Raw genomic sequence first — 144,179 nt, 5'->3', positions numbered from 1 at the left:
TACCTGGTGAGAGCATTTCATTTTGAACTCTAATATTCTCCAGCATTACCCTAAGTTCCTGCATATGTTTTGCTCTAGGTAAATCAATAAATTACCAAAGCATCACCATTGTATTCTCCTCACTCGATTATCACATACAACTGGCACCCTATCTGGAAATATTAGTGAGTTCAGCTATCTACCATTGCTTGTACAGGGATTATCACTCACAACCAATCAGAGGATTTCTCTAACGTACATCTGTGGCAGAATAGTCAAAATGAAGCTTAAATCTACAGTCTTTGCATGTCTATACGCAGTCTGCAAGCAAGCTTAGAGCTGTCTGCCATCTTATATGCATGTGGCTTCATAAGCACAGTGAGCAAGCTGAAATCCCTTCTTAAAGAGACAGTACAACTTAAAACAGGAACAACATGTCCACAAGAGGCTTAGTGGATTCCTCAATCACTGAACATACAGAAACTCACCCTGCTCCCAAAAACCCAGATATGCAGGAAGCAGAGTCCATGTTAACTGAAGAACAAGCAGTACAATCTAAACGTGTTATCAAGCCAACACAAAAGATTAGAGAGAACTTTGAGGCAACCAAAGAAGAGTTCAGTGACAATTTAAACGATTTATGGCAGAGAACTGAACACTATATAGCAGCTCTTTTACGATATAACAACGACGCAACAAAGTTAACCACACTATTGAATCGCTTAACTAATGCCTATGTCCACTATCAGCGACTGTCTGTAAAGTACATCACTTTCCTGAGCGACTCCGATTTTCATGATGCCTCAGAAGAGCTGAGTGAGAGAGAGAATCTCCTAGAAGAGAAGGATGCCATAGTACAAGATGCTAAAAGCAAGGCAGAACTCCGCATCGCACACTTACAAGAGGTGAGATCCCATCGATCAACTTCAAGTAAACATACCAAATATACCCTTTCATCCTCCAAAACCTCTCGTTCCGGAAGGTCGGCGTTGCATGACAAGCTTATAGAGATCCGGGCAGAAGCAGAGGAAGCTAGTGTAAGAAGTTGCTTTGCTAAGAAGGAGGCTGAGATTGCGAAGAAGAGAGCAGAAATAGACGCAGAGGCAGAAGCCCAACTAAAAATCCTCCAGACAGAAAGGGAAGAAGCAGCTACCTTAGCTAAACTGAAGGTCCTGGAGCAAGCGTTAGGCCAAGGTACCGACCTAGACTGTTTCATCCCAGGAGAAGTGGAAGACCCAGCCGACCGCACTGCCAAATACGTGCTAAGGCAACCATCGCCTGCTCCTCCTGCTAAATCGCATGTACCAACTCCACTTCTAAATCGCCAGCTGGGTGAACCCACAGAGTACCAGAAATCATCAAACCCCAGTAATAAGGTAATTTCTAGCATCAAGCAGGCTAACACTCCAGAGACTAAACCACAGCTTAATCCTTATGCCACATCATTTCGTCCTGATCAATCTCAACCCCATGTGCCAGAGCCCCTACATGCTCCAGAGAGACCACAATGCAATCCAGCAATAGGAAATGGGAGATCAGACATGTCAGACTTTGCCAGATACATCATGCGCAGGGAGCTGATTAACATTAGCCTCTCAAAGTATGATGACCGTGCCGAAAACTACAGGGCCTGGAAATCGACCTTTGAAGCTGTAATCAGTGATCTTAACCTCACTGCCAAGGAAGAACTTGACTTGCTTATCAAATGGTTAGGCCCAGAATCTGCAGAACGTGTAAAGACATTAAGAGCAGTCCATGCAGGCCACTCAGAGGAAGGCCTCGCTGCAGCATGGGAGAGACTTGAACAGACCTATGGCAGTTCCGAAGCTATAGAAAATGCCTTATTCAGGAGACTTCAAGCCTTCCCAAAGATAACTGTCAAGGACAATCGCAAGCTCCAGGATCTGAGCGACCTGCTAAGAGAACTAGAATTGGCGAAAATGGACCCGCGTCTGCCAGGACTGAGTTACCTTGATACTGCCCATGGCGTCAATCCAATTGTGTTGAAACTACCACACGGCATGCAAGAGAGATGGGCAGACCAGGGCTCCAGATACAAGAGAGAACACAATGTGTCTTTTCCCTCTTTCTCTTATTTTACCAGATTCATCAGTGACCAGGCTCGGAAGAAGAATGACCCCAGCTTTGACTTCACTGAATCCAACCTACCTGCTTCATCCTCATGTTCAAGGTATGACAACACCACAAGTAAACATAGAGACTTAAGGGGAACAGTATCCGTTAGGAAAACAAATGTCCCACTTGTTGCGGCCTGCACTACTAGGAGGGACAACCCCTTCCTTAAAGAAAAGGACCCTAACAACATGTGCCCTATCCATAAAAGACCTCATCCTTTAAAGGAATGTCGTGGGCTCAGGGCAAAGTCTTTGCAAGAACGCAGAGAGACACTCAAAGAGCTTGGAATGTGTTACAAGTGTTGTGCCTCATCAAATCATATGGCAAAAGACTGTAAAGTTATTATCAGGTGTGCAGTATGCAGCAGTGACAAGCACGTTACAGCAATGCATCCTACCCTGCCTTCAGACAACGCACCATCTCAAGCTGCTACCAGTGCCGTCGCACTTCATGGCGGGGAGCCACCGGCTCGAGAGCTAGCTACAACGACTGTCTCCTCTTCCTGTATGGAGATATGTGGCAAAGAGGCTGGTTCCAAGTGCTGTGCAAAGGTGTGCTTGGTCAATGTCTACCCAGAAGGGAAATCTGAAAAGGCTACCAGAATGTACGCCATTATAGACGAACAAAGCAATAGGTCTCTGGCAAAACCTAAATTCTTTGAGATCTTCGGCATAACGGGAGAAGCAACACCATACACCCTCAACACTTGTTCTGGTCGTATAGAGACTTATGGCAGAAGAGCCACTGGATACCTTATCTCCTCCATTATAGGGAACGTTCATATACCCTTGCCAACGTTAATTGAATGCGACCAGATACCCGATGAAAGAGATGAAATTCCTACTCCAGAAGCTGCATACCATCATTCCCACTTGAAACATCTAGCTAGTGAGATTCCTCCTATGGACATGAATGCTGACATCCTACTTTTGCTTGGGAGAGACATTCTGAGGGTCCACAAGGTGCGGCAACAATGCAATGGTCCTGACAATGCCCCATATGCACAGAGACTTGATCTAGGCTGGGTAATCGTGGGCGATGTATGTATAGATAAGAGCCACAAACCATCTCAAGTGAGCTCCTTTAAAACCTTTGTGCTCAAAAATGGTCGCACATCTCACTTTAAGCCATGTGTTCATCATTATGAGGTAAAGGAAAAGCTTTCTAACCTTCTAAAGGCACCAGACATCGTTCCTACCCTCTATGACAACTTAGGAAAAACAGTGTTTTGTACAACACCAGAGGACAACACATTGGCCATGTCCATGGATGACAAAGAGTTTATTAAAATAATGGACAATGGATTCTTCAAAGATGCATCTAACCACTGGGTTGCACCTTTACCTTTCCGTGCTGTAAGAGCCAGACTCCCTGACAACCGGGAACAGGCACTATCCAGATTCATGTCCTTGCAGCGTACATTAAAGAACAAACCAGAAATGAAAAATCATTTTGTGGCCTTCATGGAAAAGATATTTCGCAATGATCATGCAGAGCCGGCTCCACCTTTACAAGAGCATGAAGAATGCTGGTACCTTCCCTCCTTTGGAGTGTATCACCCACGGAAACCAAACCAGATAAGAGTGGTATTTGACTCAAGTGCCAAACATAATGGCGTATCTCTGAATGACGTCCTTCTCACCGGTCCAAACCTGACCAATAATCTGGTAGGAGTACTCATGAGATTCAGAAAGGAGACAATTGCCATTACCGCTGACATTGAACAAATGTTCCATTGCTTTATCGTACGACAAGATCACAGAAATTACCTCAGGTTTCTTTGGCACAGAGACAACGACACCAGCAAAGAAATGGTTGAATACTGCATGAAGGTGCACGTGTTTGGTAACAGTCCTTCACCTGCTGTTGCTACTTACGGCCTACGTAGGGCTGCCTCCGATGGTGAGTCAGAGTTTGGGGAAGATGCCAGAAACTTCGTTGAGCGAGACTTCTATGTGGACGACGCGCTCAAATCCTTGCCCACAGCAGAGGAAGCCATAGATCTGCTAAAAAGGACACAAGGTATGCTTTCAAAGTCTTGTCTAAGGTTACATAAAATAGCCTCTAACTGTGCTGCAGTAATGAAAGCCTTTCAGCCCAGTGATCATGCCGCAGAATTCAGAGACTTGAATCTAGGGATAGACAACCCACCCGTACAGAGAAGTCTGGGCCTGAGGTGGGATTTATCAAATGACTCCCTTGGATTTCAAGTTAACTGTGCAGATAAACCATTTACTAAACGGGGAGTTCTCTCAGTGGTGAACAGCCTATACGATCCCCTGGGATTTCTAGCACCTTTGACTGTACAAGGCAAATTCCTCTTAAGACAGTTCTCAGAGTCCATTTCAGACTGGGATGCTCCACTGCCCTCTGACAAACAACAAAAATGGGAGTTGTGGAAAGAATGCTTGCATGCACTAGACAGGATTCACATACCACGATGCTACACTCCAAAATCCCTTTCTACAACTCAGAGGAAAGAAATCCACATCTTTTCAGATGCGTCAACTGAAGCCATTGCAGCCGTTGCTTATTTAAAGGTAATAGACTATTGCAATCAAGCACATGTTGGATTTCTGTTTGGAAAGGCAAAATTAGCTCCAAAACCCGAGCACACCATTCCTAGACTCGAACTTTGTGGGACTGTGCTAGCCGTAGAGATTGCTGACTTTATACAGCGTGAGCTGGATATTCATGTGGATGACATTCAATTTTACACAGACAGTAAGGTTGTCCTGGGTTACATATACAACCAGTCAAAACGCTTCTATGTCTATGTCAGTAACCGCATTGAAAGGATTAGAAGGTCCTCTAAACCTGAACAGTGGCACTATGTTCCATCTCATCTCAATCCCGCAGATTGCGCCACCAGACCGGCATCTGGTAGAGTCTCTGCAAATTCTTCTTGGTTAACAGGTCCAGATTTTCTGCTGAACCAGAATGAAGAAACTCCTACTCAAGACGTCTTCAGTCTCCAAGACCCTCATGAAGATCCAGAGATTCGGCCTGAAGTTAGTACCCTTGTCACCAAGTCTGAAAAGAGGACTGGCTTGGGCTGTCATCGCTTTGAACGCTTCTCCAGATGGTCAAGACTCGTTCACACCATTGCAAGGTTAGTCCATATTGTTCATTGTTTTCTTTCTGAGAAGCATAACACTGGATGTCGCAGCTGGCACATGTGCCATAAACCTCTCACAGCAGAAGATATTGTTCTATGTGAATTGCTTGTGATACGTAACGTACAGCAGAGTGCCTTTAGAATGGAACTGAAATGTATACATGACAAGCAAGATGTACCAAAAAGCAGTCCCATTGTCAACTTGAAACCAGTAATTGATGATCATGGCATGCTGAGAGTTGGTGGTCGCCTAAACAAGGCTAAGTTAGAGATTTCAGAAATGAATCCCCTCATTATTCCTGCCAATCACCATGTTACTACACTGCTGATACGACATTATCATGAAAGAATCCAACATCAAGGCCGACATTTCACTGAGGGCGCTTTAAGAGCCGCAGGTCTTTGGATAGTGGGAGCAAAAGACAGATCGCTCATATAATTCACCATTGCATTAAATGTCGTAAAGCAAGAGGGAAACTGCAACATCAACAAATGTCTGATTTGCCGGTTGATAGGACAAGCACCGAACCACCGTTTACTTATGTTGGTCTGGATGTCTTCGGGCCATGGACAGTCACTGCACGTAGGACCAGAGGTGGTCATGCAGAAAGCAAGCGATGGGCAGTGTTGTTTACGTGCTTAAGTGTACGCGCTATACATATTGAAGTAATTGTATCCATGGATGCTTCAAGCTTCATCAATGCTTTAAGATGATTCCTCGCCATCAGAGGGACCAGTAAAGCAAATAAGATCTGACTGCGGTACCAACTTCATAGGTGCCTGCAGAGAGTTGCAAATTGACTCTAATCCAGTTCAAGGACTACTTAGCCAATAATGGTTGTACATGGATCTTTAACCCCCCTCATGCCTCTCATATGGGCGGTTCATGGGAAAGAATGATAGGCATCACCCGCAGAATATTGGACTGTATGCTTATGAACTCAAACTTCTCAAGGCTCACCCATGAGACTTTGACTACCTTCCTAGCTGAGGTATCTGCTATTGTCAACTCAAGACCTCTTGTACCTGTATCTATGGATCCAGAATCCCCTGCCATTCTCACTCCAGCAACTCTTCTCACTCAGAAGTTTGGATCTGTTCCTAATCCACCTGAAGAGTCTTCTACTGGTAACCTATATCTGAAACAGTGGAAACACGTTCAACATCTGGCCAACTGTTTCTGGAGCAGGTGGAAAAAGGAGTACTTAACTCTTCTTCAAGCACGTAGGAAGTGGCAACAGGTCAAGCCAAACTTACAAATAGGAGATCTTGTTCTCATGAAAGACCAGAAGGTGGAAAGAAATTCCTGGCCCATGGGTCTCATCTCAAAAATCTTCGCCAGTGAAGACGGCAAGGTTCGCAAGGTGGGAGTGACCATCACAAAACAAGGCGATCCCAAGTCCTTCATCAGGCCTGCATCCGAGATTGTTCTTCTCTTACCCGTTGAGGAATGACATTTACTTGAGGAACTTTTCTTCCATTCAGTCGTCCATCTCCGGACTATTCCTAGGAACCAGAAAACTCCAGACATTTGGACTGTTCCTGTCCATCATTTTCAGTTTAAGTGCTTTCTTTGTTTTGCCTTTGTCTTTCAGGTTCCAGTATTTGATTGAACATTCATGGACATTCATGTTTCCATATATATTGAAATCCTAGGATTTCAGACGGGGAGTGTGCTGTTCCAGCCTTTATTTCTTTCATTTAATTATAATTGGCTGTAACTGCATTATCTTATTATTACTGTTATGTAGTGCTGCCACCCTGTGGTCATTCTTATTATGTGCCTCTGAATGTATTATGTTAATTTCCATTGCTTTGCTCTCCTCCCTTTGTGACATCACATCCTGTCCCAGGGTCCTGTGTACTTCCTTTCTGTTACAGACATCATACCTGGTGAGAGCATTTCATTTTGAACTCTAATATTCTCCAGCATTACCCTAAGTTCCTGCATATGTTTTGCTCTAGGTAAATCAATAAATTACCAAAGCATCACCATTGTATTCTCCTCACTCGATTATCACATACAACTGGCACCCTATCTGGAAATATTAGTGAGTTCAGCTATCTACCATTGCTTGTACAGGGATTATCACTCACAACCAATCAGAGGATTTCTCTAACGTACATCTGTGGCAGAATAAGTTGTATGGAGCAGGAGTAGAGAAAGGACAAGGCAGAAGTTGTATGGAGCAGGAGTAGAGAAAGGACAAGGCAGGAGTTGTATGGAGCAGGAGTAGAGAAAGGCAAGGCATGAGTTGTATGGAGCAGGAGTAGAGAGAGGACAAGACAGGAGTTGGATGGAGCAGAAGGAGAAAGAGGACTAGGCAGGAGTTGTATGGAGCAGGAGTAGAGAAAGGACAAGGCAGAAGTTGTATGGAGCAGGAGTAGAGAGAGGACAAGACAGGAGTTGGATGGAGCAGAAGGAGAAAGAGGACTAGGCAGGAGTTGTATGGAGCAGGAGTAGAGAAAGGACAAGACAGAAGTTGTATGGAGCAGGAGTAGAGAAAGGACAAGGCAGGAAGGAGCTGAAAGGAGTGAGAGTAGAGAGAGAACTAGGCAGAACTCAGGCAAGGCAGGACTTTGAAAAGGATTGTGAAAGGAAAGCAAGGCAAGGTAAGAATCAAAAAAGAGAATTTGCTGGCTGCTCTCCTGTTCCAGTTATTAAAGGAGAATTCAACCCCTAAATAAAAAAACCCTGCCCCCCTACCGTACAAAGACCCCCCTCCCTCCTCCCCCCCAGCCTAGCTGCCCCCCCGGGGGAAATGCCCCTAACTTTTACATACCCTCGGTGCAGATTCAGGGATCGCAGTTCACGGCAGCCATCTTCCAGGTCTTCGGTAATCTGAGACCGAGACCGGCGAATCGGCGCAATTGGAGCAATTTCCAGCTTTGTAACAACTGGGCATGTGCCAAAATGGACCGTAATTGCCGAAGCGCCAAAAAAAGTCACGAAGACCCAGAAGATGGCTGCCCTGAACTGCAATCCCTGAATCTGCAACGAGGGTATGTAAAAAGCACAATATAAAGCACTATTTAATGGGCCACATATGTGAAATCAAACATCTGATTGGTTGCTATTTGGTTACTAGACCTTGTGCAAACCTAGTGCCTTTTTTTATGTTACCCAACAAGATGCCTACTGATGACACAGTGGGATCAACCAATGCAGTGTATGACTGTGGCGTTACTTTCTGTCAGTGATTAACCTGCTATTCTGAATAGGCTGAAGGTTTATTTCACTCAGAGCGAGCAATTTATCAAAGGTTATATTGTTATAAAGTGAACAAAGAAGAAGTGGAAATGACACAATTTTAATCAGTTAATTCCTTTTCTTCCTTGTCATATTACATTGTCCCTTCTCCCATTTTGCTCTAGGTAAAAATATATGGATTTTCCAGTTTTGCTGCAGGAAATATGGGGGTGTAAGTTTTCCACTTTGTGCATCTATATTGATTTAGAATCTGATATATGGATGTCGACATCACTCAAAACCCCAGTCTTTTCAAAATACCCAATTTGTATTAGAATTAAATGATTTATGGAGACTTACAGTTTTACAAACAAAATGGCGACTTGACACAACAGGAGCCACCAAAAGAATGGCTCTTTTTATTTGCTCTCTAGTAACTTGAGGATAAATAGAAGACTCTACTACTACAATGGAATTTCTTTTCCTTTAGGGTAAGTCATGAAATTGAAGTCTTGAAGCGGAAAAAAGACCAAAAGTCACTAAAACAGCCGAAATTGAAGTCCTGAAGCGGCGAAAAGACCCAAAGTCACGAAAGCATCTGAAATTGAAGTCCTGAAGTGTCGAAATGTCAAAGTCACGAAAGGAGGCGAAGTTGAAGTCCTGAAGCCGTGAGTTCAATTCTACTGAACACCAATGTGTGTGTTTTTTATTTTTTTTAATCCCCTGGCCACCAATGTATTATTTTAATATTCTATTGGCCCCTGCCACCAATGTTTTTTTTAAAAAATATTCTCTGGGGGGGGTCCCAATTTCTTTTTTAACTTGTAATGGGGGCCCTGGCGCCAATATTTTTTTAAAAAATATTCTCTGGGGCCCCAATGTTTTTTTTAACTTGGAAGGGGGTGATGGTGCCAATGTTTTTTTTAAAAAATATTCTCTGGGGCTCCAATTTTTTTTAACTTGTAAGGGGGGCCCTGGCGTCCGTTAGCATTGGAAACTCTAACTGACAGGCTGAGATGGGACAGTCAGGTTGGCAAAACAGTCAGGTTTAGGAACTTCAACCAGCAATTACTTACAAAAACAAACCTCTCAGCAAAAATCACATGTTCTTTAGTATTAATTGCGGTTTTTAAAATTAATTAACTACCCAATTTTATTTTTTGCACTACAATGAATTAAATTAAATCATTCATTAATGGAATGATTGTACATGCAGTAGCACTTTAATTGATTAAAATGGTTAAGTGATGCGTTTTAAATGGATTTATAATACATAGCAATTGTTATTTATTAATTTTATAAGTACTGGCCCTTTATATTGGAATTAATTTATTAGTTGAATCAATTGATTACATACGATTAATGGATTAGATTAATGGATTAGTATGAGATACTAATCAGCACATAGCACTTTTCACAGTCTGCACAGGACTATAGTGGTAGTGGTAGAATTTAGATCGAAACCGATTATTCAGATAGTTTGGGGTTATCTTTCTCTTTGTGTAATGTATAATTAGACTGATCATGTGACTGATTTACATAACAGCAAGCTTTTTTACCATTGATCCACACTTTCGTAATTTTTAGGGAGCTACAAAATTCTTGAGGCTGCTAAACAATGGCTGCGATTGGCTGTTTCTTATCCCCAAATGGATTGCCAGTCTACAGCTGCCTCTGTTTGGAAGAAGTGTAGTAAGGGTGAAGCCATTCTGCAGTCAGGGTCAGACTAGCAATTCCGGGCCCGTGAGGGCTGATTTCAGGGTCCGGTCTCAGTGCCTGAGTTTCAGCCTTGAAGGTAATACATGAAAATAGAAATCTTAAAGGGATACAGTCATGGGAAAAATTTTTTATCTCAAAATGAATCAGTTAATAGTGCTACTCCAGCAGAATTCTGCACTGAAATCCATTTCTCAAAAGAGCAAACATATTTTTTTATATTTAATTTTGAAATCTGACATGGGGCTAGACATTTTGTCAATTTCCCAGCTGCCCCAAGTCATGTGACTTGTGCTCTGATAAACTTCAATCACTCTTTACTGCTGTACTGCAAGTTGGAGTGATATCACCCCCTCCCTTCCCCCCCCCCCCAGCAGCCAAACAAAAGAACAATGGGAAGGTAACCAGATAGCAGCTCCCTAACACAAGATAACAGCTGCCTGGTAGATCTAAGAACAACACTCAATAGTAAAAACCCATGTCCCACTGAGACACATTCAGTTACATTGAGAAGGAAAAACAGCAGCCTGCCAGAAAGCATTTCTCTCCTAAAGTGCAGGCACAAGTCACATGACTGGGGCAGCTGGGAAATTGACAAAATGTCTAGCCCCATGTCAGATTTCAAAATTGAATATAAAAAAATCTGTTTGCTCTTTTGAGAAATGGATTTCAGTGCAGAATTCTGCTGGAGCAGCACTATTAACTGATGTGTTTTGAAAAAAACATGTTTTCCAGAATTCCTTCTGCATGGAAAAATGGCCAACTGCTACATCTACTGATCTGAGCCTCTTAGTATTCCTGGTGAACGGTGGCTACAGAGCAAACTGGGGGCTCTTTCCTTTTCTAGCTATACAAGGAGTATACCATAACCACTTTTTACTGGCCCATACCAAATCTTTCCCAGCAGACCAATGCTCCTGTTGGCTTCTTGTAAGTGGATAATAACATTACAAGAAGGCTGTTGGTCAATGACATGAAAGATTGGGGAAAGTCTGCCATATACAAGGTGCATATCAGTCAGTAACACTGTAGTATGTATCATACATTCATATCCTCTTATAATATGTTCATTAGACAAATTCAGAATGAAAAAAAATTAAAGTATAGTGATATTTTTGTTAAAAGGATGTTGAATCTGAGAATGTTCCAGGGAACTTTCCTGAAGCATTTGTTATCAAAAGAAATTGGCACTCTAAATTGAGAACGTGACTCAGCTGATGGGGATGTAGAAACCTTTGCCCAGCTCGGCTGAGATATTTAGGGGCTGCTGAATATGATACTTTTGGTGGAAAGCACTATATGCTGACTAGTTTTAAATGATTGTTATAGTTGGTGCAGTGGTTAAATGGGATGTTTACCTTTGGGAAAACCTCAACATTCAAACAGACAATGCTGTTATAAAAATGTTTCTAATTTATCTTCATTTTACAAAAGTTAAAGGGATATTGTCATGGGAAAATTTTTTTTCCCAAAATGAATAAGTTAATAGTGCTGCTCCAGCAAAATGCTGCACTGGAATCCATTTCTCAAAAGAGCAAACAGATTTTTTTATATTCAATTTTGAAATCTGACATGGGGCTAGACATTTTGTCAATTTCCCAGCTGCCCCAGTCATGTGACTTGTGCCTGCACTTTAGGAGAGAAATGCTTTCTGGCAGGCTGCTGTTTTCCTTCTCAATGTAACTGAATGTGTCTCAGTGAGACATGGGTTTTTACTATTGAGTGTTGTTCTTAGATCTACCAGGCAGCTGTTATCTTGTGTTAGGGAGCTGTTATCTGGTTACCTTCCCATTGTTCTTTTGTTTGGCTGCTGGGGGGAAAAGGGAGGGGGTGATATCACTCTAACTTGCAGTACAGCAGTAAAGAGTGATTGAAGTTTATCAGAGCACAAGTCACATGACTTGGGGCAGCTGGGAAATTGACAATATGTCTAGCCCCATGTCAGATTTCAAAATTGAATATAAAAAAATCTGTTTGCTCTTTTGAGAAATGGATTTCAGTGCAGAATTCTGCTGGAGCAGCACTATTAACTGATGCATTTTGAAAAAAAATTTTTTCCCCTGAGAGTATCCCTTTAAGTATTTTCAAGATATCTGCCTCTTGTATTCAGCCCTGCACTTTCTCTGATTGAATCGATAAATACAGCGATGCAGCTCTCCCGCACATGCTACTTTAATGTGCATGTCATTAATCCAATTGAACTATTTTATTAAAATGGAGTCTATGGAAGATGGCCTTCCCGTAATTCAAAGCTTTCTGGATAACACATCCAATACCTGTATTTGCCTGTCCTTGCCCAAACAACAGGTTTGCATTTGAAAAGGAGGGAACTGATTAAACATGATAAAATGAGTGCACAAAGGATTTGCAAATCTAATGGCCTCCAGAATTCCTTCCGCTCCAACTACAGGCAGCAAATATTACATGACTGCTAGTGATGTGCGGGCCGGCCCGATATCCGCGGGACACGCAGGTCGGGCGGGTTCAGGCGGATCTCACACCTCCGGTTGCACTGCCGGTCGGTCGGTTTACGATTTTCGGCTTCCTTTTTTTATAGACGCCTTATCGCCCCACCCATTTTTGTGATGTCATCGGCAGGACGGGTCGGTGCAGGTCTATAAAAGAAACCTGGAAGTTGCGGGTGGGCACAGGCTCATGGAGGGTGGTTTAGGGTTTGACCCGACTCGTACATCACTAATAACTGCCTCAAAGTGTCAGTATAACCCACTTGTTCCACATGAGTGCAATGAAAGGGACTTCTGCTAAAAATACTTTTTGTCTATTGTTTTATAGTACGAAAATGCCATGCTATTTCTTTAGTTAAACAGGGAAAACAGGAGACTAAAGCTACTCCATGTGTGGTCCTTGCTAGGTGCACGATTACATTACCCCTTCCATCACCTTTTCCTTCACCCAAGAGTCCAATATGCATGGAGTAGCTTTGATATCCCTGTTTGCCCTGTTTAGCTTAAAGGGCACCTGTTACACTGAAAAATTTTCCCCCACCTCTCCTGCACTTCATTGGGAGAAACGGTAGCTGTTTTTTTAATTTCCAACCGGCACTTGGACACCTGCACCAGCAGGGAGCTACCATTGCAAGCGGCCATGTTGGGGCACAAGTGCGCTTAATGAGCGTAATGCGTTACATTTTGCCTAGCTCTATGGGGCAAATTCACTAGGCGCCGAAGCGCCTAACGCTAGCGTCAATTCGCTAGCGTTGGGCATTTTTGTTACTTCGCAAATTCACTAACGAACGCTGGCGTACATTCGCTAGTGTTACTTCGCACCCTTACGCCTGGCGAATTTGCGGACGTAACTACGCAAATTGTACTGAACGCTACCTTTTACGCTAGACTTCCTTCGCCACCTCAGACCAGGCGAAGTGCAATAGAGTAGATCGGGATTGCTTCAAAAAAAGTTCAAAATTTTTCTAAGTCCCAAAAAACGCTGGCGTTTTTTCTATATTATGGGTGATAGGCTGAAAAAGATCGAAATTTTTTTTGGGGCTCCCCTCCTTCCCCCCTACATTTCCTGACTCATGGCAACTTAACTATACAGTGGGCACATGTGTAGGGCAAAATAAAAATTTTATTTGATGTTTTGAAGGTTTCCCAGGCATTTGTAGTGCTGCTACATATTCCTCCATTGAAATTTGAATTTGGCACCGTATGAAAATTAACCATCGCTAGCGTAACTTCGCTTCACTTAGCGAATCAACGCTGGCGCAACTTCGCAACTTTACACTACCCCTGAGCGCAACTTCGGATTTTAGTGAATTTGTGGAGCGCTGGCGAAACTACGCCTGGCGAAGTGCGGCGAAGTTACGCCTGGCGCAACTACGAATCTTAGTGAATTTGCCCATATGTGTTACTCCAATCGGAGTGCAGGCTCTATTAGCTCTATTAGCAGATCTCTCATTTATTTGTAACCTGACCCGAGGACGTGATGCAACAGAAGAAAACACAAATGTTTACCAATTGTTTACCAAATTTCCACATACACTGATGCACCAGAGAGATGTACTGTACAGCAAGTTTGTGATTGTGCAAGTGCCCTCTAGTATGAATATGTAAATGAAATGAATTTGTGTGTCTCAACAAGCTGACTTTATAATTGACTCACACATTTACTGGATATAAGAGGGCCTAAAGGCTGCAGTACCAAGAAACATTTTCCTCTCCAGGGGTTTTTCCTAGGATTGAGTGCTGCTCATTTTGCAAAACAAACCAAAAAAAAACATTTGATTCATTCCTAAGATATGGGAGGCAAATACATTCAAAAACCAATAAGGAGATGTTATTTTGAAGTGGAAAATCCCTGTTTTGGACTCCCAGAGAGATACAAGTGAATCATTCTGCATGAAACCAGTATAGTTGATATATGAGACAAGACTGTAAATATTCCTGTTTTGTAAAGGTCTTTAAGTTTTCGCAAACACCAAATGCTTTTGTACCTGATATGGTCAAGGTCTTTTTTTTAACTTTTACTCAGCCAGGTCAAAAACACCTAAAATTGCCCTTTCTAATACATCTCCTATTGTCTTGAATGGGAAGCACCTTGCCTTGATAGTAGTGGCCCTAATCAACTCAAAAACATTCACTAGAGGGCACCACCAAAAAATGTCTACTATGCTTCTAAGAATGCACCTGCTGGGTTGGCACTTAACAAAGTCACGCTCTGCTGTTGCCCAGCTCTGGACATGCCAGGTTACTAGCGATGGGTGAATTTATTCGCCAGGAATGGATTTGCCGCGAATTTCCACAGCTTGGCGACTGCAAACGTTTTCTCGAAACTGCTGCGGAAATTCATTGCGCTTCAAAATTATTGCTCATCAATATTATTGTGCCACCCCTTGACTTTAATGCATTTGGACAGAGTTGTGCGTATAAAAATGGTTGCGCTTATAAAAATTGTCGCGCGTCAAAATAATTTGGACGCCCATTGACTTTATAGGGGTTGTTCAACTTTTAGTTTGATGTTGAGAGTGATATTCTGAGACAATTTGCTATTGGTTTTCCTTTTTTATAATTGAAGGTTTTTGAGTTATTTAGATTTTTATTATGCAGCTCTTCAATTTGCATCTTAAGCAGTCTGGTAACTAGGGTCCAAATTCCCCTAGCAACCATGTATTGATTTGAATAAGAGACAGATATATGAATAGGAGAGGCCTAAATAGAAGGACCAGTAATAAAAATAAACAATAACAATATATTTGTAGCCTAAGAGAGCAAAGCGTCAGAAGAAAAAGGCAAATAACTATAAAACTATAAGAGTTAAATAATGAAAACCAATTGAAAAGCTGCTTAGAATTTGCTGTTCAATAACATAATAAAAGTTACCTTAAAGGTGAACCACCCCTTTAAGGCATTTGGACAAAAGAGTTGTCCGTGAAAAAATTGTTGAGCTTATAAAAATGGAATGAATTTTGACAAAAGGCTTGCGCGTGTAACATTCGCACTTATAAAAATTTGTTTGTACCGAAATTGTCGCTCGTATCAAAATTGTCGCTCGCCGAAACTATACGGACGCCCATTGACGTCAATGCATTTGGACAAAAGAGTCACACGTTTAAAAATTGTTGCGCTTATAAAAATTGTTGCGCGGCAAAATAATTCAGACGCCCATTAACTTTAATGCATTTGGACAAAAGAGTCGATTGTATAAAAATTGACGCTCGCGTCAAAATTGTCGATCGCCGAAATTATTCGGACACCCATTGACTTTAATGCATTTGGACAAAAGAGTTGATTGTATAAAAATTGACGCTCGCGTCAAAATTGACGATCGCCAAAATTATTCAGACGCCGATTAACTTTAATGCATTTGGACAAAAGAGTCGTTTGTATAAAAATTGACACTCGCGTCAAAATTGTAGATCAACGAAATTATTCGGACACCCATTAACTTTAATGCATTTGGACAAAAGAGTCGTGCGTATAAAAATTGTCGATTTCGTCAAAATTGACACATCATAAATGTCACGCGTCACAATTATTTTGACGCCCTAGGGATGGGCGAATTTGACCTGTTTCTTTCGCCAAAAATTCGCCGCTGACGCCCATTAAAGTCTATGCGTCCAATTTTTTTTGACGCGCGTCTTTTTATTTTGACGCACAACATCATAGAAGTCTATGGGTGTCATTTTTCTGGCGAAACAAGGCGAAAAAATTCACCCATCCCAACCATTGACTTCAATGCGTTTTGCAAATTTTTTGCTGTTTTGTAAATTTTTCGGGAGTTTCGCAAATTTTTCAAAGAAGCGAAACAGGACAGATTAGCTCAAAAGCTTTAATCTGCAATTTATTTCCCATTTAACTGTAAGCTTTTATGTTCTGCTTCTCACTATACATCTGTCTGTGCCACATGGAATATACACAGTAATATAAAACAGGCTCATATCTGTAAGTAAATAAGCAGACAGGTCCTTGATCTTGTTGCCCAGTGAGTGTCTGCTGCCGTATTTGGGTCTCGTATGATGTATATTCTATAAGGAGTTATCCTCAGCCCTGGTTTTATTACTGCAGATGAAATGTATTGCAGCCTGGGATGTGAGGATAAAGGTATTTTAATATTTTTTCACTGGCTTCAGATATGTCTTATAAAAAATGATGGTGTCAGCTGACTCTACCCATTACCATGGGAACCAGCGGCCTGAAATCCTACTCTCCTATCGTTCACGTCAGCATCAAATGGGGCTTGTGAAGAACCTTCGGCTCAGAGGGCAACAGGCAGCAATTTGCACAAATACTTATATACAGAAGGAATTTAACAAAGAGTAATATTTATTTATTTGTGTGATGTCCTGATTGTGACAAATGTGAAGGTTTAATAATAATGAGATTTCTCATTTCCGTCTGCTTTAACCTTCCTGAAATATAGAATAGAACTCTCGATCAAGGATTCGATATAAAGCAACCAGACTCATGTTATAAACTTATATTGCTTGTTATGGCTCCTTCTGGTGAGACACTATTTTGTGTAGGAATCTGCTGGCCTAGACACACTCCGATGGAGACTCCCTCAAGCAGATAGTCATCAATATAAGGGCAGAGACACACGTGGAGATTCTGGGAGATTTAGTTGCCGGGCGACAAATCGGCATTTTCTTCTGGCGACAAATCACCCAGAACTGCCTTCCCGCTGTCTAGAATGTAAATCGCTGGCGGTATGGCACTTGGAGCGCTTTGTTTTCCTAAGTCGCCCAAAGTTGTGTCACGTGGAAACTTCAGGCTTCTTCAGAAAACAAAGTGCTCTGAGTGCCATCCCACCGGCGATTTAGATTCTAGCCAGCGGGAAGGCAGTTTGAGGAGATAAGTCGCCTGAAGAAGACACGATTTGTCACAGGCGACTAAATCTCCCAGAATCTCCACTTGTGTCTCTGCCCTAAAGCCTTTGTAGACCAAAGAAAACTGAAATGGGTTCATCTAGAGCATCTAGGAAGTTGGGAGAAGCACATCCTTATCGACTTGCAAGGCATAACAATCAAGGTAGCAGAATCTGTGACTGTCTGATGTCCAGGAGTGAGTCCAGTCCTGACTATTCTCAATTCATCTTATCCACACCTGTCAAATTCAGCTAAAAGTAAGGCTAGGAATTGAGTAGCAGTATTTGGCTATGAAAGTCATCCTCAAAATGCTAAAAAGAACTTTTGCTCTGGACTTGCCCTGGGATCAATCATTTGGGCTTACGAAAAAAAGCACATAAACACTATCTGAAATTCCAGATATAAATATTTATTTTTTTCTCGGAGACATAACTTATTTCACATACTGATAGGAGTCAATGATAGTCTTTCCATTTGCTCAATGGGACCATTTCTTCACCTCCCGTAGACTCCCTGTATAATGCAACCCCTCCCTCACCTTCTTCCAATGTGCAGTGCTGGATTCTGGGAATTAAAGTCCTTCTGCTTTCAGAGAATCTCTACACCAACATCCACAGAAAGCAGAGGCACAGAACCCATCACTTTCGGCGCATGCGAAGTTTATGACGAAGCCGATACAGCGTTTTCTTACTAAAGATTACCGATAGATGATATCGTCAAGAAAGGATAACATGAAACTGAGCACTTAAACATAGCTTGCGTAATATCATGCCCATAATATCTTAGTAACAGAAGTTGCGTGACTCATAATGAGGGAACCAGCCCTCAAAAAATGTTCTAGGAACTCAGTTATTATATTCCCTTCACTATCAAGACTCTGGTAATTGTTTGTATTCGTCTGTATCTCTAAACAGGTGTCTCTATACTTATAGTATTGCTTACTTGAAAAGGTGGATAACTCCTCAAATTTAGCTATCTCATTCACTTTACCTGCCTATTCCTTAGTGGACGGTGGACTGGAAGATTTCCAGAGCCATGGAATGAGTATCTTAGCAGCATTCAGTAGGTGCCTCTCCAGGGTGGTGTCTGGGATTCCCTCTTCGATCCCAACCTCCCAAAATAATAAGACATGAGCGGGTGAGTCAGATAGTTTCCTCCCTAGAACTTTAGAGCAGAGTTGTAGAATTGTTGCCCAATATTCCGCCAGAATAGGACATTCCCAAAAAAATGTGCAGAAGGGAACCTGTGTTAGCCTTACATCTCCAACATAGATTACTTACAGCAGGGTAGATACGGTGTAGTTTAAGGGGTGTGTAATACCATCTACTCAGGATTTTATAGTTGAGCTCTTGAATTTTACAGCATCTAGAGCTAAACATTAGATTCACTATTCCATTGCTGCATTCATCTTCTGAGATTTCTAGGCCTAAGTCCCTTATCCATGCTTTGACAAATGGCAGGTGCTTTAGTTCAACTTTGAAACCTAACAAATCGTACACAAGTGATATCGTATGATTCGGTGGGACATATTTACTGCATAAATTTTCGAATGGGGTGAGTTGTCTACCCAAGGTTTTTGTACCGCCTAAATAGGTGTAAAAATGTTTAAGTTGAAAATATTTATACTCCTGCAGGACCTCGTTTGGCCTGACTTGCCTAAGCAAATCTAAGCTAGCCAGTTGGCCTTTTTCCAACACATGTAAAAATTGTAAGTGTCCATCTACTAACCATTCCTTAAAGGTAATAGGCCTTAGTGCAGCCGGAAATGCTGGGTTATTTGTAATTGGTATGAGTGGAGAGGGGAAAGATGTAAATTTAGGGTTCCCTTTCACCAGGTCCCAGGCCTTCATTGTACTTTTAAGTAGCGGGTGCAAGTTATGCAAAATCCACGCAGCCCTTATTTGACATCCCCATGGACTTTTTCATGCTTGTGTTGCTCTCCAACTCTTTTAATATTTAAATGTGACTCACGATTAAAAAAGGTTGGGGACCCCTGATTTAACGGTATTGTAGGCTTTGGGTAAATCTGCTGAATTGTTGCATTTTGATTGGGCGGTGATGAGTACACCCTATTTCTCAGGTCATACAAAAACACTTTGACCGCTAACATTTAGCATCTAGTAACATTCTCGTTTAAGCAAAATTTGAATGATTAGCCCATACTTGATTTAAAATGTAATCAGAAGCAATAGTGAAAAAATCACCCAGATGACTTCTTTAAACGTGTTAAGGGGCCACCGGAGGCCTCATTTGGTGACCAGTCCAGCAATTACTTTTGAAACTCCTGGGTAGTTTCCATGGTGTCATTTAAGGTTAAAAAAGCAAACTTCATTCTTCTGAATGTGTTTTCTTGACGGACATCGCCACCTACAGGTACAAAATGTAATTTACGCAATCCGTATGCAATATTTCATCTTCTCTTTGTGGCATTACAGTTTCCTTGTCTGTAAGTGAAATACTTGGTGAATCTGTGGAACTAGGGAATAAAACTCTTATAACTGGTGCTTTATAAAAGCTTCCAAGATCCACTAAGCGGTTGGTTATTATTATTATATGATGGAGGATTTCCTAATTACTTTTGCCAGTGTAACAAAGAATTCAATGGATCTTTGCCAAAATAAACAAATAAAAAAAGAAGGAAACATGCAGGGCTCTCGTATACAAAGCTTTTGTACAGAAAATGTATGTTTTAACCTTCACAGTGAAAATGGATGAAAGAATCTGCATTTATGCAAATACAAGTTTGGCTTATGCACAGGTGATTAAATAGTGAACAAAGAACCCCCTACTGTAAAATATAAGGATATTATACTGAGGAGCTCCATGGAACTCTGAGGTGACTTCTAATATACTCATATTTTTTAACAAGGGGTTCTTTATTTATTACAATACAGGTATGGGATCCATTATCCAGAAACCTGTTATCCAGAAAGCTCTGAATTACAGAAAGGCCATCTCCCATAGACTCCATTTTATCTAAATAATCCAAATTTTTGCAAATGATTTCCCTTTTTCTCTGTAATAATAAAACAGTCCCTTGTACTTGATCCCAACTAAGATATAATTAATCCTTATTGGAAGCAAAACCAGCCTATTGGGTTTATTTAATGTTTACATGATATTCTAGTTGATTTAAGGTATGAAGATCCAAATTAGGGAAAGATCTGTTATCCAGAAAACCACAGGTCCTAAGCGTTCTGGATAACAGGTCCCATACCTGTATTACAATAGATGAGTCAGGTGACAGAGATGACATCACTAAGCTCTGATGACATCACTAAGCACAGTTTATAAGGATATAATTTACAGGATATTGATGGCTCTTGTGTATTATATAGTGAATAAAGTGCCCCCTCTTATTATAAGGATATTATAAGTTACCGAGGAGTTTCATGACCATATAAAAACACGAGGCCGAAGGTCGAGTGTTTTAATACAAGTCATGCAACTCCGAGGTGACTTCTAATATCCTCATATTTTGCAACTGGGGGTACTTTATTTATTATAATACACAAGTTTCAGCAAGTCATGTGACAGAAATGACATCAGAACTCACCGTTTATAACTGATGACATCAGAACTCACCGTTTATAAGGATATAATTTACAAGATATTCATTTGTGTATTATATACATATGTTTTTTTACATTACTTTCCATTGTTTATTTTTTAAAGTTAAATGTTCCTGTCTTTGGTGTTTGAGTCTGACAGCTCAGTAATTCAGGTTCAGACTCTAAACTGTTTTCTAAACAATTTTGCAATATTTAGTTGATCCATTTCTCAGCAGCATCTCTGGAGTATCAGCAACTATTGTATCAAGTCTAACAACTGCCTGTAATGAAACCCAGAGATTCTGCTCAGCAGGGACAAAGATAAGAAATGCATCAAATAAATGTATCAATTTAGAACAGTTTACAGGGTCGGCGACCCCCCTCCCAGAGCTGCTTTAGAAGGTGAAAAATTACACTTTACACTTCAATATTAGAAAAACAGTGACACATAGTAAATAGTAAGTGATTGGAAAAAGTCGTTATTTCATGTGATCTATCTGAAAACAATAGGGATGGGCGAATTTTTTCGCGGAAATGATGCCCATAGACTTGTATGGCATTGTGCGGGGAAAAAAAAAAACGTGAGTCAAAAAATTTCACCGTGCGCTCATAGACTTTAATGGGCGTCAGCGACATTTCTCCGGCGACAAATTTTTGGCGAAACGAAACGGGTCAAATTCGCCCATCCCTAGTGAACAACCCCTTTAATTCACAAAAGGTATTTTTAGCTTTATGTGTTTTTTTAAGTGTTAAATGCACGGTAAAAGCTCAAGTACTCATTTACTCAATGAAGTTGTACATGTGACAGAATCAAGTGAGCCAGGGTGTTTTCAAAGAAGTGGATGGAATATATTCAGTGTATGTTAAGGAATTAGAGGGTATTGCATTCAGTTATAATGCAGTGATGCCTCAGGTCTGGGGAATCTGTGATAGAGCTTCTTTAAAATGTATTATGTTATTGGCTGGATTCAGCTTGTAATGGGGTGGACGAGTTATGTATGCAATGTTAATTATAGAGTGGGTTTAGTTGTATACAAATAATGAATGTTATTGTGAGCGAACATAAATGAGTGATCAGGCCCGGACTGACAATGTGCCCGTACGGGCAATTGCCCGAGGGGCCGCTCTGTTTCTCACTAAGTGGGCCGCTCTACTGTCCGGGAGTCAACTGCCCGTGCAAATCCACTTCCCTGCCCTTTTCCCTGACTGTGTGGAGCAGTGAAACAGACCTCTCTGCAGCCGTGCTGTCTCCTGTTATACGTCTCCTAATAATCCGCTCTCTGCTGGCAGGTCTGGCAGGCTGCAGTCGATTGCAGAGTGAGCATCAATTAGAAACGGTCTGCTGTTTGCAGCCTGCCAGCAGAGAGCTGATTATTAGGAGAAGTACAACAAGAGACAGCACGGCAGAAAGGTCTGTTTCACTGCATCACACAGTCACTGAAAAGGCAGAGGGAAGGGGACTTTCTTGGGCATTTCTCAGAGTACTGAAAATTACAAGTTGGCAATACAACAAAAATGGTGTGGAGCTTGGGTGGGCTGAATGTCAATGTCAATCAGAACATTACTGTGTCTATTAAAAATCACATTTGAACATTTTGCCACCCACTCAGCTGGGAATCGTGTTAAAATGATGGAACTGGCACTGTGTCCTTTAGGTGATTACTTATTTACTGTTCTGGATTCTCATGGAACTACACTACAGCACTTTGGGGCAAATTCACTAAGCGCCGACGCCCCTAACGCTAGCGTTAATTCGCTAGCGTTTGGCATTTTCGTTACTTCGCAAATTCACTAACGAACGCTGGCGTAGTTTCGCTAGTGTTACTTCGCACCCTTACGCCTGGCGAATTTTCGCTACGGACGTAACTACGCAAATTCACTAACTTGCGCAGTGTACTGAACGCTACCTTTTACGCTAGACTTCCTTCGCCACCTCAGACCAGGCGAAGCGCGAATAGAGTAGATAGGGATTGTTTAAAAAAAGTCAAAATTTTTTCTAAGTCCCAAAAAACGCTGGCGTGTTTTCTATATTATGGGTGATAGGCTGAAAAAGATCGAAATTTTTTTTGGGGCTCCCCTCCTTCCGCCCTACATTTCCTGACTCATGGCAACTTACCTATACAGTGGGCACATGTGTAGGGCAAAATAACATTTTTATTTGATGTTTTGAAGGTTTTCTAGCCATTTGTAGTGCTGATACGTATTCCTCCATTGAAATTTGAATTTGGTGCCGTATGCAAATTAGCCTTCGCTAGCGTAACTTCGCTTCACTTAGTGAATCAACACTAGCGCAACTTCGCAATCTTACGCTACCCCTGTGCGCAACTTCGGATTTTAGTGAATTTGCGGAGCGCTGGCGAAACTACGCCTGACGAAGTTGCGCCTGGCGCAACTACGAATGTTAGTGAATTTGCCCCTTAGTCTTCAGGAGTAGTTCAAACTTATAAAGATATAGCCAATGCAGCACTGCATAAAAGTAGACATTTGCCCACAATGATGTGGTGCCTAGGCGTTCATGCCCCAACAAGACCTTCAGCACATGTAGTAGTTCTACAGAATCTGGATAGGGTTGCCACCTTTCAATAAGTACAGTTAAGTGAGAAAGGCAGCTCTTTATGCACATAATTTTTGCAGTTTTACCCCAAAATATGTGTGAATGAGTACAAAACCATTGTGTGTTTACATGTGGGCTGCTTTGATTTTTTTTGCCCGGGCTGCTTTTTACTCCCAGTCCGGCCCTGTGAGTGATATGTAAAAGGCGATTAATTCATGTGTTACTGTGTTTTTTAAAAAAAATCTTAAATTGTAATGCGATAAAACGGCCACTAGATGGTGCACAAGGATATTAGAAGTAGGGATGTAATACAACCCACCACTAGAGGGAGCTGGTGAGTTTTAGAGGTATAAAAAGGGGCCAAACCCTGGATTTTATGTCTTTGATGGGAGGGATGTTTTAGAGCAGAAGTTTGGAAGGAAAAAAACATGAAAAGCAAGAAAATAGAAGCAGGCTGAGAGTAGGTAAGGGATGTACAGCAGCCATTAGGTGTGTGAGTTATGACAGCTAGCATGGGCCACCTAATGGCCCAACGAGGAGGGTAGTGGGGGGTAGTACCCCAGTGGATATTCCACAACATGGGGACCCCAGAGTAAGGGTTTAGTTCAGAATACGGTATAATGGGTTTCGGCCAGTGGTCTGCTCGTAGTAAAAAGCCTGGTTGGAATAGTAAAGGGGCGCCACTGGAGTAACGGATTACTGAGACAGGTGGGGAACAGGGATTCCCAGGAACTGGAGACGAGTGAGTACCGTCCGTTTGAGACCTTTTGGGATAAAGAAGGAAACCTGACAAGCCTGTGTGGATATACAGAACGTTGAATGTAAGCTCTTGTGAAAAGCGGACGTATGTGGCGTAATTGAAGAGACTGATGTAAATAAAACTGCTGATTTTTCCCTGTTCCCTTGGACTCTGTGTTTGTGTGGAAGAAAAAGTGCACAACAACTGGTTGTCCTCCTTAAAAGCTGTTCAGATAATTAATTCTAGAGTTGTATGTTTTCACACATAAATATGGCTCACAAATTACAGAGGGATAGACTGTAGTACAGTACATTGCATTGTAAAGATCATGTCTGTGAAAAAAATCTTTAATCAAAATTAATCAAAATTTATATCAAGATGTTCTTGCTCCGGGATGGTGTAGCTGTACAGTTTTCTTTTATATATTATACATTTATGTAGATTTACTATTTTGAGTTGATTTCTAAAACACGACTGGTTAGGCTTGAAGCAAATCATTATTGCTTTCGAAAATTGTACAGTCATTTCTCTCCAGACAGGGGGAGGCCACAGCATGATTTATCTAAAGCTACAGAATTTTTCCTAAATGAGCCAGGGGAATTTTTCGGAGAACATTCCATGTTCCCGTGTAAAGTAACAGGGGGTCAGAGTTGCTATGAGATGAGCTCACCAATGTAAATAACTCATGTCCTGTAACGGTATTCATAGCATTGAAGGCAGAACATGACATAGGCATTTTTATTATTATTTACATTAATTCAAGATTCTATCATTTCTGCTCAGAGTAGCATCTCAGCTTATTAGAAAAGATAGCATCAAATGTATTTAATTTGTTTAAGTGTACTTGTATAAGTGCATGAAGTTTAGTCTCTAAAGGCCACCGTACATACATATTGGCCCGTGTGTGGGTCCCTCCGACGGGCTTCCCGATTGATATTCAGCCGATAGTGGGCCAGATGTCAATCGGGCAGGGTTCGCGATCGCATCTGTTCGTTGATGCGGTCCTGTGATCCGACCGCGCGATTGGGCTCCATTCTGATCTGATCGTTGGCACTAGGTCCACGATTGGATCAGCCCGATATCGCCCACCTCAATGTGGGCATATCAGGGAGAGATCTGCTCTTTTGGTGACATCGTCAAATGAGCGGATCTTCCTGTATGTGGCCACTTGTGGTTTTTATAGCTCATGTTTTCAAAGCAGGGGATGGTGCCTGCAGGGCAACTATGAGTATATGACACAGGCAGGGGTGTTTCTGCCAAGAGGCAAGGTAAGTATCTTGCCACAGGTGGCAGCTGCCCAGAAGTTACCAGGGGCGGCAAAAAGCCGCTCCTGTAACTTGCATAGCCGAATTTCCGGTTTTTAAACCAGAAATTTGCCTTTTCTAGCGGAGACCCATGCGCCCCCCTCCGACCCCTGTCGGCAATATTAAGTTAAGCACACCGGGCGGGGGGGGGGGCAGCATTTAGAACACTGCCTCAGGTGACATTAAGGTCTGAAACACGCCTGTACACAGGTGACTACACGGCTGGAAATAGGGGTAGGCAGAAGAGGCACATGCCTAGTGCCCAATGTTGGGTACCTCTTCTGTAGGCTACTCCTCGCCCTGGACCTTGCTCCCACTTATTTTAAGCAATGCCCTACTCCCCTAAGTAGCACTGGCAATAGAATTCATGTTTCATGTGTGCGCGCCACCAGGAATGATTTTGTTTGCATGTGCACGTCACTGGGAACTTGCTTGTTTGCTCTTGCATGCAGCGGAGGGGGGAAAGACAAAGCCGCTTCGGTTGCCTACGCAGTGTTGGACTGGGATGCCAGGGGCCCACCAGAATGCATTAGACCTTGGACCCACCAGAAAACCTGAAACCGTGAGCCCACCAGAAAACCTTAGACAGTGGACCTTTCCAAACTACTGTGCCTCCTCTACTCACTCAACCACTTTCTTCTCCTAGCCTTTTATATTTACTTACAATAGTCTCCCATTATTAAGCATTTTCCCCATAAAGAAATCTGGAGTTTTCCTGGTATCCCGGTGGGCCAGTCCGACACTGTGCTTACGGCACTGGCTGGTTTGGCAGAGCACTGGGTGGCTGGGGGAGTTACCCCAAGCATCAATGTTTAAAAGCAACAGATTGCTGAAAACCAAGCCTGCACCAAACAACAACATATATGAATAAGGAGGAAAGAGCAGGAAGAAGGCAACAATAAGATGAATGTTGACTCAAATGTATAATTTGGTTTCACTCCATGTTGTCACATAACAGACAGTTTGACAAAGGCTCCGGTATAAGCACAAAATGTTGCCACTTCTTCATGAGCAAATAAACATCTTTCGCTTGTTCAACTGCATCAGTCGTGCCATTGCTGTTTTTGTCAAGTTATTGTATTTGACCCTTGGGGCCAGTTTTGGGCCCTACACCTGGCGGCACCTGACACAACACTGGTAGAAGCGCTTCACTCTGGGACTTGTACTGACAGTTTGTGACCCATGGGTGCATGTTCGTGGTGATGCCATGCAGATATACTGTAAATAGCAATGCAGGTACCATGAATATTGGTCCAGGAATGATAATATTAATTTCATTCTAAAAACCGTTTTTTTTAAATTTCAATTTAAGGGATATAGGACTGGGGGGCCCACCGGGGCTGCTATCCAGGGCCCCCCTCATGAACCCTGACCCCCCCTGTACGCCTGACTATTTTATCCAAATGTATTAAGGTCTGAATAATTTTGACGCTCAACAATTTTATGCAATTGACTATTCTGATGCGCAACAATGTTTTTTGTCGTGGTGGATTTTTCATCGCAAAGTTTTAACCCGGAAATTCAGCTCCGCTAGTGCAGAGAGCACTATTGCACTCAATGCACTAGCGATGCTGCGCCCCTTTGACCCCGCTGCAACACTGATTTTTAAGAGCGGAGCAGCATCAGCCGCTGCCTCCCCTCAAGTCACTGATTGGTTACTGCCTGGTAACCAATCAGTGGAAACCAAGAGAGCTGAAAAGCAGGAAGTAGTGTTCTGGCTATTATGTTACACATCCAGTCACTCAGGGGCATATTTATCAAGGGTTGAATTTTGAACTGAAAAAACTTCAAAATTCGAATTCAAAAAGACCAACCAAAATTAAGTCGAAGTTGTTTTTTGGTCGAATAGGTACATTTTCGATCAATAGGTGCGTATTCAGCCGAATTCGAATCAAAGTAACAGCACATTCGATCTAATTTGATTCAAAGTTTTTCACCAAAAAAAACATTAATTTTTCAAAGTCCACCAATTGACTCCAAGTAGGTTCTAGGAGGTTCCCCATAAGCTAAAACAGCAATTCGGCAGGTTTTAGATGGTGAATGGTCGAAGTAAAATTTTTAAAGAGACAGTACATGATAAATTTTGATATTCTAATTTTTTTTCAAATTCGAATCGTATTTGGAATATTCCCTAGTCGAAGTACACAAAAGCCAGCTCGAAATGCGAACTTTTTTCATTCGAAAATTCACCTCCACCTTTGATAAATCTGCCCTGTCAGTGTGGACTGGCCCGACGGATGTGGGACATCTGAAAAATCCCAGTGGGCCCTCGCAGGGCCAGATCCGCTCTCTGGACATTCAGTTTTTCCCATAAAAAAAATGTTTTTGGCGCTGCGCAGTGCCGTGTTTGCGCAATCGATGTTGTTTGCGCATGCATGTGGCGCCGTCCAGGCATGTGCGCCTTCACGTCACAGTAGAGGGGGTGAGGAGGGCCCTGGACAGAAGTCCCGGTGGGCCCCGGGCCCCCCAGTTCAACCCTGCAGTCACTGCAGCCTTTATACATTACATTTTTGGCTAACTTTATTGATTTTTTTTTTTGGTGTTCAGTGAACCTCAGAATTGCTATGAAATATTTTACTTGTTTTAATAATGAAGTATCAAATTACTATCTAAATGTCAAAAAACAAAAGCAAAATCTGTGTAATGAAAAAATGTGAAAAGATGATCTTGGAAGAATAATTTGTTCTGTTTGTTTAATGGGCAGAGCCTCCTCAGGACACGTACAGCACATTTAGTAACTTAACATTCATTATGATTATGTCCTCAGTTACACACTGCAGAGGGAGCAATTCTTTAAAGGGATTCTGTCATGGGAAAAACATTTTTTTCAAAATGCATCAGTTAATAGTGCTGCTCCAGCAGAATTCTGCACTGAAATCCATTTCTCAAAAGAGCAAACTGATTTTTTTATATTCAATTTTGAAATCTGACATGGGGCTAGACATATTGTCAATTTCCCAGCTGCCCCCAGTCATGTGACTTGTGCTCTGATAAACTTCAATCACTCTTTACTGCTGTACTGCAAGTTGGAGTGATATCACCCCCTCCCTTTCCCCCCAGCAGCCAAACAAAAGAACAATGGGAAGGTAACCAGATAGCAGCTCCCTAACACAAGATAACAGCTGCCTGGTAGATCTAAGAACAGCACTCAATAGTGTAGGGCAATATGTGTAGGGCAATATAACAACTCTATTGTCTTTATTAAGGTTCCCTGGACTTGTGTAATGTAATGTATTTGCTGCAACATATACGTCCATTCAACTTTATAATTTCCCACTGTATGCAAATTGACCGGAGCGCAAGACATTTAGCAAATTTGTGCTAGTCAGAAATGAACGCTAGCGCATCTTTGCTTTCAGTTGCTTGCATTGTTGAAGTAACGCTAGCTCTATAGCATAAACATGCGGCAGGGGATGGGGGCGTGATCAGTAGAGCGGGAGAGGTAATGCCGTTTGGGCCCCTCCAATTTTTTATTTGCGAGGGGCCGGGTGCGGTCTTGTTTTACCACTGGGGTCCCATAACCTAGTTACGCTGGCATGAACTTAAATACATATTTCTGTTTAAAGAAATAGGAAAGATTAAAATTCAGTAAGCTTTATCAGAAAGGTCTATATAAATACACCAGTAAACCCTCAAAGTAATGTTGCTCTGAGTCCTCTGTCAAAAGAAACACTGCATTTCTTTCCTTCTATTGTGTACACATGGGCTTCTGTATCAGACTTCCTGTTTTCAGCTTAAACCTCTTTCCCCCGGGCGTGAGCATGCTCAGTTTGCTCCTCTTCCCTCCCCCCTCCCTTTTCTGCTGTAATCTGAGCCCAGAGCTATGAGTGAGCAGGGAGAGACTCAGGCATGAAGTGATGTTACACTAAGCTAATACTGCAGCTGCTATCCTAAACAAACAGTTTCTAGAGCTTTTTACTCAGGTATGGTAAAACATTATACAGAATAAATATAACATTCTAGTTTGCACTATTGCAGCTAATCTATTGGCAATAAAATGCCTCTGTAGCTTTCCTTCTCCGTTACCTATGTGTCTTAGGAGCATTTCCATCTAATTGTCTCCCTCGTCCATATTTAACATGACATTCCTTTCTGCAGTAACTTATCTCATAACCGTTTCATAGGTGAGTCATATAAACAGAGCTCACAAACACTGATCGGGTTTCAGGGAGTAACTTCTAGAAAGAGAAAGATTAACGAGGGAAGTTCTCAGTTTAACACAATAGATAAATTCCCGTTTCTCTGTGTTTCCTCTGCCGCCTGTCACACCAGAAGCAGAATATGAATGTGCAGCAGGTTGTAGGTCTCTGGGTACAGATCTAAAATACACGGCTATTGTGCGATTGTTGATTGAGTGGCCACAATTGTACAACACGGGTCCTTTAGAATGTGTATAGCATTTATATAATTTGATTTGTTTTCAATTCTTTAATGACAGAAGCAGAGATGGTAAGAACTGACAACTCCAATACTAATATACTTAGAATCCGAGCCAGTGTCTGACAAGACAAAGCAGGAAAGCGCAATTAGCTATCATTAAAAGAACAGCAACATCAAAAAATGGAAATGTCCTAAAGTAATGAATATATAATGTAGTGTTGCCCTGCACTGGTAAACTGATGTGCTTGCTTCAAAAACTCTACTTTAGTTTATATAAACAAGCTGCTGAGTAGCCATGGGGGCAGCCATTCAAGCACAGGATACACAGTAGATAATAGATAAGTACTACTATAGTTTATATAAACAAGCTGCTGTGTAGCCATGGGGGCAGCCATTCAAGCACAGGATACACAGTAGATAATAGATAAGTACTACTATAGTTTATATAAACAAGCTGCTGTGTAGCCATGGGGGCAGCCATTCAAGCACAGGATACACAGTAGATAAGATATGTTTTGAAGAATCCCATTGTATACTACGGATCTTATCTGTTATCAGCTGTGTATCCTGTGCCTTTTCTCCTTTTTCAGCTTTGAATGGATGCCCCATGTACTTGATGAATTTAAAAGGATTCTGTCATGAGAAATCATTTTTTTAATGTACATCCATTAAGAGTACTACTCCGGCAGAAACCTGCATTGCTATCCATTTTTTTTAAATATGAAGTGGGGCTAGATATATTTTTAGTTTCCCAGGTGCCCTCAGTCATGTGAATTGTGCTCAGATAAACTTTTTACTACTGCACTGCAAGTTGGAGGGATATCACCCCCTCCCACAGCGGACTATCAACAGAACAATGTGGAAATAACAGCTCACTGACACCTGCATTGCTAAAATTGCCCCACACAGTGGTAGATATGAGAACAGTGCTCAATAGTAGAAACCCAAGTTGCAGCTACTTCAGTTACATTAGTTCAGCTTAACAGAAAGCTGGCTTTTTCTGAAAGCACATGACCAGGCAAAATAACCCAAGATGGCTGCCTACACATCAATACTACAACTACAAAAAAATTGATTTATTGGTTCAAGAATATTATTTTAAATTGTAAAATGAATTACTTGCAATGTACACAGTGTAATTTAGTAATAAAAACGATATCATTAAAATCATATCAGAATCCCATAAAAAAAACATCATGAATTCATGGCAAGGCAAGTCCAAAGTTTTTGAAATAAGGTACAGACTATTAAAATAGTTCATTAGTCTCTCATGTTGGGAGTCACAACCCTCCAACCCTCCAACAGTTTAAGCAGTGATACTGTATATACTTACGGCCGAAGACCGAGTCACAGAAAATACAAAAAGTCAGCTTTAAATCTGTCACTGACAATGATTGGATAAATGGGGCTTGTTTTGATTGAACAACTTACCTAACCGGGTACACCATTGTGAGCCCTAGGCTGAATGAGACCTAGGCTTGTTTGTTTGTTTCCATTCTCAATTCATTGGTAGGCTGGCACAAAAACTGGACTTCACTCCAAAGCATGATAAAAAAAAATAATAAAAAAAACATTTTATAACACAAATAGGAAAATCTCAGAGGGTGGGCTTACACGTTTCGTGCCTCGTGGGCACTTAGTCATAGACTGGGGATATTCTGTACAACCAGTGATATATAAATGGGAACACACCAATCAGGAAAGAGTTTTCTTTTACTTTCCTGGTTGGTGTGTTTCCATTTAAATATCACTGGTTGTACAGAATATCCCCAGCCTATGACTAAGTGCTCACAAGGCACGAAACGCGTAAGTCCACCCTCTGAGATGTTCCTTTTTGTGTAATAAAATTTTTTTTTTTTAATTTTTGCATCATACTTTGGAATGAAGTCCAGTTTTTGTGCCAGCCAACCATTGAATTGAGAATGTATAACATGACCTCCCCAAGCTGAAGGTCTGGGGCTTGAGCACCTGCACCCCCTGTTACCACTGGTAAGTGTACCTTATTGCCTACAAGCTTTCGATACTGGACATTTTTCTTTCCTTTCCCCCTTTTTTGCCCTTTCATCATCCTAAAAAAAAATAGGGATGCACTATTTTGGATTCGGCTGAATCCTTCAAAGAAGATTCGGTCGATTACCGAACCGAATCCTAATTTGCATATTCAAATTATGGACGGGAAAGGAAAAAGTGGAAAACAATTGGTTTACTTGTTTTGTGACAAAAAGTCACGTGAAATACCGCCCTGCCCACAATTTGCATATGCAAATTCGGTTCGGCACAAGGATTCGACCAAAACCGAATCCTGCTGAAAAAGGTCCTGTCCTGGCCGAATCCCAAACCGAATCCTAGATTCGTGCATCCATATTAAAAAAAAAAAAAAAAAAAAAAAAGTTACCCAGTACTAGATAAATGTTTGCTACAAAATGAATACAGTCCATGGCTTTGTCCCATTATTTATGCTACAGCTTTCAACCATTCATTACTTCCAAGCAAAACCCCAATCTCCCTCATTCTGAGCCCCACAAGGGAATAAAGATACAAACAAAAGTCTAATTGTGCATCACTGTAAAATGTTTTAATATGTCAAGACAGACCAGTATGAACTTCCAAACTGCCCTCTGCGGATTTTATTAACAGGTCAATTGTTTAAAAAAAATAACGTTCTTCCAATTTATAATTACAAAGACAACTTACATTAAAAAAAAAAGTAAAAATCAGAAAACCCCATAAGCAGTAGTGGGTGGCTCCAACAAAAGCCTCTTCATTTTTAAACAAAGAAGGAACAAATAGACGCAACGGAAAAAAAAAAAAAAGAATATATATATATATATATATATATATATATATATATATATATATATATATATATATATATATATACTGGAGACTAGATCACTTGGTTTAAAACTAAAAATAAGTGCAAGTACTATACAGTGTTTCAGAGAGGAACCATTTAACGGTTGGTTTATTTCATTATTAGCCCAATAAAACCAGATTTAAATGAATGACAATCTGACTGTCATATGGCACAGAAGGCACGCTAGTGTGACGGCGACAAAATCGATATGCCGGCCACAAAATGACTTACAAGCTTTTAATGGAACAAGGTTGCGGACTGTGGATAATAAAATATATAATACACGGAAGAATGAGGTTAAATAGACCCACGGATGCGTGATACTGAAGTCGAGTTTTTAGTGATCAGTGGCCTATGATGATCATGTGTTCCTCGTAGAAGCTTGAATACAAATAGTCCAGCTGTGTCAGGGTGATTGCAGGGAATGCGCAGAAAAGAAAGCAGAGAGTATGATTATTTGCAAGATGAGGCAAGAACGCATTCTCCTGCAATACGCCGCAGACCTTACTCCATTCCAAGGTGCTTGTGAAAAAAAACCTACAACTGTCGGTTAGCGTGACGCAAATCCCTTCTTGTGCCCTGGAACATAAATCTAAACAAAGTAGGAAGCCTTACACTTTCACAAGGGTCCCTTCCCTAAAGGAGTAGTGTATTCACAAGCTGTATATTAACAAGCGATATTGTTTCACAGACACATCGAAGTCGGTTCTCTAGACACACGCCGATTAAAATGTGCTGAAATGTGTGAAACGGAAACGACTGGAATGATGGACAATTACGTGTGATAAAGCAACTGAAAGCAATCGGGAGGTTTCCAAAAGGACCTAACCTCATAACTGCCAGGCCATTTCTTAAAGGGATACTGTCATGGTAAAACATGTTTTTTTCAAAATAAATCCGTTAATAGTGCTACCCCAGCAGAATTCTGCACTGAAATCCATTTCTCAAAAGAGCAAACAGATTTTTTTATATTCAATTTTGAAATCCGACATTTCAAAACATAGACATATTGTCAGTTTCCCAGCTGCCCCAGTCATGTGACTTGTGCCAGCACTTTAGGATGGAACTACTTTATGGCAGGCTGTTGTTTCTCCTACTTAATGTAACTGAATGTGTCACAGTGGGACCTGGATTTTACTATTAAGTGCTGTTCTTAGATCTACCAGGCAGCCGTGATCTTGTGTTAGGGAGCTGCTATCTGTTTACCTTCCCATTGTTCTGTTGTTTGGCTGCTGGGGGGGGGGGGGGTGGAAGAGGGAGGGGGCGATATCACTCCAACTTGAAATACAGCAGTAAAGAGTGACTGAAGTTTATCAGAGCACAAGTCACATGACCAGTGGCAGCTGGGAAACTGGCAATATGTCTAGCCCCATGTCAGATTTCAAAATTAAATATAACAAAATCTGTTTGCTCTTTTGAAAAATGGATTTCATTGCAGAATTCTGCGGGAGCAGCACTATTAACTGATGAAAGAGGGAGGGGGTGTTATCACTCCAACTTGCAGTACAGCAGTAAAGAGTGATTGAAGTTTATCAGAGCACAAGTCACATGACTGGGGGCAGCTGGGAAACAGACAATATGTCTAGCCCCATGACAGATTTCAAAATTAAATATAAAAAAACGGATTTCAGTGCAAAATTCTGCTGAAGCAGCACTATTAACTGATGCGTTTTGAAAAAAACATGTTTTCCCATGACAATATCCCTTTAAAGTCAAGGAATGGAACGTGGAGCTGCCTCTAGGTCTCATTCACTTCACCTGATCTGCTACACGAGCAGCAAACACATTCAATACACGGGGCATCAGATCGATTTGTACTACAGAATAAATATGCCTCAATCCTACAGACAGATTTTGGGATGCAGTGAAAAGACGCAAAGGATCTTAGAACCCGATTCCATTGTTATGAAGGAGTGGTCTTGTGAAATACTGGTATTTGAGACAATACAAACATCTGTGCAGCTAGAGGTTTGATAGAAATAGCCAAGACTCCAATATTCGGTTTATAACTGGTGCAGCACGATCCATAGGAGAATATGTTTGTGCATTTCGAAAGACGGAACAAATAAGGGCACGTTAGCCTCGACTGTGCTGCATCCGTGCCATACTTCACATTCCTATGCAAAATTCCAAAAATCAACCAATTTCCTGTTAATAATCATCATTTTCCTAATGGAATATCCTATCTAGTGCTAGTTAGCAACAACAATAAGCAGCCTCTTTAAGTCTGTTTTTTTTTTTTGCCCCAGAGCTAGCAGCATCATACAATGGGTGCCATTTAAAAATTAAAACATAATATCCTATCTTGTCACTGTAGTGTAAAACAGAACGGAATCACTACTACAAACAGTGAATACTTTTGCATATAAAAGCTTGATCACATATATTAAACTTTTTTTTTTCCTTTTAATTCTTAACTGTATCTACAATATGGGGGTTGAGGATTTTGTGCAACACTAGGTACTTCTCATCTTGGCACTAAGAGACGAAACCAATGCACTCTCCCACTGTATCACTGTTCCAGATAATAATAGGACGCTCTGAAGTCTTGCTAGGGACACAGCGTTATGCATCACATGCTGATTGGTCCAAGCCATCCAATGTCAGCTGATTCCTATGCGGAGAATTAGGGCTCGGGGGACCACTGGGGTTGGAGCTGTTTGAAGGGGTGGAATGTTTTGTGGAATCTGAATCTGGCTGTAAGTGCAAGAAGATGGAAAAACAATATCAGTTTTAACCATACATATCTATCAGTATTTCCATGCATTGAACTAAGGTGCAAATTATAGTTCTGTTCTTTGGATGTGAATTAAAAAGTGTTACAATGAAGCACTTTAAAGTACATTGACTTAAAATCACGTACATTCTGTGTTGGCCTTCTGGCATGTACGATTTAAACAAAAGCTAGCAGGATTATTATAATTCTTTATACAGTGCCCACAGAAGGCCGAGATCAATGTATATATAGTGAATAAAGTACCCCCTCTTGTAAATTATAAGGATATTATAAGTTACCGAGGAGTTTCATGACCATATAAAAACACGAGGCTGAAGGCCGAGGTCATGGAACTCCGAGGTGACTTCTAATATCCTCATATTTTGCAACTGGGGGTACTTTATTTATTATAATACACAAGTTTCAGTGAGTCATGTGACAGAAATGACATCAGAACTCACCGTTTATAAGGATATCATTTACAAGATATTCATAATGAATTTCTTGTAAATTATATCCTTATAAACGGTGAGTTCTGATGTCATTAGTTATAAACGGTGAGTTCTGATGTCATTTCTGTCACATGACTTGCTGAAACTTGTGTATTATAATAAATAAAGTACCCCCAGTTGCAAAATATGAGGATATTAGAAGTCACATCGGAGTTCCATGACCTGTATAAAAACACTCGGCCTTCAGCCTCGTGTTTTTATATGGTCATGAAACTCCTTGGTAACTTATAATATCCTTATAATTTACAAGAGGGGGCACTTTATTCACTATATATAGGTATAAGGTAGTATAGGAATTTTACCTCTTTATCCATTTCTTGGTCAGGGTCTCCTATACTTCGTGAGGATACATCTCCAGGTCCTGAAAATGAACAAGAGAGTTTAATTAAAGAAGTAGAAAATAATTTGCATGGAAATTTGGAGAACATGTCTGAAGCTGAATCACAGGAGGAAGTGAACAGTGCACTAGGTCTGGATCGAGACTGAAAATAGGTCCTGGCATTTCAAGTAGAGGCCAATAAATGGTGACTGTGGCATCTTATAGGAGTCCCTCTGGTATTTACCAGGTCAGTTTGGGCCTGGGATAGACTATTCAGTATTGTATCATAAGTTATTTAAACACAAAGAATTCCTGCTTAGAACAATGACACATAAGGTGTTTAAATTTCTTCTTGTGGTGGTCAGATTTACTGCTACCCATGACTTGCGACCAAAATGAGTGGAAACTGACAGTTTGAATGGACAGTTTGTGGTTTCAGGAAATAATCATCCCTATAGGAACTCCCAATGTACCATAGCCCTAAGCAGGAGATAAAGAAGGAGATAAAAACAAATGGAATTTATCATTACATAATACCACCTTGGTGCGTTCTCAAAAAGGCTATTTAATAGCATGGATGCGGAATGAAGTCCCTGCCTCCAGTGTTTAAAGCAGGAATAAAGATGGCAGGACATACCCGATGTGGGCCACGAGATGTAGGATTTGCTTCGCTGTTGTTGCTGCTGACGAGCAGCGTTGGTGGAAGGAGGACGAAGTCGCTCCCTTGGGTTTTCATCCTGAGATGACGGCAAGACACTCTGCATCACAAAGCAAAGAACAAAACAGGTTACAATGAATCTATATTTATCCACAGACATTATTTAACAAACCCACATGAAATAGAGGGATGACTCGTGCAATGGCTGGAAAATAAGTTGGGACAACAAGTGTAATGTTACCCATTGTGAGCAAATCAAATATTGAACAAGCACAGCTATAGCAAATATCATACAGCTATTATAGAGCTTTACTTGAGACTGTCCTAGACCCACAGTGCTTGCCAGGCCCGGACTGGCAATCTGTGGGTTCTGGCAAATGCCAGACGGGCTGCTGTAAGGTCCCATAGATAGTCAGTATTTAGTGGGCTGGTGGATGACTATTGTGCCTCTGTGTACTTGGAATGCCAGGGCCCATCTTTGACTCCCAGTCCAGACCTGGTGCTTGCCACCGAACATTGCCAGGGAGAAAGTGCTTTCCCCAAAGCCGATGTTTCGGGATATTCTTTCCCTAATACATCCCCTTCTGCATTACTTTTTTGACTGGCTGCCTGTAGAATTATGAGCAAACTGTAACTGCACAGCAGGCAGCCAGTGAAAGAGTAACAGAGATAATTATTACATGACTATTACACTGATTTAGACACTGAAGACTTAACAAAATGGCTCAGCACAGGCTGTTGTAAATACACTAAATTCCAAACAGCTGTTAAAGGACCAGGACCAGTAGAGAAAATGGTTTTGTATGCCTTTAAATACAACATAACATTTCCAAACATTGCTAAAATGTGTGTGCTTTGTTCCAAAGTTCAATTTTCTATAAATAAGGAGTAGAAATTGGACTGAGGAGCTCACACTTACATATCAGCTATGCAGAGTACAATGGTTTTAGTGCTAAACCAGGCACATAAACGTTGGACAAATTACACGTATGGTTCTCTGCAGGACAACAGATTATTATATAAAATCGGATGTTTGTAGTTTATTTGTATGTGCTCGATGAACGGATACAAACCCCCAAATTTAAAAAAAAAAATGTACAAATAAAATGTTTGCTTTATATTGTTACTGGTCCTTTAAATTATGTACGATAAAGTATTCAAATGTCACAGAACATAACGGCAGCAATTAGAGAAACATTTGGGAGAGACAAACAATGAGGCGTAGTATTGGTCACAGAGGGTTAGTCAAGCCACTGGAATGACAACATGGAAGCAACTGGAAATCACAAACATAAAGCAAGGCTGGGGAGCACACGTTAGTAATGTACCACAAAAACAGACTGACCTAATTCTTATAAAGTAGGTAAAAAAAAAAGCAGCACTCCATGTTTAAAAGATGTTATATTGGTTACAGGTAACAAAATACTTCACAAATCTTGTCGCCTAATAAACCTGGGCCTGTGATGCAAAACTCTCCCTGATTAACACTAACCACAGCCTATTCCTTGGCAAGTCATACCTCTTTCATGGCCGACCAGGGCTGCCCCAATGAAAATTGCCCCTTACAGGACTCCTTCCTCGCCCCCTCCCTGACTGCGACAGTAACAAGCCCTATCATTTATTGTCCTGTTAGGCAGTAACAAGAGTAACGCTGGTCCAGTAACCAAGAAGTTCGCTCCTCTAACAGCACTAGATCATGTTTGGTTCTCCAGAACTTAAATCTGCTAAAAATCACTGAAATATTAAATAAACCCAATAGGATGGTTTTGTCACCAATATGAATTCATGCAGCTTAGTTGGGACCAAGTGCAAGTTACTTTTTATTATTACAGAGTAAAAGGAAATCTTTTTAAATATTTGGATTATTTCGATAAAATGGAGTCTACGGGAGACGGCCTTTCTGTAATTCCCAGCTGTCTGGGTAAAAGATTTCCAGAAAATGGACCCCATACCTGTAAGAGCCTTTTTTATTCATTAAAGGAGAACTAAACCCCCCATGGTGATAAGTCCCAACCGCCCCCCTCCCTGCCTCCCCGCTGCACAGTCTTACCCCAGAATTCTGTCCCCTCTAGAAATAGTGTCTGCACATGCAGAGTGAGCGCAGTGGAGCTCACGGCACCATCTTCTTCTCTTCAGTAATCTTCATGAAGTGATCTGCGTATTGACGCATGCGCAGTTGGAGCAATCTTCAGGTTCACGACAACTACGCATGCGCGGAGACGGAAAGAAGACACGAAGATTACCGAAGAAAAGAAGATGGCGCCCGTGAGCTCCGCTGCACTCACTCTGCATGTGAGGCTGCTATTTCTAGAGGGGGAAAGAATTCTGGGGTAAGACTGAGCAGGGGGGAGCCACAGAGGGGGGCAAGTGGGGACTTGTTACCATGGGGGGGGATTTAGTTCTCCTTTAAGGGTAGAGAAACACGCGCAGATTCAGGGATTTTAGTCGCCCGGCGACAAATCTTCTCTTCTTCGGGGCGACTAATCTCCCTGAATTACCTCCACGACGGCTAGAATTTAAATCGCCGGCAGGATGGCACTCGGATTGCTTCGTTTTCTGAAATTTCAGGGAGATTAGTCGCCGCAAAGAAAAGGAGAAGAGGAGTAATCAGCCCAAATCTGTGCGTGTGTCTCTACAAGGTACACAAACTGACTTTTTTGAAGTCGCCCAAAGTTGCCTCATGAGGAAACTTTGGACGAGTTGGGAAAACGAAGCGCTCAGAGTGCCATCCCGCTGGCGATTTTGATTCTATCCGGTGGAAGGCAGTTCGGGGAGACAGTTCACCCCGAAGAAGAGCAGACAGTATCGGACTGGGACACCAGGGGCCCACCCAAAAACCTTGGACCAGGGGCCCACCATAAAACCTTAGACCAGGGACCCACTCTCAGCAATAATATTCTTCAACTTCTCAATCAACCTCTATTCTCTAGTCCAGGGATCCCCAACCTTTTGAACCCGTGAGCAACATTTAGAAGTAAAAGGAGTTGGGGAGCAACAATAGCATGAAAAATGTTCTTGGGGTGCCAAATAAGTGCTGTGATTGGCCATTTAGTAGCCGCTATGTGGATTGTCAACCTAGATTGAGGCTCTGTTTGGTAGTGAACCTAGTTTTTATACAACCAAAACTTGCCTCCAAGCCTGGAATTCAAAAATAGGCACCTGCTTTGAGGTCACTGGGAGCAACCTTCAAGGGGTTGGAGAGCAACATGTTGCTCACGAGCTACTGGTTGGGGATCACTGCTCTAGTCTGTTCTATTTATAGTATAATCAATTATTCCATCTATTTAGCCTCTTTGTTCTCATAAAAATAGGGAATAGCCATGAAATATTTAGCAGCATGAGGGTCCACTGACACCTGGGCCCACCGGGAGTTTTCCTGGTATCCCGGTGGGCCAGTCCGAAACGGAGAGCAGATTTATCGCTGAGCAACAATCTCCCCGAGTCTGAGTGTGTGTCTCTGCCCAAAGGCTTATTTACTGGTGCTTCCCTGCTCCGTTCTGTTGCTCAGCGAGACTGCTAGGACTGTTCAGATTAAGAGATTCTTCCTTTAGCAGTGCCTTAAAGGAACAGTAATATCAAAAAATGAAAAAGTGTTTTAAAGCAATAAAAATATAATGCAGTGTTGCCCTGTACTGGTAAAACTGGTGTGTTTGCTTCAGAAACGCTACTATTGTTTATATAAATAAGCTTCTGTGTAGCAATGGGGGCAGCCATTCAAAGGAGAAAAAACTCAGGTTACACAGCAGATAAGATCTGTAGAACATAATGTTATCTGTTATTCAATATTTAACCTGTGCCTTTTTTCAGTTTCTGCCATTGCTACACAGCAGCTTGTTTATATGAACAATAGTAATGTTTCTGAAGCAAACACATCAGTTTTACCAGTGCAGGGCAACAATACGAGATATTTTCATTACTTTAAAACACTTTAATTTTTTGGTGTTACTGTTCCTTTAAAAACAAAACAAAAAAAAATGGCTCAGAGCACTTGTTATTTACATTAAGTTACATGTTGTGTGTATATCCCCTATAAATGAAAATGATGCACATTGAGACAGCAACAAGCTTCTAGATATTACAGTAACATATCAGAGTTTCCCATTCGTTAAAGGCCACAGTTGCACTATGAAAAAGAAAAACATGCAGTGCTGCTTTTTTATGATTATTTGGGAAAATGACAAGAAGTGAAAATTTGCAAAGAAATAAAAAGCTAAAAAAAAAAAACCCAAAAAGCATGAAAAAGTTTGGCGGTTTAGCTTGTGTGTGTCAGCGCAGCAGACCACTCAAGGTGCCGTTGGTACTGCTATTCCTACCCTTGCTAAGGAAGTAGAAGAGGGACAGGAAGAGGAAGAAGACAGAGAGAGGCCTTGCAGGGAGCACTGCTCGTTCTGAAGAAAGATGTTGGCTGAAACAGAGCTCATATGATAGACGTGTTCAAAGTTTGCTGGAGGTGATATCAGAGCAGAGTTTCGGGAGGATGAGAGGGAAGGAAATTCAGTCTGCTATGTTTACAGGAAACAAGAAAATGGAAGGATAAAAATGACCCATTTTAAAGCAACACGCAGGCTTTTTTCAGGCAGTTTTCATATACAGCATTTATGTGGCTCTCTATCCAAATATCATAACTCAAATAGCGGACTCAAATAGCGGATTACCAGAGGCAGGTCCATGAGCACTTGCATCCCGTCTCCAGGTCCCATGTGTGCCACGTGGTTGAAATTGGTTGGGTTGGAGATCATTTTGGATCTTAGTTCGGGATCCCGAAGCATCTCCCTAGAAGCATATGATCCAGCACAAATTTCGGTGAAACTCTACATGAAATTAAACTACATGCACTGTTACTTTATATAACAAAATGTGTAATTGGATATAAGGGAAAATCAGCCTAAAGACCTAAAAGGTTTTTTGAGCAGCAAATAAAAGTTATCCATTGTTTGTATTTTTGCTAAAACACAAGGACAAACAAAATCAGACAAGCAGAACTGTAAGTAAAAGACAAAACCCTCACCTTCTTTGCTGTAATCTCTCCTCTTCTGGTACCTTGAACACAAACTTTCTCTTGCTTCTAGTCCGGACCATTTGCTTTTTGCTGTTATCAGATGTTTCTGGCACGGTCAGGATAGGTCCTTCTGGGGGAAAAATTCATTACTTATGAAGGGTTCAGTTTATACATATTTTCAAAAAGTACACAGCAATGTATAATTACATACGAATGTGCGCACCAACAGCCTTTGCATGCAGGGTCGGACTGGGGGAGCCCCCACTCCGGAACCTGGGAGCTGCTGCCTGAGGGAATTCAGTCCGGCAACAACCCCCCCCTCGCAGCACGTGTGTGCACATGCGTCACAGAATGAGCAGTTGCGTATGTGCGTCAGTGCACACAACCGCGGTTGCGGCAGGAAGAAAACCAGGGTGCGGATCTGGGCCGACAGGCTAGAGCAGGGGGCCCACTGGTCCAGTCTGAACCTGTTCGCATGTCATTTCATATGCCGTTTCAAAACCTGAAGTAGTTTGAGGCATGGTATAAATTTCTTCTGACCACTGGGGGGCTGCTGTACTGACCTCTAATGAGAATATCAAAGCTGAAATTTGATATGGGACACTGTCCCTTTAAGTAATGTTTTATTCTTTCCTTTTTTCTCTAACTTTTTTGATTGGTCACTCATTGTATAAAAGATCATTTCCTGTGGGTGAGATCTTAGCCCATGATTAAGTACCTTAGTGGTACGAAACGCGTAGGGCAGGCATGTCCAAAGTCAGGCCCGGGGGCCAATTGCTGCCCGTTTTCAAATTTACACCGGCCTCAGCCTCCATCATGAAATTAATAATAATTCGACCCGCCAGCATAGTGCAATCAGGATTTGCGTAGCCATAATATTTGGCCAAATTAGTGAAATGATCTGCCACTACGTGTCTATTTCGAACACCTTCAGCACACAGGCAGCAGTATAGACCAAGTGGCAGATCATTTCACTAATTTGCCCAAATATTACTGCTATGGCTACACGATTCCTTGTTTAAATTTAGGGATGCACCGAATCCATTTCTGGATTCGGCCGAACCCCCAAATCCTTTGCGAAAGATTCGGCTGAATACCGAACCGAATCCGAACCCTAATTTGCATATGCAAATGCATATGCAAATTAGGGGTGAGAAAGGGGGGGGGAATTTACTTCCTTGTTTTGTGACAAAAAGTCACGTGATTTCTCTCCCTACCCCTAATTTACATATGCAAATTAGGATTCGGTTCGGCCAGGCAGAAGGATTCGGCCGAATCCGAATTCTGCTTAAAAAGGCCTGAATCGTGGCTGAATCCCGAACCGAATCATGGATTCGGTGCATCCCTATTTAAATTAGTTAAATGATGTTAATGGTTCAAAGAATGTCAGGCTGAATGGTCGGCCCCCACACATTTTCACCTCACCAAATCTGGCCCTCGTTGCAAAAAGTGTGGACACCTTTGGCGTAGGGCCTTAGGAAACGTATGTACAATTTTTAACTTTGACCAATTAAAACTTTTAACCGATTTTTTGGCCCTGTTTTTTCTGCTATATATTTCGGGCTGCTGCTCTCTGTAGCTAGGGTTGCCACCTTTTCTGGAAAAAAATACTGGCCTTCCTATATATTTATCTTTTTTCCCTATTAATAACATTGGGATCAACCATCATTTTTACTGGCCAGGCGGCAACCCTATCTGTAGCTGATGGTCTGGGGCAGGTGCACCTGAACCACATGATCGACTTGGTGAGCTATTCACATTGTTATTTATATTGATATCCTGGAGCTTCTTTTTCCCTTTGTTATGAAGAACATTACTGCCCACAACATTTATATAAATAATATGTAGCTATGTTCTTTGACAACAATAAGCAACGTATATATACACCTTACTGTGTTTTAAACCCCCCTTTTCACTAACTTTTGGTAATAGTCTATTTCACATACTAAAAAAGGTGATGATGCTAAGTAATGAAAGTCCCAAATGATCTCAAAGCAGATACAGAGCAATACACTAAAATAAAATAAGTACTATTATAGGTATACTAGGCAGAATTAAGCAAAGTAAACTGGCATTTTATCACTTATCCTATACAAATATATGTTCAAGTTGCATTTGAATTCTTGTAATAACATTCACAAGGGAGAAATAACGAACCTGAATATATGCTCTTCAAATACAAGAGACGTGCAGGCTCAGAATTCAGCAAATTCAAGGAACCTTCTCCATTTAGAGGCTTTATCTGTTTGGCACACAAAATTATGTTTTTACAATGGTTACATGAACTCAAGAAGAAAAATAAGAATACCAGTATGGGACCTGCTATCCAGAATGCTTGGGACCTGGGGTTTTCCGGATAAGGGTTCTTTCCGTAATTTGAATCAACGAACCTTAAGTCTACTAGAAAATCATGTAAACATTAAATAAACCCAATAGGCTGGTTTTGCTTCCAGTAAGGATTAATTATATCTTAGTTTGGATCAAGTACAATGCACTATTTTTATTATTACAGAAAAAAATGAAATCATTTTTTAAAAATTTAGATGTATTTGGATAAAATGGAATATATGGGAGACAGCCTTTCCATAATTAATAGTTTTCTGGATAATGGTTTTCCAGATAACAAATCCCATACCTGTACAAGTTTCAATGACATACCCGTCGTAAACCGATGGTTTGAACCCAATCCATGGTGGAGACATCAAAAACATCAATGCCATACTCACTGTAAACTGAAACATATGAGGAGCTGCAACCTGGAAAAGAGAAGATGGTTTTAAAGAACTAAAATCCTCTTGATTAAGGAGGTAGATGTTTAGGTCCTCCATATGTAATGAATGTAAGAGTTGTATAATGCACTGTAGTGAAAGACTTTTGGGGTTATGGAAGAAAAGGCGCTAAGTTAGCCCTGGGGCAGTAACCCATAGCAACTAATCATCAGGAGGCATTTATTGATCACCTGTTTAAAAGCAAACATCTTATTGGTTGTTACAGTGGCTTCAGCTGGACATTAACACAAATATGATATATTTGTACAATTATTTGTAAATACATGGTGGCATGACCAATATCCATGTATCACTTCTGACCAATATCCATGTACTATGCATATCAGTTAGTTCAGGAATTTTAAAAATGTGATTTGCTAAAAAAATGGTCATCCTTATTGAAAGTTAATATTACTCCAGACCAGTTTAAATAAACGCATTAAATGTGAGGGATGGAGGGTCCAACATTTTAGATTGATTCACTTTAGTTATAGTTTATTTTATTTGAAGAACTCTCAAAGTATTATAATCCCTTATTGTCCTAAATGTAAGTCAAATAATGCTTTTTTATTTCATTATATGTGGGAATATTCTTTCATTTCAGAGTTAGAGAGTAAAATTGATAATTTTTTAAATGATAAATTGGACATTGATCTTAAGTTGTCTCCTGAATTGGCATTACTTGACTCTCAGGGGACTCCTTCTTCTAGTTTTTTTTAAAAGATGAAACATTGGAATAAATATAAACATTTTATATTCGTGGCCCGTGCCGCTAGCCGTAAATCAATTTTTTTTTTGTTTTGGATTCAAGAAAACTCCTCGGACTTGAAAGTCATCTTGTTTTATCTTAGGTCTCTCTGCTTGGATGAAGCAAAACGTTGTAGATATGGTAACATGGATTTTAGGAAAACATTTTTTTTAAACTTTGGTCTCCCTACTTTAACTTCTTGAAAAGTTTATGTACAGTTATTCTTCTTTTCATACTCATGATAGTTTTAATAACTAAAGGGTTATGTGTTAATCTTTTCCACATATATATAATTATTTGTTTTATGGCTTGATGGAGAGGATGTTTTTATTCTTACTTTATTTTTATTTCTATTTTGTATTAATATATTTTGACGAATTTTTGTTCAAATACATCATTTGATGTTGATTTTCACTAGTCTGACATGTTAATATCTTTTCCTTTATTCTGTTAACTGACAAGATTTAATATGTCAATTTTTGCGGTTCTTTTTGCTCATGCTGTTCATTTGAATATGCTAATAAACACAATTGAAAAGATGTTGGTGTCCCATGTTGGCAAGTTCACGGGGCATCAACAGAGGAGGTGCAGTTCTCCTTCAATTCCTACTATTACGATTATAGGAACAATATGAAGGCACCCATCGAACACTCCGTTCCTTTTAGTGCTGCCGAAGCTGTGATGTTGGGCAAGGGATAGATAAAAGACCTGATAGGCTGGAGACCCTGGATACACTGGTGCTCCAAACAAACTGACTTATTATGAAGGTGTTCCAAGGTAATGCCACAATGTATCAACAGTTATTCAATACATATGATTTTTCCATTTATCATAGCCAACAAGATCCATGTGATAACAGATACATTAATCTATGCACAGACTATTTAAATTAGATACAACCACAGTGCTTGCATCATGCACAACATAAACAAGCCTCTCTGCATATATGTCAGTAGAAAATTTGAAATCTGGGGAAAAAAACACGAAGAATGTAGAACTGAAGCAAGAAACCTAAAAATACTTACTGCATGCGAGAGGAGTCGCTGGCCACATCAGCTCCTGCATTCGTGTCCTTCGTCCTTGAGAATCCACATACACCCCGAGCTGACTGAAGCAAAGCAAGTATTCATCCTTACCGAGCTCTACTGCACACAGGGCATCCACTGGCTGCTGTGATAGAAACGCAAGGGAAGAATCGCTAGGGTTCACCAAATTTATGGGCTGGCCCTCTCCATGTACGTTCAACAGTGAGAAACCAGACTGGTAGCCAACACACAGTTTGTCTTTAAATGAAGCCATCCACTGTACATTGCCTGGAGCCACAATTTCATTGAACTTCTTATGGTATGGTTTAGTTCTATGGATTTCATAGCAAAAGATCTGCCGTTTGACCGCCACAAACAAGCAAGGAGAAGCCGATTTTTTCAGTGATCCAGTTGTTATAAACTGGCAGCCTTTGGACTCTGGCAGTTTGATGTCAAAACTGCCCTCTGACCCATCAAGGGAGGACCAAGGAAACAGATGAACGTGGTGATTACGCCCGCACACAAGAACAACAATCTTCTCTTTGGGAACCAGTTCTATCTGGTAGACTTTTTTACAGTCAGCAGCACGTACGATCACTGAAAAGACAGGACCTGGTGTCACCTTGTGAACATAATCTCCCCTTGCTGGGAATGGGTACATGCCAAAATATTTTCTATAAGCCAAATCAAAAGGCAGCTACATACCATCTCTTGTAACCTCTATTACGTACAGTCCTTCTTCAGTGCCAACAGCTATTCGATCGTGATCTAGAACACATAGGATTTTAAATACATTATTAAATAGTCACACAGTTCAATTCTCCCTAGCTTATTAGTCTTGGCAAATTTTTCATGAAGCTTTGCAAATGCCAGATTATGATAAGAGAAACAATTTGTCCCTTAAATGACAACAAAAGGTTCAATTATTAATTACCCAGTTGTCATTTAAAGGTAAATATGTACCCTATCATGCATAGATTATCTCCCAATTAATTATGGCTTGAAAAGCATGAGCACATCTAATCAATATGAAAGGAACATTCTGTAATAATACTTTGTTGTTTTTGGCGGAACCAATACCTTTCTGAAATCTAGCCATTGGTTTAGTAATAAGATATACCGTATATACTCGAGTATAAGCCGTCCCGAGTATAAGCCGAGGTACCTAATTTTATTGACTCGAGTTTAAGCCTAGGATGAGAAATGCAGCAGCTTCTGGTATATTTCAATCAAAAAATTAAGGGTTTCTGCTCCCATTGGAGGTGCCGGCGTCTCATTTTTGGATGCTGGCAACTATTCTTGGACGCCGGCGAATATTCTTAGACCGTTTTTGCGCTTGACCCGAGTATAAGCCGAGGTAGAGTTTTTCAGCATATTTTGGGGGCTGAAAAACTCGGCTTATACTCGAGTATATACGGTACATATGTATATGCAAATGTGTAATTTAAAAACAAAATATTTGAAGAATATTTTATCGTATATAAATTAACACATTGTACACAACTTTTTCCATACCTACAACAGCAGCAGCTACAATAGTTTTAATAAGAGGCAAAGTGCTGTCATAGGCTTCCTGTGGACAATGCACTGCCTGGTTCCTTAGGTTGTTTTTCTGTAAAATCGCTTGCAGTCCTTCCAGAATTCCAACCCACTTCCTCTTTTCTGCCTCGCTCTCTGTTAGGATTAGAAGAGATGTTGTGGTTTTGGAGGGTGAACCTAGAAGAGAAGCCGTCACCTGTACAGCCAAAAACATAGAAAACTTACTGAGAGGAGTGTTCTGAGTTAAATGTACTTTTGGGCTGATGCAGTGACCCATAAATGCCCTTGGACCAATAAAGGCCGTTTTATTTAAAACTGCGGTGCTGGACTAATTTTTCCGCAGTGACCCATAAACACAGGGGATCACTGGATAGCTCTATTTTGACCGTTTTATATTTTTTTATTTCTGATTTTTTCATATAATAGGGTGGGGGTACAGAAAAGGGAAAGCGGAGGGGAAACGCTCCAATGTACATAGTAAAATAGCATTAATGTATTCACATATTACATATTCACATATTACTGCTAGAAAGTCATTCAAGTCATTACTAAATATCCAGCAGCTCTCAACACACTATAAATGTCATTTTCCCATAGTAGTTGAATACACCATCAGTTGTATAATTTAGTTTCACTAGATTGAATAGTGGGACGTTTAACTCTGGGTGGTCAGTAAGGGCAGAGACTTGCCCGGCGACAAATCTCCTCTTCTTCGGGGCGACTGATCTCCCCGAACTGCCTTCCTGCTGTCTAGAATGAAAATAGCCAGCGGAATGGCAGTCAGAGCGCTTCGTTTTCCGAAGTCACCCGAAGTTGCCTCACGAGGAAACTTCGGGTGACTTCGGAAAACAAAGGGCTCCGATTGCCATCCCACAGCAATTTTCATTCTAACCAGCGGGAAGGCAGATTAGTTGCCCCAAAGAAGAGATTTGTCGACTAATCTCCCTGAATCTGACCGTGTATCTCTGCCCTAATACTGCATTTGAAGGCAAGTCATTTATTTGGTGTTGTACTTCTCAAAGTCGGGTGCAAGGTAAAAAATTACATACTGTAGAAAAGACCAGCAACACCGATATATTTTGTGCAAAAATTCAAGTGTATTGAAAATTCATGAACAGCATTTTCAATACATGCAATGCTGTACATGCATTTTCAATACACTTCAAAATATATCGGTGTTGCTGGTCTTTTCTACAGTATGTATGTATGTATGTATGTATGTATATATATATATATATATATATATATATATATATATATATATACACACACACACAAGTACATGCATGAAAATAAATAATTAAATATACTACAATAAAGAAAAACAAAAACCCAAATATATTACATTTTAATTCAGTGTGAAGTGTGTCACAATATAGATAACATTTAATGCTCTGCTTACCCTAAATATGCAGGGAATGTCCTTGCGAGTGGCATGTATGACATCAGAAGCTAAAACAGAACTCACAGAAAAGTCTTCATCCCTGCAGTATGGGAATGATAATTAAGTTGTGCACTCTGCTAAATTATTTATACATTAGATCGTTTCCATAGATTTTCACTCATGGTAATTTTTGGCAATGAAAAGTCCTGAGCACAAGTGCATGGCAGTGCAGCCCCAGATATACACACATTTGGGAGTATTGCTCATAAGATTTGGGGGTGTCTTTGGTCACCTGTGCATAAATATTAATAATGTGTGTAACGTAGGTAATCTCAAATTATTCATAGCTGAATCTGTGGATCACACACACTGCTATTTTAGGGTGGAAATAATGCAATGCAGCTGTAGGCAGAGAGATATGGTTACTGGTATTTGCCGTTGCGTGTCAAATTTAAAAGCATAAGACAGCTGCATAGAAACGATGGCGATAGTAACAAATAGCAACACAAATTAAACTTTTAAAATTTGGATAAAGAAGACGTACAGGAAATCCCTCTCTCGTATAGGTGATCCACACTGGCATGCAAGTTAACAAACCATAATGCCCATTTATGGCAAGTTCAAAAGAACAGGATGGGTAATGCTAGAACGTTTTTGTTTGTTATTTACTAAACGATGAACGAAGAAGAGCTAAGGAGAATGCAACAGGGTATGTGGGGAATGCTGCTTCACATTCAGCAATTTGAAAAATACACAAATATTAATGGAAGTAGAGGCCTGATAAATAAAAGCTTGTCTAAAAACAGCATGAATAATGCAGAACCAGTGGCGGTACAGGTATGGGACCCGTTATACATAATGCTTGGGACCTGGGGTTTTCCGGATAACGGATCTTTCCCTAATTTGGATCTTTGCACCTTTAGTCTACTAGAAAATCATGTAAACGCTAAATAAACCCAACAGGCTGGTTCTTTTTCCAATATCATATCTTAGTTTTGATCATGTACAAGGCACTGTTCTATTACAGAGAAAAAGAAAATTTGGATTATTTGGATAAAATGCAGTCTATGGGAGCCTTTCCATAATTTGAATTCCACACCTGTACAATATTACAGAATTAGCTTGTATTTAATAAAAGACCTTAATAACAAAAGCAAAGTTCTAATTCCTTCGGAAAAGAGTTGCATCTCTGTTCAAATGTAACTGTTTAAATCATTTAGTGGTGCCTCATTCCACAGTTATTTGTTGTAGGAGATTCTACAGAGACTTTGAGTCAAACAAATGTAAACTAGGGTCCGAAAGTGACTAACTGTGGGTTTGCCATGAATGACTGTGCATGTCAGATATTCACAGGAATAACTTGTCTATGTAAAGAGGGTAAAGCAATAGATAGATTTTTGCTAGGATGTTTGATTTGGAGAGAATGTGTTTGGGTTACTGGACTCACAGGAGAGAGACTGAGCTGCTGGGTGTTAGCAATGCTACAGATAGGGTGAAAGGTTTAACTATATGGAATATAGTGAAAAGTGGGGTCAAAGTTAGTCTGTCTGTGGTCTGCAAGACTGGCCATAGACTTAAAGGGATCCTGTCATCAGAAAACATGTTTTTTTTCAAAACGCATCAGTTAATAATGCTACTCCAGCAGAATTCTGCATTGAAATCCATTTCTCAAAAGAGCAAACAGATTTTTTTATATTTAATTTTGAAATCTGACATGGGGCTAGACATATTGTCAATTTCCCAGCTGCCCCTAGTCATGTGACTTGTGCCTGCACTTTAGGAGAGAAATGCTTTCTGGCAGGCTGCTGTTTTTCCTTCTCAATGCAACTGAATGTGTCTCAGTGGGACATGGGTTTTCACTATTGAGTGTTGTTCTTAGATCTACCAGGCAGCTGTTACATAGTTACATAGTTAAATTGGGTTGAAAAAAGACAAAGTCCATCAAGTTCAACCCCTCCAAATGAAAACCCAGCATCCTGTTATCTTGTGTTAGGGAGCTGCTATCTAGTTACCTTCCCATTGGGGAAAGGGAGGGGGGTGATATCACTCCAACTTGCAGTACAGCAGTAAAGAGTGATTGAAGTTTATCAGAGCACAAGTCACATGACTTGGGGCAGCTGGGAAATTTACAAAATGTCTAGCCCCATGTCAGATTTCAAAATTGAATATAAAAAAAATCTGTTTGCTCTTTTGAGAAATGGATTTCAGTGCAGAATTCTGCTGGAGCAGCATTATTAACTGATTCATTTTGAAAAAAGTTTTTTTTCCACCAATGACAGTATCCCGTTAAAGATCCGCTCGTTTGGCGACATCGCCATACGAGCGGATCTTTCCCCAATATGCCACTAACGGCATGGCTATAGCGGGGGTAATTCGAACGATCGAATTACGATACGCCAATGGGCTCCGACGGGTCGGTTAAAAATCAAACCTTCCCGAACGATATAGTGGCCAGATATCGATCGGGAAGACCTGTCGGAAGCCCCCTTACACAGGCAGATAAACTGTCGAATTGGTCCAAACGACCGATATCGGCAGCTTTATCTGCCTGTGTATGGCCACCTTTAAGGGTAGCTGCTAGGAGCACTTTACAACATGCATAGAATAAAGAACAATACAAATAACTGTTGGCTGTCTCTAAAACAATTATAGGTCACTTTAAAGGAGAAGGAAAGGTTAAAACTAAGTAAGCTTTATCAGAAAGGTCCACCTAAATATACCAGTAAACCCTCGAAGTAATGCTGCTCTGTCCTCTGTCAAAAAAAACACTGCATTTCTTTCCATCTATTGTGTACTCATGGGCTTCTGTATCAGACTTCCTGTTTTCAGCTTAAACCTCCTTGCCCTGGGCGTGAGCATGCTCAGTTTGCTCCTCTTCCCCCTCCCTTCTCTGCTGTAATTTGAGCCCAGAGCTATAAGTGAGCAGGGAGAGACTCGGGTAGGAAGTGATGTCACACCAAGTTAATACTGCAGCTGCTATCCTAAACAAACAGAGAGCTAAAAAAAACATTCTACAGAATAAATATAGCATTCTAGCTTGCACTATTGCAGATAATCTATTGGCAATAAAATGCCTACGTAGCTTTCCTTCTCCTTTAAAGGAGAATTCAACCTGTCCTGTAAAAAACCCGTACCCCCCACCCCTGGCAGACCTCCCTCCCTCCTCCCCCCAGGCTAACTAAACCCCCCCCCCCAGGAAGATGCCCCATTCGCCATGCTTACCCCTCGCCGCAGATTCTTCCAGCGAAGTTCCATGCGTCCATCTTCTGCATCCTCTGTAATCTGACTGCGAGATTGGTATTTCTGCGCATGCGCAGTTGGAGCAGGTTGCCGGTTTGCGCAACTACGCATGAGTAAAATTACATGGAAATTGACAATCTCTTAGTCAGTTTACGGAGGACGCAGAAGATGGACGCGTGGAACTTCGTTGGAAGAATCTGTGGCGAGGGGTAAGTATGGAGTAGGGGGCATCTCCGGTGGGGTCTACCTGGGGTGGGGGGGGGGGTACGGGTTTTTTCAGGACAGGTTGATTTCTCCTTTAAGTGTTTATTTCATGTACAATTGCTCGAGACTGCAAAACATGCATTGAAGAAAAGCAATACATACCTAAGATCTACAACTTGGCTGGCAACAACTCCAGGTTGAGTAGAACGTCCTTCTGGGACATCATATAAAAACAGCTTACAGTCGCAAACAACAGCGAATGCTCTCTGCCAGCCTTTTTTCACTCCAGTAGGTTTCGGAATCTAAAAACATGCATTAATAAAAAAAACAAGGGTTAGGGCAGTGGGTCAAACCATTCCATTTACACGTAATCTTCTCGCCTTTGTTAGTATAAAGATACATTCAGATGACAGTAGTAAGTACTTAGGCTGGTATAATGCAATAGTGCCTGCTTGCCCAGTTAAGCCAGATATTGCTTACCCTCACATATCCCTTGTAAGCAGTTCCAATCCCCCTCTGTACGTCTACTCCAAGCGGTCTCTTGGACTGCTCTGCTGGAATAGGACAGACTTGTGGTGCGCTCTCCTTGCACAATACATGGCACGCAAAAGGACACACTGAAATAGAACATAAACACTGCATAAACACAAAGACAAGCTGCTATGAATTCAAACACTGTATCTTGCTAACAGCTCGAAGTATTGTGACACAGAGAGATGCCAAATACATTTTTTGATCAATGTTTCATAAAATGACATAAGCAAAAAACTTTCCAGTTTTTCCTCAGTTTGTTTAGAGTAGTAATGATCTCTACAATAAAAACGAATGGTCTTGGTGTCATTATCTCAACAACTAGTTCCTATGCTAAAAGCTCAAAGGAGGTTTTTCCCCATTTTGTTGGCTGCCCCGGTGAGATCTGGAATAAATGTTAATCAACAGTTCTCTGTATCCACAGAAATAATAGGTTATATAAGGCCATTGTTTTTTAGATCATGTCAGACCACGGACAATGTTTAAAGGAGAAGGAAAGTTTAAAACTAAGTAAGATTTATCAGAAAAGTCTATATAAATACATCAGTTAACCCTTAAAGTAATCCTCCTCTGAGTCCTCTGTCAAAAGAAACACAGCATTTCTTTTATTCTATTGTGTACACATGGGCTTCTGTATCAGACTTCCTGTTTTCAGCTTAAACTTTCAGGGCTTGGGCTCGAGCATGCCCAGTTTGCTCCTCTCTCCCTTCTCGCCTCTGTGCCCAGAGCAATGAGTGAGCAGGAAGAGACTCAGGCAGGAAGTGACTCAGGCAGGAAGTGATGTCACACCAAGCTAATATGGCAGTTGCTATCCTAAACAAACAGAAGAGAGCTTCTAGAGCTGTTTACTCAGGTATGGCAAAGCATTCCACCGAATGAATGTAGTGTTCTAGCTTGCACTATTGTGGCTAATCTATTGGCAATAAACTGCTTTGGAGCTTTCCTTTTCTTTTAAGCGATGGATCAATGATGGATGCTGTATAACTATTAAGCAGTATCACTGTACTTATAATATTTGCGAAAGTACATTTTCCAAATACAGTGAAACCTCAATTTTACATCCCCTCATTTTAAGTTTCCCCTCATTTTACATTGTTGTTCTGTGGTCCCACCTATATATTCTGCATAATACATTTCCATGATTTTACATTTTCCTGGATTTTACACCATTTTTTTTTCTGGTCCCCTGAAAAACACAAAATGGGGGTTTTACTGTATGTAATATTTTACACTCACCTTCACATGCATATCCTTGCCGCACCAGCCCAACCATGAGTGATGTACAGTGAGAACACTGTGTGGGATTCAGGAAGGACTTGATAACAAGCTGGTGAGCTTTGGGCTGAAAGAAAAACAGTCTTTAGGTCACTATAATACTCTATATGAAACAAAAGTGGGAATAAATTACTTTTTATTTTTATTTCAATCATTCGGATTTGCCGGTGTCATGAATAGTTTAAGCCCTGCCAAGGTTACACACAGCTCATGGGAAACAAGTGAGTGGTGCCATTTGACATCCGCTGATGGGAGAAGTCACCCTACACTTCCCGTTTCCTGGAATGGTCGGTGATGACTGTACAGATTAACAGGAAGCCAGACACGAGCCATACAAAACTATTTCTATGGAGAGGATAATATTAGTCCCTTGGAACTGGGTGAGAACATTTTATCAGCTAATTAAAGAAAGGACTGTCAGCCAAGTAACTAAATGAACTATTCTGATATCAATGTTATGTATTTCAACACACATTCCTACATGTGAGGAAATACCCAAGGATATTTACATCCCTGTGTTTTACATGAAAAAAAGTTAGGACACTGTGTACAATGTAAATAAAAAAAAAAAGAATGGGATTATATGCAAAACATTTAAACCTTATATTTAATCACATATAGTACAAAGACAACATATCTGATGTTGAAACTAGGGATGCACCGAATCCAGGATTCTGCCTTTTTCAGCAGGATTCAGATTCACCCGAATCCTTCTGCCCAGACGAACTGAATCGGGACTGGGGCTGGGAGGGAAATCACGTGACTTTTTGTCACAAAACAAGGAAGTAAAAGATGTTTTCCCCTTCCCACCCCTAATTTGCATATGCAAATTAGGATTCGGAATTTGGCCGAATCTTCTACAAAGCATTCGGGGGTTTAGCCGAATGCAAAATATGAGAAATGTTATTGTTTTATTTCTCAATTTGAGTTTGATGCCAGTGACATGTTTCCAAAAAGTTAGGACACGGGCAACAAAAGACTGGAAAAGTTAAAGAGTCTTGTATTATTAAAAAAGAGCGGATCCCAGAAAGACTGGGGCTCTCAGCAGTAACGATACGGTTATGATAACAATCACTATTTATACAGGTTTTGGAGCAACATATTCTGCCATCCAGACAATGTCTTTTTCTCTGTATCACCATTTAATATGTTGTCTTTGTACTATTTGAAGTTAAATAAAGGGTTTCAATCATTTGCAAATCTATTTACATTTTACAGTGTCCCAACTTTTTTTGAAAAAGGGTTTGCACAGTATTTAAGGGTCTCCATAAAATAACATGCTCCACATACGTCAATTCCCAATTCAAACTCCATTATCCTTGTATTTTCGGTTTTATTGTCTCCATTTTATCTGACTTTCCCATTTATTGTTATACTGTATATTTCATTGTGACACAAGTACAAATAGTATTTGTGCTAAAGAGCATAGGGTTGACTGTCTTCTGGCTCCAGCTTTTACCCCTATGCCAACATTATGTTGACTGCCATTACAATGATGCCGATAGCTCCTGAACCACCTGAGCCGTAAAACAACTTTCAGCTTCAAACATACACACACACCATTACCTTTGGGATGGAGATTGAAATTGGTGTAAATGTGGGAGATGGGGCAGGCTGTGTCCGAGACTGAGACCTCGAGAGCTCCTTAAAGCAAACAAAGTGTTACTGCTAGGTTTGAAATAAAAGATGAAATCATGATGTACAGGTACAATTTGCTTTGGCATTTGAATGGAACTATAAAATGGCTAAAAGTTGAACACTGGTTTCTGTTTCAAATGCTGCTGAATAAAAAGCTTAATAACTCTAAAACCAATTGCAGATTGTCTCATTATATCACTCTCTACTAGGGATGCACCAAATCCAGGATTCGGTGTTTTTCAGCAGGATTCGGCCAAATCATTATGCGCGTCCGAATCCGAATCCTAATTTGCATGGGCAGATTAGGGACGGGGAGGGAAATCGCGTGAACTTTTTATCACAGAACAAGGAAGTAAAAATGTTTTCCCCTTCCAACTATTAATTTGCATATGCAAATTAGGATTCGGCCAAATCTTATGAAGGATTCAGAGGTTCAGCCGAATCCAAAATAGTGGATTCAGTGCATCCCTACTCTCTAGATCATACTAAAAGTTAACTCAAATGTAAACAATCCCTTTAGGGATTATTAAGCTTGGGCACATTTTATTTAACTCAACCCAATTAATTGTAGTGCCAAAAAATTAATTCCCAGCTTGCACAAATTATTACCAGTATTCCTGCCAACTGCCCCAGTAGTAGCCACAGCTTCTGGGCAGAAGATTTAGTAGTTCACTTCAGTGTAAAGTCAGTCTTAATAGTCTGTAGTGAGGGCAAGAAGATCTGGGGCTGCACAATGGGAAATAGCTTGCGGATTTAACCAAACCATGACTTGCACCAAAAAGCCAATGTATTCACAAACAGAAAAAAAAATCTACACCTCTGTAAAGAGCTACGGTGCAGCCCTCTAAAATGTAACTAACTTAATATATAACGTCTATTTTAGATTCTATTACAAACATATTATTTCAGCAAGATACTAGTTTGACAATCATTTATTGATTAAATTGCATGAGAGTCATGTAACAAGTACTTTTGCCATGACGAAGAAAGCGCTCAAGTGAGTGTTCCTTCTTGTAGGCATGAATGATGGGACATGACGTCCAAGCAATTTTTGGGTGGGACCATGAAAGACTAAAGAGAAATAAATGTGTTATGGTAAGGCTCACTATTCAATTCCCTTAAGCATCTGTAAAAATAAGGGAACCCATGGCTTTCTGCAATGGACCAACTCACCTCTTGCTGGTCTGGAGTGGATGGAATGGCAAGCGATGCAGAAACTTCAGGTTTGGGAGATGGGATATCAGGCTCACTAATTGTACTACTCTGGAAAAGACAAGTAAAAAAAACTATCAATATGACAGACTCATTGTTCATGAAGGTGATGCAAGAATTTCTTTGACAATGTATAACATCTGCAAATCTTGCTTTAAAAAAAATCAACAAATTTGCAAAGACTGCAAGGACAACTAAACCCGCCCAGAACAACGTGGGTCTCTCGAAATATATACGGCATAAAAACAGCTCATGTGTAAAACACTGCTTCATGTAAATAAAACATTTTCATAATAATATACTTTTTTATTAGTATGTGCCACTGGGTAATCCTAAATAGAAATTGCCACTTTTAAATTTAAGGGCCACCCCCTGGGATCCTACGATTCATGATGCACACAAACAAAAGCAAACATGTTAAGTTACATGAGCCAATTAACAGACAAAAGTTGTATCTTTTGCTTCCACACTTCTTCCTGTTCCAGTTAGAGCTGCAGTATTTCCGGTCAGGTGATCTCTGAGACAGCACATTGAATTATCTGATAGAAAATGGAGGCTCAAGGAAAAGATGTAAAAGGGCAATATTTACTTTTCCAGTTTTGGTAAAAGAACTGTTGCTTAAGTTTTCACTTTGGGGGGTATAGTTTTGCTTTAATATCCACCAACCTGGATTTCAACAGTTCATTCATTTTTCTCGCTTTAAATAAAGTTGTACACTATACAGGATTTGAAGGACCTCCAAACAGGAAGTTCCTTTGATGCTAGGGAGGGATTATTTGAGCAAGACGGTGAACCTGATGGACCTGTTCCTGCTATAAATCTCTATAACTATTACTTTGATGTAGGGATGCACCGAATCCTTTCGCCCGGGCGATCTGAATCCTAATTTGCATATGCAAATTAGGGGTGGGAAATCGCGTGACATTTCATCACAAAACAAGGAAGTAAATTTTTTCCCACCCCTAATTTTCATTTGCAAATTAGGGTTCGGATTCGGTATTCGGCCGAATCTTTCACAAAGGATTCGGGGGTTCGGCCGAATCCAAAATAGTGGATTTAGTGCATCCCTACTTTGATGACAACACACTAGTCATGTGCACACTGGCCCGATACCCGCGGGTTTACCAATATCAAGGGATCAAGGCTGGATCAGCGGATCAAGGCTGGGTTCCCCTGCCTGCTCTCTTTTATAGACACGCATCTGGTCGCCCTGCCCCTTTTGTGAAATGATAAGTGGGGCGGGTCTGTAACAGGAACCCGGAAGTCGGGCTCAGGCGGGTGCGGGTGGAGGGAGGGAGGGCGGAAAAAATAAATTATTTTAGGGATTGGACTCATCCGCACTGAATTATACAAAAAAACACAACAGTTATAAATAATGTTATTTTTTTTCCCTATGCTGACCAAAACAAATACTATACAAAACATGCAAGAGCATATCTGCTTACTCAGAGGGTCAGAATATAAATCCATACTACAAATGGGCTGTACAACACAACACCAAATAAAACTGCATTTGAATAACGAATTACATTGCAGATTAGAATTTCTGGTTGACATGATAAAAACACATAACCAGACACATACTTATTATAATAAGAACTTTTCTAAAACAGGGATGTACAGGTATGGGATCTGTTATCCGAAAACCCATTATCCAGAAAGTTCTGAATTACGGAAAGGCAGTCTCCCATAGATATAATTAATTATTACTGAAAGCAGAACCACCATATCGGGGTTATTTCATGTTTAATGATTTTCTAGTACATATGAAGATCCAAATAACGGAAAGACCACAGGTCCAGAGTATTCTGGTTAACAGGTCCCATACCTGTATATCTTTAGGACTTTAGCATGGTGTCCTTAGCATCTAATTGAGGATCATGTATGATGGAGAATGTTACACAGTTCTCTTCCAGGGAATGCATTAGATTAATGTATTTTGCACAAACAGAGGAAGAAATAGACAAGGAATGGCCCCTTGTTTATCAACATAAGCAAATTCATTCTGACCATGATAAAACAAAACACAATAAGAAATACTTTTTCAGCACTAGAACACGGCTTCTACCATTACACAAATAATTGTTAAATACAGTAAACCCTTCTGTGTCGAAACTATGGCTTTAGAACCGGGCATATTAATGGTTGAATCACTAGTCTATACTTTGTTATAGAGTAAGTTTTAAATAAAATGTATGATGGCTAGGTTAGTCTAACACTTCACATTTTAAAGCAATGGAATGGAAGTTAAACTTTGTCAGATGTCTAGGTTATGGGATATTTGTGTGACAACTACTGCAAGTTGCAGGTAGACTTACTTCTTCCCAGTAGGCTAGTAGTGAGGAGGTAGACGAAGAAGAAACTGGTTCCTTTGTTGTAACAAATATGAAGGACAGACATAAACACCTCACAAATACACATTTTAACTATTTTTATTTAAAAGAATAACAGCAGGATGAACTCCAGAAGAAAAATGCATTTCTATTGCTGTGGATTGCCCCTTTCACACGCTCCCTTTATATCCATTTTCAATAGCTATTCTGTGATTGCTTATCTCTGCAGGCTATATATATAAAATTTAATAGAATATGCCCCTCGTTTGCTCGGCTTTGCCATTCCTGGATTCTTATAAGGGATTTAGAAAACATGAAATGGTATATGGAACAGATAAGGAATGATGTGCACAATCTAAAACATTGGAGGCTTATGCCAGGCTAAAAAGAAAAGTTTAAAGGGATACGGTTTTAAAATCAGTTAATTGTGCTGCTCCAGCAGAATTCTGCACTGAAATCCGTTTCTCAAAAGAAAAAACAAGATTTTTTATATTTAATTTCGAAATCTGACATGGGGCTAGACATATTGTCAGTTTCCCAGCTGCCCCCAGTCATGTGACTCGCGCTCTGATAAACTTTAGTCACTCTTTACTGCAAGTTGGAGTGATATCACCCCCTCCCTTTCCCCCCCAGGAGCCTAACAACAGAACAATGGAAAGGTAAAAAGATAGCAGCTCCCTAACACAAGATAACAGCTGCCTGGTAGATCTAAGAGCAGTACTCAATAGTAAAATCCAGGTCCCACTGCGACACATTCAGTTACATTGAGTAGGAGAAACAACAGCCTGCCAGAAAGCAGTTCCATCCTAAAGTGCTGGCTCTTTCTGAAAGCACATGACCAGGCAAAATGACCTGAGATGGCGCCTACACACCAATATTACAACTAAAAACAATACACTTGCTGGTCCAGGAATTAAATTTTATACTGCAGAGTGAATTATTTGCAATGTAAACAGTGTAATTTAGAAATAAAAACTACTTCATAAAAATGATGACAGAATCCCTTTAAGTTAAGTTCAAAGGAAGAGAAATCTCAATTTGTGTTTCGATTAAATGGACATGATAAAAAACAAGCAAGTACAGTTGACCTCGCGTGGATGAGTCCTTTCCTCCTCAACATTCTGGTTATAATATAGGCTTGAACAAACTGACAGTACATAAGGGGGAGATTAGGAAGATTTGTACAAATGCCTGTCCCAGAGAAGTAATGTGGCACAATGTATACAATTAACAAGTAAGGAGGGTAAATAAAAACATAAATTGTTCAGAAAGAGCAAACTCTATTACCCGAATCAGAATAATGGCACAAGTAACCCAGATTTACTTTCTGATAGATTATTATTTGGGTAAACACAGACTGCAAGCTCCTGGGCAAGAACTTGAGGTCTCTGCACATCCAATAATATTTATTAGACAGATGGATAGATATTTACATGGACATTATAGAAAATCTTTGACTTACAGAGCAATGCTCTTCACTCCACTACATGAAGCATGAAAGGCTGTAGGGGAAACAGTTGTCAGTAAAACAGGAAAAGCTTAATAGTAGGAGATACTTACTCTTAAGGTTAGGTCATGTGGCAGTGGAGAAGTGTTAAAATACTCAAAGATGGACTCATGAAAGTCACGAATTTTGAGTCCTGAAAGAAAAAAATTAGTAGCAAATAAGATCTGTATCTGGGTGAGCTGGACACTGTACCATTAGCACATAATGTGCCAATCACTGTTGCTATACATACCACTGTCGTCTTTGTATTTTTCCTCCAGCTTCTTTTTAAGGCTCTCCATCTCCTCTAAAAGTTCATTATTTTTTAATTCTGCATCTTTCAGTTTACTAGAACAATAGAAAAAAATGTAACATACTATTTGTATGAACTAAATATAATCTTTGCAAGTATGTACAATATGAGAAGCAACTCTACTAGACTTGCAGTATAAAATAAACACAATAATTATACTTTGCTGCTTATTTCTAATAGCTCTCCAGTTTTGCCCAAGATGCTAGAGTTTTATCTAATCTCCCCGAATCCAAGTGTGTCTCTGCCCTAAGAGTTGTATACTGTCTGTATGTGTATATATATATATATATATATATATATATATATATATATATATATATATATATATATATATATATATATATATAATATATATATATATATATATATATATATATATATATATTTACAATCTGCTTTAAAGGAGAAGTAAAGGAGAGAAACGCTGTACATTATGTTTTGAGCTTCTGTACCAGCCCAAGGCAACAACAGCCCTTTAGCAGTAAAGATTTGTGTCTCCAAAGATGCCCCAGTAGCTCCCCATCTTCTTTTCTGCTGATTCACTGCACATGCTCTGTGCTGCTGTCACTTACTGAGCTTAGGGACCCACTCACAATATACAGTACACATAGAATAGAAATGTCACAACATAAGGCTGATTAGTAATTAATATGGATAATTACTACATAGCAGCACAGAAACCAGTGCAATTAGCATCAGAATTTAATAATCAGCAAACCTGTAGCATCAGCTTATATTACAGACGAACCTCATTTTCTTAGTAATCCGGGGCGCTGATGGCGGAGCCCACTCCGGCACGGCGTCTCGTTGTTGGTCGCTAGCTCTCGCGAAATTTCGGCAACTCGCCCGAAGCTTCTATCAGAAAAAACAATTTACTCACGTACAGAGCGCTGACCAAATCATAGGTGAGGAAGTGCCTGGTATAGGGGCACGAAACGCGTAGGATTTGTCTACACACCCACTGCATGTAACGCACTGTATGCCGAAATAAAGCCGCATTGATACTGCAAAAGGCGTCCCTTGATATGATTTGGTCAGCGCTCTGTACGTGAGTAAATAGTTTTTTCCAAAACTCATTTTCTGCTTGATAATTTGCGACGACCCCTAAGCTTATCTTCTCAACAGCTGCTCAGAGCCCACTGAGCATGTGAGTGTCACAGACACTTTCCAAGATGGTGACCCCCTGTGACAAGTTTGAAGTCCTGGATCATTGCTGCTATTGACAAGCTGAAACTTTAGGCTGGTGCAATAAGTTCAGTATATAAAATATGGCATTTTTGGCCATATTCATTTTTAGGGTTTCGTTTTCCTTTAAGATGTTATGTGAGGCGGCTCCTCCACTGGCAGAAAGGCTCCCCATACTCTGCCTGTCACTGCCTCTACATCAATAATGTGCATTTTCAGGCTCCCATTGAATCGGCTGGAGCTAAATCAATGACAGTGTAGGTATTTCTCTACATTAAAAATAATTATGTAAAAAACTTTCAGAGTAATGGCAGTAGCCCCTTAAAACAGGGGTGCTGGAGGCAGATTTTAAGTGTGACTGAAAGTTGATAATATCTGCCTTTAAAAAAGTAAAACTTGCATCTTGATACCTTTCAAAGAGAATATTTGAATCCTTGGCGTTTCTCAGCTCTTCCTGGACCACCTGCTTGGCGCGGATTTCAGCATCTAAAGCAGACTGCAACTCCAAACGCGCAGACATGTCAAGTTTCTGACTGCGTCGCACTTTCCATAGTGGATCCTGTATAAGAAAGGGGAACATACATTTCATATTGCACACCAGCAATCAATAATGTAATAATTAATCAATTCTTATGTATTAAGGCACAGTACAATATAATTATATAGACAGATTGAATAGATTGCTTGCAGTGTATAGACAGAATTATATACATGCACATTGCCCGTTAATTGCCTGTTAATTATTGTCCCTAAATAGCTCTATAATTTATAGGCTTAAAAGTCAGGAAAAATACAGTAATAAACTAAAATGATTCCTATTCTTCACAATGACTGGCGATTCCATGCTGCAGCAGTATACAAATGTCCAAACATAAACCTACAGTTTCCAAAAAACCCCAAATACTGGTGTATAATATCTAGGGATGCACCGAATCCAGGATTCAGCCTTTTTCAGCAGGATTCGGCCGAATCCTTCTGCCCGGCTGAACCGAATCCTAATTTGCATATGCAAATTTGGGTCGGAGAGGGAAATCGCATGACTTTTTGTCACAAAACAAGGAAGTAAAAAATGTTTTTCCCTTCCCGCCACTAATTTGCATATGCAATTAGGATTCGGATTTGGTATTCGGCCGAATCCTTCGTGAAGGATTCAGGGGTTCGGCCGAATCCAAAATAGTGGATTCGGTGCATCCCTAATAATATCTACTACACACGTCCAATATTTGAAAAAACTCTCTGGCGCACCAGCCACACATTATTTTAACATGTATTTTGAGATGTGCAGACTTCTATTAGTCCGACAGGTATTCATTAAATTATAAACAAAAATACAATACACCTGGTTACTGCAGCGTCTATGAAAAAAATACAGGCAAGTCAATATAGCCTTTAAATCCAAAAATAACTATTTTTACTGCTAATTAAACTAATAAGTAATTATTTTTCAGTTGTTATGTTTAAATATAAACAAGATTTAGATGAAACAGAACCCTGGTGTGGTCCTAAATAACAATTTACTCACTTTTCTTTTGTGTTGAGGCATTTCTAAACCCAGCTACACTCAAACATATCAGATCCAGAAAGAAGTCTTCCCACCCCTACCTACACACATTATTGGCTGTAAGTCGTCTTTTCATAAGTTGCCCATTATACAAGTTCAGTCAGACCACTATTGTATTGCACTTTTTGTTTTATTTCTGCAGACTGAATTATTACCAGACATCCGATGCAGAGTTCTAAAATAATAAAAAATGAAATACATGGATAACTGGAAGACAATCCACTACAAAATGTATACGTGCAAAAAATGGACAAGGAAACTGCTTGCACAGGTATGATATCCGTTATCCGGAAACTAAATAAATAACTCAGAATTACAGAAAGGCCATCTCCCATAGACTTAATTTTAATCCAGATTTTTAAAAGTTTTAAACTTTATTTCCTTTTTCTCTGTAATAATAATAATAATAATAATAATAATGATAATAATAATAATAAAACAGTAGTTTGTATTTGATTCCAACCAAGATATAATTAATCCTTATTGGAAGCAATATCAGCCTATCGGGTTTATTTAATATTTAAATAAGTTTTAGTAGACAAAGTATGGAGATCCAAATTATAGAAAGACCCCATTTTCTGGAAAACACCAGGTCTGGAGCATTTTGGATAACAGGTCACATACATGTACTACATTTGTTTATCTAATGCATGTGTAGCATTTATGGTGATCCTACACAGTTAGTCATCCATTCTAGCACTTTAACGGGGAACTAAACCCAAGCAATGAACGGATATAAACTTACTCAAAGTGCTTCTCTGAGCAATTCATGTTCTATTTTGAGCCATTTTTGAGAAACCACTAAATGCAGAAAATGGATGTGAATTGAAGTGGACAAAGAACTACTAAGTTTATATTAATTCATCTCCTTTAATATTCCTTGTGCCAGCGATTTGGCTACCAGTCAGTCAATGCACAGAAAATGCAGGTGCTGCAAAAAAGGGTCTAAAGGCTAGTAAAAAAAAAAACCAAAAACAGAAAAAAAAGTAAAAAGGCACATGCTACACTTCACAAGTGCAGCAGACAAAACAGACGCCATGAGATACATTCAAATATTTACCCACAGTTCAGTGTCATGGGAGCAATCACAAGAAAGCACACTTTCTTTATGCATCTCTTGCTCATAAAGTAAATCATCTTGCCGATTTTATTCTATAATCTTCTTAACTTCATGTTCAGCATCCTCTATAATCAACTCAATTATCTTCGGTATTACGTACCTCATTAAACCCTCATTCATTCCTGACTTTAGGTCACACAATAAAGTAAATTGCAAACTCCCTTTACTTGTACAAATGTACATGTGCAAATTAGGAGTATGATTTAGTTCTCAATTTGTCTAAATAGGGTTGCGCCCTTCTATTTGCCCAACTCCGGGGCAGGGGACAGGACAGGTGATGTAGGAGGCGGAACTGGTGCTGCAGGGGGCGGGTCTGATGGCATCAGGGGCGGGTCTTGTGACGTGCCAATGAGCTGATCGTCATGCCATTTACTTCAATGACCTGTCCGGATTTCCTAATTTGGAAATCCAGACAGGCAGTTTTCACCCGAACAGACCTTACAAAAACCGGGCTGTCCAGGTGAAAATGAGACAGGTGGCAACCTTATGTCTAAATCTGTCATGAATGATTTGGGATGGAGCCGAATTAAAAAATAGTGGATTCAGTGCATCCTGAAATACTGTTTTCTCATCTCTCCTCTGTATAAAGTAGTTCAGGTCATCGCTTTATTTTTAACAACAAAGGCCTATTTGCTAGTATCAAAAATAATAATTACACAGCTCTAGATCAGGAACATGGAAGAATATCTCTGATGAATGAATATCTGAGAAATTGAATTGACCAGTTAGGAGAACTTGTATTTTCAAGGCAGGTCCACTAAACTTGATTGCTTTCAGTCATGGGCTCTTCTATGCATCGAATGTTTAGGAATGGCCTTTACAGTATGTAAAAGGACTAAATAATAATTCAGATTTTAGAAAGTTCTGAATAAAGTTCATAATCAGCAATAGAAATTGCTAGCTAACTCTCTGATACTTCATTTGCAAAAGAGGGGTCACAAGCAGACACTTTCAAGGTGTCTTCTTTGCCTTGCACATAAACAATATTTGTGTATAATAATATGACGAGATGTTCTATTTACTTAACATGCCTTGCATTTTTCAGCACCTCATCAGTCACTATGTTTATCAGGCTTTACTTACTAATGGAGCATGCCCTTTTCAAAATAGACATTTGAGCCTTGCCTGTTCTGAGGGAACCTTTTTCTATGTATACTGACTGAGATACAGGTACAACAAATATTTAAAAAATGGGGCCACACTGGTGCATTTTGATTTACAACTTATGAACTCTTGCCTGAGTTTGTAGCTTACGGCCCTACGTATGGACCCAAGGCAATCCCTCGCAAATATTTTATCAGGGATTGATTAGGCAGGCTTGAAAATCCTTTCCGCAGAGGACATCAAGCTATGGATGAGGTCCTCAGTTAATGGATTTGCACAGGGCTCCTGCGACCTAGTCATTGGCTCAGGAACTAAACCACAGGATCAACCATATTTTAAGCAATTGCTTGGGGAATTAAAACACAGATCTTTTTGGTGAACCTGTCAAACAAGAGGATAGGTATGTGTAAGGCAACCGTATCTTGACTTTCATCAAGCAGCTCCTTTATTACCACTATAGGTGGCCATAGTTAAAAAATCCGCTCGTTTGGCAACATCGACAAACGAGCCCGATCTTTCCCCGATATGCCACTAACAGGCATGGCTATATTGGGGGTAATCTGAACGTTCGGCCCTATGGCCGAACTATCAGATTACGATGCATATGCAAATTAGGATTCGGTTCGGTATTCGGCCGAATCTTTCACGAAGGATTCGGGGGTTCTGGCAAATCCAAAATAGTGGATTCGGTGCATCCCTAATAAAAATCTATTTTGGTACCCTACTCCAAAGAAGCTATTCTGCCTCATCCCCTGATCACCTATGGTAAATGATAAAGCTATTAAAAATCACTTTAGAACAAAGTTAATCTAGGGAATAATCCAATTAGCATTTTGAGGTCAGATAGGCTTTTTCTCCCCATTGAGGATGAATTGGCAGATTGTGTGCAAGGGGTTTTCTTTGCATTCCTCTTGAACAATTTGAAGAGCAGTCATTTTCTTTTTTTTTTTTTTTGTGTGCCCCCTTTAAAGGTCCCACATTTGGCTCATAAGAAAGTTACAGATATAGCCAATATAGCAGCTACACTTCAAAAATATTAAGGACAGCAAATAAATGTTCACCCCAAAGTTCACTTAAACCTTCAAGAAGGGATTCCTATAACATCTAGCAGAGCAAACATGCACACTGTCCAAATTCTCCCTTTGAGGCTTGGCCCCCAGTCACAGCTTCACAGTTTGGGAACCACTGTTGCCTATTCCGAAAAAGGCTGAATTTCATAGACATACCTTTAAACCTTTGTATATTAACCCGTGTTACTATGTTCTGTGACCGTTCGACACCGTTATCATCTTGAGGTGTCTCAGTTAACAGAATTTGTAATAATAATCACAAGATGTTGTAATTAAAACTTTTAAGGGTTCAAGCACACGGGCAGTTTCGGGGAGATTTAGTTGCCTGGCGACTAATCTCCTCTTCTGCGGGGCAACAATCTCCCCGAACTACCTTACTCCTGCCTGCTGCCGGCTATAATGACAAAACGCCAGCGCCAATGCACTCGTGGCGCTTCGTTGTGAGGCAACTTCGGAAATCAAAGCGCCGCAAGTGCATTGGCACTGGCGTTTTCTCATTATAGCAGGCGGCAGGCAGGTGTAAGGCAGTTCGGGGACATGGTCGCCCCACAGAAGAGGAGATTAGTCGACAGGCAACTAAATCTCCCCGGATCTGCTTAAACCCTAAGTCAACTGCAATATATTAAAAACCAGAAATGTGTTTGTAGATTTGAATACTTAATGGAATTATGAGTTTCCCTTCACCATCACCAAAGCAAAGGCGAATCATTGCTACACTGGATCACTGCATTGTGATCAAGTGTTTTGATTTAGCAGCGGGTCCAGAGGAATAACTCACCAGCCTATCAGAACTGTAAGGGGCCAAGCCTTGCGGGAATGAGAGGTCAGGCTAAAGCAATAATCAGAACATAAAAACGGTTATTGGAAAGAAAATGGTTAAGAAAAAACACACACACACATTTACTTTGCTATTCTTTAGGAATATACATATAATCCATTCATCATATCAGCAAGACCTTTAAAGAGTTGTACCAAGAGTATTTTTATTGGAAATTAAGTACCTATTACTGTTTAATTACAGACTTAAAGGGGTTGTTCGTACGATGATTCGTGCGATCGGATCTTTGCATCTATGGCCAGCTTAAGGATCAGTAATAAAGAGTAACAATACATTTTTTGCTTTACATTTTTATCTTTACAGAGCATTTGTTTTTTTTAGAAGGGAGTCAGTGACGCCCATTTGAAAGCTGCAAAGAGTCAGAATATAAAGAAAAAAACTATAAAACTATAAAAAAATAAACAATAAAAAAAACACTTGAAAAGTTGCTTTGAATTGGCCATTCTAGAAGATAAGTTACTTTAAAGGTGAACCACCCCTTTAAGTAAATGTTTTTCAAGAGGCAATTTGCCACCGAATAAAAATAAAGATTTATACTGTATGTCCTATCTACAACTGAAATTTTTAAGCTTAAAGGGCGAAGACATGTTAGGCAGGGTTTATTCGTGAAGCTTGCCTTAACTACATACAAGAAAAGCCAACTATGTATTTGCAGCTGAATAAGAGGAATTTGCCATTTTGCTCGAATAAGCAAATAAGAAAACTGAACAACCTATATCAGCCGTTGATCACAGTTATGTTTGCTTTTACCTAAGGGACTTCAGAGATTGCTTCAGCCAATGCAACCAGTTAAGAAACTTTATAGCTAAGTCAGCATGTCTGTAACTGCCAAACAAGATCACTTATTTCTAGAAGACGTCCTTGTCCTACAAGTCTACTTCACAATAACATGGCTACTTTCTCTTCAGCATATTTATTTAGACACATGAGGAAGAGTCATTGTTATCAAATAAATCCTGGAATATTTCTATGAAGGTCACAGCAGACAAGTTACAAAAAGGCCAAAATATTTTGCTAAAGCTATTTCATACTCAAATCTCATCTACAAAACCACGCACACAATCATCAAAAGTACCATAGTGAAACTTACCAGGGCTCGGGATCCAAGACTTGAACTCCTTAATGACTCGAGTTCTTCAGTCATCTTTGAAGCTAAAGCTTGAAGATAACCACGGGCATCCTTTTCATCACTTACCCTGGTAAGAAACGATCAGGTAAGGGAAGCTGTGCAATACAGGATGAAATGTCCTACATGTTATATATATTTTAGAAGTTATATGTTTTGGTTTAGTATACCCCAGCTAAGCCTTTTTATAGCTTGTATTACTTTAGGATAATCATTTATAGGCATGCCCTGGGCAGAACTGCTGTAAATGCAAGATAGCCCTTTAGATACAAAAGTAAGCAGGAAACTATAGTCTGAACTACTGGACACCATCCAACCGAGAGATTCAAGACATACACTTCAGATCTGATCAGAAGGTCTACAGGACAGATACTTTACAATATGGCCAAAGCAGTTCTGCATATAGTCCAATGAGCCAATAAAGCAAAGATGCGGAGCAATAATGTTCTGTTTACAGACTAAAGATATACTATTTTGACTGTGAAATTGAAATCTTAAAACTCCAGTATCATCTGGCATTTTAAACTCTTAAGGGCAGATTTATCAAGGGTCGAATTTCGAGGGCTAAAAAACCCTCTAATTCGACCCTCGAAGTAAAAGGATTTTAGCATATAAGGTTCGATCGAATAAAAAGTTTGTACGATTTTAAGCGATCGATCAAAGAATTTTTATTCGACCAAAAAAAGCTTAGAAAAGTGGTGGGGAAGGTCCCCATAGGGTAACATTGGACTTCGGTAGGTTTAAAGTGGTGAAATACGAAGTCGAAGTTTTTTTTAAAGAGACAGTACTTCGATTATCGAATGGTCGTACATGTCGAACGATTTTCACTTCGAATCGTTCGAATCATTCGATTCGATCAAATTTGACCCATTTGATGGTCGAAGTACCCAAAAAATTACTTTGAAATTCATATATTTTTGCATTTGAACTATTCACTCGAGCTTAGTAAATCTGCCCCTTAGGGAGGATTTCAGAGAAAATAAGATGCATACTAAGGAACCAGAACAGTACTACATGGTGTGGAATTTCCTTACACGGCATGTGGTGATCAGGGCAGAAGTATATAAAACCTTGATTTTACAATGTCAGAAAGACGGACCATGTTTGACAGAATGTGGACTTGGAATTCGATATAGAACATGCACTAAAGAAATATACCACTGAATGATTTCAGCAATTTGAGCTTCCCAGTGAGCTACAGATTCTTTTTTAGCTGTGAGGTCCTGTAGGTCATCTTCCAGCTGACGATTCTGCTCAGTCAATTTATCCACAAAAGAAGACAGCTTGAAAAGAAAATAAAAAAAATGTTTTTAATAGACTACAAAATATCAAACAAGAAAAGAGGCATTTAGCTACTTTTATATAACTTAGTTATAACAGTATGAACAGAGTCCTTGCATAATGAGCAGTGTCAGAATGGTTACAAATATTTACAATGCACAAATATCTGAATAGAACAGATAAAAAAAAAAGTCTGTATTAGATATATAAACAGCTTTTAGTGCAATATAGCTCAGACCAGATATTACACATATTACTTAATTCTTTTGTCAATTAACTATGAAATAAAATTAACAACTTCAAAAACATTAGGGATGCACCAAATCCACTATTTTGGATTTGGCCTAACCCCCGAATCCTCTCTAAAAGATTTGGCCGAATACCGAACCAAATCTGAACCCTAATTTGGGAAGGAAAAAAAAAACCTATTTTTACAGGTTTACTTTCCCATTGGAAATCAGTGTGCTTGTCTCTATCCTATTGTATGTAGATGATGTTTAGAATTATTTTGTGGATTTGCTGATCCATACTTTCGGGGCAAAGGACATAATAACAACCAGGACAAAGTGGGTATAGAATGCACCTATTTAAAATAAGTTTAACCCCCTGTAATATAATTAAAAGAACAAAGTATGCCAAAGAGCAGTAACTGATAGCAGCCAATAAGATGCTTACTGGTAATGGTTTGGTTGCTATGGTTAATGCACTAGGGCAGGGATCCCCAACCTTTTGAACCTGTGAGCAACATTCAGAAGTAAAAGGAGTTGGGGAGCAACACAAGAATGAGAAATGTTCTTGGGGTGCCAAAAAAGTGCTGTGATTGTCCATTTGGTAGCCCCTATTTGGATTGTAAACCTACATTGAGACTCTGCTTGGCAGTGCACCTGTTTTTTGAAACCAAAACTTGCCTCCAAGCCTGGAATTCAAAAATAAGCACCTGCTTTGAGGCCACTGGGAGCAACTTACAAGGGGTTGGAGAGCAACATGTTGCTCACGAGCTACTGGTTGGGGATCACTGCACTAGGGCAAACATAGCACCTTTTATTACATACCACTACAGGATTTGTGTATAAATCAGGATCCATACAGAACAATTTAAAGGGGAGGAGGTGGTCCATCCAAATAAAGAATATTTCTCCTTTTTGGGCTGTGAAATAAATTGTATTGAAATGCTAGTTTCTAGGACTACAGAAACAATGTATCAGAAAATAGCTGTTTTAGCAAAAACTTCAATTCCCCATGTGCCTTGCACACTGCTGTTACTCTCCTCCTTTTTAGGTTTGTTAATCACAGAACAAGAAAGTGTTGTGGGAACCGGAGTCTTGGCTGAAACAGAGAGGCCATCGGATATATTGTTTGAATAGTATGAGCAGGAAGGGGAAAGAGAAAGTCCACAGATATTAAAAAAATCCTCAAAATCACTGAAAATGCTTAATTTACCTATGGCGGCAGCTTGCTTAGAATTATTTTCCTTCACTTTGCAAAACAAAAAAATAAGCAGTATAATTTACCAGCAAAGTATAATAAATTTCAACTTCAGTTTTCATAATGCTCAGAATAAACCTCAAAAGTTAAATCTGCATTAAGCTGCCACAACAAATCCATTCACCTCCTACTGAAAAATGTAACTTTCAACCTTACCCTTTCTGTTTGAGAAGAAAGTTTTTTATTTTCATCTAAAAGGATGCTCCTCTCTCGCTCGTATTTTTCCTTTAGAGTTCCGACAGCTTCTTCCAGCTCAGATTGCCTGGGAAAGAATAGCACATTAGGTTAGGGGTCTTTAGGCATTATAGATGTGCCTGCTGAGAGATGCAGTAACATTATCGAAATACTTTTAGAATGCAAGTATAACTAAATGCCATTACTCGTTATAGGAAAACAAACATTTCTATAGTCAAAGATCAATTGGCCACAAGCTTAAGATTTACTAGTAGATCATAATGATAACCTACCTTCTGAGATGCCCTGAATTATGTAAATCCAAACAGAGGAAACCATTAAAAAAAATATAAATAAATGGAATGTTTACTCACCGCTCACGTTTTGCTTTTTCAAGCTTATCTTTAAGCATGAGGGTTTCTTTCTTCAGGGCAAGCTGCTGACCCTCAGTATCATGTATTTCTTTTCTTATGTTTTTCATCTCCAAGGAATGAGCCGTTTCTCGTCTTAATAGCTCTTCTTCAAAAGACAAGATCTTCTTTTCAAGCTCAGATTTGACTCTTGAGAGCTCCTGTTTATGCTCCAAGGTTGCACCGGGAGTTCGAACGCCCTGTTTTAACTTCGGGAAAGAACAGTGAAAACAAGATTAAGTCCATCAACAGAACCCCCTAAATTTACAGTAGCACACTAACCTTTAGTTACATCGGGTTGAAAAAAGACAAAAGTTCAAGTTCAAACCCTCCAAATGAAAACCCAGCATCCATACACACACCCCTCCATACTTTCACATAAATTCTATATACCCATATCTATACTAACTATATAGTTTAGTATCACAATAGCCTTTGATATTATGTCTGTCAAAGAAATCATCCAAGCCATTCTTATAGTCATTAACTGAATCAGCATCACAACATCACCCGGCAGTGCATTCCACAACCTCACTGTCCTCACTGTGAAGAACCATCTACGTTGCTTCAAAAAAATTTTTATTTTCTTCTAGTCTGAAGGGGAGGCCTCTGGTACGGTGATCCGCCTTATGGGTAAAAAGGTCCCCTGCTATTGGTCTATAATGTCCTCTAATGTACTTGTAAAGTGTAATCATGTCCCCTCGCAAGCGCCCAGAGAAAACAACCCCAACCTTGACAGTCTCCCCTCATAATTTAAGTCTTCCCTCCCTCTAACCAATTTAGTTGCACTTAGTCTCTGCACTCTCTCCAGCTCATTTATATCCCTCTTAAGGACTGGGGTCCAAAACTGCCCCCATACTCCAGATGAGGCCTCACCAGGGACCTATAAAGAGGCAAAATTATGTTTTCCTCCCTTGAGTTAATGCCCTTTTTTATGCAAGACAGAACTTTATTTGCTTTAGTAGTCACAGAATTACACTGTTATCCTAGACATATTGTTATCCTAGACCCCAAGATCCTTTTCATTTAAGGAAACTCCCAACACACTGCCATTTAGTGTATAACTTGCATTTATATTATTTTTGCCAATAATATGATGGGGCACTGGCAGTTTGTAGAGTCTTTATAACAATGATCAGATGTCCTTATTAAATTATATTCAATACTGGCATTGTTAGGAGTATGTTTTCTTGGGTCATTATACCATATTATAGCTTTCCCTTGTTGGTTTTTCATTATAATATCACCATTCTAATGTTCAGCAAATCAGCAAATCACATTATGTGTTGCATAGCTTGCAATTAAAATTGGAAATGTAGTATTAGAAAATACAACCTGTCAACATATGATTAACAATAAAATTCTGTTGACATCAAATTACCAGTTTCAATATTTCTTGTTCAACAAGGGGCGTTGTAGCGTAAGGCTTAAAGGAACAGTAACACTGAAAAACTAGAGTATTTTAAAGGAATGACAATATAAAGTACTGTTGCCCTGCACTTGTAAAACTGGTGTGTTTTCTTCAGAAACTCAACTATAGTTTATAAGCTGCTGTGTAGCCATGGGGGCTGCCATTCAAGCACAGGATACACAATAGATAACAGATAAGTTCTGAAGAATTCCCTTATATACTACATGTGTCCCATATAATAGGTCCCATATCTGTACCTCGAAAAACTCCAATCAGATTAGAACATTTACCTTGACTTCTATAGGGCCTCAACAACTTTTACCTGGCAAAGTTTTGCCTTAGAGGTTTTTGTGGTTTTTACACTTAATAAATCTCACATTTTTTAATTTTTTTTTTTAGAAAAATAGGAAAACAACAAATTTTTCGAGATTCTTGGAAAAAATTAAATTCAATTGTTAGTAATTGGGAACCTAAGATTTTAACAGATGCGGAGTCATCAATCCAGTTGGCACAGAGGGAAGTTCAAAACACACTAGAACATATTAAAGCAAACAATAGCCCTGGCCCGGATGGTATTCATCCCATGGTGCTTAAAGAGCTCAGCTCAGTGATTGCTAAATCTTTTTCTTTAATTTAGATGGAGGACTACTCTAAAAACAAGTACACAATATTAACCTAAGCAACGCACAAGGAAAGGAATTGGGCAATACAAACACTTGTTTTATTTCAAGAAATTCTAGAAAACTTGACCTTAGACAGCGCTATAAAGGTAGTATTTTTCAGCCACTTCATCCTACCCTTGTCCCCCCCAGAAATACTGAAAAATAGCAGAAACCAATACTTTCAACACTAAAACAGCTTCTTGTAAAGTGAACATCAAACCCATTACATTTCACCATAAATTAAAAAATCATATTAAATCATATTCTTGTTTTACTTTGCTTACCTTAAGAGCTTCCAGTTCACTTTCCAACTGTTTGCAGAATATCTCACTACGTTCTCGCAATTTGCGTTCCTTGGATGCCTCAGCAGTGGCCTCTTCAAGCTGTGCTTCCAACTGTTATTTAAAAAACACAAAAATATTCAATACAAGTCTATTTCAAACACTGCTTATAAATATGGCAAATGCACATTTAATGAAAGAGCTACACAAAAGACTAAGATGCGTGTATAGCCCCTACGTGATGCAGCATCCTGTAGGAAGTAGGGTAACAGCCATTTAGGTGGTTGAGGGGATGTTAAGCTGTTAAAGTGGGAACCATTTTGGATGCTACTGATGACCTACTGGCTAGGCCATGCTATATCAGCATTATATTATCCTAGTGCAGCTTGTCGCTGCATGACTTTGGAAAGCACATCGTTCCCTTGAAGACTTAAGCTGGTCATCGATGTACAGATTTCACCTATGTATCAGACAAACGATTGGACGTCCCAATTTTCAGACCTGCAACTAACCATTCAGATTAAATATAGTAGTAGTAAAAGAACAAATCAGACGATGTTCCTGCCGTGACAGCAATCGTACCAAAATTATAGTCTGACAAATACTAGTGACAGTCACCCATTGACACACAGTCTGAAAATCGTACGACTATCTTTGCATCTATGGCCAGCTTTAGACTAAAGGTGACATTCACTTGCAAGTATCTCCCAACACTTGTCGGTTAAGCTGGCCATAGATGTTGAGATTTTTAAAAGATCAGATCCTGATGGTAAGACCACGATCTTCTCAGAACGATCATATGATCGTACGAATTTACCATCAACTAAAAAGACCAATTTGCCAGGAAAACAAAGGGGAGTTGCCTGCTTGGCCCTGCAAACATAGATAGATTGCACTGGGACCGACAAAGATTTTTTTAACCTGGACGGTCAATTTCCTGACAGATGTCGGCCGAAAAATCGTAAGATGTACGATCGTTCGAATACCACTAACTGCACGATAATTTCGAAGTATTGGTCGGGCTTCCCTAAAATCGGTCGTTCGGCAAGAAGAATCGTCGCGTCTATGGGGAGCTTTAGACTGCAGAATTCAGACAGTCTTTGGTTGGCTGGATGAAGCATTTTCAAGGACATTTTTGCAAAAGAATGTTGATTATAAATAAATATAAATGCAGAATAAGCTGTGGGGAAAAAGATAGATGGGGTGCTTTGCTACCCTTGACAAAACATGTCATGTGGGCACAAAGCACCCAAAAATATCTTTCTATCCTGATAGATTAGAGAAATGGATACAAAGCATGTTTTATGTCTAACCTAATGTTTTGTCTGCAGCACAAAATCAGCCATGGCACTAAATCTAAGGTATTGCAACTATTTAGTGACAAAATGGTCAACATGATCTTACAAACTAAATAGCATACAGTAGCATTGAAGAACATATTAATTCAGCTGGAATGGCAATGAGCAACATATCAGTCACTGAGGTTAAAAATGTTTTACATGCAAGTAGATTCATTTCACGTCACAATATAAAAGTGGTCTGATGAATGGACACCTATAAAGTGATTAACACAGCTGTATGGTCACCTCTTTTCTGGCTTTTTCCGATTTGCGGTTTTCCTGACGCATGGTGTCAATTTTCTGCATAACCAGCTCCAGTTCTTCTTCCTTATCCCGTAGCTGGCGGGACAACTTCAGCTTCTGTGATCTCAACTCTGCCATCTTCTCATTAAGTTCAGCAAACTCTTGCTGAGTGAGTTTTCTATGTTGATTGGCATCCTTCAGCTCCTTGGTCTGGGACTTTAACCGTTCCTGAGCATCAGTAAATTGCTTTAAAATAAACAGACCAATTATTAACCCCATGGCAACAATTGAAACATGCATTCACAGAAAATATATTTTCTAGGGATGCATATGTAAATTAGGTGTGGGAAGGGAAAACACGTGACTTTTTGTCAAAAAACGAGGAATTAAAAAAACATTTTCCCCATCTTTTCCTTTACCATCCCTAATTTGAATATGCCAATTAGGATTCAGATTCAGTTCGGTATTCACCCAAATCTTTCACAAAGGATTCAGGGATTCGGCCGAATCCCAAAAAGTAGATTTGATGCATCCCTTATATTTTCTGTGCAAAAATAATGGTCATCACACCTACAAATTGTTTTACCTTACTGGTTTGTATATAATTAAGCTATATGTAAACAACAATAGAGAAATTTAGGGCTCCCACCTGTCCAGTAGTGATGAGCAAAATTTTCACCACGAAAATGAATCCCATAGACTCCAATGGATAAAAAAAAATTGTCACCCGTATACTTGAATGCATTTTGCTAAATTTTCTCAGTTTCGCTAATTTCAGGCAAAACGGGTGTGTGTATAAATTATTTGGCTGTTCCTGCTGATCAAAAAAGGAAACCTTTAGAGACAAAGGCTGTGTTCATTCTCATTGATTCTATCCTTTTAAATTAAAGCTTAATGAGAACACTGGCTGAAATAACAGTCCAGAATGGTTGTGAAGTCCATATTCCACTTTAACAAGAGAGAGGATTCAAAATACTTAAATTAAATCATAATTATTTCCCAACATTTGATATAAAGGCTTATCTGCCAGACACAAAGTACACTGCTGATAACAAAACAACAGAGACGGCAGAAAAGGCGTGAGTAAGAGGAAAGGAGAGGAAATACTGGGCAGAGAGTCAGGAAAAAGATTTCACAATCAGGTCAACTTAAAATCCAGTTGTTCTAGCCAACGTGCAATGGGGCGCTAAGGTAGTACAGGGATGGAGGTCATAGAATGTACCAGCAAAAAAAAAAAAAATAGATTGAAGAAGAACCATTAATTTGTTTAGTGAATGTTATATCTATTTGTACTACTCATCCAAGTAATTGCGTCAAGGTTACTTTTAAGATTTCATTCTGAACAGGTTTTTTTTTTTATTTAGTATTTGCAACTTACCCAGTGAATAACTTTCTGCAAATTGTACAGTACTACAGGAATGCTGTCATGAAATTTATGATGTAGCTTTTACTAAACAACTCTGTGTACATTGCAAATCATTAATTCTAATAATTTAAAATTGTATTCTTGAACCAATAAATGTATATTTTAAGCTGTGTAGGCAGCTATCTTAGGTCATTTTGCCCGAACCTGTAAAGCTATTGTTCTACTGCTCGATTTAACTGGAGAAGTCGTTGTGGGGTTTGGGAATTTTACTATTGACTATTAATCACAGATCTAACACTATGTGGGGAATGGGAGCATTTTTAGCAATGCAGGTGTCAGGGAGCTGTTCTATTGTTACCTTCCTATTGTTTTGCTGATAGGCTGCTGGTGGGGGCGATACCAATCCAACTTGCAGCACAGCAATAAAGAGTGACAAGTTTATTGAAGACAAGTCACATGCCCAAGGGCACCAAGGAAACTAAGAGCATGCCTAGTCCAATGTCAAATTACACAATTAAATATAAATCTGTTTGCTCTTTTACACATAGGATTTCAATGCAGGATTTTGCTGGAGGAGAATAATTAACTGATGCATTTTGTAAAAAAGAGTGAATGGCCTGATATTGGATGCTAGTTTTCCTAGCACCAATTGGTAGTCGTTGATGATAGCTCAATGATCACATTTCCCAAATGATGTTTGCTACATAAGCCCATGTATGTTGTATGTAAACCTGTATAAGACTGTTAAACTAACAGATGATTGTTGAAATCATCTAGATCTTTCTATTTAATGGACTGCAAAAATGTCTCTATTGCTCAACAAACAATGCCTTAAAGAATCTCAGTGCAGTATTATAGTTCAGCGTCTGTCACTCCTTCTCAAAAGACTGTTTGGAAAAAGTGAACCTGATCAGAAGACCTTGTTTAAAGATGAATACCTTTAGAGACTAGCACTTAAAGTCACTCAAAAATGCAATCAAACTCCAAGCTGATTTATATTTCTATTAGTTTACATTATTCATGGCAAATACTGGAAAATACCACTGTAATTGCCTAATAACCGTGGAAACCATATTTACAGAAAGGAAAATATTGACAGCATGTGGACTGTCCCTTGAGGGAGAGGGAACCAACAGCCTTTTGTTTCTTAATTATTACTGTAATGAATACTTTATCCGGCACAACAGCATAACATATTCTTAATAAATAGGTGCCAAGGGTTTAGATTAAGCTTTGCTCATTTCGGAAGTGTTGATATACAGGCAGTGCCATAATGTGAATATAAAATCTTTGTTTGGGAAAAAAAATGAAGCCTAAGATAGTGAAGAAACGAATCTTTCTTTCAATATTTGTAATTTTTCCGGTAAAACAAAGTAACATAGATGTAAGGGAAGTTGGTTTGTGATTTAGTTAAACTATTCTGTTTAACTATTTGGATACATAGAACTTGACATGCAAGCTGACATTTGTAGCAACAATTTACATCGCCACTCTTCAGTTGTGGGTAGAATAACATTAGCTGTAGTTCTGCAACAAGAAGGCTTGTCTGAACCTATTAATTCTGAAGGCTGAGCAATATAGTCTAGTCTATGTTCCCTAAAGGACAACTGCTCGCACTGACATACAAATACCTTTTGTAGATCATCCCGTTCTTGTTTCAGAGCACGATGCTGTTTCTCAAAGCCTTTCATCTTGCTTGTTGAATCATCATATTGCTGCCTCAGTGCAACAACATCCTCCAGCTGTCGCTCTATTCGATTCGAATCTTTAAAATGGGTTATTACTATTAATAAAGCTACTAGGAAACATAAGAGCACATAAAACAATCCAAGCACTGCATATATGACAGACATAAACTGTACCACCTCAGTAAGGTGTGGTTTTAAAAGTCTACTCAAATGAATATCATCCCAAAACCGTGTCTTATGTCCAGTGCGGCACTTGGTCAAAGGCTAAGGTTCATAAAACAACTAAAATAATACCAAAAATGGCTTAAAACGTTTATACATAAAATCATAAACCACAACACTTCCAAATTTATACCTGATATTTTATTCTTAAGCCGTTCGATTTCTTCATTCAGCTTTCTGATTTCTTTGTCCCGGGTTAATGTTCCTGTTGTTCTGGATGATCCTTGCAGAGATTGGACAGTCTGAGTTGACTCTGAGGAAAGCAGAAACTGAATTTTAACAAGGCGCCAAATACACGAGTGAAAATCACTGATCAAAAGCTGCAGTAACCTTGTAATTTTCTATTCAGTTCCAGTTTTTCCTGCTCCAGTCGCCTGATTCTTCTCTCATAAGCATCGATCTGTAAGCTATTTTGAAGGCCTCGCTGCACATCCTCATCTTTGGTCACAGCATTCGAATGAATGGTGTCTTTTAAGGATCCTCGGTCAGAAAAACAGCTGTGGGATAAGAAATTCTATAACTACATTTGAAAAGAAGCATGCCTTTAATTCGTCAATTAATTGAAACAGAAAAAAAGACCCATGATCATCTAAATAAAACCTGCCTACCCGCTAGTTGACCCAGAAGAAGGAGGAAAAAACCCTTTCTGAAGTCTTTCTAATTTGCCTGGGGGGAGAAAAAAATTCCTTCCTTCTTAGGGGCAAATTCACTAAGATCCGAAGTTGCGCCAGCGAGAGCTTTGCCGCACTTCGCCAGGCGTATTTTCGCCAGCGCTACGCAAATTCATTAAAATGCGAATTTGCGCTCAGGGAGGCGGATGGTAGCGAAGTTGCGCTAGCGTTAATTCGTCAAGCAAACCGAAGTTACGCTAGTGATGCCTAATTTCCATACGGCGCCAAGTTTAAAGTACAATGGACGTATATGTAGCACCAAATACATTACACTACACAAGCTGGGAAAGCTTCATAAAATAAAATAGAGTTGTTATTTTACCCTATACATGTGCCCACTGTATAGTTTAGGTGCCATATGTTAGGAAATGTAGGGGGGAAAGAGGGTACCCCCCAAAAATCTTAACGATCTTTTTCAGCCTATTACCCTTAAAAAAGGAAAAGACGCCAGCGTTTTTTGGGAATTTTCAACTTTTTTTGAAGCAATCCCTATCTACTCTATTGCACTTCGCCTGGTCTGAGGTGGCGAAGGCAAGTCTGGCGCAAGAGGTAACGTTCAGTAAAATGTGTAAGTTAGTGAATTAGTGTAGTTACGTCCCATCGCCATAGCACAACTTCGCCTGGCGTAAGGGTGCGAAGTAGCGCTAGAGTAGGTCCACTTCGCTAGCGAATTTACGCCAGCGCCCGTTAGTAAATTGGCGAAGTAACGAAATGACGTCACACTGGCGAATTTGCGCGTTAGCTACTTCGCGCTTTAGTAAATTTGCCCCTTAGGGTGGTGGCTGATGAGGCTACTGAGGGAGATTAGTCGCCCAGCGACAAATCAACTCTTCTTCGGGTGGCTAATCTCCCCTAAATTCCTTCCCATTGGCTAGAAAGTAAATCGCCATGAAATGGCACTCGGAATGTTTTGTTTTCCGAAGTCAACCGAAGTTGTCTCACGAGGAGACGTTGGGCGATCCAAAGCGATCCGAGTGCCATCCCACCGGCGATTTACTTTTCTAGCCGGCGGGAAGGCATTTAGGGGAAATGAATCGCCTGAAGAAGAAGCGATTCGCTGGGCGACTAATCTCCCTCAGTAGCCGCCTCTGCCATCACCCTTAAGGTAATGTATCTAATGTAGAACAAACATAACATCTAAACAGACAAGGAGCAAAACAAACACACAATTTGAACAATTTACATATTTCATGACTTTATTTGCGGTCAACCATTTTGGTAACCAAAAAAACTTTAGTCTCAAGCCTGTAGTCATAATTCTGGGCAGTGGGTAAGAACTGCACCTTGCATCGTGATCATATAGAACACCCTAGTAGTGAACAACAAACCTTAAGCACGTCAGCTAGTTATCAAATAAAGCCATAGAACTACTCATGGATAGAAGATTTCCTTGCAAACATACACACAAAAAAGGTGACACCAATCTGGCCATGTTTAAATAAAACGTGATAAATAGAAAAAATAAACTAGAAAAGAAAAAATACAACTTTGTACAAAGGCTGCGATTAGTGTACATTGTAGTTTTACCTGTCGGTAGTGTATGTAAATCCCACAAATGGTAGATGGAAGCCTGAAAAGCCACTGTGGGTACTAGGAGGAATAACTTCCTGCATAAGGAGAAGACACAAAACACTATGAATACGCAGACATCACAGTCACAGCATGAAGCAGCAAGTTGGGGTTATAGAGTATACGACCCTTTAAAAAAAGCAGTTTGATATGCAAAGAATACACATTGTATGCAAAATGACCTTTTTTTTTTTTTTTTTTTAAAGCTGGAATTTCAACATAATAAATTTCACAAATTTCGTCACTAATTAATGTAGACATTTTTCTTGCTGCATTGGTGCATCAATAATGTCACTTCCAGTACACAGTATCAATTGTGGCATTAGCATCTAATTCACTTGTTGTAAGTCAGTTGCAGTTATAGAAGCAAGTCCCTAAGGGAACCCTTGAATAACCACCACCAGGCTACCAGGGTTTACTTGACGAAAACAGCTGAACTTCACCAGAGCAGGCTGAGCTGCTGCTTTTCTTAAGTTGTGAAAGAGTATGCAAGGAAGCATGAACCTTTGGACCAATGCAAGCTCAGTTTGGCACACACTTAAATTTTTATGCGGTCGCTTGTGATAGGACAGTATTTTACATACAGTGGATGCTAGGAAATCATGGCAATGTGGGATGTGTAAATATCTGTATCCAAAACATGCTATTTCAATACACCACCACCCTATTATTAACATTTATTTTTATATATCGCCAGTATATTTCGCAGCGCTTTACCCTAAGGGGCCCATTTACTTAGCTCGAGTGAAGGATTCGAAGAAAAAATACTTCGAATTTTGAATGGTCGAATATGGCTACTTCGACCTTCAACTACGACTTCGATTCAAATTATTCGAAGTAAAAATCGTTCGACTATTCGATAGTCGAAGTAGTGTCTCTTTAAAAAAAACTTCGACCCCCTAGTTCGCCACCTAAAACCTACCAAGGCCAATGTTAGCCTACGGGGAAGGTCCCCATAGGCTTCCTAACAATTTTCTGATCGAAGGAAAATCCTTCGATCGGTGGATTTGAAGGATTTAATTGTTCCTTCGATCATACGATCATAGGAACAGCGCTAAATCCTTCGACTTCGATATTCGAAGTTGAAGGATTTCAATTCGGCAGTCGAATATCGAGGGTTAATTAACCCTCGATATTCGACCCTATGTAAATCTGCCCCTATATGTAGTTGTTAGTGTTAACCTTAGTAGTGTTAATCCTCCCTTCATTAGAGAAATAATTTCAGATTTGTTCACACAAAATTGCAGAGAAAAATAAATTAGAACACGGATTTAGCGCTATTCCTACAAGGGTTTAATGACCAAAACACCTTATCAAGCCAGCTAACTTTTCACATTTAAAGTTTAAAGTATGGGACCCGTTATCCAGAATGCTTGGGACCTGGGGTTTTCCAGATAATGGATCTTTTCGTAATTTGGATCTTCATACCTTAAGTCTGCTAGAAATTCACGTAAATATTAAATAAACCGAATAGACTGGTTTTGCTTCCAATAAGGATTAATTATATCTTAGTTGGGATCAAGTACAAGGTACTGTTTTATTATTACAGAGAAAAAGGAAATCATTTTTAAAACTGTGTATTATTCAGACAAAATAGAGTCTATGGGTGACACCCTTTCTGCAATTTGGAGCTTTCTGGATAACAAGTTTCCGGATAACGGATCACATACCTGTATAAAAAAAAAAATCACTTGAGAGTGCCAAAAGTTAGGCACAGTTGTTCACTTTGACAAAGGCTAGATTGCTAGCAAAACATTAGTCTCCTTCAATAAACACTATTTTCACTTATGAGTGCAGTCATTCTTCCCTTTTCTACTATATATATATATATATATATATATATATATATATATATATATATATATATATATATATATATATATATATATATATATATATATATATATATATATATATACACACACACACACACACACGTATAACCATTTCTTTAATTTACTGAGAATGCAAAACCAAGGTAGCTGTTCACACGTACAGGGTTCCTTAGAATATCATCATCCACGTCAAAGTTTGATGTGTCAGAGGGACTGCTGACATCAGGAATGTAAGGGGCTTCCAAGTTCCTGATATTATCCCAGTTGATTCCTTCGAAAAATGCATGAGCCTTAAAATCATCAATTCCATTTTGGCCGAGTCGACGCTCCCTGCTGCAGATTAGCCTCTGAATGAGATCTTTGGCTGATTCCGACACATCACCAATATGAGAGGGAAACTGAAATCTTTCCTAAAATTGAGCAAACACATTAGAAGACGCAGAAGGGAAACTCATTAGACAGTTATAACACATTTTACTATGAATCAGTTATAACACATTTTCACAGATGAATGACTAGTGGATCTGGAAAAAACAGCAGTGGGTAAGTCAAACCAGGTAGCAACTCTTGAAAAACAGCTGCACAGCATCATTCTAGCAACACCATTTTTCACTGTAGTCATCAGTCAACAGTATCAGAAACTCTTTAGCACAAAACACTTCAACACTTTTGGCACAAAATAAGCAAATACTCAGAATTTACCATGTGAAAGCTTCAGAAACCAACCTGGTTAGGATGAGAGCTTGATATTAATACTCGTAGTCAATGATTGACCTATTCCATTGAACATAAACCTTACAACAAGTCATGTGAGTATTCATTAGTCATGCATATTTACTCTGCTTTATGGCCAAGCAAACAAAACATATTTTGTAAATTTGTTGGGGTTAGGTTCAGTAAATTTTTTTATCAAACAGCTGATTTGCAGATCCTCAGGAACAGGGTTAATCTCATACTGGTTTAGTTCTGATACTCTGGTAAAGCTCACCCCTCACTAAACAATAAAGGGAAGAAGAAATAAAGTAGCTGAGGTTGTACCCAGGGAGAACTAGGTCATTTTGTCTGAAAACATGACTTTTAATGCTCAAAATATACAAACTTGCCCTTCAAAATAAAGGGGCCCTGCACCGAAAATTTTCTTCCATTAGAAAAAAAAAAACAATTTGGGGGTTAATCCCTTTTATTTTTACAGAGCAATGAAAATGGAAGTATGAAAAGCACCATATATTTAGGACAAGAGCCAGATCTAACCAATTAACAGCACTTGGTGCAACTCCAAATGTACATTGCTCACCATTATACTGGATCAAGAACCTAAAGCTGCCTGTAAAATCCTGCAGCCTAGGTATGTGACAAAAACCACACCAAACCATAACGGAGTGTAACCAGCTTCATGCTCTCTTGGCTTATTAATTTCAACAAAGCAGTCTCACCCACATACCCATGTCACTAATACAGAAAAACGGACAGTTATGCAAAAAGCAGCATGCGTTGCTTACTTCATGATTCATGATTTTTCCATAGGTTTCCACAAGTGACTCTGCATAGAAAGGCGTTTCCCCATAGAGCATTTCATACATGCAGACCCCAAGAGACCACCAATCACATTCAGGTCCGTATTTTCCCATTCCATCTTCCATGGCTTGTAAGATCTCTGGGGAGATATAGTCAGGTGTTCCTACTGCCACTGAAGACTGAACCTAAATTAAGCAAACAAGAGAAACTCAATTACATTTTGCAATCATAACACATAATTCAGTGTGGTTTCCAAAAAAAAAACCATAGATCCTTGGTGTAGATTCTTGCAGCAGAATACAAGCAAAGCGGCCAGGATTCAGGCAGGGAGTAAGTACAGACCCAAACAGGTCTCCCTCTGTTTAAGGGCAAAGGTACACACTCTGAATCTTCCCGTGTACCACTGCTTTAAAAGGAATATATGTTTTACATTTTTTTCTTCTAATAATGTTCTAAAAAACATACTGGCAGAGATTAATCTGGGAAACTATGTAAAGTGAATAGCACAAGGATGTTTGAGAGGATCCTTGACACTGATATCAATGCTATTTAAATAGAAGACAAAGGAGTAGTGAAAGGTGTACCTAAGGCCCAACAATCGGATCCTAATGGATCCGATACGGGCGGTCAGATTGCAGGGCAGCATAGACGCACAGGTGCGGCTGCGATCCGACAGGATATTTTAATCCCCCAGATCGAGATCTGGCCAACTTTGGGCCAGATATCAATTGGGGAAGCCCGTCGGATGGCCCCACACATGGGCCAATAAGCTGCCAACTCAGTCTGTTGGCAGCTTTTATCGGCCCATGTATGTGGGCCTTTGGAATTGTGCCTAAATTATTTTCTTACCTGGAGTAGTAGTGTCTACCTAATTAAAAAACATGGAGTAGCAAATTACATTTCTTGCAGCACAATGTTACAATGACATTAAAAGGGTGATAACTTTCTTAATGCACTAAAGTATGGAAGCATACACATCCTTTCAATGCATTTAAGGTCTGCAGTGTCTGCAGCCATTAGGACCATTAAAAAGTTAATTTCTTAAATTTTTTTAACGCTTTTGAGATCAAAACAATTAGTAGAACTAGCAGCAAGGCGTGAGAGCTAAAACTAAAATGAGGCAGTCAAACATTCATCATCTTGATGCTGTCAGCAGCCCATTTTCAGTGCTTTATTATAAGCGTTTAGCAGCAACTAAGATAATTAAAATACTGAATCAAGCAGAAAGCCTCTTTAATGAACTTCAGTTGACAGTAACAAGCACACACATACGGCTGAAAATGCTTAAACCCATATTTTCTTTTTAACCACACAGATTAAGCAATAAATACTTACAGTTCCATCAACATTCATTTTCAGACAAGATCCAAAATCTGCTAGGCGAATGTGACCATTCATATCTAGGAGAACGTTATCAGGTTTGATATCCCTATAAAAGAAAGTTCAGACAAACAATGAGCATATTGCATTTAAATAATAACCTGCACTAGCCTGACATTAAAACATTTCTAGAATATTTTTATCAAATACGAGTAAAACGTAAAAAAAAACCAAAAAAAAAAACATTACAATCAACTTTGCTCCAGGGCAATAATCCATATCAATCAATCATAAGGCTGTTTTGTTTTGGTCCAGAGTAAACATTGCCCATGTTATTACATGTTGGATAATAGAATATAACAGATGCAAAATGGACTCCAGTTCTTGTAACTAACAACAGCTAATAACTAGATAAAATGTACTGGTTTGTTTGAAGGAAAATATCTCATTGGTTGGTACAGAATACTAGGTTTGCAGCAAACTTTGTGTTTCAGGTACAAATTGCAGCAAAACTTCCAGCTGCTATTACCAGGGCCGGAACTAGGGGTAGGCAGAGAAGGCACGTGCCTAGGGCGCAAAGCTGGGGGGTGCCAGGTACCTGCTCTGACGCCTACCCCATTATCCGGTCCCGTCTCTCCCCGTCGCACGCATATATTTTTGGAATTGCGCTTCTGCGCACGAAGTTTTGCGCATGCGCACTCATGTGGAGTTTCGCGCGTGCGCACTCATGCGCACAGTTTCGCGCATGTGCACTCAGCCGGCGCCGTACCCGGCCAGGTTGCCTAGGGTGCCTGGCTGGGTTGGCCCGGCTCTGGCTATTACATAACCCAATTTGACACAGGCAGCAAGAAAATGGCACCCAAATGAACATCACAGATGTCCAGCTTTTTGCTAGTATTGTTATAGAATGTGTATTTTCTGTACTTTACTTTCTGTGTTAAGAACGGTATATTAGCAGTTAAAATGAAATTCTCCTTTCCTTGTTGCAGTGCAAATGATTTTACACTCCATCAATGCTATACACAAATTTTCTGTATTGCTAGCTATGCTTACTCTTCCTTGTGGTGATATGCAGAGAGACCAATACATTGAAGTCTTAAGGTGGCCATAGATGCACAGATAATACCGTACAAAACTAATTTTCATACAATATTCGGTGCGTGTATGGTGGGAAAAGAGCCGACCGATATTGGCAGAAGACTTGTCGATCGTGCTAGAACGAAAATTTTGATCAGGTGCATTTGAAGGCCAAACAAAAACATAACAGCTAATGCAAATATTGACTAAATGGTCTAGAAGAAGTACATTTTCCAAAAGCAAGCAGACAAGGGAAACAGAGCATGCACTTGTAAAAGTGATGAGAAATGTAACGCAGCACTATTTGTGGGAAAATAGATTGCTGTAACTTAATTATCTGCACGGACATGTAAAATAGCCTTTCCAGCACAAGCACTTTGGGACAAGATTCTGTCATTCCCTAGTTGAGCTAAAGGGAGTCATGGAAATAAATGGACAGGAATCTCTAGCTACCAATCAGATTGCTACTTTACTGGTCCAGTGAAATTAATATGTTTAACGAGAACCTCTGGTTGATTATTATATATTTTAGGACTGTTGGAAACTTTGACTATGTTAATACCTAACCCCCAAAGAATGTCTATACAGGACATACGTTTAACATAATATATTAGCTCCTGGCTATATGGAAGTGTTCCAAAATATCACTTCCTAAGGTAAATTGTAGGGTTTTTTTTTTCGAGTACAGGTATGGTACCGGTTATCCAAAATGTTGGGGACCGGGGGTTTTCCAGATAATGGATCTTTCCATAATTTGGCTCTTCAAACCTTACATTTATGACAAAATCATATAAACATTAAATAAACCCAATAGGCTGTTTTTGTCTCCAATAAGGATTAATTTATATCTTAGTTTAGATCAAATAAAAGGTGCTATTTAATTATTACAGAGAAAAAGAAAATAATTTTTAAAAATTTGGATTACAGGTATGGGACCTGTTATCCAGAATGCTCGGGACCTGGGGTTTTCTGGATAACGGATCTTTCCGTAATTTGGGTCTTCGTGCCTTAAGTCTACTAGAAATTCATTTAAACATTAAATAAACCCAATAGGCTGGTTTTGCTTCCAATAAGGATTAATTGTATCTTAGTTGGGATCAAGTAAAAGCTACTGTTTTATTATTACACAGAAAAAGGAAATCATTTTTAAAAATTTGGATTATTTGGATAAAATGGAGTCTATGGGAGACTCCATTCCGTAATTCGGAGATTTCGGGATATCAGTTTTCTGGATAAGGGATCCTATACCTGTATTTGATTATTATGGACTCTATGGGTGACAGCTCCGTAATCCGGAGCTTTCTGAATAATGGGTTTCTGGATAACATAACTGTACAAGAAAGAATGTTACCTTTTCACTAATGTCTTACTTTTTATAATAAACAAAGATACACGGTTTTAACATACAGCAGTGAAAAGAAGTATTGAACACATCAATGTTTTTCTCAATATGTATATGTATATGTATATGTATATGTATATGTATATGTATATGTATATGTATATGTATATGTATATGTATATGTATATGTATATGTATATGTATATGTATATGTATATATATATGTATATATATATATATATATATATATATATATATATATATATATATATATATATATATATATACACACACACACATACAGTATAGGTCTAAATGTCGGTAACAACCCAAGTAATCCACACATATGAACAACTCAAAACAAATAAATCCATAAATTATGTGTAGTAAAGTGGATTGGAATGACACAGGCAGTAAGTATTGAACACCTGCTGAAATCTGTCAGTATTTAGAAAGCAATCCTGCCCCCTATCAGCGCAAATTAATATCAGCTGGTTTAGTCCTAATTGATGGCCTGTAAATAGGTTTCTTATTACCAAGGTATCACACAAGAAGCATCTCATGGTGGGTAAAGTCAAAGAGCCCTTCCAAGACCTTCACAAGCTTATAGTTGCAAAACATATTGATGGCGGTTACTTTCTATGCTTCTGAATGTTCCAGTGAGCACCATTGGGGCCATAATCCAGAAGTGGAAAGAACATAATTTCATCCTAAATTGCCCACAATCAGGTGCTCCTCGCAAGATTTCTGACAGAGGAGTCAAAAGAATAATCAGGAGTTGTCCTAGAGCCAAGGATCACATGCTGAGAGCTTCAGAAAGACCTTGAATTAGCAGGTACATTTTGAAAGAAAACAATAAGTAATGCACTAAACTGACAAGGCCTCTATGCACGCTCACCATACAAGACTCCACTGTTGAAGAAAAAGCATGTTGAAGCTTGTTTAAAGATTGCTGCACAACATTTGGACAAGCCAATGAAATTCTGGGAGAACATTGTCTGGTCAGATGAGACCGAAATTGAACTCTTTGGATGTCATTGCACACACCATGTTTGGAGAAGAAATGGAATTCACGATACTCCAAAAACACCATATCAACAATGAAGTTTGGAGGTGGGAACACCATGGTGTGGGGCTGTTTTTCAGCATATGGTGCTGGCAGACTTCATATAATTGAAGGAAGGATGAATGGAGAAATGTACCAGGACATTCTTGATAAGAATCTGCTGCCATCTACCAGGATGCTGAAGATGAAATGAGGGTGGACATTTCTGCAAGACATTGATCCCAAACACACAGCCAAGGAAACTCTCAAGTTTCAGAGAAAGAAAATAAAGCTGCTAGAATGGTCCAGTCAATCACCCGACTTGAATCCAATTAAAATTATGGAAAGAACTGAAGATCAGAGTTCATAAGAGAGGCCTCTGAAACCTTCAAGATTTCAAGACAGTTTGTGTGAAAGAATGGGCCAAAATCTCAGCTGAACAATGCATGTGACTAGTTTCTACATACAAGAGACGTCTTGAAGCAGTGATTAGTAACAAAGGCTTTTCTACTAAGTATTAAATAAATTTCAGCAAGCATACTTATTCCTAGTGTCATTCCACTTTACTAAACAACTTAATTTATGGACTTATTTGTTTTGAGTTCTTCGGATGTGTGGATTACTTGGATTGTTACTGACATCTGGTGTAAATGTCATGTCAATAGCACCATTAGAAATATATTTACTGAGAAATCCATGGACGTGTTCAATATTCTTCCCTGCTGTATCACCCCAGAACTGGAACATTACCATTGATTTCCTTCTGCATTGGCCAAAAAATGGGTTATTTCTGTGAAGGAAAGAGCATTACTTTGAAATGATGAACTTACAGCCGAGAAAGAAAAGGTTTGGTACCTGTGCACATAATGCAGTTGATGAATGGAGTGGATAGCAAGCACCATTTCAGCAAGATAAAACCTAGCCATGTCTTCAGGAAGTCTGTCTTCAAATTTGCTGAGAAGTGTTAATAGGTCTCCACCTACATAGTAATCCATGACTAAATACTATGCACAAAAAAAAAAGAAAAAAGAACGACAATTTATGCTTTGTTAAGTGAAATAATTTAATCTTGTCTTTTTCTAATGGTTCCACAGGATTTTCACTTCACAAGAATAAACTTTAAAGGGATACTGTCATGGGAAAAAAATTTTTTTTCAAAACGAATCAGTTAATAGTGCTGCTCCAGCAGAATTCTGCACTGAAATCCATTTCTCAAAAGAGCAAACAGATTTTTTTTATATTCAATTTTGAAATCTGACATGGGGCCAGACATTTTGTCAATTTCCCAGCTGCCCCAAGTCATGTGACTTGTGCTCTGATAAACTTCAATCACTCTTTACTGCTGTACTGCAAGTTGGAGTGATATCACCCAATCCATTTCCCCCCCCCCCCCAGCAGCCAAACAAAAGAATAATGGGAAGGTAACCAGATAACAGCTCCCAAACACAAGATAACAGCTGCCTGGTAGATCTAAGAACAGCACTCAATAGTAAAACCCATGTCCCACTGAGACACATTCAGTTACATTGAGAAGGAAAAACAGCAGCCTGCCAGAAAGCATTTCTCTCCTGAAGTGCAGGCACAAGTCACATGACATGGGGCAGCTGGGTAATTGACAAAATGTCTAGCCCCATGTCAGATTTCAAAATTGAATATAAAAAAATCTGTTTGCTCTTTTGAGAAATGGATTTCAGTGCAGAATTCTGCTGGAGCAGCACTATTAACTGATTCATTTTGAAATTTTTTTTTTCCCATGACAGTATCCCTTTAAGGGACATCAGACATGGGCCATTCAAACCGGAATTCATTTACAGCTAATTTTGCTTCTTTGGTAAGTTATTATTTATAGACAGAGTCATAGCAATAAATTAATACCCAAAAACAAATCACTATTAGTAGAAATGCCAATAAACATATAAATATAAAAATATTAAATAGAAAATAACCCCCAAATATAAATTGTTACGTGCAATAGAGAAGGACTAATTATCAATACCATAAATACATACAAGGGTTACTGCCATTCACCTTGTCTACAAATATAATAATAAAATGTATTGCACTCTGAGCATATTACAGTCTGTGTTTTTCAGGTTGTGCAAAACCCACACCAGTAATTTTCAGCCTGAAAACAAGCCTTAGATTTTCAGACTTTCAGTCATATCCTATTCAAATCAGTTGGGAAGTGGCAGGGGCTAATTTGAGTGCTTTTGCACAGGTTGAAATCCATCATGTGTGTCATTAGCCAAAGACTACAAAATAAAGAATTGCTTAAAAATAACCAAAGATTATAGTTAGTGTATGCAATATGATATTCAAAACCTCTATTTTTAGAAAAGCTTTCCAACAAATTATTAAGCCGATGTACAGTAATATTTTGTAAATCAAAATATACACCTTTTATAAACAGGGCATCTTTTCTTTTGAAGTAACAGTATATCTTTTAGTATTCAGAGAAAAAAAAAACTAGCACAATGTTTGATAAGAGTGAGGTATCTATCACTGAGATCCATGGCTTACCAAATAGTTCTCATCCTGAAAGGCATAATATAAGGTAGTGATCCACTGACAATCACCATTTACCAACACATTTCGCTCTTCCCGGAAACAAGCCGTCTACAATGTCAAAAAAGATATTGTGAAAACAAATATTTACACAAAAAAGTCAATCAAGCAAATTTTTTTTGGATGGTAAAGTGAACTCTGCTCTTGCGCCTAGGGTTGCCACCTTTTCTGCAAAAAAAAATACCAGCCTTGCTATATATTTATCTTTTTTCTCTATTAATTACATTGGAATCCGCCATCATTTTTACCGGCAAAATACCAGCCAGGTGGCAACCCTACTAGTGCCTTTAAGGTGGCCATAGACTTAAAGATCCGCTCGTTTGGCGACATCGCCAAACGAGCGGATATTTCCCCGATATGCCACTAAACTGCGTGGCTATATCTGGGGTAATTCGAGCGTTCGGCCGTATGGGCGAACGATCGATTTACGATTCGCCAAGCGGCCCCGACGGGTCGGTCGGGTAAAAATCCAACCTTCCCGATCTATATCGTGGCCAGATATCGATCGGGAAGACCCGTCGGAAGCCCCCATACACGGGCAGATAAGCTGTCAAATCGGTCCAAACGACCGATATCGGCAGCTTTATCTGCCCGTGTATGGCCACCATTAGTCTCATGCTGTGTGTTCTCAGCATTAAGAAAGACTTTGGGATGAAGAAGTTGGCTAGCACTCATGTGATTGTGTCACGAATTCAAACATAAAACACCTTTGTGGGAAAATATGGTACAACATTTTCTGCTTCAAAATATTTCCTTTGGTGCATGTACTGAGGAAGGATTGTTGAATCTGAAATATGGAGTGCCACATTGCTGAAGTAATAATGTTTGGATTTGAGAATAGTACAGATTTGAGCAGTGTCTGTACCAATGGATTGAGTCGACTGTGGACTATATAATTCTCAGGAAATTATTGAACTGTAAACCCCGAGTGTAAATGTATAAAGTTGTATTTGTTATTAGTCTCTTTCGATTGAGGTCACACCTAGGGGCACATTTACTTAGCTTGAGTGAAGGAATAGAATAAAAAATACTTCGAATTTCGAATGTTTTTTTTGGCTACTTCGACCATCGACGAACGATTCAAACTAAAAATCGTTTGACTATTCGACCATTCGATAGTCGAAGTACTGTCTTATTAAAAAAAAAACTTCGACCCCCTACTTCACCACCTAAAACCTACCGAACCTCAATGTTAGCCTATGGGGAAGGTCCACATAGGCTTTCTAGCCAATTTGTGATTGAAGGAAAATCGTTCCATCGATGGATTAAAATCCTTCGGATCGAATAGCGCTAAATCCTTCGACTTGGATATTCGAAGTCGAAGGATTTAACTTCGACAGTCGAATATCGAGGGTTAATTAACCTTGATGTTCGACCCAAAGTAAACGTGCCCCTATTCACAATAAACCTAGTTGGGGGGATCTATTTTTTCCTATATAAAAGATCAATGAACCAAGGGCCACCCTTTTAAATTAGAGGAACATAACTTTCATTTGAAGCCGTGTAAGTGGTTCTCTCACAGTGAGGGCAGTGAGGTTGTGGAATACTCTGCTGGGTGATGTTGTGATGTCAGATTCTATTAATGTATGAGTGGCTTGGACAACTTTCTGGACAAGCATAATTTCCAAGGCTATTGGGACCTTAAGATCAGTTAGTTTGGTATAGATATTTGTATATATAACTCTTCTATTCAAGTGTGTATTATATGCACTGGGTCTCTTGTAAAGGGTTGAGCCCTAGATCAGAATATCTCCTGCCAGCACCTTAGTTGGATATTTCCTCCATGATCTATGCTGTGCTGAGTGTTGTCTGGCAAGGCAATGAAGCAAGATCCAAAAGGCCAGCAGCAAAGCAGACAATATAGAAATCAGTTTTAAAGGTAGTGCAAGGAGTCTTGTTTAAAGCATGAAACATGGTTATAAGGAACAGTGAATGCCTAGAAGGGACTGTCAGATTCCCATGCATTGGATTAATGAAGACCCCAGACAGAAATCTTTAATGACAACTTGCATTTTCTTACCTCTGCTCTTTTAAGCATCTCCCATTTGTTCAGTATTTTCATTGCGTAAATGCGTTCGGTATTTTTCAATCTAACAACTGCAACCTAAAATAAATAAATCACTTATTACGAATAGGATTACAATAACTAGCATTTTGAAGTTCTCCAGGCATTTACTGAGCTGCAACTCCCCAATGTACACATTAGTGATGTGCAGGCCAGCCGATACCCGCGGGTTTACCCATGAGTCGGGCGGGTTAAGCCAGACCTCGTACCCCTCTTTCCGGGTCGTGGGCGGGTTGAGCACTTCTGACTGCTCTCCCCATCCACGACCTTCCAAATGCCAGCTTCCGAGTTGAACTTTTATAGGCACGTGCCTGTGTGCCCCGCCCCTTTTGAGACAGTATCGGCGGGGCTGTGAGGGTCTATAAAAGGAACCCAGAAGCCGGGGGATCCGGCGGGAAAATCCCGACCCGCACATCACTAATACGCATGCGTAGCAATAGGTGAGCAACAGCAAAAGTACTCAAAATGGTGAAGGCCTGCAGACCCAAACAGTACAGTGTTGCCCATAAGTGGCTCCATTACCCATTATTCAGATTGTTTAAAGAGGTATTGTTCACAACATACTTTTGTACCCCTTATGGTGAAATCAGTGGGGAATAGACATCGTTTAGGCCACCAATAGCAGCCAATCAGCAGGTAAGATTTACTTGCCATGATTTTAGACAAAATAAATGCACAAAAATCAATCAATATTATAGATCTAAGCATCCAGAATCTGCCATTCTGAAACTCTGACTGATGAAAGTAAATAGCAAATAAAGGACAAAGCCAAATGTTTAAGTATGTCAATTTATAGAAGCATACTCGGACAGAATCAGGAAAGTCATTTCAAAATCCCCCCAAAAGAACAGTTTTTACATATAAAGTAGAAAAACCTGAATGAATGTTCAAACAGGGGTCAGTCGCTTGATTTTTATTCATTTTATTTTTATTTGTTTAGTGACATGGTCATCAAAAACACCACAAATTAAAAAAAAAAAAAAAAAAAAAACAGGTCATGAGCTGAATTTACTTTTTGGTTATTGATTCAAGGAACAACTATATTTTGATACTTTTTTTTTTCTTGCTCTAAAGAATAAAAAATATTTTCAGTTTCACTTTCCAACTTCCTGGTTCTTCCAACTGTTTCAGGGTAGTAAAAGAAATTAACAGCCAAGATAAGTCCTCCGTAAAATGAGCTACTGCTTACTTCTGAGCAACTAGCAGGAAGTGGAATGGCTGGCTAGTGCTTGCAAGGATTTTAGGGAAATTTTCATTAAGGGCAACTTTTAAATGCAAATTCCTTCTATATCTATAATTGCAAAAACCTCTTCTTGACTGTCCCCTTTAAAACGTTTCATAAATCTAGACTGAAATTTAAATTCAGTGCCCTGCGCTCAACAGTTCAAGCTATGCAGTGGAAAGCTGGCAAGACAAAATGTTTTTGTTGTAATTTATAGCAAACCGATAAGAGGACACTGAAATTAACTAGTAAGTGCTGTTGAAATTATTACGTTTGAAAAATCCAGGTTCCCAACAAACAGAACAATATACTGCAATGAAACAACAATATGCTGCATTGAATTGGCATGCAGGTTTTGCAACCCAAATACCTTATCCGTTAAAACATTTGGCCAGAGATATTATAATAGAATTCTTTTGTAAAAATTCAGATTTGACAAAAATCAAAAACATCATGCACTGTAAACAAAAAGTTGTTTCTTTCAGTTGTCCAAAATATAAAAGTGCACCTATTGGGGAATTTTTTGTGGCCTCCATTATCCTGCTCCTCTATTGGGGTAAATGACCCCCCCCCCCATAGGTTTCATTTTACATCATATGACTTTGAATTCTGTTCAGCCAAACAATTTTAGGATTGTGCCATATATGAAACAGTCAAAGGCTTTTGGTAAACCACAAACAGAATTCTGGAATTGGCGCATCCCTATACAGGTATAGGATCACTCATCCGGAAACCTGATATGCAGAAAGCTCAGAATTACGGAATGGCTGTCTCCCATAGACTCCATTTTATCCAAATAATGCAAATTTTTAAAAATGATTTCCTTTTTCTCTGTTATAATAAAACAGTAGCTTGTACTTGATCCCAACTAAGATACAATTAATACTTATTGGAAGCAAAACCAGCCAATTGGGTTTATTTAATGTTTACATGAATTTCTAGTAGACTTAAGGCATGAAGACCCAAATTATGGAAAGATCCGTTATACGAAAAACCCCAGGTCCCGAGTATTCTGGATAACAGGTCCCGTACCTGTAATACATAATACAGCTAAAGTGCTTTAAGTAGGATAAATAAATGAATATTTCTTCTTGCTTGTTTACCTCTCCAAAAGCCCCTCTTCCAATTACTTTGATGATTTCAAAGTCGTCCCGGTGAAGCTGTATTCCCTTAAGTAGATCTGTGAAGGGTTTTGCTGTGAGAATGAAAACGGAGACATTAGAAAAATGATCTAAGATGCCTAGGACTACCATACCGGCAATGCATGTAAATTTGTTTCACTGTTACATACAGTATTCTACAAGAAAAGTGTGTCATTAGAACAATGTTTGCATCTTCTAAAAAGAGTATGTTTTTGCGACAATATCTTGTTGGACTTGACTGCTGTTCTCTGTTAATTGCTTAGAGCATCTAAAGAAGTGATCCCCAACCAGTAGCTCTTGAACAACATGTTGCTCACCAAGCCCTTGGATGTTGCTCTCAGTGGCCTCAAAGCAGCTGTTTTTTTGTTTTTTTTTTTGAAGTCCTGGTTTGAAGGCAAGTTTTGGTGGCATAAAAACCAGGGGTACTGCCAAACAAAGCCTCCTGTAGGCTGCCAGTTAAGATAGGGGCAATCAAATAGCCAATCAGAGACTTTATTTGGCATCTCCAGGGACTTTTCATGCTTTTGTTGCTCCCCAGCGCTTTACACATTTTAACGTGGCTCACGGGTAAAAAAGGTTGGGGATCCCTGATCTAAAGACTGGCTTTACCACACTGTGTGTATGGCTACTCATCCCACATCTGGATTTAGCTATGAACATAAATGGCCAAACCGCATTCTTTATTCCTCCACTTGATTTTGTGGCTAGTTTAAAAACAAAATAACTTTTTCTATCTACAGTAATCTTTCTTAATGCTCAAATGTCCAGATCACCAGATTTTTAATCAAAAAAGCTGTAAGATATATCCTTCATGGATGAACTTTTTCTGCTTAGTGTTGTATTAAATCTACTGCTTTCCGTGACAACTAGCATCAATGCAAAATCCTGTGACACAACCTACTCCAGTTAAGAGGATGCACCACTGACAATTACTTTGTACACAATCTTTTCACTAGTGGTAAATCCATGTGCAAACAGTGCTCACATAACAGACCGCATATATTTATATGGCATTGTTTACTTTGAAGATCTGGTTATGGGAGCAGAGGAACTACAGCAACTTTCAGCTTTGGTATTGCCCTCCGACACGGATAGGTGTGGCATTGATAGCACTCCATCGGCCCAAATCAAAATCACGATCATGCTAAAAGCAAAAGCTTCCTAATTTTATCAGTGAAGAAACTGGTGGAATTGCCAAGATGTTAGCCTTCATGGACTATGAATTTTTTCATCAACAAATTCGTAAACACTGAACACAAAAGAAGAGTCTAAACAGTGGCTTATGATGTTTAAAAAGCCTATGCTTGTTTTCATGCCAAGATCTTCATTGCAGTGTTGGGCTAATTGAACAACCTGTTTATTGGATCAGCTGGCACTCATGAGGTTAACTGTCTGTGACTAATCTGCTCATCAAACACACCCTTACAATATTTACTTTCAGTTTTGGTACCATAAAACTTATCTGAATACTAAAAGAATAAATCATAAATTAGGTACAGCAAGCACAATATGGACTTATTACCCTTAGAAGACTAATAAAGCATTATTTTTCCACGGTAGAGCTAGGCTACGAATTGCAAGAAAATGAAAGTCTTCTGCACCTTCCTCAAACATCATCAACTATGCCGCAAGAATGGCATTATTGCCACTGAGATAATACAAGATATGGTGCTGGTGGATTAATAGATCACATTATGCCTACTACAACCTCCTGGTTTCATTCCGTACATTCTTAATTCACCCAAAGTCTACAGCTTCAACCTATTTTCATAATAGCAAGCTCCCTGTATTAAACAGAAGTATTTTATATAATTCCCAATTAAAAAAAAGTTGACAACCTTAACCAATCTGAACACGGCTCACCTCTCTCAGAAAAAAAAAAGTTATGTCCACCGTATCGCAACCAGGAGAAGAGCAGCAAACTGAAAAATTGGATCTGGAGCTCCATCAGCCCTACTGTTAAATGGGTAGTCCCACTCTGATTAAAACTTTTATGGGGGAACGTAATAAAAGTAACGGCAAAAATATTCACAATGTGAAAAAGTTATGCCTTCGGACAAACAAATGTTCCTTTGTGTGAATTTAATATAGTTTTTGCGAACCCGGAAACTGTTTAGCAACCTCTTCTGACGGTGGAAGAAGGTTTGTGAATTTTATAGACTGCGTCGGTGCATAGCAAATGCTTGTCAGTATAAGAGCAGCATATTATTTTCTAGAACAGTACAGTGAGTACAGTCACCCGGCTGTTTTGAAAGTAAGGGTCGTGTGCGGTTCAGTTTTTCCTGATCCACACATCACTAGCCTTAATAGAAAGATAGGAGATAAAAGGTAACAACAATAAGGGTCAGGGCATACGCTCCAATACAGGGAGATAAGCTCGGGCAACTTCGGAAAACAAAGTGCTCTGAGTGCCATCCCGCCATCGATTTACATTCTACCCGGTGGGAGGCAGTTCGGGGAGATTGGTCACCCCCGAAGAAGAGATTTGTCGCCGGTTGACTAATCTCCCCAAATCGGAGCGTGTGCCCTGACTCTAATATTGTAGTCTCAGGGCAATAGTTTTTTTTCTAGGCAGTTGGGGTCATTAACCCCCTTTTTAATGCTGGAAAATAATTTAAAAGACATTTAAAACTTCTGATCAATTGAAATGTTGATAAGAAAACAGGACAATCTATAGCAGGGGTCCCCAACCTTTTTTAACCGTGAGCCACATTCAAAAGCAAAAAAAAGTTGGAGAGCAACAGAGTCATGAAAAATGTTAACAGGGGTACAAAATATGAGCTGAGATTGGCTATTGGTAGCCCTATGTGGATTGGCAGACAACAGGAGGCTCTGTTTGGCATTACATCTGGTTTTTATGCGACCAAAACTTTCCTACTAGCAAGGAACTCAAAAATAAGCACCTGCTTTGAGGCCGCTGGGGGCAACATCCAACTTGTTGGAAAGCAACATGTTACTCATGGTTACTCACTGGTTGGGGACCACTGCTCTATAACATGCTAGTGGGGGAATGTAATCAAAGTATCAAAGAGAAAAATGTTTTGCATAAATAAGATTAGAAATTTGCATTTAGCAATGTAATATTCTTCCTTACACTGTTATTGAATTTGAAATTTTAATTGAGCATTGTTAATATTCATTTTAGCTTTTAGGAAATGCTTGCAGCAAGCATAACCTTTTCAGCAAGAAGTTGTATTACAATATGGCAAATCAAAGCCAAAAGGGCAAATATTCACAAATGTTTTGTGCATACAGTGGCAGCTCGTTTTTGGTATAGGAATATAAAGTTCATAATCAGAACTTATATAAAAGCCACATATTTTTAGAACACTGTAGGAAAAAAAGCTAACTGCAAAGTCATACTATTTTTATTTCACTGTCAACTAAAAAAGATATTTTCCGCATTCTGCCCAAATCCCTCAAACAATACACATTTCCGTAGGTATGCAAGATTTATACAAAAGTATGTGAAGTTCAGATGACAAGATCATTATATGAGACCAGTCACTGATTCATCATGACAATAATTTGGGGAGTGCCCAAAGTGCATGAAATGAAGTCTGTCTGAAACTTTCACTGAGGGAATTTGGGGCAAAGTTTTACAGCAAAGGAATATCAGAAAACGCATGGGTACAAACACACACACACGTATGGAATCTATTTTCTTGGGGTTTTCTTGAGAAGTAATCTTAAATCTAGTAAAAATAGGGTTGTTTTGCCACAAATATTTTGGTGAGAAAAAAATAATTTTTAAAAATCAGAATAACTTGCTTGAAATCAGGGTCATTTTAATAAATGGACAACGGTGGCATTTGCCCAGGGTATCATTTCATCTGGGATAGCTTTTTGCAGGACAGCTGTGTAAATACACTAGCGGAAGTGCCATAGCCTTAACCTGAAACCGATATGCATCAGTCGGCTTTTTTAAAAACCGTGGTGCGGACCATGCCGAAAACGCCACAGTTAAACATATGTGTGTCCATTGCCTAAACAAGACTTTCTATAAGGTGAAACACAATGTCTTAAGCATAGTAGAAACGAAACAACAACAAAAATATAGTTTTAGGGTAGCTCAGTTAGAATCAAGTATAAGGTGTCGCCTAATTTTTACATAGAAAAATAAATCAGTTAAAAATGAAGCACTTTGCGAAATGGCAGCATAATTATTCAGAGATTTCCAGTTAACATTTTGATAAGGCTAGCCACAAACTTCTCATTCTTCCCAAAAGTAGACCTATTCTGTTGATAAGAAGAGGGAAAACTCTTCTTATCAACATCATTGTGACATCATTGGAAGTAGACGTGATCACAAAAAAGGAGTAAAAATTGCTATTGAGAAGACCCGCGGCCTGCGTCTATAGCCGCAACTGGAACTTCTACCTGCAACCCACAGGGTACCGAGGTTTTTGCAGGTAACCCACGGGTACCCGACCCACTGCAGGACTCTACTGTGAAATGAATGACATGGTGATCAGCCAATCGCTGATCGCCATGTCCTCAGTTCTGCCTGCCGACAGCACTGGTCCGCCCCGTGCGCAACCCTACAATTGCTTGTAAGCCAATACCCTAAATAACAATGAGAGAATCTTTACTGATTTGCCAAAAAATTAAACGAAATGCATTGAAGTCTATGGGATTTTTTTTGTGATGGCTTTTTCAATTACACTACAATTTTAGTGCACAACACATTGGATCCTATGGACATTTTTGGCACCAAAACACTGATTTAGGGTAGCTCAGTTAGAATCAAGTATAAGGTGTCGCCTAATTTTTACATAGAAAAATAAATCAGTTAAAAATGAAGCACTTTGCGAAATGGCAGCATAATTTTTCAGAGATTTCCAGTTAACAGGTTTCTTGGCTTATTTTGATAAGGCTAGCCACAAACTTCTCATTCTTCCCAAAAGTAGACCTATTCTGTTGATAAGAAGAGGGAAAACTCCCTGTTATAGGTTCTCATAGGCTGTATAAAGACATGCCATATGTCAAAATTAGCACAAGGGCGCCATTAATATGTGCCAATCAAGGCTCTTTAGCAAAACTAGGCAACATTGTTTTTCAATTGTAATAATTTTTCAACATTGTAATATCCTCCCTTACGCAAAGCTATGTTTTTTTAATTTGATTTTGTGTAAAGTGACTCCTGCAGTAAGATAAAAATACCATTGTTTCAGGAGCGAGTTGCTACAGGCATGAAACACCAATTAGATATGCTTCACATATCAGTCTGTACATCATTAAAAGGCAGGCACTGCCCACATAAACAACATTCTACTTAAACATTGTTAGATTACTAAAGGCAAAACACTCATTGATAAGAGAACACCATGTAAGCTAATTGTTGGTTTAAGGGTCAGGGCACACACTCAGATTCGGGGAGATTAGTAGTCTGGCAACAAATCACCACTTCTTCGGGACGACTAATCTCCCCGAACTAGAATGTAAATCGCCGGCGGCACCCGGATCGCTTAGTTATCCGAAGTCGCTCAAAGTTTTCTCGTGAGGCAACTTCGGGTGACTTTGGAAAACAAAGCGCTCCGAGTGCCATCCCTCCGGCGATTTAAATTCTAGCCGGCGGGAGGCAGTACTGGGAGATTAGTCACCCCGAAGAAGAGATTTTTTGCCCCGAATCGGAGCGTGTGCCCTGACCTTAGAGACTGTTCTATTTAGTAGGCACAATCTATATGGGAAGCACTGAGAAGCTCAAGGCACAGTGCCATAATGGTTTCTGAATGGCTGAAATACATTAACAACTTAACCTGCACAAAACTTATTTGATATATAACAGCTCTACTGACTTTTCATTAAACTGGTGGTTAGTTACAACAGGAAAGGACCAAAATGATGAAGTGTGCACTCCAATATTGGGGAAAGAACACTCAAAGTGGGAGATTCAGTGCAATAAAGTCTAGAGTATCCAATTTGTGGCCTAATCGACTAGAATATATGCAGTGAACTGATCTTGAAATTAACCTTGTTATCTACTAGGGATTATTTTCTAGTATTTAAAAAAATATACATTTCCTTTAAAGGAGAAGGAAAGCTACAGAGGCATGTTATTGCCAATAGATTAGCTGCAATAGTGCAAGATAGAATGCTATATTTATTCTATAGAATATTTTACCATACCTGAGTAAAAAGCTCTAGAAGCTCTCTGTTGGTTTAGTATAGCAGCTGCAATATTAGCTTGGTGTGACATCACTTCCTGCCTGAGTCTCTCCCTGCTCACTTATAGCTCTGGGCTCAGATTACAGCAGGGAGGAGGCGGGGAGAGGAGCAAACTGAGCATGCTCACGCCCAGGGCATGGAGGTTTAAGCTGAAGGCAGGAAGTCTGATACAGAAGCCCATGTGTACACAATAGAAGGAAAGAAATGTGGTGTTTCTTTTGACAGAGGACTCAGAGCAGCATTACTTTGAGGGTTTACTGGTATATTTAGGTGGACCTTTCTGATAAGGCTCACTTAGTTTTAGCCTTTCCTTCTCCTTTAAAGTGACCGAGCCTTTGATGACCTTTTATAGCAATGATGGGAGAGCAAGCCTTTCTTTTTTTAAAAAATGCAGCCAAAAAATACAAGGCTTATCAAAAGAGATGTCTTGTTTGAAAGCAGTACTGATGTTGCTTCACACAGAAATAACTTACAACGAGTATATCCTCTCTGCTTTATAATAACAATCAACCAATATAAGTTGCACATGTACTTGAGGTGTGGTGACCTTGAGCAGGTTGTCACTATACTACTAAATGGAATTGATATATCTGAAGGGCCAATGTAATTAAAGGGCTGTAGAGAGCTCAAGGTGTTACTAAATGTCTGTTTTCTACCATCTTTAAAAATGAAATTGAATGTAACTAAAATGGATACAAGTTGAAACAAGATCAGTTTTTTCAGGTGAATAAATAAGTAAAGAAATGCAGCTCCCTCCCAAAACCCAAGCAAGCTCTCACACTATTATGTATGAGTCACCATGGGACAGAAAGTAATGCGTGGTTGGTGGAGGGGGGGATAGAAAGGGACACCTGCAACAACTTAAAAACTACAATTTTCCCAAATTTTACCTTTTTTTCATATCACAAAGTGGACCCTTTATAGACTATATCACATGAAAACCTACTCAGTAGCAACAAACTACATCAAAAGTAATGGTAAACAGTCCAATTCTATGTTTTGTGGCTTAAATGGGTTGTTCACCTTTGCGTTAACTTTTAGTATGATGCAGAGGGTGATATTCATTTTTTATTATTTCTGGTTTTGAGTTATTTTGTTTTTTCATTTAGTTTCTAAGCTATTCGGCAGCTCACCAGATTGCCATTTCAGCAATCTAGTTGCTAGGGTCCAAATAACCCTAGAAACCATGCACTGATTTAAATAAGAGATTAGAATATAAATAGGAGAGGGGGTAAATAAAAAGAGGAGTAAAAAGAAGTAGCAATAACAATAAATCTGTTGCCTTACAGAGCATTTGTTTTCTAAAGGGTCAGTGACCTCCATTAGAAAGCTGGGAAGAGTCAGATGAGGAAGGAAAGCAAATAATTCATGGAAAAGTTACTTAGTATTGCCATGATATAAAATACTAAAAGTTAACTTAAAAGTGAACCACCCCTTTCATTTTTTCCTGTTTAGTGGGTTCATAATTGCCTCCAATGTATTCCTGTAATAACTGCATGCTTCTGTAAATCAGACTAGAATTGTTGGGAAATTTTTGAGTCTGACCCACAATTATGTGAGGAATCACACTGTGTGCCATTACCCCAAGGTGGCAGTGCCAAAGAGACTTGGAGAGGATACTTTTAGCCAAATATCATGCCTTTTGTTGCCTGCCATCAAGCTGGCAATCGCTTAGGGTTGCCACCTGCCTGCATTTCACCCGGACAGCCCGGTTTTTGGAAGGGCTGCCCGGGTTAAAAGTTCCAGTCCGGATTAGCAAATTAAGAAATCTTGACAAGACCTTGAAATAGAGTCCTGCGCGGGTCCATTTTTTGGAACCCGTACCCGTATGCTTACCCCCAACCCGCATTCTTACCGCTTGGACCCACAATTACCTTATCCGCAACCCTGACCTGCTGACCATCAAGAATCAGAAAGTGCTTTCATTGTAAACCAGAAGTGACATCATCGGAAGTAGGCGTGATCAGAAAAAAAAAAAAAAAAAAGGAGTAAAACAGGAAGTGCTATCATTGTAAACCGGAAGTGACATCATTGGAACTAGACGTGATCCCAAAAAAGGAGTAAAAATCGCTATTGAGAAGACCCGCGGCCATAGCCGCACCCGGAACGTCTACCCGCAACCCACAGGGTACTGAGGTTTTTGCAGGTAACCCACGGGTACCCGACCCGCTGCAGGACTCTACTGTGAAATTAATGACATGGTGATCAGCCAATCGCTGATCGTCATGTCCTCAGTTCTGCCTGCCGACAGCACTGGTCCGCCCCGCGCGCAACCCTAAAATTGCTTGTAAGCCAATACCCTAAATAAAAATGAGAGAATCTTTACTGATTTGCCAAAAAATTCAACGAAATGCATTGAAGTCTATGGGATTTTTTTTGTGATGGCTTTTTCAATTACACTACAATTTTAGTGCACAATACATTGGATCCTATGGACATTTTTGGCACCAAAACACTGGCTAAAAATTTTGCCCATCACTACAACAAGTAGTCAGCTAATGTCCCATGAAGCAGTTTCTTCATCGACCCCCTACATCCCAGGCCTGTGGGATACTGCAGTGAGCAAAATGGGGAGGCACAATTTTATTCAGTGACAGGTGTTTTAACTGCCAGCAGAGAAACCACTACATGTGACCATAGCCTTACCAAAATAGTTAAAAGTAATGGCACACACTGGTTTGACTTGCGAGTTCACCTGCATGGCTAGCTCACCTGGTCACTGGAAATGGTTTGTGGACAGCAAAACTCTGGTATCAGCCCATAATAAAGCTAGCAAATGTCCAGTATGAAAAGGCAGATATATGCACTATTATTATTTTGTCTCATTTAACAAGCTACATAGTCATAGTAAAGGTTGGTCTGTGCTAAATTATCTGCGAGCCTATAAACGGTTAGTTAGGTTAAGGCTAAACTATGAGAATACCTAGCATACACCAAGAAAATAAGAAACCTTTCTCTCGGACTTTCTCACTGTGTGGGTGTAGCTGATCCATTTGGTCATTCTGTTCTGTAAAAGTCAATGAAGGACTATGATGTCTAACACGCCCATACATTGCATTATTCAACATAGCAAAGAGGGAAACAAACGGTCTAGAACAGGGGTCCCCAACCTTTTTCCCCCGTGAGCAACATTCAGATGTAAAAAGATTTCGGGAGCAACGCAAGCATAAAACATTTTCCTGGGTGGTGCCAAATAAGGGATGTGATTGGCTATTAGTAGCCCATATGTGCACTGGCAGCCTACAGGAGACTCTGTTTGGCAGTATACCTGGTTTTTATGAAACCAAAACTTGCCTCTAAGCCTTGAATTCAAAAATAAGCACCTGCTTTGATGCCACAGAGAGCAACATTCAAGGGGTTGCGGAGCAACTTGTTGCTCATGAGCTACTGGTTGGGGATCACTGGTCTAGAACATAGGAGCAAAAAACAGGTTTACTGAAGAACTATAAAAACTATTTCTTAACGTGAAAATGAAGAAGTGAAAATGAATTCACAAGCTGGTGTTTATACAAGGTTTTAGAAAAGTCTTGAACAATGGGAAACAGGCTGCTCCATATTTAATTTAGGCATGAGTTTTTGCAAAAACTGTCCAAACGGATGGCCATTAGAAAATGGAGTTGGCTTACTTATGCTTTGGGCAAACATTTTATTTTTGTACTTTCCCATTAATGAAATGAAAACAAACAAACAAAATCATGGAAAGAAACTCCACTTGCAAGGACAAACACCTAACATTTGCCCAATTTAAATAATTACGTATTTTTTGCTATACAAAGATAAGACTGCAGAACCCTTGACTGGATGTGCCGCTTCAATGGATATTAATAATTTATAATGCAAAATAAATGCAATATCCTAAAAACCAATAGATAATATAACTGACATTGCTTTGTACTGCAGATTTTTAAAGGAACAGTAACACCAAAAAATGTAAGTGTTTTAAAGTAGGGATGCACCGAATCGTCTGAATCTTTTGCGAAGGATTCGTCTGAATCCTTCGCAAAAGATTCTGCTGAATACCGGAGTGGTAAGGGGAAACTTACTTCCTTGTTTTCCCTCCCTGCTCCTAATTTGCATATGCAAAATAGGATTATGTTTCGGCCGGGCAGAAGGATTCGGCCAAATCCGAATCCTGCTGAAAAAGGCTGAATCATGGCCAAATCCCGAACTCGGTGCATCCCTATTTTAAAGTAATGAAAATATAATGTAGTGTTGCCCTGTACTGGTAAGACTTATCGGTTTGCCTCAGAAACACTACTATAGTTCATATAAACAAGCTGCTGAGTAGCAATAGCGGAAACTTAAAAAAGGTTATATGGCACAGGATAATCAGTGGATAACAGATAACTTTACGTTCTACAGAGCTCATCTGCTATCTGTTGTGTAACCTGAGCCTTTTCTCCTTTTAAATGGCTGTCCCCATTGCTACACAGCAACAGTAGTAGTGTTTCTGAAGCAAATACATCAGTTTTACCAGTGCAGGGCAACACTACTTTATATTTTTATTTCTTTAAACCACTTTCCACTAATAGCTGTCCCATGGGATAGTACAGAGCAAGTTCCTTGACTGCTGGGAGGTGTCAGGGATTTGCAGAGCTAAATCAGAACTATCCACAATCCCAAAAAAAAAGAAAAAAAAAAAAAAAGGTATACTAGGGCAGATTTCTACATATTGTGAAGCTACATCTACAAAACTCAAATTGTATACGTTATGGGCTGGGAGTCATTATGCCGGAAACATTCTGTATATAGCGCTGTAGCACAACAAACACGACAGCATCTTAAAATGACTTTATACACAAATGCAGTACAAATACTTTCTAGGTTCATATCCAATGCATTAAAGAAAGAGAAAAAAAAAAAATAGCAGCTTCCTTACAAATCGCACATATCCTGTTTGCTTCCTATGCGGCAGCTGCACATTGGATTTTAAAGAGTTTTTCCCTTCCTCTCTTTCCCGGCCATTATGCCACAGCAAAAATCCACAAAGCATTTGTTCCTTTTCTAAGTTTTGTGCCCCAACCACCCAAAAACCAATAGCTAATTTGACTGTCGTTGATTTCTACTGCCCATTTCTAAGCATCAAGTATCAAACAAGAAATAGGGTGACCATTAAAAAAAGATGATGGAATGGGACACGGAGGATATATTAAAGAGCTTTTGAAAACTGTGGTCGATTTTACATTGGGTATTCCTTACGTACCCTACCATAAATTTTCAGCCTTTCAGAAAGTTATTTTTATTTTGCAACAAAGGTGTATTACCGTGAAATATATCAGAAAACTGGTTTGTAACCTAAGAAGGGCTTAAATAGGCGCACACCCATTCTGAATGTAAATAAAACACAGACATTTAAACATTCCACTCCTAAAGTCAATTATTGTTTTAGGCACAGTCTAAATTTGACTATATTTTTGTATATTATAAACTTTTCTTTTTTTTTTATTTGCAAGCCTCAAAACTGCAATTCTGAATAAAGCACAACAGTGTTAAACAATAAGGAATGGTTTATTTACCCTGATTCGGAGTCCTAGGACAAAAATTAATGTCTCTATGTCAATGGCACAAGGATTCTATAGTATAGGCTATGGCATGAGAGACCATGTTACCACTATTTCACTGTTCAAAACTTCAACCCCATCACAAAAAAAAAAAATATTCCAAATCCTATTTTATCATGTTAGTCAAGCAAAATGAACTTTAATTACACTGTTTAATTTGAATCTTGTTTCCATCAGTCTGGGAATTCATAATTATAGTAAGCAGGCAGCAGCCATTTTGTGAACAGTGTTATCAAGGCAAGTCTTTGTGCACCAGAATGGGGGACCTGATGTCGATCCCCATGCACTGGCTACACAATTAAATGGTGGGAGAACAGGGGGAATGTGGGGAGAGCAGTGACATCTAGGAAGTGCTGAATGGAAAGTGAAAGTAATTGCTTGTCCTGCCTCTATGCCTTAGGCATAGAGGAGGGGCAGGCAATATTTGATCGACAGCTGAGATTTTAAATGAGTTTACAACAGCTATGAACTCTTAAAAAATAAATTGGATTTCATGTTGAAATTGAAAAGGACTTTTATTATAGAGCTTTTTATGTCTGGGTGACAGGTCCACTTTAAGCGAGAAAGTGCTGTGCTACACAGGCGGAACTTGAGAAGCTCATGGGTTACAAGCAAAGCCAAACTCAACTGCCAGGAGTTTACAATACCACCCAGTACATGAAGCCACCTGTATTTACAAGTATCATACCTTACACTTAATTAAATAGTAAACTGAAAAACACCAATTATTTCCATAATAGGCAACTAATGGTGGTGTATATGCACAATGCAAAAGTCACACAATGGTGCCCAGTGCTTTATTTTTTTCACAAGAGTATCAGGGACAATAATTAGATTCCCATAATCGGTTCAGCTAGTAAATATGGACATATGTATTTCTTCTACAAACATATTCCTAAATGCAGAGTTTAACGTTTACAATATGTTCCAACACACTTAGCTGTATCTAGCAGGGCTCTTTTAAGGCCCCTCTATCCATCAGTTTTTAGATGCTCCATAATAAAACTTGTTTCCTCAATCATTTTTCCCCCATGCAATTTCAAAATCAGGGAACATGGATTCAGATAGATGATAATACTCAGTGCCCAACAGACCAGACGGGCCATTTAAACGCAATCACACAGGTATCAGATGGATGTGTGCCGCAGTCTGTTTCAGACTTAAGATGGCCATAGACATTATTATTATTCACATGTATTTTTAGAGCGCCAACATATTGCTCAGTGCCGTAAAATGAAGTGCTTATACAAAGAAATCACACGAATTACATACATATAACATACAGAGTTTCATACATAACAACCAGTACCGGTACAAAAGGTGAGGAAGGCCCTGTGCAAAAAAGCTTACAATCTAAAGTGGAAGGCAATGAGACAAGGTGTGGGAGTGGGCAAGATCAGAATTAAAGGTGGCCATAGACGCAAAGATCCGCTCGTTTGGCAACATCGCCAAACGAGCGGTTCTTTCGACGATATGCCATTAACGAGCATGGCTATATCGAGGGCAATCTGATTGTTCGGCCGTATGATTACGATGTGCCATGGGCTCCGGCGGGTCAAAATCAAACCTGACCAAACGACCGATCTCCGCCGAACGAAAGATGTCGGGACACACCACACACGATCCCAAAATCATACGAATCCTCGATTTGTACGATAGGATCTGTGTGTCTATGGCCACCTTAAGTGGGTGATAGATGTAGTATTGTATGTGGTATTGTGTTTTGTAGCAAAATAGAGTGAGGGTAGGCTTATATAAATAAGTGTGTTTCATGAGATCTTTTGAAAGCAGAAAAGTTGGGAGAAAGTCGGACAGACTGTGGGAGATAAATCCCAAGGAGAGGTGCAGCCCTTGCAAAGTTTTGAATGTGAGCATGTGAAGAGGTAATGAGAGAAGAGTTAAGGAGCAGGTCAGTAGAGGAGTGTAGTAAGTGGTTGGGTTAGCATCTAGAGAGGAGTTCAGAGATGTAGTGAGGGAGTTATGAACTGCTTTGAATGTCAGGGTCATTAAAGGGATACTGTCATGGGAAAAAAAATTATTTCAAAACGAATCAGTTAATAGAGCTGCTCCAGCAGAATTCTGCAATGAAATCCATTTCTCAAAAAAGCAAACAGATTTTTTTTATATTCAATTTTGAAATCTGACATGGGGCTAGACATATTGTCAATTTCCCAGCTGCCCCAAGTCATGTGACTTGTGCTCTGATAAACTTCAATCACTCTTTACTGCTGTACTGCAAGTTAGAGTGATATCACCCCCTCCCTTTCCCCCCCCAGCAGCCAAACAAAAGAACAATGGGAAGGTAACCAGATAACAGCTCCCTAACACAAGATAACAGCTGCCTGGTAGATCTAAGAACAACACTCAATAGTAAAAACCCATGTCCCACTGAGACACATTCAGTTACATTGAGAAGGAAAAACAGCAGCCTGCCAGAAAGCATTTCTCTTCTTAAGTACAGGCACAAGTCACATGACCAGGGGCAGCTGGGAAATTGACAAAATGTCTAGCCCCATGTCAGATTTCAAAATTGAATATAAAAAAAAATCAGTTTGCTCTTTTGAGAAATGGATTTCAGTGCAGAATTCTGCTGGAGTAGCACAATTAACTGATGTGTTTTGAAAAAAACATGTTTTCCGATGACAGGATCCCTTTAATTTAAATTTTTTTCTGAAAGGTAGCGGAAGCCAGTGCAGGTATTGGCAGAGTGGCATGGCAGAGGAGGAGCGGTTGCTGAGGTGTATAAGCCTGGCGGCAGTGTTCATTATGGACTGGAGAGGTGACAGTCTCTGGCGGGGGAGGCCAATTAATAGAGAATTACAGAAGTCTAGACGTGATATGATGAGAGAGTGTAGATTTTATTCCTTTTGCGACAAACGCTCATTTGTCATGCACTTTTTGGTTTAAGCAATTGCTGCACTGTTGTCTTTCCTTTTCTGGCACCAAAGCACATATCGGCCACTTGCATTTTACTTATTGGTATCCTGGTTTTGTTCTGACATCACTTTAAATGTTTGAATTTTGAATGTTTGGTGTCTCCTAATGCATGTTAGGGGAACACTTATGCAGTGGAGCTCTGCTGGAGCTTGGGGCTCGGTCTTTTCCTTCACAAAGATGGTGCCCTAGTTCTCACAGTCTGAGGAATAAGCTTGAAACTTAAACAATGGATTTGGGTCCAGATTTCTCACAACTTTTGATTTCAGCCACAAAATTGAGCAGAATTTGAGTTTGTTTTTTATTTTATTTTAATGACAAGAACATCATACAATGTTCTTGTCATTAACTGATAGACCGCAATCATACAAAAGTTATGTCTAATGATACTTTCAAACAAAATGCACAGCTTTGGTACTTAACACCAATTCTAGATTTAGCATCTCTCGAATTATGCCCAAACCTATTTGACATTGGACACCCACAACAAAAAAAGTTTGAAATTAATATTGACTGGCAGAATAACTAAGTGATCTCGGATTACTGATGCTGAATAATCTAAGGAAAACAGATGAACTTCCCCTTCAATAAATCTTCTCTCCCTAGAGATTTGGGGGAAAGGAAACCCATTTGTGAAGAGCAGCAGCCACCCTGGCAGAGGAAATTGTCTGTATATAGGCAAGCTTTCTCTAGGTGACTGATTTAAATGGATTTGAGGTAACATAATACAACATTTATACACCGGCACTAAATGTATCTTGCCTCTGGAGGTCACTTAAAATAAAGTAGAAATCAGTTAGCAATTTCCTACTTTCCATCAGCCAATGACATTTAAATGCTTTTTGGTACTTTCCTCATGAAAACAACCATCCAGAAATAGGAGTGTAAACATTGACTAAGCACAATTTTCCCATGTCAGCATTACATTTATAATATTAAACAGAGAAATAACCCAAATGTTTTCACTCTTCATGCTGCTAAGAGTAAAGCACATCTAAAATAATAAAAAAAAATAGCAAAATCAGGGTTACCAAAAAATAAATTAGCAATAGTATCACTATTCTGATTTTTGTTCAGCATTATTTTGTTTCAAAATGTGACTAAAGTAAAGCCATACACATCATCCTGGCTGGAGAGATGGATACCATACAAAGGTCATACCCATACAATTGGAAGAAAGATTTGCGGGTTGTGTAATAAAAGGGGCAATAACCGAAAGCAATTAATTAGCTGGAAGCATTGACTGGTCACCTGTTTAAAAACAAACATCTTATTGGCTGCTATGGGTTACTGCTCCAGGGTAAACTTCATGCCTTTTGATACATTTGGAGGATATTTGATTAAAGTGTTTTAAAGGAATGAAAATGTAATGTACTGCACTGGTGAAACTGGTGTGTTTGCTCCAGAAACAGTACTATAGTTTATATAAACAAGCTGCTGTGTAGCCACGGGGGCAGCCATTGAAGCGCAGGATACACAGTAGAGAACAGATAAGTACTACTATAGTTTATATAAACAAGCTGCTGTGTAGCCATGGGGGCAGCCATTCAAGCACAGGATACACAGTAGATAACAGATAAGTACTACTATAGTTTATATAAACAAGCTGCTGTGTAGCCATGGGGGCACTCATTCAAGCACAGGATACACAGTAGATAGGTTCTGAAAAATCCCATTGTATACTACAAAGCTTATCCATTATCTGCAGTGTATCCTGTGCCTTTCTACTTTTTCAGCCTTAAAGGAATTGTTCAGTATAAAAATGAAAAAAACTGGGTAAATAGATGGGCTGTGCAAATTAAAAAAAAATTCTAATATAGTTAGTGAGCCAAAAATGTAATGTATAAAGGCTGGAGTGACTGGATGTGTAACATAATAGCCAGAACACTACTTCCTGCTTTTCAGCTCTCTTGGTTTACACTTACTGGTTACCAGGCAGTAACCAATCAGGGACTTGAGGGGGGCACATGGGTCATATCTGTTGCTTTTGAATCCGAGCTGAATGCGGAGGATGAATTGCAAACTCACTGAACAGAAATGTACCATGTGGCCCCCCTTCAAGTCGCTGACTAACTCAGTTATAGAGCTGAAAAGCAGGAAGTAATGTTCTGGCTATTATGTTACACATCCAGTCACTTCAGTCTTTATACATTACATTTTTGGCTAACTATATTAGAAAAAATTTTTATTCTGTACAGCCAGTTAAACAGTTTATATTTTTACTCTGAACAATTCCTTTAAGGCTGAAAAAGGAGAAAGGCATAGGATGCACTGCAGAGAACAGATAAGCTTTGTAGTATACAATGGGATTTTTCAGAACCTGTTTTCTACTGTGTATCCTGTGCTTGAATGACTGCCCCATGGCTACACAGCAGCTTGTTTATATAAACTATAGTAGTACTTATCTGTTTTCTACTGTGTATCCTGTGCTTGAATGGCTGCCCCCATGGCTACACAGCAGCTTGTTTATATAAACTATAGTACTGTTTTTGGAGCAACAGTACATTATATTTTCATTACTTTAAAAGATTTTCATTTTTTGGTGTTACTGTTCCTTTAAGTGCTAAACAAGGCACAAAAATTTGCAGTGGGAAACAGAGGTTGCTGATAAACACTGCATGATACTGCCAGATCGTCCCATGCGCTTGTTTATAGGTATGCTCCATGGGTTCTACAAGGAAAAATAGAAACTCTACGATCCAAAATGCTGTTCCACTGAGAAAAATATATTTTCATAGCTAAACGCTTATGTAGCTTTAGAACATCACATATAATTTGGAGAGAATATCAACACTCTTATCATAACCAAATTATCTATAAAGCACTTTCCTTATCCTAATACATACAATGTAGACCTTGCCTGTGTGCCCTGTTAAACAATAGATGTCAAAGGTTTGCAGCCACTAAAGTGATTGTTTCCTTTTCCTGTTTAACATACTTCCTGGGAAATTAAACTTAACCCCTTAAGCTATGTTTGCTGGAGAACTAACAATCCATATTTGATCCAAAAGGCTTAAGCTACAAATTGAAAATATGAATAGTTTTTTTTTTATAGAAAGAGTCTAAGGAGAGTATGATGTTAACAGTTCAAAAGAACCAAACATTTAAGTCATACCAGCTGTCAATTACAGCAGCCTGCAACAAATCAAAATGTAATTACACACCAGGAAAGATATAAATGTAGGGACCCATAGATTTAATGCTCCCCTATGGCTTTAAAAGTCTACACTTCCTTGTTGGTTGCTGGGCAAAAGTCCATGTATCTACTTTTGGTTATTAGTATAATGTGTACAGTGTATCACTGGACCAGAGACTGATGACAATTTCCTGCCACACTTCAGTATAGTGCTGGGCAGAGGGTGGGGCTTCCTTTTTTTGCTGCCACTCCAGGTGGGAGTGGATGCACTGGGAGACTGGCATTTAGGCCCCAGTATAGGGAAGGCGCCAAGGGTGGTGAGGCCCTTGGTGAAGTTGGGGATACAGGGACCCCATGAATGAGGCAGTCGGGACAGGGTAGTTCTCTGTAAAACACGTTATAGAAAAGTGAGGCAGATAGAACTAGTGAGCAAGAGCAGCCCCTGGCTCCAACTAGGGGGATAGCAAGGGGTAGTTCTCTCCTCAGGCAAGACTGGCCAGTAGTGTAGGGATCACAGCCAGATAGAGATTTAGGGTTAGCGATTTCCCTGATCCAACGTGTGGGGATCCAGGTCACGGTACAGTGATCGTGAGGATGCATCTATCCGTGTAGTTCATTATTTACACAGGGGTGTCACAAAGTGCCGGCTTTGAAATGATGTACCTGACATGTATGTGAATACCTCAGACTAGCAGTGATCCCCAACCAGTAGCTCGTGAGTAACATGTTGCTCTCCAACCCCTTGGATGTTGCTCCGAGTGGCCTCAAAGCAAGTGCTTATTTTTGAATTCCAGGCTTGGAGGCAAGTGTTGGTTGCATAAAAACCAGGTGTACTGCCAAACAGAGCCTCAGTGTAGGTTGACAGTCCACATAGGGGCTACCAAATGGCCAATCACAGCACTTATTTGGCACCCCAAGAACATTTATCATGCTTGTGTTGCTCCCCAACTCCTTTTATTTCTGAATGTTGCTCACAGGTTCAAAAGGCTGGGGATCCCTGCCTCAGAGGATTGTAAGTATCCAAACCCTGATTTAGGCTTTATGAGGAAAAAAGCCTGTTGCGGTTTGTTTTGTTCAAGAACCTTCTGGAGTCAAATTCTTTTGTTTAGTCACGCAGCACAAGTGAGGTGTAGTTGCACAACACTTAATAAAACAGAATTTTATCATATTAACACCCTGATAAATGTTATATTACAAACAAATAACCTTTGCATTGCAATACAGATCAATAACGAATGTGCAATATGTACAGAAATTCCACATAATCTGATGAAAAAGAGGCAAGTAGCGGAAAACCCCACATCATCTTTTGGGACAGGGGCAATAAAAGATTGGGATCTGCTTTTTTAGAGAAGTTGGGTCTGTCCAAAGTAAAGATGGGGAGGGGGATACACCACTCTGTGAAACACTGTGGGGGAGGGCAAAATTGCAATAATTTCAGAAAAAAATTTTAAATTACAAATATTTTACCATATACAGTTATCATTAAAGAGGTGGGTGATGTTTCAGTTAATTCTTGTATGTTACAAAATGTCTAATTCTAAGCAACTTTCCAGTTGGTCTTCATTTTTTCTTTTTTTTTTTTTTTTTATAGTTTTTGAATTATATGCCTTCTTCTGACTCTTTCCAGCTTTCAAATGGTGGTCACTGACCCCATCTAAAAACAAAAGCTCTGTAAGGCTACACATATATTGTCATTGCTACTTTGTATTACTCATCTTTCTATCCAGGCCCCTCCTATTCATATTCCAGTCTCTTATTCAAATTCCTAGCAACCAGATTGCTAAAATTGTAAACTGGAGAGCTACTGAATAAAAAGCTAAATAACGGAAAAAACACAAATAATAAAAAAATGAAAAAGTACTGCAAATTATCCCAGAATATCACTCTCTACATCATACTAAAAGTTGATTTAAAGGTGAACAACCCCTCTAATTGATTCAGATAAATCTATGTACAAAAGGGACATGGCACCAAGCAAATACTGGATGGCCATGATATTTGGGCCCTCAGGTGGCAATGCATTAACCACAGACACAATTCTGTACTGGAGATCACTAAACAGGTTAAGGAATACTTCCCAAAACAACACAGTTTGTCGCTGCATTCACAGACGCAAGCTTTACCATGCAAAGAAAAAATAAATATATAAACCACTGCTGTGGTCTGTTTTTTGGAAATCATGGATGCCGCATGTTCCATCTTAAAGAGAAGGAGCATCCAGCTTATCAGTGCACAGTTAAAAAGCCAGCATCTGTGATGGAATGAGGGTGCATTAGTGCACATGACTTGTGTTGCTTGCACATATGGGAAGGCACCATTACTGTTGAACGTTAAATACATGTTCCGGAGCAACATATGCTCCGATCTATAAGAATTTTTCAGGGAAGACACATGAATCTTAACATATGAATCTTAACATAGTAAAATAGATGATAAAGCTAAAGTATAACAATTTTTGGACACCAAGAGAACCAACTTCAAAAGGATAATTGTGTTAAGTAGTAAAAAACACTATGAGCATAGGACTGGGCAAACTGAGGCCATTAACCTTATTAAATATTAAATTAATTCCCATTGCAGCTAGTTTCAACTAGGGATGCACCAAATCTACTATTTTGGATTCGGCCAAACCCCTGAATTCTTCGTGAAAGATTTGTTCGAATATGGAACCAAATCCGCATGTGCAAATTAGGGGTGGGAAGGGAAAACATTTTTTACTTCCTTGGTTTGTTACAAAAAGTCATGCGATTTCCCTCCCGGTTCAGCCAGGCAGAAGGATTCGGCCGAATCCGAATCCTGCTGAAAAAGGCCGAATCCTGAACCGAATCCTGGATTCGGTGCATCCCTAGTTTCAACCTTGCACTAAGGGGACTCCATTAAAGACCAGGCAACTGCAATAGCTTGATGGCCCATTTTAATATACACTTAATTTGTACTAGTATTGTTCTTTGAAAAAATATGTTTTAGAGCATTTAAAGGGGTTGTTCTCCTTCAAACTAGTTAGATCACCAGAAATTACGACTTTTTCCAATTACTTTCTATTTACTATGTGTCCCTGTTTGTCTAATATTGAAGTGTAAAGTATCATTTTTAAAGCAGCTCTGGGAGGGAGGGGGGTCGCCGCCCCTGAAACCTGTTCTAAATTGATACATTTACATTGATACATTGTTATCTTTGTCCCTGCTGAGCAGAATCTCTGGGTTTCATTACAGGCAGCTGTTAGAATTGATAAAATAGTTGCTAATAAAGATCCTACTGAGAAATGTATCAACTACATGTTGCAAAATTGTAACTGTTTAGTCTGCGCCTGAATTACTGAGCTGTCAGACTGAAACTTAGATTTTGGGAAAACAGTAAAAAATAAATAATGAAAAGTAATTGAAAAAAGGCTTTATTTCTGGTGAACAATCTGAAAACAAGTGAACTGGAAAAAGTGTTTGGAAGGTGAACAACCCCTTTAAGGGGAATACTGTTCTAGAATGTCTGTGTATTTTTAAAAATAACTGTATATTCCTTTTTATATTTAGACCCTTCTCTAGTCTTCTTCTGGTTTACCATTCAACCCACTGCCTGGCTGCTAGGATAAATAGCAACACATTATTCTAGGCTGAAAGGATTAATTTTTTTAAAATGAAGATTTAGTGTCAACAGTGCCATACCATGCACATTGGTGGATTCCAAAATGAGAGCTTGGATGACGTCAGGGGTGCCCTGAACAAATGTCAGGGAGCAAAAGTGGTGCTTCAACCATACAGAGTGAAAACCACTGGTCTACATCATACCAAAAGTTCAGTTCGTAGTGAACTGACAATTTAAGGGTGCTTCTGTCCTCATAAAAAATGTATTTATGAACTGAAATACACAGGCTAAACATTGCAGTGGAAGTACAGGTTTGGGACCAGCGATCCAGAATGCTCAGGAGTGTTTTCCATATAAGGGATCTTTCCAAAATTTAGATCACCATACTTTAAATTTACTAATAAAAACATGTTTTTAAGATTAAATAAACCAAACAGAATTGCTTCGTCTCATAAGGATTCATTTTTATCTAAAGGTGGCCACAGATGTAACAATTATGTTCTTTCTTGGAAAATATCTTTCCAAGAAAGATCGTTTGTTTCAATGCAAGCATGTAGAGCTGAATCAGAGCCGGGCCAAGCGCCTGCCCGGCTGCTACGCCGGCTAGTGGCGCGATTCTGCGCATGCGCAAAAAGACGCTTCAGCACATAGATGCGTCAGCGCATAGACGCTTCTGCGCATGCGTGAATCGACGCATGCGTTCACGTACTCGCACAGATGGGCGGTCGGCAGAGAAGGGACCCGACTAGGGGTAGGAGTAAAGTACGTGCCTGGCGCCCCTCCACCTTTGCGCCCTAGGCACGTGCCTACTCTGCCTACCCCAAGTTCCGGCCCTAAGCTGAATCGTCAGATATACAGGTAGAAACAATAGAATTCTACCTGTATCTGGCGATTCAGCACTAACAATGGCATATGTTTGGGTGCTTTCAAAGGCATCCGATCAAAATTCTCCAGCCAGCCCAATCGACAAGCCAACCCATATCCAAGTCTTCTGCGATATCGGTCGGCTCTTTTCCCATTATTCACGCACCGAATATCGTACGGAAATTTGTTAGGTCTGATATGATCTGTCGTCTATGGCCACCTTCAGTTGGGGTCAACTACAAGGTCGTTTTCATATGAGAAAATTAAATCAAACTGAATTACTTGATTAAAATGGAGATTATGGGACATGGCCTTCCCATAATTCGTAATTTTCTAGATAACGCGTTTCTGGATAACAGATCCCATACCTGTAATAAAAACCTGAAACCCTACAGCCTTTTAGAACAACTGTAATTTATATAAAAAAATTTAAAAACTGCATTTCAGGTTAAGCCTCACTTCTGCAACGTGCCAACACAATATAGTGTTCTAAAAGCTTTCCATTCAACAGCTCTATCCATTCCCATAGACATCTAGTGGTTTCTAGGTTGTTTCAGATACCATTACAATTTGCTTTGGGATATACACTTCAAAATTGGTAGGCACAAGTCAGCCCGTGTGTGAGTGGTGTATCCCTCGAACATTATCACTGTGTCAGTGTGCTCAGAATTTAAGAAACAGTTACACCACACTGTGATACAATAAGGAAGGGAATACATGGAAAATGCATTACATAATCTGACGGTCCTTTTTTAATCTGCTGTTGCAAGAAAAACCACAGTAAGAATATACATTTTATTAACAAGTCAAACAAAAGATGTGTAAATATATCCAAGCTGGAAGTACAGCATCACGGCAGTAAGCTGCTCTGTGGATAAGTCTTCTTGGGAATGACAAGACTGAACATTGCCCATAGAAGGTTATGTTATAAACAGTGAAACACAGAATTTGACAAGAGATACAGACCAGTTGGCCAGTCAAGTTATAGGTTTCTTAATGTAACTCACATATTTATATATGTAGGGACACTACAGGCTTTAAAAAATATTTGAAAGAAAAAAAAAATACAGACTGAGACTGCACTTGAGCAGTTAACGTTCATTACTATTTTGGGAAATATTACTTTTCTCTATCAAGTGGCTGGTAGCCAATGGGTTAATCACCTATGAAAGCTTAGCCTCAAAAGCCTATGCTCAACAAGGATACAGTATAGGAAAAAGGGTGGATAGCAGAAGTAACCAGCTAGATAAACTGGTAGCTATGCGTGTTATCTTGCAATCTTGCTTTGCTCAGTCCCTTCAAAGTTACATTTATTCATTTGTATTCACCTGTATGGCAGGGACTTTGTTAAATTGTTTTTCTTTTGAAGTTAAAATCCTGCTTATTACTACAGAATGTGTTCATCTTCTAGCTGGAAGGATCAGAAAGATGCTCATTGTCCTGGCTATGGAGTCCAAAAAGCAGCATTAGAGAGTACAAGGATTTTTAGCTTGCAAGCTGAAAGGTTAAAGTATGGGTATTCAACTCCATCACTGGCCAAGACCTCCAAGAACTCATTGATCCAGAATGCTTCATCTGTTCAGCCCAAAACATGTTGGGACATTCAATAACCCAGTAAATAAGTTTAACCCACCATATATTCAGCTAAAAGAGCATGGGGGGCAAGGGTCACACAACACTCATGGATCATGAAAAATGTGACTAAGGGGCAAATTTACTTAAGGGCAAAATGACTAACGCTGGTGAAAATTTGCCAGCGTGACGTCATTTTGGAACTTAACCGATTTAACGGGCGCAGGCATAACTTCGATAGCGAAAGAGACTGACGCTTTTGCTCATTCACACTCAATCGCCAGGCGAAGTTGCGCGATGGTGAAGGGACGTAACTGCGCAAATTCACTAAGATGTGGATTTTACAGAACGTTAGCTCTTGCGCCAGACTTCACCATCTCAGACCAGGCGAAGTGCAATAGAGTAGATAGGAGTTCCTCAAAATTTAGTTGAAATTTTTTTAGGGGGTAGCCCGCTTCCCCCCTACATTTCCTAACATATGGCACATAAACTATACACTGGACTCGTGTGTAGGGCAATATAACAACTTTATTTTATTTTATTAAGGTTTCCCAGGCTTGTGCAGTATAATGTATTGGTTGCAACATATATGTCCATTCAACTTTAACTTCCCACCGTATGCAAATTAACCAACTTTATCGCAACTTCGCTCTGCTTGCCAAATGAACGCGAGCGCAACTTCGCTCTGCTTGCCAAATTAACGCTAGCGCAACTTCGCATGTTAGTGAATTAAGTGTTGTATGAGCGAATTTTCGCCTGGCAAAGTGTTGCGCTGCCTGCGAAGCCGTCGCTGGGGAATGTTCGGCACTTAGTAAATTTGCCCCTAAGAATTAGCTAAAACTGAAACCATCAGCCTTCTTTGTGGGAAGAATAGTAGTCTTAAAGGGATACTGTCATGGGAAAAATTTTTTTTTCAAAATGAATCATTTAATAGTGTTGCTCCAGCAGAATTCTGCACTGAAATCCATTTCTCAAAAGAGCAAACAGATTTTTTTATATTCAATTTTGAAATCTGACATGGGGCTAGACATTTTGTCAATTTCCCAGCTGCCCCAAGTCATGTGACTTGTGCTCTGATAAACTTCAATCACTCTTTACTGCTGTACTGCAAGTTGGAGTGATATCACCCCTCCCTTTTCTCCCCAGCAGTCAAACAAAAGAACAATGGGAAGGTAACCAGATAACAGCTCCCTAACACAAGATAACAGCTGCCTGGTAGATCTAAGAACAACACTCAATAGTAAAAACCCATGTCCCACTGAGACACATTCAGTTACATTGAGAAGGAAAAACAGCAGCCTGCCAGAAAGCATTTCTCTCCTAACGTGCAGGCACAAGTCACATGACCAGGGGCAGCTGGGAAATTGACAAAATGTCTAGCCCCATGTCAGATTTCAAAATTGAATATAAAAAAATCTGTTTGCAAGTTTGAGAAATGGATTAAAGTGCAGGATTTTGCTGGAGCAGCACTATTAACTGATTCATTTTGAAAAAAAATTTTTTTCCCATGACAGTATCCCTTTAAGGAAGAAGGAAACCTAGTCGGCGCAAAACCCCTCCCCCCACCCGTGTGTTTCCCACCCTCCCTCCTCCCCCCTGGCCTACCCGTCCCGCTGGGCAAATGCCCCTAAATTGTTACTTACCCTTCTGCGCAGGTCGAGTCCAGGGAGTTCACCGACGACATCTTCTTCCACGCGATCTTCTTCCTGCTGTGAACGGCCTTTTGGCGCATGCGCAGTAGGATCATTTCGCCGGTACGGATCTACTGCGCATGCGACAAAAGACACAAAGTACTTTTGGCGCATGTGCAGTAGATCGTACCGGGAAATACTCCTACTGCGCATGCGCCGGTCAAAGTAGGCAGAAGATCGCGTGGAAGAAGATGTCGTCGGTGAACTCCCTGGACAGGACCTGCGCAGAAGGGTAAGTAACAAGTTAGGGGCCTTTGGCCAGCGGAACGGGTAGGCCAGGGGGGAGGAAGGAGGGTGGGCAACAAAGGGGAGGGGGGTGGGGGGTTTGCGCCGACTAGGTTTCCTTCCCCTTTAACACAATGGAAACAGTAACTGTTCTTCACTGTGTGCTGTTAGATCAGATTTGAGTATCTGTAGTTCAGCAACACCACAGGGGAAAAAAAGTCTTTTTTTTTTTTAATTTGGTTTACATACAGCAACCAGAATGTTTTAAGGTGATAATCATCTGCACAGAGAACATATACCTACAGGATATATACTTTTTTCCCAGATTACATGCCGTACAACTGGTTACAGTGACCGAATCACTAATGCAAAATTGACTCTTTGAATAAAGTCTGTTAAATTTGATACAGTGCCTGAAAGGAAACAACTTTAAAAGAAGACAGGGTCATTATTGATACATTATTAACTTTTAAACAATACATTATTAACTTCTAAACAATGTGCTGTCTCAGGCCAGGTGGCTTGAATTGACATTTAATGGCAGCTATGTTAATACAACTAAACAGTACACTTTCCCATTTTCCAAACAATAAGGATACACTTGAAGGGTGCCTACATTGAATTTTTAGGCCAAATAGGGTAATATGTGGAGCAAATGCTTATTCTCTAACTGGGCAATCCTGTGACAAGGTGACTTTCAGGAAATCTTTGGATTTACCAATGAGCTAATCTCTCAGCTTCAGCTGCCCAGTGCTATAAAGTCACATAACATTAACGGGCAGATTTATCAAAGGTCGAAGTGAATTTTCGATTTTAAAAACTTCGAATTTCGAAGTTATTTTTGGGTACTTCAAACATTGAATAGGCCAAATTCGACTCGAATTGAAAAACCTTCGAAAATTCGACCACTCGAAAATCGAAGTACTATCTCTTTAAAAAACTTCGACAATCCGCCACCTTAAACCTGCCGAATCGCTGTTTAGCCTATGGGGGAGCTCCTAGAACCTATCTGAGGCTTTTGGGAAAGTTTTGAGAAGTTTTTTTTTTAAAAAAAATCCTTTGATTCGAAGGGTTAAATCGTTCGATTGTACAATTTTACTTCGATCGAATACGGAGGTTTTCACTGGAAAAATTACTTCGACGATTGAAGTACTCAAATTCAATGGTCGAATTTCGAAGTTTTTTTTACTTCGAAATTTGATCCTTGATAAATATGCCCCTAAGGGTTTGGAATCTGATCGACAGAATTTAGTAATTTCCGAATCCTGCAAAACACCCTGTGGTTCTGACAAATCCTAAAAGCATTCTGGATTTAGTGCTTTATTAAAGAACTATAATGTAAAAAAAATATATGGCTAAAAATTTAGTATTTTCCTTAATTGAATGTCCCTGCTCATATTTTCATCAACTCTATAACAGGAATGATTGAGGCCTTCTGAATTGTCCACAGGAGCTCCCTATCTTTGATTTATTAGGCCAAAGTATTATACATGTCCTACTGCACTTAATAAAATCAGTGTATTTAGAGGTGGGAATTCATTTCATTAAGTAGTTTTATGCACATCAGATAAGGGTCTCAGCAGTCAGCTTCTTCGTTCATGGCGTATTCTTAGCCATATAAACAGGAAGTAAAAATTTCCTGCTTTCAGCTTGTTTTTGGCAGAAGAGGATTCTAACAGAGTTTGCCACATGCAGGATCCACATCGATCAGGCTCAAAAATGTTTACCCACTTACTATTTAAAATTCACAGTCAGTTTGTTCTTCAATAAGGAACATACATTAACAAGTCATCCTACTTTTAGCCCCATATATATTTTCAACTATAATAGTGAGTTGCAGATCTAAATATAAATTATGCAGGCGCCTGTAGTAGATATATATTTTTAATTTTTTTTTTAATACGCACACCAACATGCAAGTATGCAAAGTATCTGGATTCAAAGGGTTTGAAGTTCATTACTTTAGAGCATTTAGAAATGCAATAGTGTGGACAGTAACCTCTTTTGCTCTTTCGGTCCTCTGTACTGCTTTTGTCTATAATGAAGGTCAAACCCTTCAGAGAAGATCATATATTCAGGGTTTGTACTGCATCGTCTGGCAGGAGAGAGCTGCAGAAACATTGCTGTAATACACTCGTATAGCAATATGCAGATGTTTCCAGCACAGGGCATTAAACTTTAAAGGAGAACTAAAGCGTAACTAAAGAAGTAGCTAGAAATGTTGTACATTATGTTTTGGGCTTCTGTACCAACCCGAGGCAACCACAGTCCTTTAGCAGGGAATATCTGTCTCTCCAAAGATGCCCCAGTAGCTCCACATCTTTTTTTTTTCTGCTGATTCACTGCGCATGCTCTGTGCTGCTGTCACTTACTGAGCTTAGGGACCCACTCATAATATACAGTACACATAGAATAGAAATGTCACAATATAAGGCTTATTAGTGATTAATACGACATTGCAGCACAGAAACCAGTGCAATTAGCATCAGAATTTAATAATCAGCCCTGTAGCATTGGCTTATATTAAATTTGCTTGATAATTTGTGACAACCCCTAAACTTAGCTTCTCAACAGCCAATCAGAGCCCACTGAGCATGTGAGTGTCACAGACACTTTCCAAGATGGTGACCCCCTGTGACAAGTTTGAAGTCCTGGATCATTGCTGCTATTGACAAGCTGAAACTTTAGGCTGGTGTAATAAGTTCTGTATATAAAATATGGTATATTTAGCCCTATTCATTTGAAGGGTTTAGTTCTCCTTTAAGTCACACAGATCAGCTGTAGGAAACACGTCTGTATAGCACAAGTGATGCTGTTAGCAACTCACATGCATTCCACAAGGATGTTCGCTAGGATGGGCAGGAAGAGGAACAAGAAAGAGTTCAAGTGATCCTTAATTCAATGATATACCTGAGATCAGTTTAACTTCATCAGAATATTCCTATATATTATTCAGTCATGCCGTGCACACAGCCTGTGCTACATAAACATAGAGATTCTGAATTTAGTGACATTTTACAATCAGCAGTCACAACAGATTTCTTGCAATCGTCTATGAGCCTTACTAGTTTTGACAGCGTGTTTAACATACTGGACACAATGTTTCCCTTGAAACCAAATGAATAAATATTAGCCTACCGGTTTAAGCGACATTGGTTGAAAGCAATCATTCAAACGAAAAACCTTTATCTGTCTGGATGGCACCACTGATGGAGACGCTACCCAACACACCAATTAATATTTTGGCCATATCTGGCAGTTCACTTTTGATTGATGTATTCCCTACCAAAGTTCACATTAATACCCCACAAATGCATGCTAGCATTACAGAGATAAGAAAAGCTGAAGGACTTATCTCCTCTGCCAAGACATCCGCACAGATACATATGTACATTACCCTGATTACATGCAGGATTTAAAACCAATAATCTCATTAACAGATAAAAACTGGTTTGTCCATTCCCTGCCTTTTATGGAGACTGGTGTTTATGGAGGCTTAAGTCACTGGGAGAGTAAAAGAATATTTGCCCAATTCCTAAACTTGGGACCCTGAGCCATCCCATTCATATTTGTAGTTGACAGGTTGGTTTGCCCAATGGTTCTGCAATAGATGGATTAAATTGCCTGGCTGAGAGAGTGGAGACAAAAGCATTGGTTTCATCAACGATTACAGCCTTAATATAACATGCCCAGCCTTTGGCCCTACAGCTGTTGCTGAATGGGAACCCTCCTCTCCCCAGTTAAAGGAGAACTAAACCTAAAAGGACCAGTAACAGCGATTTTTTTTATGCTACAAAAAAAAAAAAAAAAAGACACCAACTTTAAAGTCTAAGTCTTTATTAAGAAATAACTTAATGAAACTCCGCTTGCGCTACTCTTCAGAAAAGCTATCAGCAATCCATCGTGCGCCGCTCCATTTCTCCTCCCCGCCTTCCTTATAGGATAGCCAGGGAGGAGAAATCGAGCGCCGCATGATGGATTGTTGCCCGTCGCCGTTTCTGAAGCGGAGCGCAAGCGGAGTTCGGTAAGTCATTTCTTAATAAAGACTTTAAAGTTTAATATGGGTCAACGTCTTTTTTTTGTAGCATATTAACACATTTTTTTAGAACATTTTTGTTGTTACTGATCCTTTAACTAAAGAAATAGGCTAGAAATGTTGTACATTATGTTTTGGGCTTTTGTACCACAGCCCTTTAGCATTAAAGATTTGTGTCTCCAAAGATGCCCCAGTAGCTCCCCATCTTCTTTTCTGCTGATTCACTGCACATGCTCTGTGCTGCTGTCACTTACTGAGCTTAGGGACCCACTCACAATATACAGTACACATAGAATAGAAATGTCACAATATAAGGCTGATTAGTAATTAATACAGATAATTACTACATGGCAGCACAGAAACCAGTGCAATTAGCATCAGAATTTAATAATCAGCAAACCTGTAGCATCAGCTTATATTTCAGGGGAAGCTCATTTTCTGCTGGATAATTAGTGACGAGCCCTAAGCTTAGCTTCTCAACAGCCAATCAGAGCCCACTGAGCATGTGAGTGTCACAGACACTTTCCAAGATGGTGACCCCCTGTGACAAGTTTGAAGTCCTGGATCATTGCTGCTATTGACAAGCTGAAACTTTAGCCTCGTGCAATAAGTTCACTATATAAAATATGCCATTTTTAACCATATTCAGTGTTAGGGTTTAGTCCTGGGAGCTGTAGTGCAACAAATTCTGGCTACAGATGAATGTTTATCCAAACCCACACACTTGCATAGGTAACAACAACAACTGAAGATGCCCCTGGGATACACTAGAACCAGTTTGCCAGATGGATATTGCCTTAATACTAATACAATGTATAAAATGCTTGCATGCAATTGGTCACCTTTAAACCAGTGTCTGCATGGCCCAATAAGCCCAAATGATGATGATGATGATGACACTCACCCCATTCCAGAAACTCGCTGACATACTTGTCCCTGCGGAGAGTGGAAGTGGAGCACTCGGTATAGAGACACAGGAGCACGTCCAGCAATGTCTCCACACTGAGGGCCGCCTCGTTCTTTTGGGGCCCATCCAAGAGCAGCTGCTCCAGCTTCTTCAGTCTCACTTTAGCCGACATGTTGCCCGACTAGCAGACTAGCTAAACTGAGCACGTGATGTTAATGATAGTGAAGGCGTTACACTGCAGGCTCAGGGGCCCGGTTGGTCCATGAACACGGGACGAGCCCCTCACCCAGCCCGGGCTTTGCTGTGTCTCTTTCTCTTTCAGTAACAAGTCAATTAGCCGCTCGCTGCTCCTTCAGACCATAACCGGCGGACATCATGGCCGCTCCCACTCCCTGCTTTCTTAAACGCTCTAATTCTCTCTTCCTCGGGATCACGGAGCTGAACCGGGAGACGAAGCCCTTCCCACCGGAAAGGGAAGGAATGTCCCGACTGACGTCAGAACAATGCTGGAAGAGCCCTCTTCCGGCCAGTGAGCGGCGCTGCATATCCTTAGGGAATAAAGCCTTTCACTGGTGGTGTACGGGCAGCAGATGGGACAAACTTCATCATTTCTCCTCGTCCGTACGGGCAGCGGATGGGACAAACTTTATCATTTCTCCTCGTCCACACCCGGAGGCTTTGTAGTATTTGTGCCAGACTGAAATTACATCCCTACCAGGTCTGGACTGGGTCTGGGAGTCAATAAAGGCTCTGGCATTCCAAGTACAGAGAGGCCTACTCAGCTCCAGGTCCGGACTGAGAATTAAAATAGGCCCTGGCATTTCAGGTACACAGAGGCCCACCAGCCCACTAAATACTGACTTTCTATGGGACTTTATAGCAGCCCCTTTGGCATTTGCCAGAACCTACTGATTGCCAGTCCGGGCTGGCTCCCAACTGTCCTCTCTTTTGACAGCTCAACCCGCAGTCCCTCATTTGTACTGCACAAAACAAAAACTGTGACACTGTGTTAGACAGTAGCAAAACTAAGAAATAAAAAAAACAAAAAAAAACAAATACAGAAAGTATTGTAGAAGTGATACCTACATTGGCTAACAATAAAAATACATTGCAAGCTTTCGGAGCACCAAGGCCCCTTCGTCAGGTAAAATACAAATGGAGAAAATTCAGTCCCTTTAAATAATTTGTGTAAGATCTATGGTCAACAAACATCACTCATCAAGGTGATATTTACAGTGGAGGAACTACCGGGGGAGCAGGGGCTGCGAGCGGGCCAGGGCTCGCACTTCCTCAGGGCATCACGAATCTGGGCCCCCCCCTCTAGTTACAGTACTGGATATTTAATATATTTAATGTGTAAAAAATGTGTTACAGAAGATACATACAAATTATCAGATATTTAGCCAGTCAAAATACTATATTGACAGTCTACAAACATAATACAAAAGTGTATGTATATATGAATATGTTGTATAAAAGTCAGTGTGTGTGTGTGTGTGTGTGTGTGTGTGTGTGTGTGTGTGTGTGTGTGTGTGTGTGTGTGTGTGTGTGTGTGTGTGTGTGTGTGTGTGTGTGTGTGTGTGTGTGTGTGTGTGTGTGTGTGTGTGTGTGTGTGTGTGTGTGTGTGTGTGTGTGTGTGTGTGTGTGTGTGTGTGTGTGTGTGTGTGTGTGTGTGTGTGTGTGTGTGTGTGTGTGTGTGTGTGTGTGTAGTATTTTGCCTGACGAAGGGACTTTGGTGCTCCAAAATCTTATTGTTAGCCAGTGTAGGTATCACTTCTACAATACTTGTTGTATTTATTTGTTCATTTGTACTGGAAAGTCCTGTTTTTCTCTGCACTGAACAGGCAGAAAAAGAAACAAAGTTTCTAATTTAATTGGCTTTTGGCAGAGAGCCCAGAACAGACACAACAGAAGATAAGATACATTTGTAACAATTCAAATGTATCTAGATAAGCAAAGTAATTGTAACAATATAGGATAATAGGTTTCTTGGGAAATGTTAGACTCACAGCTAGGGTTGCTACCTTTTCCTAAATGTATTACCGGCTGGTGGGGGCGGGAACAAAAAGGGGCAGGCGTGACGTCAAAGGGGGCAGGGCCATGACTCAAAAGGGGCAGGACCGCGGCACAGCGCGGGGATGTCAGAATGGAATTCAGTTAAGTTTTACAGGGGTCTTTTTAAGGGTATTACAAATTTACTGGTGGCTGCATTGCCAGTAAATTTGTAATACCGGCCCTGGCCTGGCCCTACTCACAGCTTAAAGAGCAATTCACCTCGATTAGCAAAACTGCCACTTTTATGTCCCTCTTTTTATTTCCAAAATGTTGGGAGGTATGGGATCCATGAGGCAGTGACAGTTAATGTAATGCTAGTTATAACATTCCTATTTAATAAAGTGCTATAATGCACCGCATTTGGGGCTTCATACATCATACCTCCCAGCATTTTGGAAATAAAAAGAGGGACAAAAATGTTGCTGTGAGAATTTTGTGACCACGCCCCCTAATTACCATGTTTATTTTACAAAATTTGACAGGTTATGAGAGTTTGAACATATTTCTGTGTTTTTTTTCAGTTATTACAGTTTTGCTAATAAAGGTAAATAGCCCTTTAAGCTGTAAGTCTAACTTCTCCCAAGAGACCTGTTATCTTATATTGTTACAATTACTTATTTGCTTATCTCAAAATTGTAACCATGCATTGATTTGAATAAGAGATTGGAATAAGATTAGGAGAGGGTCTGAATAGAAAAATAAGTAATAAAAAGTATCAATAACAATATATTTGTAGCCTTATGGTGGCCATAGACGTAACAATTACGATCTTTCTTGGAAAAGAATCGTTTCAACACACACGTGTAGAGCTGAATCGTCAGATATACAGGTAGATATACGGGAAGAAACAATAGAATTCTACCTGTATCTGACGATTCAGCACTAACAATGGGCGATGTTTGGGTCCCTTCAAAGGCACCCGATCAAAATTTTCCATCCAGCCCGATCGACGAGCCGACCGATATCCAAGTCTTCTGCCGATATCGGTCGGCTCTTTTTCCACCATACACGCAACGAATATCGTACGAAAATTTACCCTCCTACACACCTATAGTTGGAGAGACATTTGGATATGATTTTGCAGGGCAGCACCCCTTGACGTGATAGAAGGTAGAACTGTTGTAATAGTGGCTATTGGTTATTTATTGGTAGCTCCAAATCAAATGTATAAATATCTGTAAAGAAAGAATATTCTGCTTTAGGGTCGAGAGAAATCAGTGCTGCCATCAGGGGGGCACAGGGGTACAGTCGTATTGTGCCCGGGCTTAAAGGGGGGTGTGAAAGTGATGAAATTACCTCACCATGGCGCCATAAATCCACTGACATCATTGTGCCTGCCTCTGATGTCATCATGCAAATAAGTAATTGAGTACAAGCTTAGTCAGTATAATCATGTTTAATGAGCTTGAAAATGTGTATTCTGGATGGTTGTGTGATGCTAGAAAACAAAACCAAATGCTTATAGCTATAGACAGATATAGGGGCAAATTTAATAAAGGGCAAAGTGACTTGCGCGACGTCGTTTCGGAATTTCGCTGATTAATTAACGGTCGCTGGCGTAACTTCACTAGCGAAGGAGATAGACTCTAGCGGTACTTTGCTCCCTAACGCCAGGCGATTTTGCACTCTGGAATGTAAGTAACTACGCAAATTCACTAAAGTCTTGCGCCAGACTTGCCTTCGCCACCTCAGACCAGGTGAAGTGCAATAGAGTAGATAGGAGTTCCTAAAAAAATATTTGAAAAATTTTCTAAGTCCCAAAAAACACTAGCATCTTTTCCTTTTTTCAGGGTGATAGGCTTAAAAAGAGCGTAATTTTTTTTTGGGGTAACCGGCTTCTCCCCTACGTTTTCTAACGTATGGCACATAAACTGGGCAATATAACAACTTTATTTTATTTTATTAAGGTTCCCTGGCCTTGTGTAGTTTAATGTATTTGCTGCAACATATACGTCAACTTTAACTTCCCACCGTATGCAAATTAGCCAACGCTAGCGCAACTTCGCTTCGTTTGGTGCAGTAACGCTAGCGAAACTTCGCCAGCGTTCAGCGCCCTGGACGCAACTTTGGATTTTAGTGAATTAGCATTGTCCTGTCGAATCTACGCCCGGTGCAGTGTTGCGATGTGAGCGAAGCCGTCGCTGGTCGAATTATCGGAGGTTAGTGAATTTGCCCCTAAGTATGATGTAGATAGTGATATGCTGAGAATTTGTATTGGTCTTATTTTCTTTGTTTTTTGAATAATTGAGCATTTAAGTTCAGGAACTCGCCTTCAGCTTCTTCAGTCCAATCAGTGTCGTATTACCTACTAGGCGCATAGCTTTAGGGGCCTGCTCTGCCTGGCTGAAAAGTGGACAATTTTGTGTGAATTCAGGTGCAAATGCGATCGACATTGCATTACTGCTTACTCACTGACTCGCTTCTACTCCATTATGGCTTCTGTTTTCTCTGATGCATAATTTCGTTGATGCTGACGCACCGAGGCACATGCGAACATGATACTACGTAGAGTAGGGGGCAGCCGCAGTCCTTAAAAGCACAGTTGCATCAAACTTTTGAGGAGAATGTGCGGGAAGTCCGGAAACGTAGGCAGAAAGGTATCACTGCCTTTAGCTCTGCTTCTGCTCCTACAGTGCGCCTGCTAATAATACCTGCCATCAATAACAGGCTACTACATAACTGTTATTATAACTCTTCTCTAGTCATCTCATCAGGACCTTCAACCATACTCTATCATTATTGTCTTTTATGTAGCAGGAATTTTATGCTGCCCAGACAGTTGTAAAAAAATTCAAGGTGGGGGCCCCCAAAAGCACTACCCTGCCTAGGGCTCCATTTAGTCTTAATCCGGCTCTGGGTCCGATTTACCCTAGAAACCAGGCAATGGCTTGAATGAGAGAGGGCCTGAATAGACGGATAAATAATTAAAAATTCAAGAACAATTGAAGCCTCACAGTCTTTTGGTTGTCAGTCATGGAAAGAGACAGAAGAGAAAGGCAAGTTAACTTTAAGGTGAACTATCCCTTTATGTTAAAAATGTCTTCATATGCTGAAAATAATATTTACTGTAGATTATAAATACAAGCTAGGACATTTTCAAATGATGTTCGTAGGACATTCGCTGATATTTTGAATTATAGTTTCTACAGATTTGGTCAGGACTGTTAAATATGCGTTTCACTTCGTATTTACAGTATATGTGTTGGGCATCCACGATAACCAAAGCAGAACAGAAGAATTCAGATCCAAGAGGGAAACAGTAAACAAAATAATGTTCTTGCAGATCTACTGATAAACCAGTGAGGAAATCCTTCCTATTAGCCACAGCATAAGGAGAGATTCAGAGGATGTAAGAGAATAAGACCATAAATTAATGGTTTTACTAGTGTGCCGTAAAGCTTTTGATTCTATGTTCACTTATCAATGCCGGCCAGATAGTCATGGTCAGGCAGTCCGCAGCAAAAAAGCTGGCTTATTGCAGGCATTCCTTGTCAATTGCATTCAATTTCTAATACAGTTGAGGCAATATAAAATAGCTTTCCTCTTACTTATCTGCTCCAGCTCCTAACATCAGGCTGCATTTGCATTCTTTTTAGATTGATTTGTAAACAAGCCAATTATTGTAAATTGTTACTCATCATATTCAAAGGGTGATTCAGTAATTTCTCATTCATGCACATCTAGGGGTCCATTCACTTAGCTCGAGTGAAGGAATAGAGGAAAAAAGCTTCGAATTTCAAATGTTTTTTTTGGCTACTTCGACCATCGACTTCGAATCGAGCGATTCAAACTAAAAATCGTTCGACTATTCGATAGTCTCTGTCTCTTTAAAAAAAACTTCGACCCCCTAGTTCGCCACCTAAAACCTACCGAGGCCAATGTTAGCCTATGGGGAAGGTCCCCATAGGCTTTCCAAGGTTTTTCTGATAGAAGGATAATCGTTCGATCAATGGATTAAAATCCTTCGAATTGTTTGATTCGAAGGATTAATCGTTCAATCGAACAATTATTCCTTCGATCGATCGAACGAATTGCGCTAAATCCTTCGACTTCGATATTCGAAGTCGAAGGATTTCAGTTCGGCAGTCGAATATCGAGAGTTAATTAACCCTCGATATTCGACCCTAGGTAAATTTGCCCCTTAGTTTCTGGAATGCAAGTTATAGGCCTTAGCTTCACTACACGGAATTCAATTCATGCTATTAAATTATCTGATAACCTCAGAATGTGTCATTGCAGGTCCCTCTGTGATGCAGAATTGGATGCCATAATCCTACAGTGATTTTGAAATAGTCTGCTACATCTATGTTACTAATTTTCACACTGTAAACAGAAATCAGGGGGCAAATTCATTAATCGGCAAATTTTCATCTGCGAAGGCTTTGCCACACATATAAGACATATATATGTCTTTATTAGAGAGTTTGGTGCAAATGCTTAAAGTGGTCACTTATTATTAAAAATGTCCAAGGAATCAAAATAAAAAACAAAAGAGATCCTCTATTGTCATAGACATGAGCCCACCCTAAAACAAATGTGGCATACCCCTCAAATGGTTAAAAACAAACTTATCTGGAAAAAAAAGAATTGATGGCTACTGAGCATGGACAGCCTGCTCCAAATCATCCCATAGATTTTCAATGATATTTGGGGGACTGTGACGGCCATTCTAGAATATTGTACTTCTCCCTATGCATAAATGCCTTTGTAGATTTCAAAGTGTGTTTAGGGTCATTGTCTTGGTGGAATATCCAACCCCTGCTTCAACTTTATGACTGATGCTTGAACATTATCCTGGAGAATTTGTTGATATTGGGTTGAATTCATCCGACCCTCGTCTTTAACAAGGGCCCCAGTCCCTGAACTAGTCACACAGCCCCACAGCATGATGGAACCTCCACCAAATTTGACAGTAGGTAGCAGGTGTTTTTCTTGAAATGTGATGTTCTTCTTCCGCTATGCAAAGCACTTTTTGTTATGACCAAATAACTAAATTTTAGTCTCATCAGTCCAAAGCACTTTGTTCCAAAATGATTGTGGCTTGTCTAAATGAGCGTTTGCATACAACAAGTGACTCTGCTTGTGACGTAAGTGCAGAACGGCTTCTTTCTCATCACCCTGCCATACAGATGTTCTTTGTGCAAATTGCGCTGAATTGTAAAACGATGTACAGCAAGATATTCTTGCAGGTCTTTGGAGGTGATATTTGGATTGTCTGTAACCATTCTCACAATCCTCCACATATGCCACTCCTGTTTTTTTCTTGGCCTGCCAGACCTGGATTTTACAGCAACTGTGCCTGTGGCCTTCCATTTCCTGATTCCATTCCTTACAGCTGAAACCTCTGAGATAGCTTTTTGTAACCTTCCCCTAAACCATGATACTGAACAATCTTTGTTTTCAGATCTTTTGAGAGTTGCTTTGAGGATCCCATTTGGTGTTGCCAGTAATTAGTGATGGGCGAATTTATTCGCCAGGCGCGAATTCGCGGCGAATTTGCGCGTTCCGCCGCCAGCGAATAAATTTGCAAAACGCCCGCGAAAATTCGCGGCAAAAACATCAAAAACGGGCGCCAGCGTTGGAAAAACGGGCGCCGGCGTCAAAAACGAGACGCCGGCGCCGTTTCGCGAATTTTTCGCCGTTTCGCGAATTTCGCAAATTTTTTGGCGAAGCGAAACAGAGCAAATTCGCCCATCACTACCAGTAATCACTATTGAGCAGTTACATGCGGTCAAATGATCAGAATTACAAGGGCAGCCAAGTTTTTGGACTGCCAGTTTTTCACAGTTGATTTAATTTCATACAACTGAATACTGCTTCACTAAAAATCTTTGTTCAGAAAACACCCCAGTACTCAGATGTTCCAGGGAAATGAAAGACATACCACTTTTATCTTTTTTGTTGAAAGTGGAGTAAATTATTATGCAGGCTGAGAGGGGTTCCCAAACTTTTTAATATGACAGTAATAATTATCCCTGTAGCATCATCTTATATTACAGGCCAACCGGATTTTCTGATTGATAATTTGCAACAACCCCTAAGCTTAACTTCTCAACAGCCAATCAGAGCCCACTGAGCATGTGAGTGTCACAGACACTTTCCAAGATGGTGACCCCCTGTGACAAGTTTGAAGTCCTGGATCATTGCTGCTATTGACAAGCTGAAACTTTAGGCTGGTGCAATAAGTTCATTATATAAAATACGGCATGTTTAGCCATATTCATTTTTAGGGTTTAGTTCTCCTTTAAGACTATCTGTCACTTAGAAACTTGGTTATGAAATTGCTTTAAGATGTGTACAACTGACAGTGTATAGTTCATATTAAAGGATGAAATGAAGTAATTAATGATATTTAATTACTTCTCTAACCAATTCTAAATTCCCAGTTTGTTGAAGAAGAATACACCCTGTATAATGTACTGCATGATACCACCAAAGATGATCTGAAATCACTCAGACTCAGGATTAGGCATGGGCGAATTTGACCCGTTTCGTTTCCCAAAAAATTCACCGCCGGCGAAATTTCGCCGACGCCCATTAAAGTCTATGAGCGTCAAAACAATTTTGTCGCGCAACTTTTTTGACGCACGTCTTTTTATTTTGACGCACTATGACATACAAGTCTATGGGCGTCATTTTTTCGGCGAAACAAGGTGAAAAAATTCGCCCATCCCACCTCAGGATGATGACAGTGAATTCCTTTAGACCAAACACTATATAGTTTAGTTACTTCTTGCCCTTTACTTCCCAAAGTACAGCTTGTGCCTATGGCTGAATTGTGTGTGGCTAAACTATACAGACACTGACTAATATTTACTTACTAGTTTACATATTGTACTGCAAACATACAGCAAAATGAGTGTACAGCAGTTCATTATTAAGGATTCTTCTTCGATCGCAGTTTTTGTGCAAAATCCTTCGACTTCGATATTCGAAGTCGAAGGATTTTCATTCCCAGTCGAATATTGAGGGTTAATTAACCCTCGATATTCGACCCTTGATGCATCTGCCCCTTCATATCCATGTTGGGGGCACCTGGGAATAAGTAAGATGGTGGAGTGGTGCTCTGTAAATGTGTTCCCTGGGCCAGTGCATTTTTTTCTGAAAAGGAGAACTTGCCTGAAGAGAAACTTAGTGATTGAATTTGTTGAGGGGGTGCATAACATTTTATCCCCCCCCCCCAGTGAATAAGCATTTCTTTGTCCTTTAAAGGAGAAGGAAAGGCTGAGTTTACTTGGGGGTGCCAAAAGTTAGGCACCCCCAAGTGATTATATTTACTTACTTCACACCCCAGGCCGATGCTCTTATCAACAGAAAACCGCCCCGGTCCGGGGATTCTTCCAGTGAGCACCACGGAGTGATCCTCTTTCAGCTTTCTCCGTGCGGCTGGGCATGCACAGTAGTGAGAAAAGTCAAACTTTAACAAAGAAGTCGTTTATTTCGTTCTACTGCGCATGCGTCTGCGTTTGAAGAAAGAAGAAGGAAGATAATCGATCCGTGGTGCTCACTGGAAGAACCTCTGGAACGGTGCATTTGTCTCCTGATTGGAGCACCAGCCTGGGGTGTCAAGTAAGTATATATAAGCACTTGGGTGTGCATAACTTTTGGCACCCCCAATTAAACAGGCCTTTCCTTCTCCTTAAAAGGATACAAGACTTTTCAAGTCTGTGTAGAATTATTAAGCCCCTTCCAAGAAAAAGATATGACAACACCCCCTTGTGTGATGCACTCCTTAACCCCTTCCTTTCTGTTCTTTGCACTTCAGGGGAGGAGAGCGCTGTTGGATCTGGAAAGCCGTAACCAAACACAGGAAAGGTAATAATCAAGTCTGCGCCGACAACCAATGAAACCAGATGCATCGACTCACCATGAATGTGAAAGGTTTCACGTGAAAGCAACATTCCAACTTTTAGATTATTTAACTTTTGTACATCTCTGTATAGAATCTCTTTTCTGTGAAAGTCTTTATATGTGTAGATGTTTTTAAAGGAGAAGGAAACCTAGTCGGCGCAAAAAAACCTCCTCCCCTCCCGTGTGTTGCTCACCCTCCCTCCTCCCCCCTGGCCTACCGGTCCCGCTGGGCAAATGCCCCTAACTTGTTACTTACCCTTCTGCGCAGGTCCAGTCTACGGAGTTCACAGACGCCATCTTCTTCCAAGCGATCTTGTTCCTGCTTTGACCGGCGCATGCGCAGTAGGAGCATTTCGCCGGTACGATCTACTGCGCATGCGCCAAAAGTCATGAAGTGAAATCGGAAAACTTTGTGACTTTTGGCGCATGCGCAGTAGATCCGTACCAGCGAAATGCTCCTACTGCGCATGCGCCAAAACGCCGTTCAAAGCAGGAAGAAAATTGCGTGGAAGAAGATGTCGCCTGTGAACTCTGTGGACTGGACCTGTGCAGAAGGGTAAGTAACAAGTTAGGGGCATTTGCCCAGCGGGACGGGTAGGCCAGGGGGGAGGAGGGAGGGTGAGCAACACACGGGAGAGGGGGAGGGGTTTTGCGCCGACTAGGTTTCCTTCTCCTTTAAATTCTCTTTGCCAAAGTTTTCTTTTCATCAATGTATTGCATAGCTGTCAGCACAGCCCTGATATACAATTCCACGGATTATTCATGTACTAATGCTTAGTTTTTAATTCCAGCCTCTTTAAAATAAAAAAATGTTTGTTACTGCAAAGAATTCATTATAAACTTGTGACTTGCAACCCACAAAGCTGCAGCTCTTCTTGTGTTTCTTCTAAAGGTTTCTGGGAGCTGTTATTGGCGAATTCTGAATTTCTTGTTCAGGCACATTCTCATTGGTGAATTCTTTTGCATCTGAATTGAAATTTGTGTTGGCAGCTTTCTCATTGGTGAATTCTAAATTAAAATTTCTGTTCAGAAGCATACTTATTGGTTATTTTGTTTGCATCTGTATTGAAATTTGTGGGCGCAGAATTCTCGTTGGTGAATTCTGAATTAAAATTTGTGGTCAGAAGCATTCTCATCGGCTAATTCTTTTGCATCTATATGTAAATCTTTAGTCAGCAGCATGGTTGCCAAGGACCAAACAGGAGCCTCAGTGGCCATTCCCCTCCATACCAAAAATAAATACAAATACACATTTGGGAGAAAAAATACCACATTTTGCTTTATTAAAAAGCCAATAACTTTACTCAATATGCCAACTGTTGTTAAAAGGAGCAACAGGCAGGAGAACATAACTAAAAGCAGGAGTCATAAGCCACCTGGAGTTTCACTGAAGCCATAGGCTACTGGCGGCCCAGTAACCAAACCAGATTGTGGATCCACCATATAAAGACCTGGACATTTTCAAAAAACCCAAATAAAGCTGTGCCTATAAAATCAAGCCTTTAATACAGGAATATAGAACAAATGAAATACAAGATACAAATAGAACAAAAGGTGGGTGGACGGGAGTTGCAATTACTGGACCTCCCAGAAGGTAAACAGGTTCAAATCAGTCTGTACTGCACATACCTTTATCTTACAACAGCCAATCAGGAAATGCCATGTGACCCAACCTGGACTGCAGGATCCCCATTGGTCCAATGGCCATGGCCCACCAGCTGCAGTTTCTTATTGGTGAATTCTTTTGCATCTGAAGTTCAATTTTTCTGCTCAGCAGCATTCTAATTGGTTAATCCTTTAGCATCTATATTTAAATTTTTAGTCCGCTGCATTCTCATTGTTAAATTCTGAATTTGTTTTTTTCAAGACACATTCTCATTGATAAATTCGAAATATGTTTTTTGAATTCTTTGCATTTGAATTAAAATTTTTGTTTGCAGTGATATATTTTACATATAACATGGCCATGGTAATAAATGAACTACAGGAGCATCTTTTATTGTCATTCTGTGACATAACTTACTCCATCATACATCTTAGAAGATTTTTTCTGTTTCGCTATTTTTGCTACTTACCTTGAAATCTGCAGATTCCATTTGAGTAACCTAATTCAATCTGGAAATGTACATGGCTGCTTCTAACAATCTGGAAGGGGGTGCTAGAAATAAGCTCTCTATAACAAAAGCTTCATATGATTTCTGCCAGATACTGTTACAGGAGGGGTCCGTTTACTAAAGTGCGGTAAATCTGACTTTAAGTTTCCGCATGTTATCGCTGAGAATATTTTTACGCCAGAATATTCGCAGCGACTAAGTTTACTAAACAGCGATGCGCTCAGAAGTCATTGCGATCACTTGCGGTAACTACGTTAAGGAACCAGCTTACGTTAGCGGTAATTTTAGCGAGTTGCGAATTTTCTGGCGAAAAATTACGTTTTTGCGAATATTTATGCTATAAAATAGTCTTGTTTTATGGAGGTTATTATGGCAATTTTTACTGTGACATTTATGGCCAGAAATGCATCTTCAAAACTTATAAACTTTATTGACTGATGATTATACCATCCAACAACATCACCAGAGTAATACCAATCAAACATGTCTGCATCATATAAACTCTTCTGCCAATAGAATCATAGGAAATGATACCAGTCAATCTCTTTGCTTCATAGAAATGCACAGTTTAATGTAGCCAATCCCAATGAAACCAAAAAGTGTAGAGGCTGACGAATCCTTGGACTGTGATGCCACTGCCAATAATACGACTCTGAGCTGAAACTGCTGCTGTTGCACCAGATAGAAGCAGAAGCCAAAACATCCTGTCAGCAATAGCTACAGATCTCTCTCCTGTCAGCAAAGAATGATGGGTAAAAAAAAAACATTATTATGGGATATTTCCTGCCCCTTGAGAATTTTCTGGCAGAAAAAATACTTTTACGCCACTTCATATGTGGCGGTAAAAGTTTGCGAATATTCTGGCGTTAATTTTGTCTTTAGCACATTTCGCTGTTTAGTAAACCATGCGTTAATGTGTACGTAGCGTTATTTTCAGCAAATGCGATAACTGGCGAACAATTATTCTTGCGCAAGAAAATTCGCAAATTTATATTTACCGCAGGTTAGTAAACTGGCGATAACATATTTGGCGAAAATTCTGTCTATATATTGTGCGAATATTTTTAACGCACTTTAGTAAACGGACCCCCCAGAGAAGTTAAAAAATGACAATCATGTTATTTAATAACCTCACATATAAATTGCATTGAAATGACCATAAAAAAAATTATATATATATATATATATATATATATATATATATATATATATATATATATATATATATATAATATAGTACAAACACCTGCACTCTGTCCTCTTTTTTCTCCAAGCCGGGTGCTCGGTCAAAGTCTTTATATATGCATAGAATGGACCAGCACACCGTTTTCTTCAATCAAACGTGTTTATTCAATACACACTGTGCATCCAACGTTTCGGCCCCCATCCTTGATAAAGGCCCGGATGCGGGCCGAAACGTTGGATGCACAGTGTGTATTGAATAAACACGTTTGATTGAAGAAAACGGTGTGCTGGTCCATTCTATGCATATATATATATATATATATATATATATAGATGTTATTCTTCTTATACTCTACATTGAAACACCATTTGTTTCCAGATTTTACAATTCTCTTTAGCAGTATATATATATATATACACACACACACACACAGAATATACACACACATAGTATGGTACTGACAGACAGTAAAAGACAGTTCTAGAGTTTATTAAATGGGTTGAGTGATATTCTGAGATAATTTGGAACTGGATTTCATTTTTAATTATTTGCGGGTCTTGGGTTATTTAGCAGATTTCTGGTTTGCATTTTCAGCAATCCAGTTGCTAGGCTCCAAAGTACCCTAGCAACCATGCATTGCTTTGAATAAGAGACTGGAATATGAATAGGAAAAGTTGCTTGCATGATTATTATGCCAAACACTACCAAACACTACACAAATAAATCAATTTCAAGGTTCTCATATATTTTTATAGGTCTTCTGACCCATAATTGAACTTGCTTTATGGCAGGAATTTCACACTCAGACTAATAGTCAGTATCCCTTATAACAAAGCAGGAGCAATCAACATTTATTTAAAGGAATAGAATACCATCTTCTTCATTAAATTAGGCTTGTGCTGAACATACTTTCTGCCAATTGTATTAATCACAAAAAAATCAGAAATCATGTACAATCTGAAAGGCTTTGCATATTTATTCAGTTAACCGTAGTGACAATATATATATATATGTTCAGTATGTTTGGCCAAATGATATCAAGCCTGCCACCACGTCAAGGTAGACTCTCTGAGCAGGACCCTAACCTACTCTATCCTAATTATTAGATCAAATTCTATTTAACTCTGTCAGTTCTACACTGACCTACACAAACAAATCCCCAAACAATTAAATATTAGAGGAAGGCAAAAAAAACCCATCTGTGTCCAACATGGATCAGGAAAAAAAATCCTTCCCCCACTCAGGGACTAATCCTTGCAGGATAGTCCCAGGATTAATACTCTCTATCTATACTATCTATTTATCTGTCTATGTGTCTGTCTATCAGTCTGTCAGTCTGTCTCTCTGTCCATCCTTACGTCTGTCTGTCTATACTATTTTTATGCTGTTTATCCTATACTGCCCTTACATTTTATCATTTTAGTACCTCTGTTGTTATTGATGTGACTTGTGCTTTAATGCCTGCTATGTCCTGCCATCTTATTCAGTTTATAAATCTTTCCTCCCATTTTGAGTTATCACCACAGATGTTAAGGTTGAAAAAGTTCAACCCTTCCCTCGTACAAGTATAAACAGTGGAAGGCAAAAGCCATCTACCTCCAATATGGCTCAGATGAGGAAAAATCCTTCCTGGCTCCAATATGGCGACTGGTATTGCCCATGGATAAAACATGTAGAAAACCTATTTCCAGTCTGGCACCATATCCCCTTGTCATCTGTTTTATGTGACAGTGTCTGTTGATATTGCCTGCAACTATCCTTTACAATTATAATCTGATTGTACTCATGTTCTTAAGTGAGAGCCCTTTAGTTATATCCCTTGGCCAAACATATCAGATGTACCTGAAGGAAAATGAGTTGGATCCAAGGAGAGGAGAGATGTAGAACCTGGACTAAAAGAAAGCAGGGGTTGGTCAATGTTGTGTCCTGAAATATTGAAGTTAAAGGAGAACCAAATCCATGCTAATAAAAACCCCTACCCCCCTACCCTACATAGACCCCACTCCCTGCTCCCCACCAGCCAAGGTGGCACCTTTGGTAAATGCCCCTAACCCTTTACTTACCCCTCAGTGCAGATCCAGGGCATCAGAGTTCACGGGCGCCATCTTCTTCTCTTCGATAATCTTCGGGAATAGAGCGGCATAACGGCGCATGCGCAGTTGGAGCAATCTTCTGTTTAGCGACAACTGCGCATGCACCGAAGTCACGGAAATTGCCGGAAGAAGACCCAAAGATTACCGAAGAGAATAAGATGGCACCCAAGAACTCTGATCTCCTAAATCTGCACCGAGGGGTAAGTAAAGAGTTAGGGGAATTTACCAAAGGTGCCACCTAGGCTGGGGGGGCAGGGAGGGGGGTCTATGTAGGGTAGGGGGTAGGTGTTTTTATTAGCAGTGACAGTGGGGTGTATGAGATTTGTGGCTGAAGGCGAGGGCCACACTGGATCTAGGGGTAGGCAGAAGCAAGTGCCTCAGGTGCAACAGTTGGATGTGAGACTGAAGAGGGAGCAGATTACTTGCAGAGAGAACTGCCAGCAAGTGGTGAGAGTTGTAGCAGCGGAAAGTGAGCAGCAGCGGTGCACACTGAGAGGGGGTTTAAGGTTATATGATTTTAG

General features: G+C 39.8%; 1 protein-coding gene across 7 annotated transcripts; it reads right to left on the bottom strand.

Moving 5' to 3' along the window:
• Positions 1–35,018: 35,018 nt before the first annotated feature.
• Positions 35,019–128,917, bottom strand: LOC108699771 (serine/threonine-protein kinase MRCK beta-like). 7 transcript variants are annotated; one of them, XM_041575004.1, is made up of 39 exons: positions 128,357–128,917; positions 97,645–97,736; positions 95,275–95,358; positions 93,210–93,305; positions 91,545–91,693; positions 87,241–87,334; positions 85,890–86,090; positions 84,552–84,800; positions 82,514–82,593; positions 80,646–80,812; positions 80,449–80,568; positions 80,037–80,170; positions 77,043–77,285; positions 75,460–75,570; positions 73,067–73,311; positions 72,675–72,780; positions 70,911–71,035; positions 69,717–69,822; positions 68,567–68,617; positions 63,344–63,492; positions 61,689–61,783; positions 61,510–61,589; positions 57,578–57,667; positions 56,333–56,410; positions 54,728–54,833; positions 53,441–53,577; positions 53,123–53,262; positions 49,535–49,616; positions 48,109–48,328; positions 47,299–47,361; positions 46,594–47,190; positions 44,711–44,808; positions 44,210–44,294; positions 42,062–42,182; positions 41,709–41,826; positions 41,367–41,555; positions 37,033–37,153; positions 36,379–36,437; positions 35,019–35,545 (listed from the first exon to the last, which is right to left on the bottom strand). In XM_041575004.1, the coding sequence occupies exons 1-39, from the start codon at positions 128,529–128,531 to the stop codon at positions 35,414–35,416; spliced, it is 5,388 nt and encodes a 1,795-aa protein (XP_041430938.1). In that variant the 5' UTR covers positions 128,532–128,917; the 3' UTR covers positions 35,019–35,413. The 7 variants fall into 7 exon arrangements, with proteins under 7 accessions (XP_041430938.1, XP_041430939.1, XP_041430940.1 ...); XM_041575005.1 differs by having other exon boundaries at positions 42,062–42,179; XM_041575006.1 differs by lacking the exon at positions 68,567–68,617 and having other exon boundaries at positions 128,357–128,916.
• Positions 128,918–144,179: the final 15,262 nt, after the last annotated feature.

The sequence above is a fragment of the Xenopus laevis genome, chromosome 8S (assembly GCF_017654675.1).
Source record: "Xenopus laevis strain J_2021 chromosome 8S, Xenopus_laevis_v10.1, whole genome shotgun sequence".
NCBI classification, from domain to species: Eukaryota; Metazoa; Chordata; class Amphibia; order Anura; family Pipidae; genus Xenopus; species Xenopus laevis.
The sequence above is the reverse complement of the archived record's forward strand: the minus strand, read 5'-3'. Positions and strand labels throughout refer to the sequence as shown.

Coding starts and splice junctions, on each gene's coding strand:
- LOC108699771 (XM_041575004.1), bottom strand. CDS start 128,531: ATGTCGGCTAAAGTGAGACTGAAGAAGCTGGAGCAGCTGCTCTTGGAT. Junction 56,411..57,577: donor CCACTCCAGACCAGCAAGAG/GTGAGTTGGTCC, acceptor GTTTGCTTTAAG/GAGCTCTCGAGGTCTCAGTC. Junction 41,827..42,061: donor GAGAGATTACAGCAAAGAAG/GTGAGGGTTTTG, acceptor ATATGCTTCTAG/GGAGATGCTTCGGGATCCCG.